This window comes from Pseudocercospora fijiensis (genome assembly GCF_000340215.1).
Source record: "Pseudocercospora fijiensis CIRAD86 unplaced genomic scaffold MYCFIscaffold_1, whole genome shotgun sequence".
Classification (NCBI taxonomy): Eukaryota; Fungi; Ascomycota; class Dothideomycetes; order Mycosphaerellales; family Mycosphaerellaceae; genus Pseudocercospora; species Pseudocercospora fijiensis.
The window spans coordinates 7,620,082-7,759,844 of NW_006921532.1; the positions used below are offsets into that span (position 1 = coordinate 7,620,082).

The following is a 139,763-nucleotide window of genomic DNA, read 5'->3' on the forward strand; positions in this document are numbered from 1 at the left end:
ACCTAACGAATCTAAGCTCGTTTTCAGTCTTAATCTATCCTCTTTCGGTATAAGACACTCGATAAGCAAATGCTTAGGCCGAGTCTAACTACGAAACCTAAGACTAACTAATAGCTCTATTAACTAATCCTAATCCTCGAACTCCTTCCGCTTCTTAGTAAAGACCTTAAAGAGCGCTCGAGCTTCTTCGGGTGCCTACGGAGTAGTCGAGATAAAGCCGTATCGCTAAAATAGGTAATCCTTCGGAGGCTTATATAGAGATTTAGAGAATTCTAACGCCAACCTATCCTACTAGCAGCTTAGATTCCGGATACAAGCCCTCTCTGCCTTAGTAAAGATTTTATATAGCAGTAGCACTCTACCTTCGAGAAACGCTTTCTATTTAACTATTAGTATCTACCGGCTACGAACGCCGGCTATATATACCGAGTATAGAATAATTACCTATACCCCTTCCTCCTATAGTAACACTTCTACCGTCCTTAGATACCTAGCCCCGATCGCATTAATCGCAAGCTACTTTGCCTTTATAGACGTAAAGGCTTCGCTCTAATACTAATAAAGAAACTTCTACTCTATATCGAGGATATAAAGACGACTAGTCTCGATTCCAATCCTTGCTAGCTTTTTATAGTAGCTTTAACTATAATTTTCTAGATTGATAGGACTTATACCTTAGCCCTTTACTAGTATCTCGTCTCTTTAACTATACTCGATCTACTCCTAGCGCTTATCGTCTATAGCGTTAGGCCCTAAGACTGCACCTATTACTAGATCGATGTATAGTATCTCCTCGCTTTTTTTAGTTCCTTTATTCGTAGTATTAAGCTCTGTCGCGGTATCCTAAACTCTAGCATTATTGTTCTCGGCTATCTAAACATCTCCGTTACTATCGGTCGTATCGATAGAGGTAGCGGCTATAGGTCTAAATACTATTAGTTAACGTATTAAAGAAAAATATGCCGGCTATAGCTGCCGGCTACGGCTGCCGGCTATAGCTGCTAGCTACGGCCGCTAGCTAGATTGACTTACGCTGCTAGAACTTTACGCTCGAAAACTAGCCGCAATTCTTTCCTCCTCTTAGCCTTCTTTTAGGTTGTCTTCTTATTCTAACCTTTACTTTTTTCTATAGGCGCTAGCTATCGATAGAATGCCTTATTCCGCGCCTTTCTTCTCTTATCCTTAGCTCTTTTATCCTTATCTATCTTGTCCTTTCTCTCGCGGTCTCGTACGGAATTCTTCTTCGTAGAGTACTCCTCTTTAGTCTTGCGCTTTTTAGTTAGACGCTTAGGCAAAACAAACTCGCGGTCTTTAGTTCTATCTTCTGTTTAGCGCGCGGCGCGCTTCTCTCTTACTATTGTAAGGGAAAGGGGCGGGGGCGTAGCGTATAGTAGTTGTTGTCGGTATAGGTATAGAGGAAGAAGTTAAAAGTATAAGAATGTCGCGAAGCCCTAATTGTTGCCGCCTACGTAACGTTATATAGGTAAGCTTTCGCAACTACGGTAACTACGCCCCGGCAATAGCAACTACGCCCTAGTAACGGCAACTACGCCCTAGCAACGGCAACTACGCCCTAGCAACGGTAATAAAGCGTAGTAAATACAACCTAGTAACTATTATAGCCGGCAATCGTAGCCGGCAGTCGAATAAGAGTGTCCTTGTAGCAAAACTACGCCCTAGTAACGGCAACTACGCCCTAGCAACGGCAACTACGCCCTAGCAACGGCAAAAGAGCGTAGTAAATATAATAGAGTTACTATTATAGCCGGCAATCGTAGCCGGCAGTCGAATAAGAGTGTCCTTATAGTAAAACTAATACAGTCTCTAGTTCAAACTAGGAATCTATATAGTTCGAAAAAACTAAACCGGAACTAGGGAGCTAGTTCGCCGCTAAGAAACTAAACTATATACGTTTAGTAGTTCGGAAACCGAACCACTACGGGGTCTATCTACGATAGAGGCATAGCTAGTAGCTAGGTCTTACTACGGAAGCTATAGTCAATCTCCGGATATACTAGTTCTTCGACTAGATTACTAGTATCCTTCGCTACCTTAAAGATCGTCTTAATCGCGTTACTAAACACATATATACAAGCTTCGTAGAGCTAGTACATTTCGACTGCTATAATAGTATTATTATTGTCGATGTTTTAGATAATGTTCTTAGTTAGGACTAGCTTCGAGCGGTCTAGTATATCCTACGTTAAACCCCTCTCTAGTATATCCTCGTAGAGAGCGATATACGAGTTAGTAATGTTAACCTATTTATTGTTGTCGGCAATGTCCTATATTAGCGTTAGCAAGTGCTCTAGTATAGTAACTAATATCTATATACCTAATCCTTCCGCTTTGCTTAGCGATTGAAGTTGTCGTAGTAGATCTACTAGATATATAACTTAGCCTACTCTAAGATCCTTAGCCGCTAAGTGTTAGCATTCTTCTTAATTAACGCCTAGATCGTCTTATACGAAGGAAGCAGGCCTATACTATATAGGGTATCGATAAGCGGAGCTAGTAGGTTGCTAATATATACTAATAGAAGGCTAAGCGACTTTAGTATCTAGGAGGCCCGCTTTATTGCTATTAAATATACTACTATGTATATAATCGTATAGATACGCTTCTATATTATGTTCCGCTTGTCCTCGAACGACATTGCTCGCTATACGGTGTCCTTATAGGTATTTAGTAGTATAAAGTCCTTAAGTAGGCGGTACTAATTCGGAGCGATATTATAGATTATATCGTATATATCGGAGAGACAACGTAGTAGTATAAGGCTGTCTTCTAGCTTATACGCATTAAAGAACTTCTTACTAACTAAGTTCTTAACCTTAGCTCGTAGCTATATAGCACTAATAAGATGCTCGTTTAGTAGTATATCTTAAACCGCCTATATACGCTTGCGGTAGGTCTTAGTGCCCTCCTTACTAAACTATATAAATATTATCTTCTCTATTAGCAATTTAAGCTAACTAAGATACTTTATAGCAAGGATATACTTCTACTTTAGCGTACGGCGCTAACTACGGACGCTAGTAGCGACAACGAGCTCGCCTTCGTTATCGCCTTCGTTATCGCCTTTATTATCGTCTGCTTCTTCTATCTCGTTAAGGCCGCGCTTACTAGGCCGCTATATAGGCCGATCGTCGTTATTATTAGAGGCATTGCTAGTATAGCGCTCATCCTCTAACTCGCCCTCGCTCTACGACTCTTTATCTATATTAGTATCCTCGTCCTTAGTTAGACTATTATTAACTAGCTAAGCGTATATAACATTCCGATTAGCGTTCCTTAGGCGGCGAGCAGACCGCTTAGGCGGTTAGCGGATAGGCTAGCGTCGAGCAGCTAAGCGGTCTTTATTGCCTAGTATATACTTAGAGTTGTAATAATCGCTATAATACTAGCGCTAGCGGCGGCGGTCTTTATCGAATAGACTAGCGAATATAGGACCTAATATATCTAGTAGATCTAATAGATCGGAAGTCTCTCCTAGTAGCGGTAGATCTTCTAAAGTAGCTATTTCTTTGTCTTCCTCGTCTAGTCGAGGTAGTAAGTCGACGTTTTATTCTTCGCTATAGCGGTCTAGCTTAGAGGTTAGTAGTACTTCTATTAGATAAGATAAGCTATGCTAATTATCTCCGCTACGACGATTAAGCTTAGAAGTGTTAGCTTAATTAGTTAAGTCGGAGCCGCTTATAGTGTCGCTTGTACTACTAGTACTAGTATTTATTAGCGCTCGAAGTAGTCGACTCGAGTAGCTAGCTAGCTAGCTAGCTAAAGTCGCCTCCGCTATTTAGCTAGATCTTAATAATAAGAAGTCGTAGGGGGTTGCTTATTACTACAAAGTTAGTTAGGAATACTAGGTCTACGAGCTCGTAGGTGTTTCGGGTATATTAGGGATAGTATATCTAGAGGCTTCTAAGCCGCTAGTAAATACTATCGGCAGAGTAGCGAGAACTTAGCACTACTACGTATAAAGGGCTACGCCCTAGGTAGAAAGCGCTAGCCTTAGGCATTCGGCCTACGCGACTCTAACCTACTACTTAGCGCTTAGCGTACCGTATAAAACTATTCGGATTTACGTAGATAGACTTAGCTCTTTATCGAACCTATTAAGTCTTATATCTAGCATCTACGTACGCGTTGCTTACCCGTAATATTAGGTTCGATCTTTAATATAGGAAACGCTAAGGTTTGTTAGAAACCCGAGTAAGATAGCTAGGGGAACGCTGCCCCTACCGTACTAGAGATAACTAGGGACGAGATCTATCGTGCCTTCGAGAGTCTCTATACTAGATAGTAGACGATAGAAGCCTAGCTATAAGCTACTCGTTCCGCGCTCTAATACGCGGAAGCGTCTCGCTAGCCCGGGCCTCCCGAAGCTAGTTTAGTACGAGACTAGTCTACGAACGAGATCCTAAAGGGACTACTAGAAACTCTCTCGGCTTCCGGCTAAAACGTAACGGCGTCCTACGAGTAGAAACTACTATCGTAGGATAGGAAAGCCGAGTCGTTCCGGGACTACCTACTACGACTAAGAAGTTCGTACCGAGTTCGTTCCGGGCTAAAACTAAAGCTCTCCGAAGATTACTACTAGGATACTATATACGATACCCTACCGGCAAAGGAACGCGCTAGGATGCGCTACTTCTAGGAAAGAGGAAGCCTTACGAAAGGAAAGGACCCCGAAGCTTTCTTCTAGCAACTCGAGGACGTCTTCGCGGATAGTAACGAAGCTATAAAGGCGCTAGAGCAACTCTAAGCCCTAAGGCACTCCTAGGGACAACCTTAGTACGACTACTAGCTAGAATTCGACGGCCTCCTACTAAGCGTAGGTAGAGACTATTAGATAGACGATACGAAAATCGGGTATTTAAAGAATACCTTCTCGAACGCGGCTAAGACCTATACTACCGCCGTACTAAAGATTAAGGATTACTACCTCTATACGGAGGAGGTCGAGCGGATTATAACGAACCTCGAGTCGATAGATTAGTTTAAACAGGCTACGAAACGCTAGTAAGAAAGGAAGAAAGAAGTAGCGAGTCCTACGGTCGTTATTCCCCCCTATACGGCCCCTACGACGAACCCGAAGGTCGACTCTAATAGAGACGTAGTTATAAATCCCGCTTAAACTAACGCTTCCTATAGAAAGAACCGCGGAGCCTAATAATCGACGGCGGGGAAACCTAGGGCTAAATAGGTCGACTCTATAGAAAGAGAGAAGCGTAAGGAGAAAAGACTCTACTTCCGCTATAGAGCGAGCGGATACTATATTCGAGATTGCCCGTACGCCCCGCTAGCTTAGCCTACTAAGATTAGTATCGCCTTTATATAACCTATTCTAGAGGACGCGGAAGAATAGTCGGACTTAAGTAGTTCCGACTCGGGAAAAGAGTAACTCCTACTCGTAGTTAGGAGTCGGGAGTAGATAGAGTATAGGCAAGGAAATAGGAAGAAGTTAAAAAGGATATAAACGGGAATCTTATATATACCGATATAGTCCTCGAAAATAACGTCGGAACTTCTACTCTTATCGACGAAGGATACTAGTATTACGCTATAATTAATACGGGCCTAGCTAAAGGCCTCGGACTTAGCTATATTAGCCGTAAGTCCCGAGAAGTAAAAGGAGCGTCGTCGGTAATATAAGACGCGAAAATTGTAGAAGTCGTCGCCTTCTAGATAGAAATTAACGGATTCTAATAAATAGTATACGCTTACGTCGTACCGGGATTAGCTTTCCCCCTTATTCTAGGGAACCTATAGAAGGTATATAATAAGGTTAGGACCGCGCCTAAGAAACGACGGTACTACTACGGGAGGGCTCGGTATTAGATTAAAAAAGGGCGCTATTACCGCGAAGTCGATACAAACGGGAATATCGCTACGATTAACGCCGTAAGAAGCCTACTTACCGCGATAATTGCCGAGGATATTAAAAAGGCCCTAAAAACAAAGGAATACCCGACGATCGAGGAGCTAAAGAAGAAGCTACCCCCGGAGGTTCGCAATATAGCTACGCTATTTTGTTAAAGGGAAGCCGATAAGTTAGCGCCCTATCGTCCCGGTATCGACTATACGATAGAACTCTAGAAGAAACTAGACGGATCCTAGCCTTAACTCCCTTAGGGTCCGCTCTATAGTATATCGAAATAAGAACTCTTAGTCTTACGGAAGTCGCTAGACGAGCTACTAAAGAAGGGGTTTATAAGACCGGCGAACTCCGAAGCGGCGGCGCCTATACTATTTGTTAAGAAGCCTAGGGGAGGACTACGGTTCTACTACGACTATAGGGCGCTTAACGCTCTAACGAAGCAAGATAGATACCCCCTCCTACTAATCCCGGATACTATAAGGAACCTAACAGAGGCCTAGTAGTTAACTAAGGTTAACGTAGTCTCGGCCTTTTATAAGATTAGAATAGCAAAAGGATACGAGTATAAGACGGCCTTCCGGACGAAGCTAGGCTCGTTCGAATAGCTAGTATGCCCGTTTAGTTTGTCCGGAGCCCCGGCTACATTTTAACGGTATATTAATACTCTCCTATAGGAGTATCTAGACGACTTCGCGTTAGTATATATAGACGACGTAGTTATCTACTCGAGCGGGTCGAGGGAAGACTATTTCCGTAAGGTAAGAGCAGTACTTAAGAAGCTTTAGAACGGAGGCCTTTACCTCGATATTAAAAAGAGCGAATTCGCCTAGAAAAAGATTAAGTACCTAGGATTTATCGTCTACGCCGACGGAGGAGGAGTATTAGCTAACCCCGAAAAGGTAGAAGCCGTACGAAAATAGGTAGTACCTAAGACCTAAAAGGAAGTTCGTCGTTTCTTAGGATTTACGAACTACTACCGTATATTCGTACCGAACTATTCTAAGATCTCCGTACTATTAACTACGCTTACCGGTAAGGGAACCCCGTTCGCCTAGGGAGAAGAATAGGACAAAGCGTTCGAGACGCTAAAGGACAAATTCTACCGCGCCCTAGTACTTACCTAGTAGAACCCGTCCCTCCCTACCTTCCTTAGGACAGATTGTAGCGGGTTCGCGATTAGGGGCGCCCTTATCTAAGAAAAGGCGGGAATCCGCCGACCGGTAGGCTTCTTTTCGAAGAAACTAAATAAGGCGGAGATTAATTACAATATCTACGATAAGGAAATGCTCGTAGTCGTATCTAGTATTAAGTTTTAGGACTCCGAGCTAAAATTATATAGCCCCTTTACGATTTAGACGGACTATAAGAACCTAGAATACTTTATAGTAAAGCGCTAGCTATCCGAAAGACAGATCCGATAGTAGGAAGAACTAGCGAAGCACTAGTTTACTCTAGTCTACCGGCCGGGAATCGAAGCTATCCTACTAGATACCTTATCGAAGAGAGAATAAGATACGTTAGGCTAAGACGACAAGCTTTCGAGGTTCCGGAGATTCTTAGAGCCGGACCTCTCTCTAAAATAGCCGGAAAACGTCTAGATTTCTAGTACTACTATCTATAGCTTCCTACGTATAACGAAGGCGAGCCCGTTATCCCTACTCGCGAACGAAACGGAGCCTACGTAGCCTTCGCCGGAAAGCGCTAAACTATTCTAGGACCTAGAGATAAACGATATATAGAAGAGCATTGTCGAGAAAGATACAGTATACTAGACGGTAGTACGGAAAATCCGTAAGGGATATAGAATATTGCAACCGGAAATTAAAGTAAAAATTTAGATTAGGGATTGTATAATAGACCCTAAGGGGTTCCTTCGCTACCGCGGCAAGCTCTAGGTTCTAGGAGCCCTAGCGATAACGGAAACCAAATATAAAGATATAGGGGCCGAGGAACTATAGTAGGATATACTACGTACGAAGATTATCTAGTCGATCTACGACTCGCCGCTCTACGGCTACCCCGGCCGGGATTCTACTACTTCTATACTAGGTCGCGACTTTTACTAGCCGCTATAGTCGAAGTAGGTACGGCAATTTCTACGGAACTGTAACTATTATAGACGTAATAAGGTATAGAGGGAACACAAATACGGCCTCCTAAAACCCCTATATTAGGGCTAAAGAGGCTATATGTAATTAGTATGTAACTAGGCTAAGTAAAGCTAGGGTCTTAGTGCCTTAGGTAGGGCTTAGCGCTTAGTAATAGGCTAACTTGCCTACCTTCCTCCCTCTCCTCCTAGCTCCTTATCGAATACTACCTATACCTACTACTACCCTATCTACCTGCTAATATACCCTTATTATATAGTATTCGATCCACCCTTTAAGGGCAGTAGCTAGATAGTCCTTATTTTAAGCTTTTAGCGGTATAGCTACGAAAACTATCGATTTAACTATATTACGCCTAAAGAACAGGACCTATACGTACTATTCTATCGAAACAACCGTACTAATTATTAAGCAAGGCTGTTAGGACTAAAGAGGTTATACGCGATTAGTATGTAACTAGGCTCGAGTGAAGCTAGGGTCTTAATGCCTCAGGCAGGGCTTGGCGCTTAGCGTTAGGCTAACTAGCCTGCCTTCCTCCCTCTCCTCTTAGACCTCTATCGAATACTATACTAATTCACTACCACCCTATCTACCTGCTAACATAACCCTTCTTATATAGTATTCGATCTACCCTTTAAGGGCAGCAGCTAGATAGTTCTTATTTCAAGCTTTTAGCGGCATAGCTACGAGCAAGACTAATCTAACTATATTGCGCCTAAAGAACGGGACCTATACGTACTATTCTATCGAAACAACCGTACCAATTATTAAGCAAGGCCTTCTATACGGCCTATTATACTAAGTTAAGTATACTAAGCCGATATCTACTAATCCCGCTATATCCGTATCTTAGGGGCTAACAATACATTATTAGTATCGCCCCTTACAATGGCCGGTTTATTACGAAACAACAACCGTGCTACTGCTAGTAGCGCTAGCAACGACAACGCTAGTAGCACAGTTCCCGCTAAAGTGCCTACTAAAGTACCTCCTGCTAAAGAGCCTACCGGAGAGCCTATTAAAGAAGAACCTACAATTCTAGGTAATAATCTAGAATTGCCTGTTAACGACATTCTTAATAACATTGTTAATCGACGATATAGCTAGCTAGCCTTTGGCCCCTAGCTAGTAGCGAGACTTTAAGAAGCTACTTAAAACAGGCTTACTGCCCTACGTTAAGAATAATAGCTAAAGGACAACCTCCTCGAAATTCGCCGCCTTTAGGAGGCCCTAACAACCAATACTAAGCCGATAGTAGGGCCCTCCTTACTATTAGTCCTAGTCTAGAAGAAGGATACTAAACTTAAGGACTATACCGTGTTTGATAGCTCTAGTCGCAAGCAATACAATAATTACATACGTAATTGTAAGCTTAACTAGCGAAATGCACTAAGGGCTCTTCTAGACGACTATTCCTTAGTTATTTACGCTATATAGTACATCAATAGTAACCCAAAGCGCACCTAGGACGACTATTTCGATTCCCTTAATAATTAGACTACTATTCAGTAGAAAACCTATAAGACTATTATACTAGACACTCTTAGAAACCCGATACTAAGACAACAGTATGCTTAGGACTAATACCTTCGAGCTAAATAAAAGACTGACTAGTCGGCTCGTTTATTTGAGGCCTATTTAAAGACCCTCGAGGATGACCTTCCGGCTAAGACTAATTCTATATAGATCTCGGAAATACGCCTAAAACTGAGATAGGAATTGGTCCTTAAATTAGACCGCCGCCGTGTGTTTAAACAGGCTAACCTTATACGTATTTAATTTATAGTTGAAGTCGAGACTATAGAGCGTGCAGTATAGCTCTAACAACGGTTAGAATCTAAGATACGCCTAGCTACCTATCGTAGCCGCGGAGGAAATCAAGGTTCGTATTAGAACAATACTAGTGCTAATAATAGAGGTAGTAACAACAACGACCGTAGGAGAAGCCGTAGCCGACGGCTATATAGAGGAGGCCGTAATAGGGGCCGTAGAAGGGGCTCGTATCCCTATAGTACTAATCGCTCGGCTAATAATAGCGGCAATAGCTATAGCAATCCCCTAACCGGACTGAAGTGCTTCAATTGTAATAGCACTAGCTATCTACTAGGCTAATGCGACAAACCTAAGGACTAGGCCCGAATCGACCGCGCTGCCGCTAAGCACTAAAAGCACCTTTTAGTAGCTAACGCCACCCCTATAGGCTAACCTTCTTATTAGTCGAAAAAAGAATAAGCGCCGCACTAACTATTAGCCTTATACGGCGTAAAACCATCGATATAGTGCTAGCTATTATACGTACCTATCTCGTAGGAGATACGTATAGGAACAACTATAAGACTAAGGTTACGCTAGACCTAGGAAATTCAGTTAGCGCCCTTATTAGCTATCGCCTAGCTAAGCAATTAGACCTTCGATAACTGCCTAGGACTAACCTGCTAACCCTTACTTAGTTTAATAACGCTCGGCACTTGACCTACGGAGCCTACTATATCTATATAGCCCTAAGAGACGACCTCGGCAATAAGCGCCTACTAAACTTTACTGCCTACGTAGTAGACATAGACAGCCTCCTATCTAAGATTGTTATTAGCAACCCTGTTCTTAAGTACTATGCTATAGTTATAGACTTGGGCAGTTAATAGTAGCGATTTAGGATCGCTAGGAAAGAGGACACTAAACATATCGATGTTAGCGAGTGCCCTAACGATATTAGGGTCCTATTTATCGGCAACCTAACACCTGCCGCAGCTAACCTAATAGTCGACCTATTAGGCGATAACGATAAGCCTATGCCCCCTAATAGTATAGACTCTAATTAGCTTACTCGTATACCGGAGCCTATTCGAGAAACCTATACTAATGTGTTTAAATACTGCTTAGTATCGACATTGCCTATGTTTAAAGAGACGGATTATAAGATTGATATTATAGAGGGCAAGGAGGTTCCTTTTAGGCTACTCTACAACCTTAGTAAGCGCGAGCTTGCTATGTTGCGTAAGTACCTAGAGGAAAACCTAGCTAGTAGTCGTGTTCGGTACAGTAATGGCCCTGCTAGCGCCCCTATCCTATTCGTACTAAAGAAGGATAGTAGCCTACGCCTGTATGTTAATTATCGTAGGCTTAACGCTGTTACTATTAAAGACCGCTGCCTACTTCCTCTTATTAATAAGACCCTCGATCGCCTTTCTAGTACTTACTACTACACTATATTAGACATTAAGGATGTATACTATCGCATCCGTATCCGTAAGGGTAATGAATAGAAAACAGCCTTCCGTACCCGCTATAGCTATTTCGAGTATCTAGTTATGCCATTTAGGCTAGCAAACGCCCCTATAATATTCTAGTCCTACATCAATCGGGCCCTATTAGGCCTATTAGATTACCTCTATATAGTTTACCTAGATAACATCCTAGTTTATATACACTCTCCTAACATTGCGGAATACTAGGCTATAGTCCGTAAGGTACTCGATCGCCTAAGGGCCTATAGCTTGTATTGCAAGCCTTCTAAATGTACCTTTGCTACTAAAGAGGTATTATTCCTCGGCTTCCTCGTATTAACTAAGGGTGTCAAGGCTAATCCTAATTGGATTAAGACTATTACTAAATAGCCTGTTCCTACGTTAATTAAGGAGCTGTAGTCGTTCCTCGGTTTTGCTAACTTCTATCGCCGATTTATTAAGGGCTATTCGAGGCATGTAATGCTACTAACTAAACTTACTAAAACTAAGGCTAACCCGACTAGAGAGTTTAAATGGACTAACAAAGCGCGAGCCGCTTTTAACGGTTTGAAGCAGCGCTTTACTAAATTCCCCTTGTTGTACTATTTCGTACTAAGCAAACAGATCCGCATTGAGACTAACGCTTTACAGTTTGCTGTATTAGCTATTATGTTACAACAGGCTAATGACAATTACTAGCACCCGATTGCTTTCTTCTCGAGGAAGATAATTAATACTAAGCGTCGCTACGAGACCTACGAGCAAGAGCTCTTAGCTATTGTTAAAGCCTTTAAGCACTAGCGCTACTATCTCGATAGTGCCTAGCATACTATTTAGGTCTATACGGACTATAACAACCTCCGTAGAATTACGAAGGTTACTAGGGTTATAGGTCGACAGGCTAGATAGGCCGTCTACCTCGCTAGGTTTGATTTTAATATATTATATCGGCTAGGCGTAAGCAACCCTGCTAATAGCCTATCGAGGCGACCTAATTACGATAGCGGGACTTAGCAATCTATCAATTTATTGTTTCTAACCCTATAGTATAAGATTGCTATAGCCCGTATTATTAATAAGCAAGCGCAGGATAAGCGGCTTACCGGACTCCGCGACGGCTTAAAGCATATTAATGCTCTTGCTATATTAATAGTGCGTGTTAAGGACATAGATAGGAGAAGTTATAATAACTCCCTAGTCGATATTGCTATATACAGTAACAGCGATAGCACTGCTGCAGTTAATCCGGCTGCTAGTACTATTAGATATATATAATGCGTACCTCGTTTAATAGCAAGGGTGCTATTAAATAACCTTATAAACGGGGATAGTCAATCGTTTATAGATAAGCTGTTACGGGCTTAGCAGAGGGACGCCTTTGCTGCTAAACGTATAGACAAGCTTATAAGTAGGCGAAAGACTCGATCTAGCAAGAGTAACAATTAGTCGATCGATAACAAAGGTTATTTAAAGTTTAAGGGCAGATACTATGTCCCCGCTAAACATTCGATCCGATAAGAACTTCTCAAGCGACACTATAATAGTGAGCTTGCCGGTTACTATAGCATAGAGAGGTCGCACGAGCTACTATCGCGTACATACTACTAGCTAAATAGTAAGCGGGACATAAAGGACTACGTAAATACGTATACCGTATATTAACGAGTCAAAGCGCCGAAGCACTTGCTATTCGGCGAGTTGTCTTTACTCCCTGTTCTAAAGAAGCTATTTATAGAGCTTATAATAGACTTTATTATAGGACTTCCGCCTGCTAAGCGTAGGGGGGAAGTATACGATACTATCCTTGTTATAGTAGATCGATTCACTAAGGGCGCTCGATATATCCCGGCGCGTAAGGATTAGACTGCTATTAATATAGCAGAGGCGCTATAGACTGACATCTTCTGTACCTATTAGGGAACCCCTAAGGGGATAGTCTCCGATAGGGGCTCGATATTCATATCGCACTATTAGAGCGAAATATGCCTATAGCTAAGACTAAAGTATCGGCTATTAATAGCCTTCTATCTATAGACTAACGGTTAAACAGAGAGGCAGAATGCTACCCTATAGCAGTACCTGCGTAGTTACATTAATAAGAACCCCGAGGACTAGGTCAACCTCCTATAACTAGCTGAATTCGTATACAATAACAGTATCTACTTATCTACTAAGGTGTCGCCTTATTTTGCTATAATAGGCTAGAACGCCGCCTTACTATAAGATCTATTTACCTCGCTCGAGGCCGAGCGTAAGGAAAGGGAAGCGCGTTAAGTACCCGAAACACTAGCGGCTATTAAGAGGGTTTAGAAGATGCGAGAAATCTATACTAAGATAGCCGAGAAGTTAACAAAGGCTTAAGAGTACTAAAAGACCTACTACGACAAGCACTATACGCTAATAACCTTTAAACAAGGCGATATAGTTATACTAAGCACTAAGAACCTCCGCATCCGCAAACACCTATTACCCGATAGCAAAACAAGGCCCAAGCTCGCACTAAGATATATTAGCCTATTCCGTATCCGAGAACCGAAGGGTACACAGGCCTACTAGTTATAGCTTCTACCCTATTACACTATCTATAACACCTTCTATGTATCCCTCCTTAAGCTATACTATTAACGCGAGGGGGATAAAGCCCCTGCTAAACACGAAGACATACTAGCGGATAGCGAAGAGCTGTAGTCTATAGAACGTATCCTGCAGCACCGGACTAGGAAAGGCAAGAAGGAGTACCTATTAAGATAGTAAGGCTATTTACCTAAATAGGACTCGTAGGAGGCTAAAGACTCGTTTAAGGACATAACTGAGTTATTAGATAAGTATTAGACTAGCGTAAAGAACACGAAGAAGGCTAAGAGCTTATAATGCCTATAATATTACTACTAAGCCTAGGAACAATGCTACCCCCGGGGTGCTATTAGGCTAACTAATTAGAGGCCGGCAAACTAGGACAATAAGACTATACTACTATAGTGAACGCGCACCGAGTGTTAACAAGCGCGCTATAACGCGTTAACTATTCGCTGCTCTTTTAGGAAACCACCTCTCTACTAACGCGCCCTATAAGGCCCTTCTCCTAGTATTTAGGTCCCCCTCTTACTCCCTTATTCTATCGAGGCCTTAAGGCCTAGGCGATCTGCGAGGACTGCGCGCGCGTAAATAGTAATAATAATAGTAACGACGGCGTTACGCTTATACTAAAGGGCGATACGGCCGGCGCGGCTATGTTAGTAACGGTATTGCCGAGTTGTTGTTAGTTAAAGAAGGAAATTAGAAGAAGGTAAAGTTAGCGCTAAGACGACTAGCGCCGCTATTATTAACATTACTTGCTATTGTCGCTGCGCCTATAGATACAACCTTACCTGCACTACGAGCCTAAGGCACCTTTAATCAAACTTTAATTAAAACTTTAAGCCTTGATTAAAACTTTGAGGCTAAGTCAAAACTTTAACCAAGTTAAAAGATTGAGCGACTAATAGACTAACTAAGGGCAAAACTATAGAGCTAAGCTAGCTAGGGTCGATCTTGCGGACAATAGGTTACTCCTCGATCTATCTAACCCTTTAAGCGAGGCGAACCTCTACTACTGCACTTATAATAGCCTTTACCTATAGAAACTAGAAGAACTAAGTTTTTTAAAAAGATATAATTAGTTAACACTTGAAGGCTGCTAAACCTAGCTAATTAGGGCTAGCGAAACTACGAATAATAAGAACAATAACCCTCGGAACGGACAAACCCTCGGAAGCGGACATTGCTAGGTCTTTTAAGAGTAGACGCAAAGAACTCGATACGATATCACTTAGAACGGAGGCAGTGCTATAATACCTCGTACGTCTACCTATTATAGTAGGGAAGACGCGCTCGTATTGTAATTGGTCGATAGTCCTTAATTCTTATAGTTATATATTACTTTATTGTATATAGGGATAGCGCAGTTAGAGTTAGACATTGTATTGTATTAGAGGTAAGGTTTAACATAGTTATATAATCGGTAATTGCGTATTCAATTTAGCGCGGACTAAGAAGCTTGCTAGACCTGCTAAGTTAGTAGCGATAGAGGTTGAGAATAGGATATAGACTAGCTACGAGGGCGCGGCCTTTAGAAGGGAAGCGTATATTAGGACCAAAGAGGTTATACGCGATTAGCATGTAACTAGGCTCGAGTGAAGCTAGGGTCTTAATGCCTTAGGCAGGGCTTGGCGCTTAGCGTTAGGCTAACTAGCCTGCCTTCCTCCCTCTCCTCTTAGACCTCTATCGAATACTATACTAATTCACTACCACCCTATCTACCTACTAATATAACCCTTCTTACAAAGGCCTTCTATATAGCCTATTATACTAAGTTAAGTATACTAAGCCGATACCTACTAATTCCGCTATATCCGTATCTTAAGGGCTAATAATATATTATTAGTGTCGCCCCTTATAATAGCCGGTTTATTACGAAACAACAACCGTACTACCGCTAGCAGCGCTAGCAATAACAACGCTAGTAGCATAGTGCCTACTAAAGTGCCTACTAAAGCACCTACTAAAGTGCCTCCTACCGAAGGGCCTACTATAGGACCTACTAAAGAAGAACCTATAATTCTAGGTAACGACCTAGAATTGCCCGTCGACGACATTCTTAACAATATTATTAACCGTCGATATAGCTAACTAGCCTTTAGCCCCTAGCTAGTAGCGAGGCTTTAAGAAGCTACCTAAAACAGGCTTACTGCCTTGCGTTAAGAACAGTAGCTAAAGGATAATCTTCTCGAGATTCGCCGCCTCTAGGAATCTCTAACAACTACTACTAAGCTAACAGTAGGACCTTCTTTACTACCTATCTAAAAGAAGGATACTAAACTTAAGGACTGTACCGTATTTAATAGCTCTAGTCGGAAGCAGTACAACGACTATATTCGTAACTATAAACTTAACTAACGCAACGCACTAAGAGCGCTACTAGACGACTATTCCTTAGTCGTATACGCTATATAGTACATCAATAGCGACTTAAAGCGTATATAGGATAACTATTTTAACTCCCTTAACGATTAAACCGCTATTTAGTAGCAGACCTATAAAACTATTATACTAGATACCCTTAGAAACCCTATACTAAGGCAATAACATACTTAGGACCTATATCTTCGAGCTAAATAGAAGACTGATTAATCGGCTCGCTTATTCGAGGCCTATTTAAAAACCCTTAAAGACGACCTTCCGCCTAAGACTAATTCTATATAGATCTCCGAGATACGCCTAAAACTTAGATAGGAGCTTATCCTCGAATTGGACCGTCGCCGTATATTTAAATAGGCTAACCTAATACGCATTCAATTTATAGTCGAGGTAGAAACAGCTAAACGAGCTGTCTAACTTTAATAACGACTAGAATCGAGGATCCGGCTAGCTAGTACTAACCGCGGCAATCGTAGTAGCCGCGGAGGAAACTAAGGTTCCTACTATAATAACAATACTAACAATAGGAATAGTAACAATAACCGTAGAAGAGGCCGTAGCCGCCGGCTATATAGAGGAGGCCGCGATAGGGGCCGTAGAAGGGGCTCGTATCCCTATAATGCTAACCGCTCGACTAATAATAGTAGCAACAATAGCTACGGCAACAATCCCCCGACCGGATTAAAGTGCTTTAATTATAATAGCACTAGCTATCTACTAGGCTAGTGCGACAAACCTAAGGACTAGGCCCGAATTAACCGTGCTTCCGCTAAGTATAGGAAACACCTTTTAGCCGCTAATGCTACCCTAGTCGGCTCTTTTAATTAGTCGAAAAAAGAGTAAGCGCCGCACTAACTGTTAGCCTTATGCGGCGTAAAACTATCGACATTGTACTAGCTATTACACGTACCTGTCTTATATAGGACACATATAGAGACAGCTATAAGACTAAGGTTATGCTAGATCTAGGAAATTCAGTTAGTGCCCTTATTAGCTATCGCCTAGCTAAGCAATTAGACCTTCGACAACTGCCGAAGACTAACCTGCTAACCCTTGCTTAGTTTAATAACGCTCGGTACTTAACCTATAGAGCCTACTATGTTCCTATAGTTCTAAAGGACGACCTCGGAAATAAACGCCTACTAGACTTTACTGCCTACGTAGTAGATATAGACAACCTATATAGGGGAGCTACTATTGTTATTAGCAACCCTGTTCTTAAGTACTATGCTATAGTTATAGACTTAGGCAGTTAACAATAGCGATTTAGAATCGCTAGGAGAGAGGACATTAAATACATCGATATTAGCGAGTGTCCTAATAATATTAGGGTCCTGTTTATTAGCAACCTAACCCCCGCCTTAGCTAATCTAACTGCCGACCTGCTCGGTAGTAATAACGATAAACTAGTGCCCCCTAATAGTATAGATCCTAAACAACTTAAGCGTATACTAGAACCTATTCGAGAGACCTATATTAATGTGTTTAAACACTACTTAGCATCGACATTGCCTATATTTAAAGAGACGGATTATAAGATTGATATTATAGAGGGCAAGGAGGTTCCTTTTAGCCCCCTCTACAACCTTAGTAAACGAGAGCTTGCTATACTACGTAAGTACCTAGAGGAAAACCTAGCTAATAGCCGGATACGGTATAGTAACAGCCCTGCTAGTGCACTAATCCTGTTTGTTCTAAAGAAGGATAGTAGCCTACGGTTATACGTTAATTACCGTAGACTTAATGCTATTACTATTAAAGACCGCTGTCTACTTCCGCTTATTAATAAGACCCTCGATCGCCTTTCTAGGGCCTACTTCTACACTATACTAGACATTAAGGATGCGTACTATCGCATCTGTATCCGCAAGGGCGATAAATAGAAGACAGCCTTTCGTACTCGTTATAGCTATTTCGAGTACTTAGTTATACTATTCGGCTTAGCTAATGCCCCTACAACATTCTAGTCCTATATTAATCGGGCCCTTTCGGGCCTATTAGACTATCTCTATATAGTTTACCTAGATAACATCCTAGTTTATATACACTTACCTAATATTGCAGAACACTAGGCCGTAGTACGCAAGGTCCTCGACCGCCTACGAGCCTATAGACTGTATTACAAACCTTCTAAATGTACCTTTACTACTAAGGAGGTGTTATTCCTTAGCTTCCTCGTATTAACCGAGGGTGTTAAGGCTAATCCTAATCGGATTAAGACTATTACTAAATGGCCTGTTCCTACGTTAATTAAGGAACTATAGTCGTTTCTCGGTTTTACTAACTTCTATCGCCGATTTATTAAGGGCTATTCGAGGTATGTAATGCTATTAACTAAGCTTACTAAGACTAAGGCAAACCCTTCTAGAGAGTTTAGGTAGACTAACAAAACACAAGCCGCTTTTAACGGTCTAAAGAAGCGATTTACTAAAGTCCCCTTGTTATACTATTTCGTACTAAGTAAATAGATCCGAATTAAGACTAACGCTTTATAGTTCGCTATATTAGCTATTATGTTACAATAGGCTAATAATACCTATTAGTACCCGATTGCCTTCTTTTTACGAAAGATAATTAATATAGAGCGTCGCTACGAGACCTACGAGTAAGAGCTCCTAGCTATTATCGAGGCCTTTAAATATTAGAGGCACTATCTCGATAGTACATAGCATACTATTTAGGTCTATATAGACTATAACAACCTCCGTAGCATTACTAAGGTTACTAGGGTTATAGGTCGATAGGCTAGATAGGCCGTCTACCTCGCTAGGTTTGATTTTAATATATTATATCGGCTAGGCGTAAGCAACCCTACTAATAGCCTATCGAGGCGACCTAATTACGATAGCGAGACCTAACATATTAATTCTTTGTTTCTAACCCTATAGTATAAGATTGCTATAGCCCGTGTTGTTAATAAGCAAGCGTAGAATAAGCGGACTTCCGGACCCCGCGGCGGTAACAAATACTATAGCGGAGTTGTCGTTCTTCTAGTACGCGTTAGAAAGGACGTAGATCGCTCGAGCTATAATAACTCGATTGAAGACATTGCTATCTATAGTAATAGCCTATATAGCGATAGCACTATAGAAGAGGTTGTAGTAGTTCCGGCTGCTAGTACTATTAGATATATACAATGCGTACCTCGTTTAATAGCGATAGTGCTATTAAATAACCTTATAAATAGGGATAGTTAATCGTTTATAGATAAGCTATTACGGGCTTAGCAGAGGGACGCCTTTACTATCGAACGTATTAATAAGCTTATAAGTAGGCGAACGACTCGATCTAGTAAGAGTAACAATAATTAGTCGATCGACGACAAAGGTTACTTGAAGTTTAAGAGTAGATACTATGTCCCCGCTAAACAATCGATTAGATAAGAGCTTTTAAAGAGGCACTATAATAGTAAGCTCGCTAGTTACTATAGCATAGAGAGGTCGCACGAGTTACTATCGCGTATATACTACTAGCCAAATAGTAAGCGGCATATAAAGGAGTATATACAGACCTATATAGTATGCTAGCGAGTTAAAGCACTAAAGCACTTACTATTTAGCGAGTTGTCTTTACTCCCTGTTCTAAAGAAGCCTTTTATAGAGCTTATAATAGACTTTATTATAGGTCTTCCCCCTACTAAGCGAAGAGGAAGCAAAGACGTCTTTAACGCTATACTAGTTATTATAGACCGATTTACTAAGGGTGCTCGCTATATTCCTGCTCGGAAGGATTAGACAGCTATTAATATAGCTAAAGCACTATAGAACAACATCTTCTATAGCTATTAGGGAACCCCTAAGGGGATAGTCTCCGATAGGGGCACGACATTCATATCGTACTATTAGAGCGAAATATGCCTATAGCTAAGACTAAAGCATCGGCTACTAATAGCCTTCTATCTATAAACTGACGGTTAAACAGAGAGGCAGAATGCTACCCTGTAGCAGTACCTACGCAGTTACATTAATAAGAACTCCGAGGACTAGGTTAACCTCCTACAACTAGCTAAATTCGTATACAATAATAGTGTCTACTTATCTACTAAGGTCTCCCCTTATTTTGCTATAATAGGCTAGAACGCTACCTTACTATAAGACCTATTTACCTCGCTCGAGGCCGAGCGCAAGGAAAGGGAAGCGTGTTAAGTACTAACACCTAAGACACTAGCGGCTATTAAGAGGGTTTAGAAGATGCGAGAGATTCACGCTAAGATAGCTAACAAACTAGCAAAGGCACAGGCCTATTAGAAGGCCTATTACGACAAACATTACATACCGAGGACCTTTAAGCAAGGCGATATAGTTATGCTAAGCACTAAGAACCTCCGTATCCGCAAGCACCTATTACCTAATAGCAAAACAAGGCCCAAGCTCGCACTAAGATACATTAGTCTATTCCGCATTCGAGAAGTTAAGGGCTCCTCCGTATAGGCCTATTAGTTGTAGCTTCTACCTTATTATACTATCTATAACACCTTCTACGTATCCCTCCTTAAACTATACTACTAGCGTAAAGGCGATGAAGCGCCTGCTAAGTTAGAAGAAGTCTTAGCTAATAGTAAAGAGCTATAGTCTATAGAACGTATCCTAAAGCACCGGACTAGGCAAGGCAAGAAGGAGTACCTACTAAGATAGTAGGGCTATTTACTAGAATAGGACTTATAGGAAGCTAAAGACTCCTTTAAGGACATAACCGAGTTGTTAGATAAGTATTAGACTAGCGTGAAGAATAAGAAGAAGGCTAAGGGCCTATAATGTTACTAGAAAGGCCTAGGAACAATACTACCCCCGGGGTACTATTAAGCTAACTAATTAGAGGCAAGCAATTGTTAGTAAAGGACAACAAGACTATACTACGATAACGAACGCGCAACGAGTACTAACGAGCGCACTATAACTGTTAACTAATCGCCTGCTCTTTTAAGGAATCTACCTCTTTACTAGCGTACTCTATAAGGTCCTCCTCTTAGCGCCCCTCTTGTTTCTACGTCCTATTAGAGCCCTAAGGCCTAGGCGGTCGATAGAGGCGGCGCGCGCGCGTAGGCGAATAGTGTTAGTAATAATAATAGTAACGACGGCGTTACGCTTATACTAAAGGGCGACACGGCCGGCGCGGCTATATTAGTAACGGTATTGCGGAGTATATTATTAGTCGAAGAAGGAAATCGAAAGCAAGGTAGAGTTAGCGCTAAGACGACTAGCGCCGCTATTGTTAACATTACTTGCTATTGTCGCTGCGCCTATAGATACAACCTTACCTATACTACGAGCCTAAGGCACCTTTAATTAAAACTTTAATTAAAACTTTAAGGCTAAGTTAAAGCTTTAAGCCGCTTAAAAGATTAAGTAGACTAATAGACTAACTAACTAAGGGCAAAAACTATAGAGCTAAGCTAGCTAGGGTCGATCTTACGGACAATAGGTTACTCCTCGATCTATCTAACCCTTTAAGCGAGGCGAACCTCTACTACTATACTTATAATAGCCTTTACTTATAGAAACTAGACGAGCTGTGTTTTTTGAAAAGATAAGATAAGATTGACACTTAAAGGCTACTAAACCTAGCTAATTAGGGCTAGCGAAACTACGAACAATAAGAATAATAACCCTCGGAAGCGGATAAACCCTCGGAAGCGGACATTGCTAGGTCTTTTAAGAGTAGACGCAAAGAACTCGATACGACATTACTTAGAACAGAGGCAGTGCTGCAATACCTCGTACGTCTACCTATTATAGTAGGGAAGACGCGCTCGTATTGTAATTAGTCGAAGGCCTTTAATTCTTATAGATACATATTACTTTATAGTTTATTATATACAGAGATAGCGCAGTTAGAGTTATATATTATATTGTTTAAAGGTAAGGTTTGACATAGTTACATAATCAGATAGTTAAGTGTTTAATTTAGCGCGGGCTAAGCAGCTTATCGGACTTGCTAAGTTAGCGGCAATAGAGGTCGTAGAATATAAACAGGCTACAAAGGCGCGGCCTTTAGAAGGGAAGCGTATATTAGGGCTAAAGAGGCTATACGTAATTGGTATGTAACTAGGCTAAGTAAAGCTAGGGTCTTAGTGCCTTAGGCAGGGCTTGGCGCTTAGTAATAGGCTAACTTGCCTGCCTTCCTCCCTCTCCTTCTAGCTCCTTATCGAATACTACCTATACCTACTACTACCCTATCTACCTGCTAATATACCCTTATTATACCCTACCGGTACCCGACCGTTTCTTCTAGGAAATCTCGATAGACTTTATAACTAACCTGCCGGAGTTAGATAGGAACCGGTATCTATAGGTAATTAAAGACTGCCTTAGTAAATAGATCGCCCTTATCGGTACTCCCTCTATAAAAGTAGAGGAATACGCGGTTTTGTTTCTAAAATACTAGGTTAGGTATTACGGACTTCCTCGTACTATTACTAGCGATAGAGGTACGAATTAGATAAGTACTTTCTAGAGGGAGATATGTCGACTACTTAGCGTAAAGTAGAGGTTAAGCTCCGCCTACTACCTATAAACTAATAGGGGTCCGGAGCGCGTAAACTAGGACATATAAGCTTACCTACGGAACTATATTAACTAGATACAGTCCGATTAGAACTAATAGCTTCCTACGGTAGAACTAGCGTTTAATAGAAGATACTAAGCGGGGTTAGGAATAAGCTCTTTCTTCGCGACTTACGGTTACGAATCTACCTCCCCTGTTATATTAGAAGAGGATCTAGCTATCGACAGACGGCTAACTGCCGCGAAACGGACGGAGGAGTTCGTAAATAAGATTAAGAAGATCTTAGATCTATACTAAGTACAAATAGCGGAAGCTATATAGAAGTAAGAGGATAGCGCAAATAAGACTAGAACTCTAGCGCCGGTATATTATATCGGAGACAAGGTCTAGCTCGACCTAAGGAATTACTAGACCGGTAGACTAAAGAAGAGCCTCGACTCGAAGTACGCTAAGTATACGGTAGAAGAGGTATTATCGCCTATCTTAGTACAACTCTCGGGGATACCTAGTGTTACGGTTACTCGCGATAGATCGTTAAGTAACTTCTTATTACGTGCAAGCCGAGGCTTCTTTAAAGAGGCTAATATAAGCGGGAGGCAGAGACAGAATAATTAGTACAAAGGTAATTCTAATTAGTAAGTAGGTAACATAAGTTAAACGCCTCGAGCTATAAGGGCATTCCGGCGTTCCTAAATACAAAGGAGATATCTTGTCTATAGTCGTAAGCGACGTAAGCGACGCTGTCGCTCTCGACCGCTCCTATCGCTCCTAGTAAGATAGAGCGATAGCTTAGCCTACTAGTCTTAGCGTCGCTCTAAGATTATATAAGGACTCTAACTAATTAGATCCGTAATACTATCCCCCTCCTTAAGCGGGATAGTCTCTTATTCCGGGACTTTCTAATTCTAACTTCTTTATTATACTAAAGTTATCTAAGGATTTGTCTTCTCGCTAGCGTAAGGAAAATATCGCAAATAATATCCTTACCGACTGCTTCGAAATGCCGATCCGCTACTTTTATTACGAATAGGCCGGTAAACCCTATAAAGTCGATCTTCGTTCCGGTCGCTACTCCGAGTGCGCCCTATACGGCTAGTCCTATAATATGCAAGTTACTCGTATAGAGTATAAAAAAATCCGGAAGGCGCGCCTAAAGATAGCTAAAGATCTTAAAGCGGCCGAAGAGGAGGAGGACCTCCTTACGCGGAAGCTTTTCGAGCATCGTATAAAGGTCCGTCGCTTACGTAAGTCGCTACGTATAAAGGAGGATCGGGAGATACAAGCTCTTAAGGCAAAGGAAGCCTCTATTTAATAGGCGGAGGAGCTCGAAAGAGAGCTAGGCTCTTCGCCTATAAAGCCGATAATATTCTCGTTGCCTACTAACGAGCCGTTTCCCCTAGATAGCCGATTATAGATATCGCCTTATAACTAGAGTCGTCTAGATAGGACATCCTAGCCTGTCTCTAAAATCCCTAGTAGGAGTACCGAGAGTCTAGTATCTTAAAGATATATATTTTTAATGTTTCCTATCTATTTTATCTTCTAGCTAGTTAGTCTAGTAGTATAATTCTTAGCTACAAAAGACATAGTTACTAGGTACGCTATTAGAGTCTCCGCTCCTCGAGCTATACTGCCCTAGGTCGTTAAGAACTCTAAGGCGCTATAATCGATAGGGTCTAAGAGGTCGTAGGTTTAATTCCTATACTAGTTATTTCTTTTTTGTCCGGTTTTGATATTTTTTAATTATCTACTAACAGTTCTACAGGTTTTCTTTTAGTTCCTAGGTGTTTTCTAAATGTAGGTATCCTTTCTATTTAATAAGGTATTTCTAACCTTGCTAATCTAGGATTTCCTCGACTTTAAACTTATTTTCTTCCTTAGGTTAGAAGTGAAATGTTTCTTAATACGGTGTTTCGGCGTCTGTAGGTTCTAGTATAGAGATATAGAATACTAGGTGGATTTTCGCGTCGTCCGGTAGTTTGAGTCGGTAATTAACTAGTCCTTTAGGCTTATTAATCAAAAATGGCCCGACTTTAACGTAGTCTAGTTTCTTAGTCGATCTCCGGGTTTTTAGATTCTTTGTTAGGAGGTAGACCTTATCCCCCTTTTTTAGCTAAGGTGCTATTTTTCGTTTAGCATTATATAGTCCCGTAATCTTTTCTTAAGACTCGGCAATTGCCCTTTGCAATTCTTTATACACCTGCTTTAAGTCTTCTAAAGCGACTATCGCTTTATCCGCGTATAGATACTATAAATACTGTTCCCCGAACAGCTGCGGATGTTTCCTAAAATTAGCGAAGAATAGTGTCTCTTTCGTAGTCTTAGATTGTTGGTTGTTTAGTGCAAGTTGTGCTATAGGCAATAGCGATGCCTAATTGTTTTATGCGTAATTGACGTAGTGCCGTAAGTATACCTCTAAGGCCTAATTCTTAACTTCCGTTTAGCCGTCTATCTATAGATAGTATACCGTTGATAGCTTGTGCTTAATTCCAAGTATCGCTATAAGCGTCTTCTAGTAGTTTGATATAAAGAGCTTGTCTCTATCCGTAATATAGGTCTTTAGAAATCCGTAGTATCGTATAAGTCTATCTAGTACGAGGTATCCGAGTTGCTCTACCGTACTTGCTTCGTTAGTAGGAATAAAGTATATATATTTCGTAAGCCTATCGACTATAACAAGTATTATGTCGTAGCTATGTCCTATAACCGGATCCTTAGACTTCGGTAGTTTCGTAATAAAGTCTATTATAACTTCGTCCTATAGTTTATCTAGTAGCGTCCTAAATTAGATATGTCTATATCTAGCGTATCTATTAGCCTTATTACGCTAACATTGTAGACATTTCTTAATATATTCTAGAACTCGTTGTCGCATATATAGGAATCCGAAGCTTCGCTTAACTAGTTCTATTGTTTTTAAAACTCTAGGGTGTCTATTTTCTAGTCCGTCGTAGTATTGTCGTATACACTCTGTAACTCGTTCCTTAGGTACTTAGTATTTCCTATATTCGATTAGAAACTGTTCTTCTATATCCTAAAGAACTCGTATAATATAGTTAAATTCTTTTATATTAGTACTAAGGCTTCCGTCTTAGTTTGCTTTTAATATCTGCTACTGCACTAGTTCGTAACCCTCTATATAGTCGCTACGGCGGCTTAGTACGTCGGCTCGTCCGTTCTCGCGTCCTAGGGTATAGCGGATTTCGAACTTATACTGTCCTAGTAGCTCCGACTAGCGGGCCTGTCTTCGGGTTAGTACTTTAGTCGTAGTAAAGTAAGTTAGATTCTTATAATCAGAAAGAATCGTAAGACTTAGTACTCCTTCCGCGTATACTCGCTAGTATTATAGTAATGCAACTATTGTAAGTAGCTCCTTATTATAGATATCGTAGTTCTATTCCGCGGATAACATCTTTCTCGAGTAATAGGCTACCGGGTATCGTTTCCCGTTATGCTCCTATGTAAGGCATACTCCTATAGCCCTATCCGACGCGTCTATTTCTATCTAGACCGCCTTACTCCTATCGAATAATCGTAGCGTTAGCGTAGAAACGCATTGCTTCTTTAGCTGCCTAAACGCTTCGTCTTCCTTCGTGCTCTAGTTCTATTGCTTATCTTTCTTTATAAGCTCCGTAAGGGGTACCGCTGTCTTAGAGTAGCTCTCGATAAATTTTCTATTATAGTTGGCTAATCCTAGGAATGATTGTACGTCTTTAACGTATATAGGCGTTAGCTATTCCTATATTGACTTGGTTTTTTCTAGATCGATCCTGATTCCTATAGTGCTAATAATAAATCCTAGGAATTTAACTTCCTTCTTATAGAATTCGCATTTCTTAGGTGCAGTCTTAAATCCTACTTAAGTAAATCGTTTAAAGACGTCCTACACTATTCGTATATAGTCCGCGAGAGCTCCCTTAGTATAGACTAAGATATCGTCTATATATACGATAACGTATACGTTTAGAAGGTCTTAGAGGACTTCGTTTATAAGGTCTTAATATAACGCTAGGGCATTTGTAAGTCCTATAGGTATAACTAAGAATTCGTAAAGCCTATATCTTATTCGGAATGCTGTTATCTATTCGTATCTAGCTGCTATACGTATTGCGTAAAACGCATCGCGTAGGTTAATCTTCGTATACTAGTCTAATCTAGTTAATCGGTCTTGCATTTCTTCGATGTTCGGTAGTAGGTACCGATTCTTAATTATAATGTCGTTAAGTCGTCTAAAATCGACTACTAGCCGTCCTTCGTCTAATCCGGCTTTCGGAACGAATATTACTAGTAAGGCTGCCGAGGATGTCGACTTCTATATCTAGCCTTTTTCTAATTTCTCTTTTAGCTACTTGTCTAGGGTTTTAAGCTCTTTCTTAGACATTGCGTATAAGGGTCCCTATAGAGGCTCTTTCCTAGGCTGTAAGTGTATCTTATAATCCTATAGTTGGTGTTTAGGTAAGGCTACCTTGCCTCTCTCCTCTTTAAAGAGTCGCTTCTACTTACTATACTCTTTAGGAATGTCTAGGTCCGAGATTCTAGTTTCATTCTTCGATAGCGTATAACTTCTATCCTTCCCGTAATTATTATTATAACCCTCCTAACCTAACGGTAGTATCGATCCGGGTTGAATACGGTTCTCCGTAATTCCTATCGACGTAAACGTCTTACGAGTCGCCCTGCGTTTGTTAATCTTATCTGCCTACGAACGCTGCCGCTATATAGGTTAAATGCCGATTATATAGTCGCATTCCTTAAATATAAGTACTCCTTTTCTCTAGTCTACGACTAGGTTATACTTTCTTAACTAAGGTATACCTAATATAATGTTATAACTAGCTATATTAGTAACATCTAAGACAATCTCCTCGTAGTGCTATTAGATAGCTAGTAGTAACGGTATCGTTTCTCGTTCTATACTAGGTAGCGGTAACCTATCTACTGCTATAAGTTTATACGCTCCTTCTCTTCTACTTCGGGTTACGATCCCTCGGCTTTTAACGAATAATTCGGAGGCAAAGTTCCCGCTCGCTCCGGAATCTATTAATGCACTCGTCGGGTGCCCGTTAACGATAACTTTTATACGGAAGACTGCTATTAATGCTTAAGCGCTTTCGGTATTAAGGAACTCTCTTAGAACGCTCTAATCTAGAGAGTTAGTCCGTTTCCCGACTAATTAGTAGCCTAACGTTGTTCTAACTAGTTACGGATCCGTAGTCCTACCGTTCGTGCTTCTTCGGCATATAATTTTTCCTCGAGGGTATCGTTATATATATCCCGTCCCTACGCTGCTATAGCCTTTCGGTATTGCTAATTTAATCGCTAGACCGTCTAACGTATATCTTAAGTAATAATCGTCCTTTCGTCGGGTAGGACGTATCCGTAGGGCGTAATTATACTTCCTATCGGTACTCGCTCCGTAATAAAGTTATAGTACGTATAGTCTATAGGTATCCGGGGGTAATTCTAGAATTTTGCCCGTAAGCTTATCTAGAAATAATTAAATTAGATAGGATCGACCTTCCGTTATCCGTTAACCTTTAGAAACATTTCCTCGTATTTGCGTACTAGATATAAGGCGATTGTTCGCGCTACTATAGGTGTATCTATTATAAACGTAAGGATCGTATCGTTGTTAATCCCGAATTCGTCTTTACTTTCTTTATTCGTAGTTTCTTCCTCGGTATCTAGACTTCCTTCTAAATCTTCTTGCTATTCCTTCTCTTACTAAGGGGACTCCGGTATTTCTAGGATAGCTCCTAACTCCTCCTCGGGAGGGAATAAAGCTTCCGGATCTCGGTTTTCTTTATCGTCGGTATCTAAGCAAGATTTATTAATCGTTTCTTCTTCTAACTAGGATTTCGCATCTTCTCGTACGAGTCGCCTAATCTAAGGGAAGAATCCTACTTCTACTTTAGCAGAATAATAAATTTAGTATTAGTCGTCGTAACAGAATCTCTAGTAAAGGGTTCTATATACGGGTTCTTATCGTCGTACTATTATATAGATTTGTCGTAGCTCTTTCTTTACGACCTCTACGTAGGTCCTCGGCGCGTTATTAATAGAGTATAGCTCTACTACTATTCGGTAGCCTTCTCTGCCCGAGTCCTTTCGTTATATTATATTAAACTGTTCGCGTCGCACTATATTCTTACCGCGGCAGTTCTGTGCTATATAGCCTTCCTTGCTATACGTATAGTAAGTTAATCTTCCTACTTTCTTAGGCGAACTCTTACCTTTTCTTCCTTTAATTGCTCGACCCTTCTAGGTAGCGTCTAGCTCTATTAGTTGCGTACCGTAGTAGTTGTTCCCCTTTAGTTTATCGTAGGTACTATAGTTTCGTCTATTATCGTATCTAGGAGTATAACTAGCTTTTCTAGAAGTCTTAGAATCGTAACGTCGTTCTAAAGCTCGTTCGTAGAGCCTATCGTCGAGATCGATCGTAACCTTAACTAATGTTCCTATATTATCTATTTTTCTACCGTCGCGTATAAGCTCGTCTTTAACGTTATCCTTAAAACCTCGCCGATATATTGTTATAAGAGCTTCGTCGTCCTAATCCGTAAGTTAGGCGTATTCCTAAAATTTAGCGGCATAATCGGTATATAACCCCTTCTAAGTTAAGTATTAGATAACCCTAACTACGGTAGCAACTTCGTTAGAAGATCTAAAGACCTTCTTTATCGTACGCTTAAGATTTTCGTAGCTTACGAAGATTCTATCCGAATTGTCGGTCCCGTTGCTATCTAGATAGGTCCTAAGAAATGGTTTAACCTAATGCTAAGCCCTGCCTCGTATAAACGTCGTTGCGAAGACTAGCTTTAAGTTATCTTAAACCTAGTTAAATATGAAATACATATCTATCTAGCTAACCTAGGTATCGAACTTGTCTCGGTCGCCGTAATAAAAGTCTAGCTTTCCGATCTTAAGAGAATTGTTTCTAGTATAGGTTCCTAGTACATTGCTAGTACTAGAGGTAGTACGTCGAGTACTGCCTATCTCGCTAGGGGCGGGAGTTCCCCTTCCGACTTGTAATAAGGCACTTATCCTAAGGGCGTTTAAAGTGTTACGGTTACTCGCGATAGATCGTTAAGTAACTTCTTATTACGTATAAGCCGAGGCTTCTTTAGAGAGGCTAATATAAGCGGGAGGCAGAGACAGAATAATTAGTATAAAGGTAATTCTAATTAGTAAGTAAGTAATATAAGTTGAACGCCTCGAGCTATAAGGGCATTCCGGCGTTCCTAAATACAAAGGAGATATCTTATCTGTAGTCGTAAGCGACGTAAGCGACGCTATCGCTCTCGACCGCTCCTATCGCTCCTAGTAAGATAGAGCGACAGCTTAGCCTACTAGTCTTAGCGTCGCTCTAAGATTATATAAGGACTCTAACTAATTAGATCCGTAATACCTAGTAACATTTACCCGGTATTCTATACCGACCTTCTAAGACTTACGAGCCGGGACCCCCTTCTAGGGTAGGTAACCGACGACGAATAGCCGGACCCTATCTTAATCGAGACGTATAAAGAGTAGCAGGTCGAAGAAATCCTATATGCCCGAAAAAAGAAGCGAGGCCGAGGGCGAGAAGTACTCGTAAAATAGAGCGGATACTATAAACCTACGTAGGAACCCCTAGACTATATCGCGGATACCTCCGCGCTAGACGACTTCGAAGCGAAATATAGACAAATCGAGGAGAACGACGGGCCTCTAGGAGATTAGGAGAAGAGAGGAAAACGGAAGAAATAACGCGGTAACCTAGAGTTTTTCCGCGAAGTAACGGGTTTATAGATTCTAGGGACTTTTGCTAACTTCTAGAGTTTAGATTTTCTTACTAACTTATTAGACTTAGAATTACTAGAATACTAGAGAGGAGAAACATAATTTAGAGCTAAGAAGAATTTTATTCGGGTATTTATAAGTAAGTATCGGGTCTCCGCCCGAAATTAGAAGGTTACCTTAGGACTATAAAAAAATAATAATAACATATCCGAAACTACCTAGAAACCCCTAGAAAACCTACGGAAACCTTTACTCCTCTAGCGGACCTAGACGATTATTGCTAAAATAGAGGGCGGTCGGAACGCTACTAAAAAAGAGAGGTTAGCGAGAGAAAGTCGAAGGGCAGCGAGGAACTTACGTCTAAGTCTATTAAGCTACGATATTAGCGACGGTGTTCGTTACCTCCGAGGCGATAGCGCTAAAACAAACGGTTAGCGAGGGTTTTGTCGCGGGAAACAGAGAATCTTACTTAGATAACAACCCCTACGGCTAGAGAGACTTAAGGGCTTTCTAGGCCTTAAGAACCTTAAGAAGCTCGGAGTGCTTCTCGGCGATATTAGCGCGGGTCGCGCGGGTATAGCTAGCGTAGGCTACGTAGGCTATTTAAGGACTAAATAGTTAGCGAGAGATTTAATATAGGAATCGCGATAACTTATAGTAGAGCGTAGGCAATTCTCTTACAAGCGTAATTAGCGCAAGCCCTCGAGCTAGCGGGCTTAAGAAAAGTTAGCGGACCCTACGATAAATCGGACGGGAACCTTATAGATTAGTCGGCGCAGTCTTCGCCGGAGTTATAGTAACTAACGTAGTAAATTCGACGAGCTATCTAGGACAAGTTAATTTTGCGAAGGGAACTAAGGAGGAAGGGGAGGGACTTGCGGTATTAGTAGTAGTAGTAGAGGTATATATAAAGAAAAGAGGAAGAAGAAGAAGAAGAGGGAAATATTAATACTCCTAGAAGGCGACGCTAAAGTAAAGGTCGCGAAAGTAAGGGAAAGCGCGATTATAGGTAAAGCGTTTAAAAGCGCAGTTACGGCGCGTTCTAGAAAGCGGTAAGCAGGTAAAAGAGCGCGGTTTAGCAGTCGCGAAGAAAGTTATAGTCGTTAAAACCCTAGGTACGGCAACCCCGACCGGAAAGTAGCGGAAACCCCGATCGCAAAGGAGGAAACTACGAGCGCGTTACTCTAGAGAAGCTTAGATAGGTACAGATCTAACGGATAAAGTAATAGCGATAGAAACTACGGAGGGCTTTCTATCCCCGCTAAGGAAGGGGAGGAGGATAGGGGTAATATAAAGGGCTACGCCCTAGATAGAAAGCGCTAGCCTTAGGCATTCGGCCTACGCGACTCTAACCTACTACTTAGCGCTTAGCGCACCGCACAAAACTATTCGGATTTACGTAGATAGACTTAGCTCTTTATCGAACCTATTAAGTCCTACATCTAGCATCTGCGTACGCGTTGCTTACCCGTAACACTACGCCGTACGCACTCGTATATAGTAAGAAAGTCGATCGCGAGTACTTTCTAAAGGGCCTCGAGTTAGTTTAGTTAAAAATAAAGGGGGGTATTACTACTACTATTTCCGACGTAGACGAGAACTCGATAGCGAGAAGTCGCGCGCAGGTACATATAGCGAAGAAGTTAGTCGGATAGCCCTAATTAAGGACCTCTAGGTGTTAACTTAGTATATAGCGATATATTAAGAATCGGTATGTTTAGATAGGCGGATAGCTATAGAAGTAGGCTCGGCTAAATTAGTATAACTTAGCGCGCACACGTCGTATATACGAGATTTTTAGATCGTTAGACTCGCAATTAGTAGGGCTACAACCTCCTTATATTGGATTTGCTAGTTGTCGTTAGTGTAGCGAGATCGTATTTTAATAGCGGAATCTACGATAAAAATTAGCAGTTTAGCTTTAGGCCTTTAGGCAAAGGATTAGGTAGAGTAGTATATAATTGGTTATTCGGAAAGACGGAAGCTAGCCCTAATTTAAATCTATTACGTACAATCTGACCAATTCACTACCGCGCAACGTAATCCTTAATATATAAAGGCCTAAACGGAGGTAGTACCGCCGTAAAAAGGCGATAAAGGAGGTTTAAAGCTATAGGTAGAGTTACTATATAGTAGCCGTAGCCTAATGTCGACGGAATACCTTTATAGTATAGATCGGCGGTATTTAGATAATATTATTATAGATTAGAGGTCTAATGCGGCGTAGTAGGTAAGGGATAATTATATCTACCTTACGATATATAAAATAGAGGCTAGATACGACGGACTCGACCCCTAGTTATATAAAGAGCTAGATAAGGAGTTTATAGTATCTAAGGACCTAGTGCTACCGTTTCTCGATAAGATAATAGTATAGTATGCTATTGGGTATACTACCGTACGCTTTATACTTCGTACGGTCGGTAAGGCGGCTAGTCCTATATAGGGCGGCGCTAGTGCTAAGAGTGTTATAACTAGTGTTAGTAGTAGTAGTAGTAATAGTAGTAGTAGTAGTATTATAGTCGGCGGCAGCGGGGTTAGTTAGTAAGAACAACTTCCTCCCTTAGAAATCGAGACTGCCTCTTAACCTGCGTATATCTTTAGTAACAACGACGAATATAGTAACTAGTCTAAGTCGGAAACAGAAGAATACTAAGCAGGCTCGTTTGCTACTATCGAGAACCCCGAAAACCGTATATTTAATAGCATTATAGCCGCCGAGGAATACGTAGAAACCTTCGCTTTAGAGAAGGGCCTCAAGACGAAGAAGATAGGCTATAAGCTTAATAAGGACAACGTACTCTAGCGGATAACACGCCGCTACGCGCGGTATTTAATACCTATAATATAGAAAGCAATAAAAGACAAACGAGAGGCACGGCGGCAGCTTAATCTAATAGTAAAGATACGAGAAGGTTACTCTAAGCTATACGATTACTTATTGTAAGAAGGGTTATGTTAGCAGGTAGATAGGGTAGTAGTGAATTAGTATAGTATTCGATAAGGATCTAGGAGGAGAGGGAGGAAGGCAGGAGAGTTAGCCTAACGCTAAGCGCTAAGCCCTACCTAAGGCATCGAGACCCTAGCTTTACTCGGCCTAGTTACATGCTAATTACGTATAGCCTCTTTAGCCCTAATATACGCTTCCCTTCTAAAGGCCGCGCCCTCGTAGCCTGCCTATATTCTAATCCCGACCTCTATTGCCGCTAACTTAGCAAGTCTAATAAGCTGCTTAGCCGCGCTAAATTAAACACTTAACTACCTAATTACGTAACTATATCAAACCTCACCTCCAAACAATACAATGTACAACTCTAACTGCGCTATCTCTATATACAATAAGCTATAAAGTAATATATATCTATAAGAATTAAGGGCCTTCGACTAATTACAATACGAGCGCGTCTTCCCTACTACAATAGATAGACGTACGAGGTATTACAGCCCTACCTCCGTTCTAAGTAATATCGTATCGAGTTCTTTGCGTCTACTCTTAAAAGACCTAGCAATGTCCGCTTCCGAGGGTTGTCCGCTTCTAAGGGTTTGTCCGTTCCGAGGGTTGCTCTTGTTATTACGAGAGCTATTATTTACTATCGTAGTTTTACTAGCCCCAATTGGTTAGGTTTAGTAGCCTTTAAGTGTCAACTAATTATATCTTTTTAAAAAACTCAGTTCTTCTAGTTTCTATAGGTAAAGGCTATTATAAGTATAGTAGTAGAGGTTCGCCTCGCTTAAAGGGTTAGATAGATCGAGGAGTAACCTATTGTCCGCAAGATCGACCCCGGCTAGCTTAGCTCTATAGTTTTGCCCTTAGTTAGTCTATTAGTCGCTTAATCTTTTAGGCGGCTTAAAGTTTTAACTTAGCCTTAAAGTTTTAATCAAAGTTTTAATTAAGGTGCCTTAGGCTCGTAGTATAGGTAAGGTTATGTCTATAGGCTTAGTAACAATAGCAAGTAATGTCGATAATAGCGGCGCTAGTCGTCTTAGCGCTAACTTTACCTTGCTTCTAATTTCCTTCTTTAACTAATAACAACTCGGCAATACCGTTACTAATATAGGCGCGCGCCGTTTCTTCTAATACACCGCCGGCACTATCCGCTACGCGCACGCCTTCGCCGATCGCTTAGGCCTCGAGGCCTCGTTAGAAGAAAGGAACAAGAGGGGGACTTAAATACTAAAAGGAGGGCCTTATTGCGTGCGCTAGTAAAGGGGTAGATCCCTTAAAAGAGTAGGCGATTGGTTAACAGTTATAGCGCGTTTGTTAATGCTTAGTGCGCGTCTACTATAGTAGTATAGTCTTATTGTCCTAGTTTGTTAGCCTCTAATTAGTTAGCTAATAGCACCCCGGGGGTGCTATTAATCCTAAGCCTTAGTAACATTACGAGCTTTTAGCCTTCTTCTTGTTCTTCACACTAGTCTAATACTTATCTAACAACTTAGTTATATCTTTAAAAGAGGCTTTAGCTTCCTACGAGTCCTATTTAGGTAAATAGCCTTGCTATCTTAGCAGGTACTCCTTCTTGCCTTTCCTAGTCCGGTGCTATAGGATACGTTCTATAGACTATAGCTCTTTACCGTCGGCTAGTATTTCTTTATGTTTAGTAGGGGCTTCTTTATTAGGGTCTCCGCGGTAGTAGTATAGTTTGAGGAGGGAGATATAGAAGGTATTATAGATAGTATAGTATAGTAGGAGCTATAACTAATAGGCCTAGCTATTGCCCTTCGGTTCTCGGATTCGGAATAGGCTAATGTATCTTAGTGCGAGCTTAGGCCTTATTTTGCTATTAGGAGATAGGTGTTTACGAATGCGGAGATTCTTTGTACTAAGTATAACTATGTTACCTTGTTTAAAGGTCATTAGCGTATAGTGCTTGTCGTAGTAGGTCTTTTAGTACTCTTAAGCCTTTGTCAACTTCTCGGCTATCTTAGTATAGATTTCTCGCATCTTCTGAACCCTCTTAATAGCCGCTAGTGTTTCGGGTACTTAACGCGCTTCCCTTTCCTTGCGCTCGGCCTCGAGCGAGGTAAATGGATCTTATAGTAAGGCAGCGTTCTAGCCTATTACAGCAAAATAAGGGGAGACCTTAGTAGATAAGTAGACACTATTATTGTATACGAATTTAGCTAGTTGTAGGAGGTTGACCTAGTCCTCGGGGTTCTTATTAATATAACTGCGCAGGTACTGCTATAGGGTAGCATTCTGCCTCTCTATTTAACCGTTAGTCTGTAGATAGAAGGCTATCGATAGCCGATGTTTTAGTCTTAGCTATAGGCATATTTCGCTCTAATAGTGCGATATAAATGTCGAGCCCCTATCGGAGACTATCCCCTTAGGGGTTCCCTAATAGGTATAGAAGATATTAGTCTATAGCGCCTCTACTATATTAAGAGTAGTCTAATCCTTGCACGCCGGGATATGTCGAGCGCCCTTAGTAAGTCGATCTACTATAATAAGGATAGTATTATACACTTCCCTCCTACGCTTAGTAGGCGGAAGTCCTATAATAAAGTCTATTATAAGCTCTGCAAATGGCTTCTTTAGAATAGGGAGTAAAGACAACTCGCCGAATAGCAAGTGCTTCGGCGCTTTAACTCGTTAATATACGGCATACGTATTTACGTAGTCCTTTATGTCCCGCTTACTATTTAGCTAGTAGTATGTGCGCGATAGTAGCTCGTACGACCTCTCTATACTATAGTAACCGGCAAGCTTACTATTATAGTATCGCTTAAGAAGTTCTTGTCGGATCGAATGTTTAGCGGGGATATAGTATCTACCCTTAAACTTTAAATAACCTTTGTTATCGATCGACTAATTGTTACTCTTACTAGATCGAGTCTTTCGCCTACTTACAAGCTTATCGATACGTTTAGTAGCAAAGGCGTCCCTCTACTAAGCCCGTAACAGCTTATCTGTAAACGATTAACTATCCCTATTTGTAAGGTTATTTAATAGCACCCTCGCTATTAAACGAGGTACGTATTATATATATCTAATAGCACTAGCAGCCGGATTAACTGTATTAGTGCTTTAATCGCTGTTACTATATATAGCGATATCGACTAGGGAGTTATTATAACTTCTCCTATCTATGTCCTTAGCTCTTGCCTTAATACGCACTGTTAATATAGCAAGAGCATTAATATACTTCAAGCCGTCGCAGAGTCCGGTAAGCCGCTTATCCTGCGCGTGCTTATTAATAATACGGGCTATAGCAATCTTATGCTATAGGGTTAGAAACAATGAATTAATAGATTACTAAGTCCCGCTGTCGTAATTAGGTCGCCTCGATAGGCTATTAGCAGGGTTGCTTACGCCTAGCCGATATAATATATTAAAATCAAACCTAGCGAGGTAGACGGCCTATCTAGCCTATCGACCTATAACCCTAGTAACCTTCGTAATTCTACGGAGGTTGTTATAGTCTATATAGACCTGTATTGTGTATTAAGCCCTATCGAGGTAGTGCCTCTAATACTTAAAGGCCTCGACAATAGCTAAGAGCTCTTGCTCGTAGGTCTCGTAGCGGCGCTTAGCGTTAATTATCTTCCTCGAGAAGAAGGCAATCGGGTGCTAATAATAGTTATTATCTGATTGCTAGGATATAATAGCCGATATAGCGAACTGTAAAGCGTTAGTCTTAATTTGGATCTGCTTATTTAGCACGAAATAGTGTAACAAGGGGACTTTAGTGAATCGCTTCTTTAAACCGTTAAAAGCGGCTTATGCTCTATTAGTCTATTTAAACTCTCTAGTTAGGTTAGCCTTAGTTTTAGTAAGCTTAGTTAGGGGCATTACATACCGTAAATAGCCCTTAATAAAGCGACGATAGAAATTAGCGAAGCCGAGGAATGATTAAAGCTCCTTAATACTAGTAGGCGTTAGCTACTTAGTAATGGTCTTAATCCGGTTAGGATTAGCCTTAACACCCTTAGTTAATACGAGGAAGCTAAGGAAGGACACCTCCTTAGCAGCGAAGGCACATTCAGAAGGCTTGCAATATAGTCTATAGGCCCGTAGGCGGTCGAGTACCTTACGTACTATAGCCTAGTACTCTACAATATTAGGCGAATAGGTATAGACTAGGATGTTATCTAGGTAAACTATACAGAGGTAATCTAATAGGCCCGAAAGGGCCCGATTAATATAGGACTAGAATGTAGCAGGGGCATTAGCTAGCCTAAATAGCATAACTAAGTACTCGAAATAGCTATAACGAGTGCGAAAGGCCGTCTTCTATTTATCGCCTTTGCGAATACAGATACGATAGTACGCATCCTTAATGTCTAGTATAGTATAGAAGTAAGCCCTAGAAAGGCGATCGAGGGTCTTATTAATAAGCGGAAGTAGACAGCGGTCTTTAATAGTAATAGTATTAAGTCTACGGTAATCGACGCATAAACGTAGGCTACTATCCTTCTTTAGAACAAACAGGATAGGTGCACTAGTAGGGCTGTTACTATACCGAATGCGGCTATTAGCTAGGTTTTCCTCTAGGTACTTACGTAGTATAGCAAGCTCTCGTTTACTAAGGTTATAGAGGGGGCTAAAAGGAACCTCTTTGCCCTCTATAATGTTAATCTTATAATCCGTCTCTTTAAACATAGGCAATATCGATGCTAGGTAGTGTTTAAACACATTAATATAGGTCTCTCGGATAGGCTCTAGTATACGAGCAAGCTAATTAGGATCTATGCTATTAGGGGGCATAGGCTTATTATTATTACCGAGTAGGTCGACCGTCGGATTAGCTAGGGTTAGGTTGCTAATAAATAGGACCCTAATATTATTAGGGCACTCGTATAAGAAGGGTTATATTAGCAGGTAGATAGGGTGTAGGTAAATTAGTATAGTATTCGATAGAGATCTAAAAGGAGAGGGAGGAAGGCAGGCCGCAGGCTAGTTAGCCTAACGCTAAGCGCTAAGCCCTGCCTAAGGTACTAAGACCCTAGCTTTACTCGGCCTAATTATATACCAATTACGTATAGCCTCTTTAGCCCTAATACACGCTTCCCTTCTAAAGGCCGCGCCCTCGTAGCTTGTCTATATTCTAATCTCGACCTCTATTGCTACTAACTTAGCAGGTCTAATAAGCTGCTTAGTCCGCGCTAAATTGAACACTTAACTACCTGATTATATAACTATATTAAACCTCACTTCTAACATAATACAATATGCAACTCTAACTGCGCTATTCTTATATATAATAAAGTAATATATATCTACGAGAATTGAGGGCCTTCGACTAATTACAATACGAGCGCGTCTTCCCTACTATAATAGGTAGACGTACGAGGTATTGCAGCCCTGCCTCCGCTCTAAGTAATGTCGTACCGAGTTCTTTGCGTCTACTCTTAAAAGACCTAGAAATGTCCGCTTCCGAGGGTTTGTCCGTTTCCGAGGGATTGTTCTTATTATTACGAGGACTATTATTGTTCGTAGTTTCGCTAGCCCTAATTAGTTAGGTTTAGTAGCCTTCAAGTATCAACTAATTATATCTTTTTAAAAAACACAGCTCGTCTAGTTTCTATAGGTAAAGGCTATTATAAGTATAGTAGTAGAGGTTCGCCTCGCTTAAAGGGTTAGATAGATCGAGGAGTAACCTATTGTCTGTAAGATCGACCCCGGCTAGCTTAGCTCTATAGTTTTGCCCTTAGTTAGTTAGTCTATTAGTCGCTTAATCTTTTAAGCGGCTCAAAGTTTTGATTAAAGTTTTGATTAAACCTTTGATATAGCCATTCTTTTAACTTGTCTAGTAGGGTACGCTCCGGCTCGTAGTGCAGGTAAGGTTGTGTCTATAGGCGCAGCGGCAATAGCAAGTAATATTAATAATAGCGGCGCTAGTCGTCTTAGCGCTAACTTTACCTTGCTTCTAATTTCCTTCTTTAACTAATAACAACTCGGCAACACCGTTACTAACATAGCCGTGTCCTTCCTTTCTTAAATAGCAACACACTCCGCAACACCGTTACTAATATAGGCGTGTGCCGTTTCTTCTAACACACCGCCGGCACTATCCGCTATGCGCGCGCCTTCGCCGATCGCTTAGGCCTCGAGGCCTCGTTAGAATAAGGGAACAAGAGGGGGACCTATAGGGCGCGTTAGTAAAGAGGTAGAGCCCTTAAAAGAGCATACGATTGATTGATTAACGCGTCGTAGCGCGCCGGGTGTAGTCTTATTGTCCTTTATTACTAACAATTGCTTGTCTCTAATTAGTTAGCTAATAGTACCCCGGGGGTAGTATTAATCCTAGGCCTTAATAGTAACATTATAAGCTTTTAGCCTTCTTCTTGTTCTTTACGCTAGTCTAATACTTATCTAACAACTCGGTTATGTCCTTAAAGGAATCTTTAGCTTCCTATAAGTCCTATTCTAGTAAATAGCCTTGCTATCTTAATAGGTACTCCTTCTTGCCTTGTCTAGTCCGATAGTTTAGGATACGTTCTATAGACTATAGTTCTTCGCTATTAGCTAAGACTTCTTCTAACTTAGTAGGCGCTTTATCGCCTTCGCGTTAGTAGTACGGTTTAAGGAGGGAGATATAGAAGGTATTATAGATAGTATAATAAGGTAGAAGCTATAACTAGTAGGCCTAGCTATTGCCCTTCGGTTCTCGGATTCGGAATAGGCTAATGAACCGTAGTGCCAGTTTAGGGCGTGTTTTGCTATCGGGTAATAGGTGTTTGCGGATGCGGAGGTTCTTTATACTAAGCATAACTATGTCGCCTTGCTTAAAGGTTATCGGTATATAACGCTTATTATAGTAGGTCTTTTAGTACTCTTAAGCCTTTGTTAGCTTCTTAGCTATCTTAGTATAGATTTCTCGCATCTTTTGAACCCTCTTAATAGCCGCTAGTATCTTAGGTTAACCCGCTTCCCTTTCCTTACGCTCGGCCTCGAGCGATAGGGGATCTTATAGTATAGCTGCGTTCTAGCCTATTATAGCTATATATAGTAACACCTTAGTTAATAAGTAGACACTGTTATTATATACGAATTCAGCTAGCTATAGGAGGTTAACCTAGTCGTTAGGGTTCTCGTTAATATAACTGCGTAGGTACTGCTATAGGGTAGCATTCTGCCTTTTAGTCTGCCTATCTGTTTGTAGATAGAATGCTATAGACAGGCGATACTTAAGTCTCAGCTATAGGCAAATCTTACTCTAATAGTAAGATATGAATATCGAGCCCCGGTCGGAGACTATCCCCTTAGGGGTTCCCTAATAGCTATAGAAGATATTGTTCTATAACGACTTAGCTAGGTTAATAGCCGTCTAATCCTTTCGGGTAGGAATGTAACGAGCGCCCTTAGTAAACCGATCTACGACAACTAGGATAGCATTATATATATCCTTGCTACCCCTGCGCTTAGTAGGCGGGAGGCCTATAATGAAATCTATTGTAAGCTTAGCAAATAGCTTCTTTAGAATAGGGAGTGAAGACAACTCGCTAAATAGTAAGTGCTTTAGTGCTTTAACTCGTTAATATACGGCATACGTGTTTACGTAGTCCTTTATATCCCGCTTACTATTTGGCTAGTAGTATATACGCGATAGTAGCTCGTGCGACCTCTCTATACTATAGTAACCGGCAAGCTTACTATTATAGTGTCGCTTAAGAAGCTCTTATCGGATCGAATATTTAGCGGGGACATAGTATCTGCCCTTAAACTTTAAATAACCTTTGTTATCGATCGACTAGTTATTACTCTTACTAGATCGAGTCTTTCGCCTACTTATAAGCTTGTCTATACGTTTAGTAGCAAAGGCGTCCCTCTGCTAAGCCCGTAATAGCTTATCTATAAACGATTAACTATCCCTATTTGTAAGGTTATTTAACAGTACCCTCGCTATTAAACGAGGTACGTATTGTATGTATCTAATAGCACTAGTAGCCGGATTAACTATATTAGTGCTTCGATCGCTATTACTATATATAGCGATATCGACTAGGGAGTTATTATAACTTCTCCTATCTGTGTCCTTAGCTCTTGCCTTAACACGTACTGTTAATATAGTAAGAGTATTAATATGCTTCAAGCCGTCGCGGAGTCCGGTAAGCCGCTTATCCTACGCGTACTTATTAACAATACAGGCTATAGCAATCTTATACTATAGGGTTGGAAACAATAAATTAATAGATTGCTAAGTCCCGCTATCGTAATTAGGTCGCCTCGATAGGCTATTAGCAGGGTTGCTTACGCCTAGCCGATATAATATATTAAAATCAAACCTAGCGAGGTAGACGGCCTATCTAGCCTGTCGACCTATAACCCTAGTAACCTTCGTAATTCTACGGAGGTTGTTATAGTCCGTATAGACCTAAATAGTGTACTATGCACTATCGAGATAGTGCCTCTAATACTTAAAGGCCTCGACAATAGCTAGGAGCTCTTGCTCGTATGTCTCGTAGCTACGCTCTATATTAATTATCTTCCTCGAGAAGAAGGCAATCGGGTGCTAGTAATAGTCATTATCTGATTGCTAGGATATAATAGCCGATATAGCGAACTGTAAAGCGTTAGTCTCAATTTGGATCTGCTTATTTAGTACGAAATAGTGTAATAAGGGGACTTTAGTAAAGCGTCGCTTTAGACCGTTAAAAGCGGCTTGTACTCTATTAGTCCATTTAAACTCTCTAGTCGGGTTAGCCTTAGTTTTAGTAAGCTTAGTTAGTAGTATTACGTGCCGCGAGTAACCTTCGATAAATCGACGGTAGAAGTTAGTAAAACCTAGGAATAATTGAAGCTCTTTAATACTAGTAGGCGTCGGCTACTTAGTAATAGTCTTAATCCGATTAGGATTAGCCTTAACACCCTTAGTTAATACGAGGAAGCTAAGGAAGGACACCTCTTTAGTAGCAAAGATGCATTTAGAAGGCTTGCAATACAAGCTATAGGCCCTTAGGCGATCGAGTACCTTACGGACTATAGCCTAGTGTTCCGCAATGTTAGGAGAGTGTATATAAACTAGGATGTCATCTAGGTAAACTATACAGAGGTAATCTAATAGGCCTAATAGGGCCCGATTAATATAGGACTAGAATGTAGTAGGGGCATTAGCTAGCCTAAATAGCATAACTAAGTACTTAAAATAGCTATAGCGAGTACGAAAGGCTGTCTTCTATTCATCGCCCTTACGAATACGGATGCGGTAATAGGCGTCCTTAATGTCCAATATAGTATAGTAGTAGGTACTAGAAAGGCGATCGAGGGTCTTATTAATAAGAGGAAGTAGACAACGATCTTTAATAGTAATAGCATTAAGCCTACGATAATCGATATAGAGGCGTAGGCTACTATCTTTCTTTAGTACGAACAGGATAGGGGCACTAGCAGGGCTATTACTATACCGTATCCGGCTATTAGCTAGGTTTTCCTCTAGGTACTTACGTAATATAGCAAGCTCTCGTTCACTAAGGTTATAGAGGGGTCCAAAAGGGACCTTTTTGCCCTCTATAATATTAATCTTATAATCCGTCTCTTTAAATATAGGCAATGTCGATGCTAAGTAGTGTTTAAACACATTAATATAGGTCTCTCGAATAGGTTCTAGTATACGCTTAAGCTATTTAGGATCTATGCTATTAGGGGGCACTAGTTTATCGTTATTACTACCGAGCAGGTCGGCAGTTAGATTAGCTAAGGCGGGAGTTAGGTTGCTAATAAACAGGACCCTAATATTATTAGGATACTCGCTAATGTCGATGTGTTTAATGTCCTCTTTCCTAGCGATTCTAAATCGCTATTGTTAACTGCCTAAGTCTATAACTATAGTATAGTACTTAAGAATAGGGTTGCTAATAACAATGTCGGATAGGAGGCTGTCTATGTCTACCGCGTAGGCAGTAAAGTTTAGTAGGCGTTTATTTCCGAGGTCGTCCTTTAGAGCTATATAGACATAGTAGGCTCCGTAGGTTAAGTGCCGAGCGTTATTAAACTAAGCAAGGGTTAGCAGGTTAGTCTTCGGCAGTTGTCGAAGGTCTAATTGCTTAGCTAGGCGATAGCTAATAAGGGCGCTAACTGAATTTCCGGGGTCTAACCTTAGTCTTATAGTTAGTTCTATACATGTCCGATACGAGATAGGTACGTATAATAGCTAGTACAATGTCGATAGTCTTACGCCGTACAAGGCTAATAGTTAGTGCGGCGCTTATTCTTTTTAAGAAGGTTGGCCTATAGGGGTAGCGTTAGCTACTAAAAGGTACTTTCGGTATTCGGCGGCAGTACGGTCGATTCGGGCCTAGTCCTTAGGTTTGTCGTATTAGCCTAGTAGATAGCTAGTACTATTACAATTAAAGCACTTGGGAGATTATTGCCGTAGCTATTATTACTACTATTGTTAGTCGAGCGGTTAGCATTATAGGGATACGAGCCCCTTCTACGGCCCCTATCGCGGCCTCCTCTATATAGCCGCCGGCTACGGCTTCTTCTACGATCGTTACTATTCCTATTGTTAGCATTGTTGTCTTAGTAGGAACCTTAGTTTCCTCCGCGGCTACGATAGGTAGCTAGGCGTATCTTAGATTCTAACCGTTATTAGAGCTATACTATACGTTTAGCTGTTTCTACCTCGACTATAAATTAAATGCGTATTAGGTTAGTCTGTTTAAACATACGGCGGCGGTCCAATTTAAGGACTAATTCCTATCGCAATTTAGGGCGTATTTCGGAAATCTAGATAGAGTCGGTCTTAGCTAGCAGATCGTCCTCGAGGGTCTTTAAATAGGCCTTAAATAAGCGAGCCGATTGATTAGTCTTTTGTTTAGCTCGAAGGTATTAGTCCTAAGCGTATTATTGCCTTAGTATAGGGTTTCTAAGGGTATCTAGTATAATAGTTTTGTAGGTCTGCTACTAAATAGCGGTCTAATCGTTAAGGGAGTTAAAATAGTTATCCTAGGTACTATTAATGTACTGTATAGCGTATACGACTAAGGAATAGTCGTCTAGTAGCGCTCTTAGTGCGTTGCGCTAGTTAAGCTTACAGTTACGAATGTAGTCGTTGTACTACTTTCGGCTAGAGCTATTAAACACAGTATAGTCCTTGAGTTTAGCATCCTTCTTCATCCTTCTTTTAAATAGAAGGTCCTGCTACTGCTTCTAGTCTAGTAGTAGTTGTTAGGGCTTCCTATAGGCGGCGAATCTCGAGGAGATTATCCTTTAGCTATTGTTCTTAACGTAGGGCAGTAAGCCTGTTTTAGGTAGCTTCTTAGAGTCTCCCTACTAGTTAGGGGCTAAAGGCTAGTTAGCTATATCGACGGTTAACAATATTGTTAAGAATGTCGTCGACAGGCAATTCTAGGTCGTTACCTAGAATTATAGGTTCTTCTTTAATAGGTTCTCCGGTAGGCTCTTTAGTAGGAGGTACTTTAGTAGGCACTTTAGCGGGAACTATACTACTAGCGTTGTTATTGCTAGCGCTGCTAGCGGCAGCACGGTTGTTATTGCTTTGTAATAAGCCGGCTATTATAAGGGGTAACACTAATAATATATTATAGGCCCCTAAGATGCGGATATAGCGGAATTAGTAGATATCGGCTTAGTGCGATTAACTCGGTATAATAGGCCGTATAGAAGGCCTTGCTTAATAATTAGTACGGTTGTTTCGATAGAATAGTACGTATAGGTCCCGTTCTTCGGGCGCAATATAGTTAGATTAGTTATTATAGCTATACCGCTAAAAGCTTGAAATAAGGACTATCTAGCTGCTACCCTTAAAGGGTAGATCGAATACTATATAAGAAGGGTTATATTAGCAGGTAGATAGGGTAGTAGTAAATTAGTGTAGTATTCGATAAGGATCTAGGAGGAGAGGGAGGAAGGTAGGAGAGTTGGCCTAACGCTAAGCGCTAAGCCCTGCCTAAGGCATCGAGACCCTAGCTTCACTCGGCCTAGTTATATACTAATCACGTATAGCCTCTTTAGCCCTAACACTTATAGTCTATAACCCTCGCTACTAAGGATTAGTATAATCCGGACGATAGCTACTAGTCTGTCTTATAGAATAGCTCTAACTATAACTATCTAGCAGTCTATCCGATAGTACTAGCTAACTACCGCCGAAGAGCTCGTACGATAGAGATTGTCGAGGCTATATTATAGTTAAGGTCTATAGGCGTTAGCAATTAATAGATTAAGGCCGCTATTAAGCTCCGTTTTAGTAGTAGAGACTAGCAATCGCCTATTATACCTACTACTTTACGAGACATCTCAAATGCCTAGTAAAAGGCTAAGAAGTTACAACTCGCTAGTAAGTTAGTAGTCGACAAGACGATTAAGGACCTCCTATAATAGAACTACTTCGTATAGAAGGGTATTAGCACTAGACTAAGTAGTAAGCAACGGCTAGAATAGCTATATTTCTCGTACCCTAAGATAATTAACATCTATAAGAATTGTCCGGATATTATAGTTATAGATTGCACCTATAAAACTAACGAATATAGTATACTATTGCTTGTAATTGCCTTACTTAATTAGTTTAACTAAACCTTCCCTCTAGTACTAGTTTTTATACCTAGATAGGCGACTAAGTAGTATTTAATTGCTATTTAGTGCACGTAGGAGTTGTTAGCAGAATATACCTGTAAAGAGCCTCGCCTTATAATCTATAACTGTAACAAGGCACTAATAAAGGCGCTAGCAAGCGACTAGACTTATTTATATACATAGCTCTACCGCTAGTATATTAGACGCGTAGTAGAGGCTAATTCGAAGGCCTTCCTTAGCACTAGACCGCCGGATCTAACTACAAGGCGTAGGCTATTAAGTGTAGCCGTATAGGACTTTATAGACCTATTTAATAAGGCTATTAACTTACTGTCGGTTAAGTCGTTTATAACTAACTCGAAGGCCCTCGAGAACGGCAAGATTACCGCTAGTAAAAGCGAGCCTATACGCGACTACTCGGACAATAAAGACTAGCAATCGCTAGCTAGCTATATAGCTAATATATAGTAGGTCTATCGATAGTACTATATTAAATACTAGATTAATAGGACGCGGCATTATAGTAATATAACAACCTCGCTAGTAGAAGGTTGTTACGCTAGCATTAAGGTATAGTTAACGACCTATAAGAACGATATCTATAGCTTTATTAATAAGATAGTGCCCTACTTCTAGCACTAAGTTAACCGCTATAGGCTTATAGTTAGAGCCGAGATTAGTCGACCTACTATACTATTCTTAAGCGATCTATTCTACGCTAAAGTTGTTAGCTATATTAGTACCTTCGCTCTACGTAAAGTAGCCGAGCGAAGGGCTCTCGTACGCGCCGAGCTCGAGAAGCGGAAGTCTAACAGTTATAGGCTATTAGATTGCACCTAGTATTATCGAAGGGTCTATAGCTTAAATTGTATATACTAGATACTAGCCCTTAAGGAGTCTGTAACCGGCATTCTTACTATTCGTATATTCGAGAAGCACTAGCGAGTACTATAGAGCGATTATAATAGTAACGAGACAACTACTTACTATACCTTAGAGCTACTTAAGCGGATTAATAAGCGGCTTAGTCGTACGACTCGGCGTAAGGCTACTAGACCTAAGCTAATTAAATAGGCCGCTAGACAGGCCGCTAGATAGGCCGCTAGATAGGCCGCTAGATAGGCCGCTAGATAGGCCGCTAGATAGGCTACTAGACAGGCCGCTAGATAGGCCGCTAGATAGGCCGCTATTAACTAGTAAGAAGCGATAAGATAGGCCGAGCCTAGGAGGCCTATTCTACCGCTACTAGTACTACGAGAACGTTTATATAAGGGCTATATATATAAAACGGCCTATAGGAGGTATAAGTGCGTTAAAGATAACGTAGACTGCTACTCTAGCTATTATAAGTATAGGCAGTGCGATAGAAACCCTATATCTACTTATTTACCTACTTAGGAAGGACCTCTGCCCGCTCCGAGGGCTCTACTAGTATCTATAGCGCTAGTAGTAATACTAGAATATACTAAGATCGTATAGTAGGAGCTATACGTTAATGCGAGGGTCGTAGAACCTTATTTGCTAGGTAGGCAGTATGCCTAGAACAGTTAGGATTAGCTATATTGTCTAGTTCTATATCTATTATTTACTTAGTTCCTCTTTCTTACGTTATAATTCTACTTAGCGCTAACGAGAGCACTAGAGGCCTCTATTGCGATATTCTATAGTGTAGATTACTAGCAATATAGTCTCACCGAGGCCGGAGCCGGCTCTCGGTCCGCGGTCTACGAATAACCAGGGCAGGTTTATGAATAGTCGCGCCCCTGAGATGGGAGTTCCAAGATTGAAAGCTCGCCGATGATCGGGCCGGCGGAATTCGACCTCCGAAGACGGCCTCAGGCCTCAAATGATACAGTACATGTACCCAACAACGACGAAGATGCTTCAAACAGTAGCATTCGCCTCCTGAGAATGCTGAGGCGTGCTTGCGCCGGCCCTTCGACATTTGATCTTGGAGGTGTGCTGTCGGATCCACAGAATTACCATGTACTGTTACCCAGCGCCTATCCCTCGTCCTCTGTGGGAAACTTGCTAGATGACTGCAGAATTCATGTCTCGATACGTCATATCTATCATCGTCGACGGACCGGGCAGACCCCAACCATCGATCCCATTGGGCCCTAGCGGTTCACAAAGAGAACGAACAAAGAGGCACTATGCTCCACGTAAGCGTAATCGACCTCCCGAGGCTGGTCTATCAATATGATCTGAGGCGCGATGTCGTACTTCGCAGCGCAAGCTCGGAAGGCCCATTCACTGTGGCTGCATTAGCCCAAGGCAGCGTTGACAGGGCTGTCCAGCTAATCAGCGAAGAGCCTGCGCCTAGAGATGGGGTGGAGAGATGTCAGGACTGGGTGCTGAGGGCAATGATCACGCTCGAGGCAGAAGAAATAGTTCCTGCAGGCACATCTCATTGGGTATCTGGCTTGGTCGGCCAACCCGCAAACAGCGTGGCTCGGGCGGTGGGGGAAAGGTGGATATCTCCTGATGCATGAGGTTGACCAAATCAGCTGCTGAGTAGTCGTTCTTGGCGGAGGAGATCAGACACCTGTATATCTTGTCAGCGTTTGGTTGAGTCGTTCGAAAACTTCATAGTTGTCTCGCTCGTTCTCATCGAAAATTTCATCAAGTGCTGCACCCCATGTTGGCTCACGAGCCCAAGCCCGACACTTGGCCTCAAAGTATTCTCTGCCGCGAATACTGAAGCCGGCACCTTCCCAATCAATGATACCTGTGATGCGATTCGTTTGCTCGTCCACGAGAATGTTGCCAGGACGCAAGTCTCCGTGTGAGAAGACTTTGGTGTCGTCCGTGAGTCGAAGAAGCTGCTCAGCCACATCTTGCTCGACATCATCGAATCCGCCCTCTGGGCGCGCGTTGTGCAATGCATCGATAAGTCCCTGATTATACTCTCGGCGATCCCTGAACGGTCCGTACGATATTTTGACATTCTTGAACGGAAAATGCATGAAGAAGACATCCATGCATGGCTTTTCCCAAAGAGCACCAAAAAGTCTCCGCGCAGGGAGCCCAACTCCTGCACGATGTCTCGTAGTTGGCTCACCAACGAACTTCTGTCGACTGGCGAGAGCTGCTTCCATATGTGCGACAACGGCTTGCCTGGCACGTGGTCCATGAAGATATAACCAATGCCCTCTGATTCATATGCCTCGTGCACTCATGGGACCGAAACCTTTATCGCGCGAGAGACGTAACGCATAGCCTCGGCTTCGCTGAGCTGGACGCCTGCTCCTGCTTTAAGGACTTGATTGGTGTTGTCGATAGTGTATATGCCAGGCGCATTGTATTCTCGAGGCATGCTCTGCGCTCCTGCTGGGAGCACAAGGTGGTCCTCTGGTGAGGCCAGGAGAGCGGAAATATCAATGTCGCTCATGACTTGACGGTATGCCGACGGCGGAAATCCCTTGCTCTTTCTAGCGTTGTCGATTGACAAACAAGTGCTGGTAGGCTGCTAAGCGCTCCTACAATTTGTACGTTCTCGTTGCAATTTCTCTTGCGGTGAGGCTCTCTGCCGGCGCCAAGTTTGTCCGTCCCATCAGTTCTTGTAGCGGGTAGCCAGCGCAGCAATTCACCTGCAGAATAATTCAAGCCACTCCGACATCGAGACTTTAGCTGCCAACCCCTTTCGAGGATCATCATACGTAGCATCGAAGCTGTTATTATTGCGCAACAACGAGAAGTCGGCTTCGTAGGAGAGATCGCGCGGGCGCGCCTGTCAGACCTTTGAAGGACCAAGGCTCTCCTGATCTGTGCGGAGGAACGAGATGCACGCGGACAGCATATGGGCATGAGAATGTCCAGGGAATGCTTCACGTCGAACTCAATGAGGAGAGAAGACGCGAAAGCGGGCTTGAACCCGTTCAGCTGAGATGCTGTCTCTTCTTCATCCTCTGATACTTCCCCTCTAATCTCCAATATGACGACGCAAACATCGATACCATCAGTATTACTCGTCCTCCAAGGCGCTCTCAACACCACACTCGGACTCTATGGCATCCTACGACCAGCCGACTGGATGACACGAGTAGCAGAGAAGTTCGGCGGCAGTATACCTCCAGCTGTAGGCCACACATTGAGGTAGATCCTGATGCGAGGAGTCTAGATGGTTCTCTTCCCAGCTAAACGCAAGACCTACAGCCTACAGCTTTTGAACATGGGCCTCTTCACGCTTCTCGCCGCCAGTCGACCGAGTTTACATCGCCGAGTACTGATTGCAAGAGCTTTTGTCCATCTTCTGACGGGATTTCTGTTCCTGAAAGAGAGTGTCGCGTTGAAAGATACTGCTTGGATTGAGATTGGGTTTGGGGTGGGTAATTTGGTTGCGCTTTTGTTTGGGAGAGGCAGTGGGTTGCGGTGAAAGAGATCGTCTACGATAATTATGCGGCAGTGTCTGTCGTTTTTCGGACAACATCTCCAAAACCAGACAGCAATCCAATTCCGAAAACTCCCGCCTCATCTCCTCCCTCGAATTCCACTCAAACCTCAAAACCAGAACTTCCTAGCTCTGACATTGCCCAACAAGCAACTCAGATCCAAAGTCCTTCCAATTCTCGTCTCAGCCACGAAATGTGTATACTTTCACACTGGTCAACATGGAAACTCGTCGCCACCAAATCAGCCCCACAACTCAATGAAAGAAAACTTCAGTTCCTTCCTCCCCTCTCTAGCCATAGCCTAGAAATGTGAGTGAGAACAACACGTGTGCACCTGGCTTTACTCCTCTTTGCATTGACTTCAGGGCTTTTGAAGTCAGGGAAGGGCAGTTGGTTAAGGGAGAAAGAGTGCTCTTGGCTTGTATTGTCAGTATCGGGACTTGAATTTGGAGCATTTGAGGCAGGTTCTGAGGTCGGCGAGTATGCCTGGGAGGAAAGCTGAGGTTGGTGTGGAGACAGCGCGAGGGCGATTTGGGTGTTGTTTGCTGGGAGTGGTAGGGAGGAGGATATGAGATGTCAATGGGAGCCGGATTTCAGGGCGACGGGCATGCCTTGGGGTGGAATCGCGGCATCAGTAGATACGATCTGGGAGTGAAGGTCCAGGGTGGTAGATATTGACCTGCACCGTGAGGCTGAAGCGTGGCAATGGAAGAGGAAGGGATATGCTGAATGGAAGCGATTGAAGACGTGGTTTGCATGCAACTGGCTATGCTATCATTCCATAACCATGATCGAGCCCATTTTTCATGCGCCAGGCTTTCCGTAACATCGTACTTGCCATCAATCCTCCCAACGCCATACTTGTCATAATGAATCGCTTCCATCACATCAAATCCGGACCACTGTATGGACGATCCGCTTATTTCTTCTTGCTGGCCTCTTCCTCCTCCTTGGCCTTTTGACGCTTCTCGCGCTTGCCAATAAGACGAGCATCGGAGCGAGCGACACGGAGCTGGCGGTATGCGTTCTCGGTGGCTGGGTAGTCGGAAAGCTTGCCCTCCTTGATGGCGACCTTGTTGGAGATTGGGAATGCCTGGTTGGAGATCTTGACCTTGCCGTCGTAGGAATTTCCAGACTCGCCGATCTGGCGGGCAGCCTCGACCTCCTTCTTCTCGGCGTCGCCAGCCTTTGGAGACTTGGTCTTGCGCGGGAAGAGGACGAGACGCTGCTTGTAGGCCTTCAGGCGCTCGACGTTGGCCTTGAGAGACTCCTCGGAGAGGTTCTGGCGGCGTGGGTCGACGCTGATACCGATGGTTGGGGCGAGCTTGCGGGCGATGCCAGCCTCCTGTCGTAATCATCAATGTCTGTGTACCTCATCTCCAATCCTCTTTCAATACCATACCTTCAACTCAGCGAGGGAGAAACCACGACCGGCGCGGACACGGCGGTTGTACTTGACAGTCGGGCAGCGGACGACGGGTCTCAGCTTGTCGACTGGACGTGGCGCGACCTTTGCGGCCTTGGCTTGACGTGCATTGCGTCTGCGCTGCTTGCGGCCAGGCTATACAGCAGAAATCGGGTCAGAATTGTGGTTCTTTGCACTCGCAGGCGCCACTGCACTCAGCGTCTATGGGCATGAGCGGGGAATTACCTGGTCAAAGTGCACGCGGACACGGCGTTGCCAGTCCTTGCGGAAGTCTGGAAGATGTCAGTGGGTGTATGCGAATGGGTGGTGTGATTTCAGATGTTGTCCTTACGGTTGTACTGGATCTGCTGGTTGTGCTTGATCGCCTGAGAATGTGTTAGATAGAGCGCATTGCATGATTGATGCCACGCTGCATACCATCTTGTCGGGCTTGGGTTGGATCAAATACCAGCGATTATGCAGTCGTCGTGACCTTGGGAGACGACCTTCTCTCGCCGAGTGCAGAATTGAGATGCGATGTGGGCGCTCGGGCCGTCTCAGTCTTGGCATTGCGGGTGCGGGAGCTGAATCAGCGGCTCTTCTCCGGCAAACGCGTGAACGCGCTCGCGATGCTTTGCTTTGCTCCTCGCTGCTGCTCACGAGAACATCACTTCACCCATTGCTCTTTCCCCGCAGCTTCTGTGTATGTTCTTGTGCAGGACTTGGATGTGATCGTCCAGCATAACACAATGGCGCCGTCTCGAGCAGAACGACTGGCCCAGTTGCGCGCTCTGCGTAAGGCGGGCAAGACTGCATTCGACGACTACGAGGTGCAGGAGGCCGAATCGATATACGAGACTGTCGACGATGAGGGGTACAAGAAGGTGGTCAGGAGTCGATTGGATCAAGATGACTTCGTGGTGGACGACAATGGCGAGGGTTATGCCGACGACGGACGCGAAGACTGGCAGGATGAACGACAGCCCATGGACGACAGCGAGAGTGACGACGATTTGCCCAGAAACAGCAAGGCCGGTAGGAGAGATCTGGCCGCCGTGACGCTCGCACGATACTAACAAGATTACATAGCCAAGCGAAAGCGTGAAGAGGATGCCGAGCGACAGGAGAAGCTCACCAAGGGCATCAGCAAATACTTCAACCAGAAAACGAACAATGCCGCCCCAAAGCCGAAGCCAGTACGAACGAGAGAAGATGACGACTTTATGGCCGATCTCCTCGGCGAAGTCGATGCGAACGTACAGTCACGAGCACCGTCCTATGGCAAGGCCATCAAGAGCAACGACCGTCGAAAGACGAGAGTGCTTTCGCCTCCCCTAGAAGATCGAGAACCTGTGAGACATAGCCAAAACAAGCCCGCCGCTGCGCCTGTCGATTCTTCTCCCCCAGCAATGATTGCGAATGACGATGACGGATATGTCGTGCCCCAAGATGACGATGTGCCAATGATGAGTGACCCACTGCCTTCTTCTCCTGCTGCAAAGGCGGTAGAGCGCAAAGAGCAGTCCACCATCAAGGCTGAGGAGGCAGAAGAGGAGGACTTAATGGAAATCGCTGAAGTCAACGCTGGCTCTAAACTGAAGAGCGCAAATGTCAACATTCGTGGCAGCCGGCCCGCGCCAAAGCTCGCAAAACCGGCCTACCCTACGCCAGACAGCTCTTCGCCTTCGAGAACGCCCGCAGAAGACGTTGATATGACCGCTATCAACAACGTCGCTTCAAAGCTCAACATTCTCAGCAGCCCAGCACAGGAAACTGTCTCTGCTGGCAAGTTGGATTCGAGAGATGCTCTCGAGGATGACGGCTCGCTGCGCTTCTTCTGGACCGACTACACCGAAGTCAATGGCAGTCTCTGTCTTTTCGGAAAAGTCAAGAACCGAAGGATGGGCGGATATGTATCCTGCTTCGTCAAGGTCGACAACATCCTGCGCAAGCTCTACTTCCTTCCGCGAGAACACCGCCAGAAAGGTGGCAAGGACACGACCGAAGAGATCGACTTCTCAGATGTGTATCAGGAAGTCGATCAGCTGATGACGAGAAACAAAGTGGCGATGCACAAGATCAAGGCTTCGACACGCAAGTATGCCTTTGAGCTTCCTGGCATTCCCAAGGAAGCTGAATACTTGAAGCTGCTTTACCCATATGACAAGCCCGCCATTTCTACTGACTACCGGGGCGAGACCTTTTCGCACGTGTTCGGCACCAATACAGCTTTATTCGAGCAGTTCGTGCTCTGGAAGAACATCATGGGTCCTTGCTGGCTCAGCATCGAAGGCGCAGACTTCAACGCGGTCAACAATGCATCTTGGTGCAAGCTCGAATTGCAGGTCAGCAGGCCTAAGGGTATCACCACTCTCGGCGAATCAGACAACCTCGAGGCTCCTCCTCTGACCATGATGTCAATGTCTCTCAGGACCACTTTCAACGCAAAGGAGAACAAGAACGAGATTCTGGTTGCGAGCTTGCGCTTCTATGAGAACATCTCCTTGACGGACACGACCCCTGCAGAGCAGCTTCCTAGCAGACTCTTCACCGTTATGCGACCGCTCGAAAAGGATTATCCGCAAGCGTTCAAGGCGCTCGTAGAACAACAAAAGCATCAGATTAAGCTGGAGCGGAGCGAGCAGGGCCTTCTCTCTATGCTTCTTGCCATCATTCAGCGACACGATCCGGATGCTATCATTGGCCACAAGCTGGACGATGTAGACTTTGGAATCCTGCTCAGCCGCATGCGTGATCGTAAAACTCCTGGCTGGCACCGTATCGGCAGGATGAAGCGTGGCGACTGGCCCAAGAACGTTGGCAAAGGTGGCGGCAGCTTCTTCGCCGAACGACATCTCGCGGCTGGACGTCTCCTGTGCGATCTCGCCAACGATATGGGTAAGAGCATCATGACTGCATGTCAATCCTGGAGTCTGGATGAAATGGTCTCTCTATATCTCGGCGGCAACTACATGCGCAAGGATATCGACAACGACAAAGCACTGTCCATGGCCACGTCAAAGGAAGGCTTGATGAACTATGTCAAGATGTGCGAGATCGATACCTTCTACACCGCTGCTCTTGCTTTCAAGAGACAGCTTCTGCCACTGACCAAGGTGCTTACGAATTTGGCGGGTAACTCATGGGCTCGAACATTGAGCGGTACGCGATCAGAGCGAAACGAGTACATTCTACTTCACGAATTTTATCGAAACAAATACATCTGTCCGGACAAAGTATGGGGCAAAGGTGCTCTCAAGAAGACGGAAGAAGCTGATGCCGAAGGCGAAGAGGGCGCTGACGCCAAGAAGAAAGACAAGTTCAAAGGAGGGCTCGTCTTCGAGCCAGAGAAGGGGCTTTACGACAAGTTCATCCTGGTCATGGACTTCAACTCGCTATATCCTTCTCTCATTCAAGAGTACAACATTTGCTTTACCACTGTCGACCGAAGCGATTTCGCCGAGGAAGATGATCGCGTTCCTGAGGTTCCGGAAGATACCTCTAACAAAGGTATTCTCCCAAGACTTATTCGAACCCTGGTCAGCCGGCGACGAGAGGTGAAGAAGCTCATGAAGGACAAGAGCGCCACTGAAGACCAACTTGCAACCTGGGATGTCAAGCAGATGGCCTTGAAGCTCACAGCAAACTCCATGTATGGTTGTCTGGGTTACACCAAATCTCGATTCTACGCCAGACCTCTCGCTGCCCTGACTACCTCGAAGGGTCGTGAAGTCCTGCAAGCGACGAAAGATCTTGCAGAATCAGCACATGCTCTCCGTGTCATCTACGGTGATACCGATTCCGTCATGGTCAACACCAATGTCGACAACATCCTCGATGCATTGAAGATGGGCAAGGAATTCCAGAAGAGCGTGAACGAGCGGTACGAGCTGCTTGAAATCGAGATCGATCACATCTTCAGGCGTCTGCTTCTGCATGCCAAGAAGAAGTACGCCGCGATCCAGATGGTTGACACTGGCGACAACACCTGGAAAGAGAAGCTCGATGTTAAAGGCTTGGATATGAAGCGAAGAGAGTACTGCCAGCTGTCCAAGGAAACCTCAAAGTAAGTTCCAGGTGTATCTGCCATTTGACATTTGCTAATAGTGGTTCAGGGAGTTGCTCAATCACCTTCTTTCTGGAGAGGAACCGGAAGTCGTCGTCTCAAAAATTCACGATCATCTTCGTCAACTTGGTGAGAAGATGCGCAACAAGGAGATTCCAGTGCACAAGTACACAATATACACGCAGCTCGGCAAGAACCCCAAAGACTATCCCAATGGTAGCACGATGCCGGCAGTGCAAGTTGCTCTGAAGCGCATGGCCAAGGGCAAACAAGTCCATGCAAAGGATGTGATGTCCTTTGTCATTTGTGGTGACAGCGAAGGCAAGCAGGAACACGCAGCCAAGAATGCTTACGACCTCGAGGATGTGCTTGCCAAGGACAGCGGACTGGCGCCGGATGTTGACTACTACCTCCACAAGCAGATCCTGCCGCCGGTCGAGCGTCTCTGCGCGCCTATCAGTGGCACGAATGTAACATTGCTGGCGGAATGTCTTGGCCTGGACACCAGCAAGTATCGTGTCTCTGGTGCTGCTAAGTCCTCGGAGCAGAGCAACGAAATCACTCGTTTGGAGTCTCAGATCCCAGATCACGTTCGATACAAGGATTGCGAGCCCTTGGATCTCTTGTGTCTGGGCTGCAAGCAGCACTTTGAGTACCGTGGCATGAACTACGAAGCAGATCCTGCGGAGACGCCTATCACACCTATCGGCACACTGACTAACGATGGCATCGCATGTCCAAGAGCAGAATGCAAGAAGCGCATGGCAACACTCTCCCTGACAGCGCAGCTGGAAACTCAGATTCGACGGCATACTGCCAGGTATTACTCTGCCTGGCTGAAGTGCGACGAGCCAACCTGCGGTATCCGGACTCGTCAAATCTCTGTCTATGGACATAGATGTCTTGGACCCAAAGGCCTTGCATACGGCTGCTCAGGGCGCATGTCTTTCGAATACAGCGAGAAGGCCTTGTATAATCAGCTGCTGTATCTGCAGTCGATCTTTGATGTCGACAAGTCTTTGGAGAAGATGGGTGCCGGCGGACTTGTGAAGCCTGAGTATGAATTGAAGGAGAAGGCGAAAGTGCTAGCGGGTATGAACAGAGACCGCTTCGCGGTATGTTGGGATGTGGTCAAGGCGTATTTGGATAAATCTGGATGGGGTTGGGTCAGTATGGACTCATTGTTTGGATTTGCGATGAAGCAGGTTGCATAGGCTCTGCATGGTGTAATCCATTTTATGATAAGTGAATATGTTCTGCTGCAACGGCAGTATTGAATGAAAGCGATATCTACCCTAGCCGCCTCCCTGGTGCGGTGGTCTCCAGCGTGGCTTGCAACATCTTTTTCCTTGCAATACGACGTTGGATCCGGATCTTCTTGCTTCGACGCACCTACAATATCGATTTCTTGTTCTTTAAGCGGGTCTGTCAAACAACGGTCTGGGCGGCCTCTTTCATGCCGAGAGCTGCACCGTCAATACATTGGTACATGCGCCTCAACCCCGGCCCTATGCACGATACCGCCTTCCCGCCTCCTCGAGTCTGCTTAGCTTGGACGCCTTCTATGCCTGCGGGATACCGCCAAAGATGAGCTGTGTCAGCGCTTCTTCGACGAGGCAGGATGTTCAGCCTTGCGGGAGGATATTTATTCTCTTCGTTGTCCTGCAATCCCGCTCTTCCATCACCTTGACAGGAAGAACAGGCGACCGAACCTTTTTGTCACGACATTCAAAGCTTGTTCTTGTCCTGGCCTGCCTGGAACTCGGTCTCTCGTCAACGATGGCTGCCTCTGCGTAGCAACAAATTGCGAGCTTTCATGAACGAGAGGACAGGAATGAAAGGCACGACCCTGCTTTGGCCACGCAAAAACAGTCTCCTCTCGCTCAGCTATGCGACGTACTCGATCGACTACGAAGCCTTTCCATGTGTGACGGGCTGGATGTCGCAAAAGAAGAGTTTTCAACGTTCTTCGTGGTGAATCATCATCAACCTCAAGCACTGACGCAGCACGTTCAGGCTGTGGAAGCTGCTCGACTGTCCTTGATCCACCTGGAGTCCAATCAGATCGCGCCAGCTGAGCTCGTGTGGACGCATAATCAAAGAATTGTTCCGCTCCTTGACAGTCTATTGCCGGAAGACGACAGTGCATCAGTAAAGCCTGCCGAGGGTGGAGCTCTGACTGTGAGAATGGCTTATCTTGCTCACCTGAAACTCATTGGATACGCAATCGCCAACAACTTCTCTGGAATGGACGACTCAACTTCGCGAGACCTGACCTATAGATTCCTTCGAAGTGTGCTATGCCCGATACTTGGAGGCCAGAGCATTGACTTGCGGCTGAAAAGAGACATCTCACAGCTGGCTCTACTCAAGCCCGTCGCTGAGACTCTCTTTCGAGGTGCCGTTGAGGATGGCGATGCTACTGCTGTCAGCCATGTCTTAAGCTGGCCAGGTGTTGAGATTGACGTAGATAAGACGCTTTGTACCCTGAATGGATCCTCCCTTGCTCCAATAGAAGCTGCTGCTTCCCTTGGCAACCTTCAAATTGTCCAAGTGCTATTGCATCACAATGCAGATATCAATATATCCACCGATAGTGTATCCACGGGACCTGGGAATAATTGCAAGTGCTCGATGAGGTAAATATTCTAGGCTGCGCCTTGACTCGCGCATGTAAAAGCGACAATATTACCATAGCCCGCAAGTTGCTAGAGTCTGGTGCTTCCACGGCTCGAGATGGCTACACAGCCGTGATGGGCTTTGAACATGATCCAATGTTTTCAGCGCCTTGCCTATGCCCATCAAGACAATGAGATTATCTACTTTGAGAGACCAGACATTCTCGATCGCGAAATTCAGAGTAGAGATGAAGAGCCTTTGACGTTCCTCATAGAATGCGGGCTCGATTTAGATGGACCTACTCTGGATCGTCACACCGAGACACATCCTGGTGGGACCCATCAATGTCACATTTGTGGCTCTGAGCATAGTCGGAGAGATGTCTTGCTCAAGCATATGCGAGATGAGCACCCTCCTGATGCACAGTCATGATGCGAGTAGAATATCCGAGAAGGCGCACACTCTTAGGTTTGGGATTTTGAGCATATGGTAACTAGCGCAGGGCATGCAAGCAATCCAATATCTAAACAATCCGATCCACCACTTTCCTGATCGACCTGCCTAACATTACAACAGCACACCCCTCAAACCCCCATCTGCCTCAACGTCTCAATCTGCGCATTGACCTGGGCAATAGCCCGGTTTATATTGTTGCGTACATTCATGATGACCGGACCGGTCGAGGAACGAGTTGACTTTTGTTGCATATCAGCCATAATATTTCTAAAAAAAAAAAATTCTGGTGCTCGGACAGTTCGTACTGGCTCGATTGGTAGATTTTCAGCTGTGCTTGCAAATTCTTGATTTGCCCGATCAGGGCATTTCTTCGTCGTAGGGATGCTTCTTCCATTTGGGCTGCTTGTGCGCGCGCGTTGCCTCTGTTGTTGTTGGAGTTTTCCTGGTAGGGGGTTGTTGGGAGAGTGGATGATATTTGGGAGTTGTCTACCTACCTACTGCAGCGGGGCGTAGCAAGCAAGCATCAGGGCCCATCGGCAAGAGACGAATATGCGGCCAGGTGCAGGTTATTTGCTTGGATGTGCCCTGATTCTATTCTGACCGTTTGTTTATTCACATCTTTCTGTGATGTAGCTTGCTTGAGGCGGCCTCAGAACATTGAATTCGGCAAGGATTGGAGCTGAAAAGCTGCTCGGCCTCAAAATATGCAATAGACATCGTTGGTTATTACCTGATATACTGCTACATCTGTGTGCGGTACAGGGCCGTAGAAGAGTCCGTCCCATCCCATCCCACATGAGCACGTCTGTAACACTTAATCGTAGCCACGACCAGATTCGGCAGCCTCTCATCTCAACGTCAAGCACCACATGATGGACAGCGCATTTGCCCAGCGCCTCCACATCCTCCGCACATGACCCGTCTTGTCCCTTGGCATCTTGCGCACTGCATCCAAGGTGGCGTGGTCGCACACCATGGACACTCCACCAACGCTGCGATCATCCCTTGACCTCCGCAATTCCCACATGTTGAAACTCCAGAGTTGTTGCAACGATTGCACTATGACGCTGATCAGTCAGGCACGGAAGGCAGTATACCGTCACTCGAATAGCATACAAATCGTTCGTTGGTGCGGATTCCGAAAGGCTGATGGTGATCACCGTGATGACTGGGTTTGGCTTTATGTGTTATGATGTGGATGGAAAGTGAGACTCGAGGTTGTTGCTTCTGACCAAAGATGGCACTTTGTACGAAGGACTGCTGTAGCTGTTGTAGCGTGACCCTCACGACCGGTGAAGAGGAGGCTGAGAGGCGACTGGGCTGATTGGTTGCCTTCGTCGGGCCTGTGATTGTCGTGAAGGAAGCTTTATTGGTCATGATCTGATGAAGTAGATAGTACTGGTGGGGTTCGAAAGTGTTGTCGCTGGAAAGGTAGTGCCGCGGCCCTGGTGCAGGAACATGGCAGTAAGTACTTTCGGAGCTGGTCGCTTCGCCAGATGTCGAAGGATCGTCGTAGCCTTGACCACACTCATCGATCTCAGATCATGATCTTGGAAGTCTATGTCCACAATGAAGTTTTGTGTACCCGACGAGGCTCCATTCTTGGAATCAGTCCGAATGCTCGAGAGATCGGGCGGAGCATCAGAGTCGAACCGATGCAGGAAGTCTTGTCCAATAGGTCTCACGGCTGCGATGCACCCAGATTTTGCTCCTTGCTTTGTGTGCATGTGGCTCGGCAAGAAAACACACCTAATGTGCTGCAGATGGTAGATAGTGCCTAGACCAGAAGCCTTCGCCAGTACTAGAAAAGAGAAATGGATATCTCTTTGCTCTCTCGAGCACCAACGAAATGCCAGCTGATTCTCACGCAGCAATATCCTCAATCCTCAACAACCCATCCGCCATCCCTGCCGCAGCCCATCCCCCCACATGCAAATTCGGATTCCAAGCGAGTGCGGTGATCGCAGACTGTTCCTCATAGATCGTCTTAAAGAACACACCATTCTTTGAAGTTTGAGAAGACTTCGGGTCAAGAGAGATTTTTTCCGCTTTGAAGCCTTCCGAGATGCGCGAGAGACCGGATTTGCCAAGTCCAACAGCCTGCTCTTGACGGCCTTCGGCAGCGTTTCGTTCCTCCTCGCTTGGACGTCTCCACTCGTGTCGAAACCAGTCTTGTTGCCACATGGCTATTTTTCCTCCATCTACAACTCGTCTGAGTGGGTTGTTGCCAGAAACTTCACCGCCGGCCGAGCCCAGTAGTACGAATGGATGACAGGGACTGGAAGCCATACATGTAGACGCACTCCTCAACCTGCCAAGGCCAATCGTGCTAAACCATCTTCGAAGTGGAAACGCTTTTAGGATCAGGTTGTCCTCGACAACGAGAGCACATTTGCAATGCTCCAGCCATGATAGCGTATTGTGCCCGACGCGCACACGAGGGGCTACAGCAGTGGCGCTTGGATCTTGGAATGGTTGGGAAATGTCTGTCAGTAAGGTGTGACCGGTGGCGGAAGTTGTGATGAGCATGTTCGGGAGCGATGGCCAGGCTGTAGCTATGGCGAGAATGTAAGATGTGGTGACACTGGCGTATGATGTGGGTCGAGGATTAGGATGGATCTTGGTCATACTTTCGGCAAGATCCCAGATAGCGACACAGCCGTTCGCACATCCAGCGATGAGACGCCGAGAGTCAAGCCAGGCCATGCACGTGCACACTGTATCTGGAGGTTTGCTTTCGAAGGCAAATGTATCGATCAAACGGTAGGTGGTCTCATCTTCCGTGGGCCTTTCCACATCAATGACACGGATTGAGCCATCGAAGGATACACAGGCCAATAGACCGAGGGAATCCATGCCAGTTGCGGGTACCGGGCACCACTTCAGCACTTTGACATCACCCATTTCTGCTCCTATCACGAGCGATAGTTTTGGCGGCACGCTGCTGTCAATGTGACCAGCCTCACTCGCGCTGAGTTCCCATATCTGGATACTCGACAAGTGCTGTGGATGTGGTGCGAATGCAGGTGCTTCCGGCGTCTCATCAGACGGTCGCGTGGGCAGGACGCTGATTGCAATGTATTGCTTACTCCCAGGCTGGTTCGGCACCCAGTCCAGACAATGTACTCTCGCGCCTAGATTTAACAAGAAACCACTCTTGTACTCGGCAGGCCTGACTTCCTTCCATTTCTGACCTGGTTCGGGGTCCTTCCGGAATGGTTCGTGCAGTGGCAAAGACTCGCGAGGCTGCAGAGTATGCAGCTTCTGCTGATTCACTGCTCCCATCAAAAAGTGTCGCTCGTTTGAAACATCCACGGGCATGTAGTCTTGCGCATCTTGCTCACCCATGGTGCTGATTTGCTGGCGTTGCGAAAACCATTCTTTCCCACCGTCGTTGCTGTACCATTTCCAATTCTTCTGGGACTCCTTAATGGCTTTCTCATACGCTACGCTGTACGAAAATCCGCCAGCCCCGGACTTGCTCGCCTTTCGACTGGGAAAGCATATCTCAGCGCCCCACCTCGCTCTCGCCTTCATCAAAATGTCCGCATCAAATTCGCCCGTACCAAAGAAGTACTTTCGCCTTTCCTTCTTCGTGAGCCTGTTATGAATGTTGTCCGGTGTTCCTCGAGTGAAGGGCCGTTGGTTTTCTGGTATTGCGAGCCGTTTGGCCTTTCGTGTCGGCTTTTTTGCTGGGGGTTCAGGATCTGAGGCTATTGACATGTCGTCGTCCAGCTCGCGCTCGCCGACATGGCTGGCTTTTTCGCTGACATGATCCAATTCGCGCTCAACTCCAGACATGACATCGTCGTCTTCAGTCTCTGAAGGCTCAGCGCCTGCCTCAAATTCGTCTGCATCTTGGTCAAGGGCATCTGGTATCTCTTCATCTGAAGCCTCAGACTCAGACGCAAGCTCCTCGATGCCCTCGAAAGCATCGATGGTGTAACGCTTGCGAGGCGTATTCTTGTTCGAAGAGCGTAGACTAGCCATCACGCACTGCGATGATTGAGAAGTGTATGAAAGGATTTCGGGTACTTAGCCTCATATATGCAGGTACCGGAAATCCGACGCGAAACTCACACGCCACGCCTTGTGCTGGGTCGCTGCTGAAGCTTTTCTGCGCAGAATATCATTGTTGGCGCAGAATGCGTAATTCCGAGCTTGCACACATTGCACAGGTGCTTTGCTTTACTTCCGAGAAGCGTGTTGGTGGTGTCCGGAGTGAAGAAGTGAGGTCGAAAGATGCTTTCACCTTTCCGGCAACTCCATCTTGGCTTCCGCCAAGACCCTGGCGCGTCGAGGGAGAGGAGAAGTCGGCAGCCGGATTGTCTGGAAGCATTCCACTCAAACATGCATCATGCGACAAAATAGACTGCTGGGAGGGTGTCTGATACCTCTAGCATGGTCCATCATCTTCTTTGGTGGGCTGGCCAATGCCAGTATAGGTGACAGGTTGCCAGAATTCCGGCAATGTCTCCAGGCGAGTGCAAATCCATCCAGACGCCATGCTCAGCACAATATGCGAAAAGGTGCTGATCCAACCACCAGGACTGCGAAAAGGCAAATTGTGGTGCAGATGGACCTGCAATATGTATGTACTTTCACGAAGATATGCTTGCACATCAGGATCTGACATGGTTTCCAGCACTCCATCATAAACTCCTCCTATGGAACTGCCCATCAGAATGCGATTACACATGCCAACACATCGTCACCGATCAACGCCTCGCCCGTGATCCACCCTACCTCGAACCCGTCGTCCAATTCCACGGCAAATGGCCATTCTATCGATTCCTCGGGATGCAAGAGCCAGCCTCCGTTCTCTTCAGCCTGCTGAACTTCCTGGCTCATGACTGGGGCATGAAATCCATACGAGAAAACATACCCGCGAGATACCCTTTACGAAAGTACTACTTGGCATTTGGATACTTTGGATTGGCGAGCTGGGTGTTTAGTATGCTCTTCCACACTCGGGACTTTGGCGTGACGGAAAAGTTGGACTATTTCGCGGCGGGAGCAAGCGTCATGTATGGCATGTTCTACACACCCATCAGAATCTTCCGGCTGGATCGCACGGAAACGCTGGGTCCGAGCAAGACGGGTACTGTGCTGAGATTGTGGACGCTGCTGTGCGCAACTGCATATCTCGGTCATGTGTCGTACTTGGCATTCTGGAGGTTCGACTACACCTACAACATGGCGGCAAATGTGGTGGTGGGGTTGATTCAAAATGTGCTGTGGACATGGTTCTCCGTACAGAGGTTTAGGAAAGTCGGGAGGCTGTGGGCGGCTTGGCCTGGTCTGATAGTGTTCTGGATCCTGTTCGCAATGAGCCTGGAGTTATTTGACTTTCCGCCGTGGAAGGGAATGGTGGATGCACATGCGCTGTGGCATCTGGGCACTGTTGGGCCTACGATATGGTGGTATAGATTCTTGGTGAAGGACGCAACGGAGGATCTGCAGAGTCAGAGGTTGAAGCAGTAGCGTTGTCAGCTGTAACACTGCGCCAATGCATGGGAACATATTACACTGCCAGCTCTGGAGTCTTCGTCTTCCCTGTCAGCGCATCATCTCTTGCTACGCAGGACAACCGTACGGCATCAGCGAGCACTCACTATCGCCCATGTTGTGCGATTCCCGTGAAGAGAAACTTGATTGGGTATGTATGTCGAGGAAACATGATCGCGTGGAGGCAGGCTGTGCATCGAGGCCGCCAATCTCGGCCGAGATCTTGCATGATATGCTGTGATGGAAAAGAGTCTGCTGAAACCAGCCGGGGATGAATACTAAGCGCTCTCTATTAGGTATATAAGACTAGAACATTACGACTACGGCGCATTATTTCCAGTCCACAACTTTCCAATCCACTCACTCGATTACCCCCCACCCCAGCGGTAATCCATCTCTTACACGTACTCAACACACATGGCCGGTGAGCGGAGATCCATTACGTCCGCAATTGTGGCATTTGGAACAATTCCAGCCATGAACAGAACATGCTTCAAAGTCGTAGTCGGACCATCGTCACCACAGTATTGGGTGAATTCTGGGCCAGGGGTTTGCCATCCATTCTGCCTGTTGAAGTCGTCGCCTGGGGTGTTCGGTCGGCCCATCTCGGTGAGTCGAGTGCCGAGATCGGCTTGCTGCCATGACCACCAGAGACGATCGAGGTTGGTGTGGTGGAGGAAGAAAACAGGATCGGCAGGCGCGAGCAAAGCATTCGCCATCTGAGAAGCGTCAGTATTGCTTGCCGCAAGTCAAGTTTGGAGGGATCATACCACTTTTCCAACGCCGTTGTGACCTGCGAGATGCACCCAATTTTCGTAGCATGAGCTCGCACTTGCCCAGTTTCCTTCATTGAAGCACTCGTCCACGTTGGACTGCTTTGCGCCGGAGAATTCTTCTTGATTGAAAGATCGAGATATGCAGTAAGGTTCGGCGGGTTGGAAGGTGTCGTTGTATATCATTGAAAAGTTTTTGAAGGGTCCACTTGTTATGCACTGGTCGCTGCCCTCGCCATTGCCGCCCATGCCGTAGGTGTTGTCCCAGACGGCAGAGCCGGCGAGATTATTGGCGTCCGCGGCTTCATCCCAGTATCTAGGACTCGATCAGCATTGCTGTCAAGACATGTATCGAAGGCAGACTGACGGCAGGCCTGCATTGTATCCGCAGTGTCTTGAGGCAAGAGTCTCAAAGGCTTTGATGTAATATCGGTGCCATGGCAAAAATGCCGCAACACCATGAATAAAGTTTTGGTTTCGAATGTGAGCAAACTGGATCTCGTCCCAAAGGTTCTGAGCTCCAGCAAGGCCGGCCTGTGGCGGAGTCCTCGCAAGGCATCTAAGTGAACGCAGAGGTCTTAGCACGGGATTGCAGATGGGTATGTTGGAGGGGATTCGCCCACGCAAGTCATTCTTCAAGACTCGCCGGGACTGACGAGGCACAGAAAACTGCACATCACTCAGAACAGCCGTTCTCCTCGAAACAGATGCGATTTCCGAGTTGACTTACTGTACGGCGTTGATATACGCCATCTTGTCATCGTTGCTGAGTGCAGTCCTTCATGGCATGTCAGCAGGTCGAACTTGCCTCGGCCGCAAGAAGTCGGCGCATACCACGATCGCCTGCGCACAGGATTGGAGCAGGTCTGCCTTCTCTCAGGGAGGGATCTCGCAGGCACGGAAGCAGCGAAGAATACAACGATGCATCTCGACAACGTCCACATGATGCTGTCAACTGCACGGCCCGTATAAACGTGGCCCGGGGGAAGAATCAAAAAGAATTAGAGTGAGTGTGTAAAGATGTCCCAACAACAGCGACGGGAAAGGCTGTTGAGGAGGAAGAGGCAATACATACGAGCGCGAGAGCTCCGGTGCGCGTCACTGCCTTTGGCCGATTAGCACGGCAAGAACGCACCACAACATATCGACGATGCAGGCGAGGCAGTAGTCGGAAGGTGCGATGGTGTCAGGTACACTCGCACAGCGGTTTGCTCTCCCGCGTTCGTGGCACCAGAAGGTTTTGGGTAGAATAAGTCAACGGGCAGAAGTAACCAGAGAATTCTGCTCAAGCTGATTTGAAGAGCCAATTTTGCGGCCAGCGGAGTTCGGCGGAGGCCCCCCATGAGCGCCATGATAATATGATGTTTGGTGTTGGTTATCAATCTTGACGAGGACGTTGCCAGATACTGGTGTTCGTGTCTCAAGCCATTGCCCTTTGATTGCACTGTGGCGATGCGGCTATGTTCACGCGACGTTTCGTGCTTCCTGCGAGATGAGGTTAGTTGGGTGTGGCGCTGTCTGGAAGCGCGAGGGCCGTTTGCAGCAGTCATGGCGACGGCGACGGCGACAGCGAGTCTATCTCGACGAGAGCAGAGGTCAGCAGGAGTTGTTGAACAAGGCAAGGCGAAGAAGTCCATCAAGTCCCGCAATATAGCCGCCTCTTCTCCCCGCCAAGACAGACACTAGCGCGCCGAAGTGAAACACCAATCAGCGGCACCTTGCCAAGCTTCTCAACATCCAGCCTTCATGGGACTGGGAAACCGTGATCAACGACTCACTCCGCTTGGCAACAGCAGAGATTGATATTTCGATGCTCGGCCATCACTTCTGCATTCTCGTCAACACGATACAGAAGTGCCTTGCCGGCATTTCCTCCTCCCTGCTGTCCATCCCGTCCTTGACCACCGTACCCGCTGCTATCCTCCATATCCCCCATATCCTCCCATTCCCCCATATCCTCCCATTCCTCCCATTCCTCCCATTCCTCCCATTCCTGCCATTCCTCTATACCCCCCATATCCTGCCATTCCTCCATACCCCCCATATCATCCCGTTCCTCCATACCCTCCATATCCTCCCGTTCCTCCATACCCCCCATATCCTCCCGTTCCTCCCGTTCCTCTCATTCCTCCCATTCCTCTATATCCCCCCATTCCTCCCATACCCCCCATTCCCCTTATTCCTCCCATTCCTCCATATCCCCCATATCCCCCCATTGCTCCCATTCCTCCATATCCTCCATATCCTCCCATGCCTCCCATGCCTCTCATTCCTCCCATGCCTCTCATGCCTCCCATGCCTCCCATTCCTCCATATCCTCCCATGCTTCCCATTGCTCCATACCCTCCATACCCCCCATATCCTCCTCCACCTAGACCTTGCATGCCGCCAAGTCCTCCCCCGCGAGATCCATATGAGGCGCCATAGCCAGAGCTGTAGCCCGAAAAGCCATTGCCAGAGTGAGGCTGATAGAAGCTATATCCTTGACCACCGCCAGGTAGATTAAAGCTGCGGAAGCCGTTGTTGCTAAACATTTTGGTATTCGTTGAAGCCTGTGATTGATGTTTCTTGACCAGTCTTTGATGTCAGTGTGTGTGTGCTCCGCGGCTGAGTTGTCGTAGGTCGATGTTGGAGTTGGAGACCTAAGGCGAAGTTGACGGTTTATACTCAATGTAGAATCCCTTCACCGATGACTATGGTGGTGGCGGCAGGCGGCTTTGCTTGATGGAATGATTGCTTCACAGTGCTGTACTCTCATGCCTATAGGGCAGATTTGGTTGTATGACTGATCGCCATTATCGCGCACTAGGCTGGATCCCCAGAATGCTGGTCGGTGGGTGCTCTTTGGCCACAATCGTTCGTGTATGATCAGTCGTGGCTTTTGATGCCGAGGGCGTCCTTCAACTACGCCAAGTGAGAAGCGAAGAAGGGATGGATTGTAGAGTATTTCGGATGTTAGTTGGCAAACCTTGGGGCTCTGTTGACGCTCTGCCTTGGGCAAGAGACTACTGTAGCCATGATCCGCTCTCGAATCGGCCAGGTGAGACGCATAGCCCGAGACCAGCCATGCTGTTGACAACAATCCTCCGTCAATAATGCTCCCGTCCTATGCCTACGCCGTCGCGCTTAATCCTTCTTCAGAAGCCGACGAACGGATAGCTTCGGATGGTCATTCGGATAGCAGCACATGTTCTGCTGTGGCCGATGGTCGTGGGCATTCATGCATGTCTTGCTTGCATGAAGTTGACGTGAGAAATGGAGGTGGGGGTGGTCCCGGTGGTGCATAGGCGAAGCTGCCGGGTGAGACTCAACAGCAATTGACGAAGATTTGATAAGCAAAATTGATTGACCGAATTCCGCCAACATTTTCATCTCCGGTCAGCTACAGCGTCAAACAAACATTCCTTCTTATACACACACCTATTCTCAAACGTACACGATCATGTCACGATCAATGCGCCCCTTATCTCGCCGCCTCTTGAGCCTTCAATGCCGCCGCTATCAGTCGACGGAAGCTTCGGACAAGCCAGTGCACTCGCGCGAGCAGGTGCAGGACCTCCTCCATGAACAAGATGATCTATACCTTGCTGCGGTAAAGCGAAAAGTCGAAAGCATCAAACGTCAGTCGAGGAATATTGGTATGATTGCGTCGAAAATAACCAATGAGGGCGGATATATTCAGATCAATCCATCCATTCCAACATACAAAGCAGCGCCATGGCAGAAACAAAGCCAAGCCTACGAAAGTCTGGTGGAAAGAATGTTGAAGCAGACTGAACGCATACTTCTTAATGTGGGCGATCTTCAGACTGAGAGTTATCCTTCAGATTTCGATATTGGAGGTGATAGAGCAAGTGTGGCCGCTCTTGTGAAACATGATCGTGACAAAATGCTACGGCAGACACGCCCGGAGCAGATGGATGCTTTGGTTGAGTTACGGAACCACGAGTTGGCGCATAGAAGGAGATTTAAAGAGGGACTTGATTCATTCGCAAAGGAGGTGGAGAACTACAGGTTGGACACTCAAAAGACGCCGATGCCGAATTTGGGCATGGAGAGAAAGTCGCTGAAAGAGAATGTCAACGAAGCAAGAGATGATAGCTAGAAACCCATGCAGGATAATGAAGGCTGGGGATCACCTACGAAAGTCACCAAGATTGGTTCAACGCCAACATTGCAGAAGGTGAGCAACCCTTTCGACACGTCGAGCTCGAAGGATCCTGCGCGGAAATCTTCTGATCAGAACACTGCTCGACCTTCGACTGCGGATCAAGAAAATACGCGTGTATCAGCGAACACTGCGTCAACGGCAACCAACTCTTCCGTAAGCGAGCGTAAAGTAGACACAGGTGCTCTAGGGAATGCAGACGCATCCACGTCCTCATCGAAGCAAAACTCGCAGGACGACGAGGGCAGATCGGCACAGGGGCTTGAAAATGGCTCGACAAGCAAAGCAAAGGCCCCAAGGCCCAGGACGAGCCTGCTGGGCCTGCAACGGCAGCTCGAGATATCAAGATAGTGGAGACTCGTCAACGAAGACACGGCTCGATCTCTGCAGTCCACATAGCTGGCAGAACAGAACGTCAGGCCGTCAGAGATTTCGCAATGCCTTTGTCCCGTCCAGGATGGTGAACGCAAATGAAGTGAATGCTCGCAGGTGAACGAGTTGCCAACGTAACTCTTCTTGCAAGCTGAGCTATAAACCCTTTTCCCTCGTCGCAAACCTCTTTCTCTTACCATCGCGAAGACCAACCACCAGAGTCATTAGAACTACCTCAGTCGTACTGCCACTGATCTGAATTCATTGACTTCGAAGCGAACAGCGCGACCAAACATCGAGATGACTCGAACTCATTTCTACGACCTGCCCAACGAGGTCAAGCTTGCGATATTGGCCAACTTGCCAGCCAGAGAGATTCAGCGCGCTCGTCGAGTCTCTCGGCATCTTCGAGACCTCATCGACCTCGAAGCGAACCGCACTCTCCTGATCAACCCACTTCCGCCGAGCGTGGTGTCCATCAAGGAAGCATGTAACTTCCTGATTGATTTCGATGTCCAGAATGTCGACCTTCTGACGCTTTTGGCGCGAGTGGTGCAGCATCGTCGCACTGGAAGCCACGCCTGCTCAATCACGGCCAGGCTGTGGACACACAGACATGATATTGCTGGTTCTCATCTGCGCCACCACTTGGCAGGACTGCTCGACAAATTCCGACGTCTACACAACGAGTTTCATGCCTCCTCCAAGGACGGAGACGACGGATCTGCACCTCCCGCGAATCTTCTGCGCAGACTGTACGATCGCCTTCGGCGCCGACTAGGTGGCCGCACTGCCAATCGAGTCGGCGCAAGCCCTGCAGGTCCTTCAGCGAACTTCGCCACCATGACTGCCTTCAACCACTACATTACGTCTATCCACGGCGCGGTACTTCCCAGCTTAAATCTCAGTCAAAACCAGATCGACGACTTCTACCTCCGCGTCGTGGTTCACGGAGTCCCGAGTCGCGATGAAGAGACCCCTCACGTCGGATGGGTCATCAACCTTGACTCCGAACCCGATGCTCTCGGACTCCATCACCAGATCTGCGATCTGCTTGGACTGCCCGCACTCCCACCGCCTCTTCTGGCTCCGCATTCGTTGCAGTATGCCGTCAAGAGCCGCTGGGCCTGCGAAAAGCTCAGGGCATACGTCAATGAAGGAGAAAGGGAAATTACGGAGTTGCAAACCGCGGCGCTTAGGGAAGAGATGTTTTTGTATTGATTGAAGGGCGAGGTTGGGAAATGTGATCGATCGTCAGCTGCCGGTGTTCACGCCATGTTAGAGAGATAATAGGTACAGGGAGCCTTGTTTTGCACTCACAATGGCAAACTTACTGAAGGGGAAAAGTACCAAAAGGTGATTAATGAACCAAACGATAGCCTCCGCTCTAGAACACATGAATTTCAGCCCAGGGAGCAGCAGCAGGCAGAAGACCTCAAGTAGCAGCAGCAGCAGTGTCGAGCTAAGGTTTCAGAAGACTTGGAAAAACAGATTGTGAAATCGTTTGCATTTATGCTTCGTTCGCATGGCGCTTTGCAGCAAGCTATGTAGTTCTTGAAAAGCAGAAAACTCCACCATTCTTATTCTCATAATTCCAAGATGTGTTCCGTTCGTGGCCACATAGCACCTCAGCCTCTAGGTGCGTGCAATCACCTCTCCACCCCTAATACTCCTATGCCTCTCCAGCACCACCTACGACTGCGCTCTGGGCAGCAGTAGAAGGATAGAAGAAAGCAGCCACTGCAATGATGACATAAGCTGCAATCAACAAGCTTCCTTCCAGGTAGTTGCTTCGGCCATCGAGCACCAGGAAGTTTACCACAAAGACCGTGACAAAGAGACTGATAGTCTCAAAGAGGTTGAAGTAAAGACTCATGCTGGTGTTCAAGATCCAGCCCAGGAGGACAACGACGGGCGTGACGAAGAGTGCAATCTGAATCGAAGAGCCGACAGCAACACCGATAGCAAGATCCATTTTGTTCTTCGCAGCAACTGTCACAGCTGTGACGTGCTCTGCTGCATTGCCAACGATGGGAAGGATGATCAGACCAATGAAGGCTTCTGAGACTGGCGAGTCGGCGATCATAATCGGGATGGCGTCGACCATGAATTCAGCGCAGACAGCGACTAGAGCAGTGGAGCCGAGGAGGAGGACGACAGCAGCGGTGCGCGACATTTGGTAGCCATCCTCTTCATCGTCCTTCTGCGATCCGGAAGGCACGCCAGAGGCGTTGGAAGCGGACTTGGTCAGGCGCTGATGCTGAAATGGCGGAAGAGGATCTTGGCGCGTGATGGTACTATTGGCAGGAACAGGATTCGAATGACGCTCATTCAGCCGATCCGGCAAGGAGTTTGTACGGCGTAGACGACCAGCCGAAATAGAGCGGACGGGGCCGACTGGACGCATGGGACCTAGCGCGGGCGAAGCTCCAGGCTGAGTATAGTTGGCAGAGAAAACGTTGTTGCTGAGGTAGGTGGGCAGAGCTGGTCGATATCGCGATGAAAGCTGGCGCACATTAAGCCCCAGTTTGCTCGGTGAATCTCGAATCTCGTCCTGGGCTGGAGCTTCGGCGGTCTCCACATCGGCAACAGCTTTCTCGGCATCAGCCTCATCTTTACGATGACGGCGCTTCTTGTCCTTCTTCCTGGTGTGCTTCCTGCGGTTGAGCGGCTCAGGAGACTTGGAGCCGCTGTTGCTGCCCTTGCGCTTGGTGGCCCAGTCAAATACTCTGGTAATCCCGTTGTCCTCTTTATCCGCATCAGCATCTTCGCCGTTGTGGACAGGGGCCAAGGTTGATTCGCGACGAGAGCCTGGGTGACTTGGATCTCTGAAGTAGTCGGTCTGCTTTTCGGTAGATGGTGAGCTGACGACTGATGGCAGGTTTGATGTGGTACGAGTGCTGCTGGTAGAAGCACTAGACTTGCGACGCGTCCTGTGCCTAAGCATTCGCTTCACACGCTTACTAGCGGTGGCGATGGAACCGGAAGCCGAGGAGTCAGAGTCTGACGAGCTGGACGAGCTTGAGCTGTCAGACGAAGAAGACGAATTCATCATGTCGTGTAGCATTCCTGGATGTGACTCCTCATCGATGATTTCCTGTGGTGTACTTTCGTACATGTAGGCGTGAGATTTGAGCTGGAAGAGAAGGTACAGAATGTAGACAACGAGCAGCACAACACTGGTGCCTCGGCTGACTTTGAGAACCTGGTGGTCTGCTTGCTTCAAACTCTCATCGTTGAAGGAAGCGTGGAATGCAGTCTAAGAAATGATTAGCTGGGCCGACAAGGTTGAATGAGATCGGCACTTACGGGAAGCAGAAGACTCATGACACTCAAACTGAGCAGACAGGCGCTCATTTGCGTGACAGTGCTGTTGTAGATTTGCTCTCGGAAGCGAAGACCACCCAGGAGGAAGGCCATGCCTAGGATGAGGAGCAAATTGGCCAAAATGGAGCCGAGAAGGGAGGCCTGGACGATGCGAATCTCATCTTTGACCAGTGCAATGATGAAAATGATGAGCTCCACTGCGTTTCCGAAGGAAACATTCAGCAGTGCACCCCATGTGTCGCCAAGTCTGCTTGCCACGCTCTCGGTAGCATGACTGAGAAGTCCAGCAAGTGGGACGATGGCGACTGCGTTGATGGCGAAGATGACAGATGGGTTCAAGTTCGCCGCCTCAGCTGCAATACCTGCAGGAACGGCAATAAGGAGAACATTGACCCAGCTGTGGCAAACAGCATTCTTCAGATGAACGCCAAATCGTTTCGTGCCATTCTTCATGCGCGTTGGTATAGGTGGTTTCTTCCTGTCTTCAGTCGTCGCTATGGCGGAATCTCCCTGGCCCTCAGTTTGGGATTCGAGCGGGGGTGGAGGAGCGGGAGATGCCGACTGAGATATCGAGTCGACCTTGTTGTTCTGCGTGGACTTCTCAGAGTCACGTCCACCACCGTCTCGGACTCCATCCAGTCCATGCTGATGTCTGCCATTGTCTGACGCCTTGTCTTGGGTGTCTGCCGAGGGAGACTCCGCTCCACCTCTAGTGCTTAGCCCGCCAGCTTCGGTGTTCTTGGTCGGCTTGGCCGCGTTTGCTTGATCTGGAAAGGGAAATGCTGTGTTGCTTCCGACACGCTGGAGATTTCGGTTCGAGGCAGTTCGTTGGGCGTGGGCGCGGGCGCGGTACCGATCTTTGATAAGAGTAAGTAAAGGGTTTCCCATTCGCGTATCGCAGCTCCAGTCGGGGGAGGATTGTTGGAGAAGGAAGAGGAACGAGGCCAGGGGCAAGAGACGAAGTCGACGTTCAATGTCTCACGTGCCATCGCCTCAGCCACAGTTCGAAGTGGACCCATGACCCATGCTGCTTACCGGTACAGTAGTTCTAGTGCAAGGGCGGACCGGGGGTGAATGTGTGGTGAGACTTACGCATATCAGTATTCGCGTATTCGCCGAGAAACTCGCAAGGTCTGTGGGCAGTGCGTGTCTTGGAGCAAGAAGTCGAGCGTGATGAACGCGTTGGAATGTAGCAAGACACACAGGAGCGAGGCGTTGTTCTGTCTTGATCGTCCAGCTGTCGGTATGCAAGATTCGCAGTAGCCGCCGCCTTGGCTTCACTAAAGCGTCACCACACAGCTGGAGCAGCAATGAACCTGGCACAGAACTCCACCACATCGTCATAGCCACACCAGATACCGGATCGGAACAGGCACAGCTTGCGCCGCTTTCTGCCTATACTGACGCCTCTCTCCCTCATCACCGCCACCAAAACGAATGAAATTCATACACCTGGCAAAGTGATGGCCTGAAGCGTCATCACATGCACCTGCAAGACATCGGCAGCGGCAGATCCTCCGCGCATTTTTACTGGAACCTTCAAGCTCTATCTCGACCACGATGCCGGAACAGGTGTAGGACAGTACGAGAAGGTCAGCGCTATGCAAGCCAAGCTCTGAACCAAGCAATATCGCCATGTTCGAGCCGAGTGAGCTGAACGAGCGTGATTCTGTACATCTGAAGTACACCCAGGCTCTGTGGTTGGCCTGCCGGATAGCACTGCTTACTGTAGCTTTGCAGGCATCGTAGTAGCAGGGTAGTTCTATCTCTCGGCAAGAGATTCCGAGATCATCGTACTTCAACCCATCAACGCTACATTCTCGCTGTACAACATCATTCCGCACTCACGTATCCTTCTCAAACCACTTCCCACAAGCCTCATGCAAACTCTTCACCTCGGGACACTCCCTCACTAATCTTGAATATATCTCTTCCTCCCCAATCCTCTTACAAGCCTCCGCCAACCCAGCAATCACAAAATCCCCATAACACACCTGTCCCCCCAAAATAAACGGTCCCTCATCCTTCTTCTTCTCTTTTAGGAACTTGCTCAAATTCTCCAGGCCAGGCTTGACAGCTTCCCAAGCCTTCTCTCCTCCCTTCGCAGCTTCGAACTCTTCCACCGTCATCCCGAACCCCGCTTCCTTTTTCGCGCGCCATGTGGGTACAACGTCTTCTGGGATCATCCGACGCATTATCATTGGGAATAAGACGCCGAGGAGGGGAGGAGCGACCTGCCCTAGCACTTCTTGCGCTTTGACGTGCATTTCTGTGTCGAGGCGGAGGGAGTTTTCGGGATATTTCTCTTCGAGGACTGGAGCTATCTTTGCTGAGTCCATGACGAATGTGCCGTCGGGGAGTCGGATTGCTGGGAGGGTGTAGGCTGATTGAGGTGGTCCTTGTTTTGGAGGCTCATTGGGAGGGATGCCGTAGGAGGAGAGGGTTGGTTCGATCGTGATGTGCGTGAGCCATTCGGTGTCGTAGGGGAGGTTCTTGTAGTTGAGAACTAGGCGGGTCTTCCAGACGTTGGGCGACCAGCATTGCTTGGAGACCTTGCTGGAGAGGTCGTAGAGAGTAATCTTGTTTGAAGGCATATTGATGCGATGGTTCGTGTCCTGTATGGCTTATGGTCTGTGGTGCTTGTCTCGCTTGCTGAATTGTTTATGCTGCACTGCTGCGTGGTAGTTGAAGAAAGCTGTGATCTCTCTCGAGATTCTTTGCTCTGGGAAGTAAGAATCAATGGCGCGCAGTGTGTAATTTATACCTACGTGCTGATCGTTCAGAGCATGCGCATAGGCCCGGAGACCCGAGTTCTTATTAATGCTGTATCAAAGCGTGTGGAATATTTCCAGGGCTGAGAGCTACCTACCTGCAGCAGCCCCTCGCGGCCGCAGCTCTGATGCTGCACCATGTTGCTCAATCCAGGTACAAGATCACAGCTGCAGATGTATGATGAGGCACTGTGAGTCAGAGGAGATGTTACGGCTGGAGATTGCATGTCAGTGTATGTCCGGTGGGATCGGATTGTTGATGAAGCTAGAGGATCCGAAGAAATGTGAAGGCAGAGAGCATGGGCATCCGGGTGAGGATCGCCCGATTGGCTGTCGGTGAATGAAACAAAAGGCAGACGCGTGACGTGAGCATGCCTGATGGTATGCAGGAACCGTGATGGACTTGGTATACAGTTAACATGCTCTGATGCTGGTGGCAAGTTGTCTTTGACATTATTATTCACGAGCGTATCGCTGTTGATCTATACATTGCAGGTCGGCAATATGGCGTTCTCAAGAGTACCCTTGCTGCTGGCCCTGTCCCACATGCTCCTAGCGACCGCCGAGCAGCCATCCGCTCCATCGCCTATCGCCGCGCCGCTGAGAGATCTGCCTTGGGGTCAGCTCAACTTCCTACACACTACAGACACCCATGGATGGCATGGTGGGCATCTCCAAGAAGCACAATACTCTGCTGACTGGGGTGACTACATCTCGTTCGCATCGCATCTACGTAAGCGAGCCGACGACGAAGGCAGCGATCTGTTGTTGATCGACACTGGCGACCGCGTTGAAGGAAATGGGCTCTACGACGCGAGCAAGCCGAAGGGCGAATATACCTTTGACATCATCAAGCATCAAAGGATAGATGTCATAACATCCGGTAACCATGAGCTGTACGTGAGGAATACGAGCATTCGAGAATACAACGAAGTCGTGCCAGATTTCAAGAACGCATACATAGCCAGCAACTTGGACATCTTCGACCCAAAGACCGGCGAACAAGTACCGCTCGCGCAGAGGTTTCGCAAATTCACGACCAAGAATCAGAGAATCCGAGTCGTTGCATTCGGCTTCCTGTTCAACTTTAAGGGCAATGCCAACAACACAGTCGTACAACCAGTAGAAGAGACGATCAAAGAGCAGTGGTTCAAAGACGCGATTGACGACAAGGAGGTGGATCTGTTCCTCGTGGCGGGGCATGTCCCGGTCAGAGATAGTCCGGAGTTCGAGGCAGTATTCAAGGCAATTCGTAACGTGAACTGGGATGCCCCGATTGTATTCTTCGGCGGCCATACGCACATTCGTGACTATCGCAAGTTCGGGAAGAATGCATGGGGTCTTGAGAGTGGGCGGTATATGGAGACACTCGGTTTCATGTCCATTACCGGATTAGGCACTGGCGAGAAGGAAGGTGAAATGATGGCTGCGGCCAAGTCGCCAGATTACCGCCGACTTTACATCGACAACAACCTATTCTCTCTCCATCGTCACTCCGGGACCAATAAATCCACCTTTGACACCGAGCTGGGCAAGAACGTCTCGAAAGCTATTCACACTGCCAGACAAGAGCTGGATCTAGACCATGCCTATGGATGCGCACCACACGACTTCTGGTTGAGCCGCGTTCCCTATCCTTCTGATGACAGTATTTTGACCTTGCTGGAATCGAAGATTCTCCCGGACACTTTCAAAGACGCCAAAGCACCCAGCATAATTCTTACCAACAGTGGCGCTATACGCTTCGACATCTTTAAGGGACCCTTTACGATAGATTCAACCTTCCTAGTATCGCCCTTTACGAGTGGATTTCGAACCATCAAGAATGTGCCGTACAAAGCCGCTAGCCAAGTCTTGCAAATGCTCAACAGCGAAGGACCTATCCTCCCAAGTGACCTTCTGGCTCTAGAAGGCGCAGGTGATCCGAGTAGAATCGACGAGCTCGTGCTACACCTTCCTGTCAGCGCGGATAGCCTACTTCACTCTGAGTTGCTGCCTACCAAGCTACATCCGCAGATTGGGGTACAGAGTCAAGTGCCATTCGTTACGGATAATGATAAGGACGATGACAAGGATCAGCCACAAGTGCCAGGGTACACTACCAAAGACGATGCGGGCAGCGACGGCGATGACACGATTCATAAACCTATCAAATTCTATGATGTCCCGAATTGCATTGGCACGAATGTGAGCTTCCCTGCTGCCGCCGAGCCTGAAAATGTCGACTTGGTGTACAACGAGTTCATCCAGAATTGGGTATTGCTCGCTCTCAGATACCTTGGAGAGAAGCGTGAAGTGGAAGACACGGTTTCGGCGCTGGACGGCAAGACTTTGACAGATGTCATCTCCGGATGGATACACGATAATTGGGCGTGTAAGGAGGAGTAGGGCATATGACTTATGATGTTGATGATGGCGTTATGGAGCGTAGGATAGAATTGAAAATTCAATGAGATGATCTATTACAGGTCCGCTTCAAGAGTGCTGAAATGACTCTCCTATACTATCAGGTAACTGTTGGAAAGTTGGGGATTGGGAGAAAGTGCGGCTCGAGACAAATCCGCAAAATTGGAATCCTGTGTATTCTCCTTCTATCTACAATACACACTCCCTCAATCGTCGCAATAAGGTACAGTAGAGAGACCTAGCATACGCAAAACATTAGCAGATATTCACGAGACCATTTTCAATATGCGGAGGACGCAATTCATTGAATCAGACTAGAAAGCTGTTAGTAGGTGACGGAGAAAATTCTTGGGAGGTAAGAGACTTATTACCTGTTGAGCTTTGACATTTTTTTTTTTTGCCTTCATCGAATCCCTCGGAAGTTATCGTTTTTGGAAGAGTACATCATTTGAAGTGCTGCTGGGTTAGATGGGGTTAGGGGGACCGTACCGTTTTTGCGGATATGGGGGTGAAGGCGGTGATGGTTAGTGGGAATTTTGGAAGTTCGAGTGGAGGTGCAGAAGTTGTGGTAGAAATATTCTACGGATGTCGGCGAGTGCACGGGCTGGCGCGAAGGTCTGTCCGGTCCGGTCCGGTCCGGTCCGAGGGATCCCTGCTGGCACAGGCACAGGCACAGATGGGTCTCAAACGCTCTGTGACGTCTGTAATCTATGCTTGACATTGATACAGCACCGGGAGACCTTTTTCGCCCCGTCTTTCCAGAAACTTGGGCTCATGGAGGCACTAAGAGTACCTTATTAACCGACTTTTTAAGAGCTTGAATCACCTAACTAGGCTTCGGCGATGTAAGCGACTTATATTAAATCGCACGCGTGTTACCGCGAGCGACCTATTGTAGGTTATTAGTATAGCGTTTTCTATAGGTCGCACCTATTATAAGTCGCATAGAGTATAGCGTGTAGATATCGTCTAAATCGCGTCTATTTCCTATTATTTAGCCTCTACCGCGTATCTTATTGCTATATACTATACTATCGCTATTATTGCTATTTAGATAGTATATCTTGTTACTTAGATAACCTTACTACCGCCTCTTATTACGTGTTTTAATAGCTAAGCCTAACTACCTCATTTACCGCTTTTTTAAGTAGTATAACGACTATAGAGCGAAGCGACGTATAACGTATCGATTCTATATATACGACGCTATTAAGGACTTAACTCGAAATAAGGAGTATATCGAAGGGTATAAGAAGCGTCTTAAGGCGCAGAAAACAGAGCTAGGTATAATAGATTAGACTAAATTGCCGTAGGTCGCGTTAACTAACAACTAATACGACTATCTCGAGGAATTATACGCCGCGGTCTGTTTCGAGGAGAATAAGCCCTTTACGTTCTTCGAGAAGCTAGCTATTAAGGCCTTGTTCGCGGTATTATATCTATCTTTCGAGCCTCCGAATGCGACGCGAATTCGACGCGTTTTGCTACTATAGCACTTCGAGAAGCTAGAAAAGAAGATATTAGTAAAGATTAAGTACGCTAAAGAGTTAAACCTATAAATCGACGGTACGTCTAACGGTAACGGTATAGGCGTTACTACCTTGTCGTTCGTCGACTCGACTAGCTACTATACTATCGAAACGCGCTAAATAGAGACTATTAATAAAAGCGGTAAAGAAGGCGCGCGCTAGACAAAGGCGAAGTGCGAATAGCTTACTAGCGGCGACCTGTCGAAGGTTAGCTCGATCGCGTTTAATATATATACGATAAACCTAAAGATAATATACTTACTAGAAGAAGACGAAGCGCTAAGTTACGTTATTATAGTGCCGTACGACTTATACGGAAGCGTATTGTTAATACGAGACTTCTTTAAACACCCGGAAATAGCGGTTCTATACGACTAGGCTTAGTACCTTGTCTCTTACCTATCGCGGAAGAAGGCGATATACTAGCTTCTAAAGCGCAAACAGAAAGAGGTATATAATAAGACCTTCTTACTTATTAGTATATGCGACACTCGCTAGCCGACTATTATCGCCCTCTTTAAGTTACTTAAACGTAGCAAGTATGCCCTTTAAGAGCTTATTCGCGACCCTCTCTATACTCTAGACTATAACGCGCGTTCTTTAATTACGGACTATAAGTTTTAGAGTGATCTTTCCGCGGCAATTAATCTACTAGAGCTACTTAATAACTACTTAATCTTATCTTAATCTAAAGAAGCTACGCTCGAGAAGGTAATACCTCGCTAGCTTGCCTATAAAGCTATCCTCGAGAAGTAGGTCGATACTAGCCCTCTACCTATTCGTAAGCTTCTCGAAGGTATCTAGTACGTTCTTATTACTCGTAGGTCGACTGCAACTATTACTAGATAGCAAGAGAGGTTTATACGGCAAACAACTAAGCATTACTAGGCAGCATACTTCCTTAACCTAGCGACAGTCTAGTAGGGCGTAAAGCCGACTTCTACTAAGTAAGCCCTTATACTCGATGCCTTAAGAGCTACTATAAACGACACCGAGAAGCAGCTTGCTATCGAAGCCGCTTAGTACGATTATATCTATAAGAGAGGCTCGTTTACCGCTTCTAACGACTACTAGACACGCTATAGCGATAATATAAAGATCTTCTAGAGCAATAGGGCTGCTACTTTACTATTGCTAGCAACATACGCTCTCCGGCTTTATTAAGCTATAGCTAACACTATAACTACTAAGCGGACGTTCTTAGCCCTTAAACTAATATAGATAAGGCTCCGTTCTCGTCTAACTATAGAGCGGCTTAATTAGCTAATCTTTATCTACTTTAACTGTCGAGTCCTTCGTAGCGAGGTCTTAAACAATAATAGCAATAAGAAGCGGAAGCGGACGACTCTACCTACTAGCGGCGACTTTACTTAGGAATAGCTCTAGCAAATAGACGAGGAAGAGGTTGCGGTAGTAGCTAATGCTATAGTATTATTATAGAGCGCTATCTACGACGTTGTTAGCGATAGTTTGAATAGCAATCTGCCTACTTACAACGAATACGTAGAAGAAGTAGCTCTAGAGACTGCTTTTAGAAGGGTTGACATCTATAATCTATTGTCTTAGGTCTTAGGTCTAATCTACTACAAAATCTATATATTGTATGCCTGCGAGTTATGCCTGCGACTTAATAATAATCGCACTATATTGCGCGTTAATTATAGTCGCGCGCGCGCGACCGACTTAACCTAGCCGATCTCTGCACCTAACTAACCGAGCTACGCTAGGACTACTTAGCAGGCAGAGATGAGCCTATCAGTGTGTTCCCCGGCACAACTCACTTATCTATTACACCTTCGCTAAACACACTCGTGGAGGAATATAGCAGGCGGCCGATCACACGTGTTTCGGATCGATGACCAGCAATCTCTCGGGCATTGCTAGGCGACACATATCACGCTGGATCATAGCGCTCGACCATCGTCAGAGATTTATGCTGGGTGGGCCAGACACTCTACATCTCCGAGCGACTCTCCCAATCCTGATTTTTTTCCGACCTCACGGCGCCATCGTGGTCGTGGGCTTCTGCTCCTGGTCACGTACTGTAACTTTCCGCGTGGGATCGCCAAAATCAGACGGTTTCCAATCCATGGCGTCGCTCGTCTCCCACGATGTGGAGCCCATTGGTCTCGACCCGTTTGGTCAGGTAGATGGCGGGGAACCTCTGTCTCCATGGCTGGTGGATACAAGAGTGCACTGTGCTGCGAAGGTGCCCGAACGAACGGCTTGGGCTTGGAGAGTGCGACGTCTTCTTCGGGTTCTGAATCGACCGGAAACCATTCCTCCCTCGACGTTTACAGCTTTCCTCCTTCCACCAAACGAACGACCGACAAATTAGACGTTGATTTCTTGGATGGCTTTGTTTTTTTCTTCCCCCTGTGACTGGCAGAATTGGGACGTACAGGCGCCTCGGGCTGCTTGAAGTTGATCAGCATCGCTCGGACCGAGAGGTCGAGTACTCTATAGAGGAGACCCTAGAAGCCTTCACTTCGGATCCTAAGCAGAGTGTAGTCATCATCTGACGTACTGAGCGGACCAGCTCGAGGTTCTAATACAGCAGAAATGCAGTTTGAGTTCGTAGGTAAGCCTTCTGTGAAAGGTCCTACAACAACTGGAGGCTACTGAAGAGTCTTTTTTGAATGCGGCTATGAGCTGTATGTGTGCTTTAGATCTCGATAGAGCGGCCGTATCGGATTTTCGTAGCTCACCCCTTCTGTAGGATTTCGGAATCTCCTAAGGGAGGAGGATATTCATCTGTCGCTCAATATCGAAGACATCGTAGACAGCACTTGAATCTAGTCTGATGGAATGAGTGCGTGTCGTAAAGATGTTTGCACGATTCGGAAGATGTATTACGATACTATGCAGTAACGGCTCTCGTCTCGGGCCATGGGTATCTCTAATAGCACATGAGTAAGCAATGCAATTTGACTGACGTAGCAGCAGAATCTTGCTCAAATCAGACCGCTGTCTCCTAGAGCACCAGAAATGCAAGCTCAATCTCCATGCTATTCGAAAGCAGCAGCAGCAGAATCTTGCTCCAATCAGACCGCTGTCTCCCAGAGCACTAGAAATGCAAGCTCAATCTCCATGCCATTCGACAGCAGCAGCAGCAGAATCTTGCTCCAATCAGACCGCTGTCTCCCAGAGCACCAGAAATGCAAGCTCAATCTCCATGCCATTCGACAGCAGCAGCAGCAGCAGCAGTAGAATCTTGCTCAAATCAGACCGCTGTCTCCCAGAGCACTAGAAATGCAAGCTCAATCTCCATGTCAGCTGGCTGAGCTCGCAACTTCTTGATCAGCTGTCGAACTGCAGCTTTCCCACGACCTTCATCTCTCGCGATCCGTGGCTGAATGTTTCCGCCGTGAAGGTCGGTTATGCATTTGACGCGCACTTCTTTGATCCGACCACTCTCTTTCAACTCATCTGGCAAATAAGATTCGATCTGCCGAAAGAGCTCCGGACCGCTGTCGAACTCTTGCAAGTCGATATGATCCGTGTACTCAGTGTCTCGACCCCAATTGATCTCGACTGTGATGTTGTCGAGACGTCTCGTATTGAGAGACTCCTTCTTGCTCTCGTCGGCCGAACCTTCTCGATTTGGCTCGACAGTAGGCGTGACTTGCTTCAGCTGGCCGTCTAGAGAGCGCTTTCGAGGAAATGCAGTAGCTCCTGTCACAACGTCAAATGCCTCGAAGCGGACGATCTTTTGCAGAAGTGGGAAGTCGGTTTGTGTCTCGGGATAGTTGATGAATGTCGAGCGCAGGACTTCAAGCTGCTCGCGGCTCATCAAAGGATATGAGTCGAGCACCTGAACGGCCGCAGAGCAAGCGCACAATCGTCCAAGTATCTCTTCCGCAAGCTTTGCCGTACGCTCGACAGCAGGTGTCTTGGAGCGAACGGCCGGCCGGCTCGTCTGAGAGACTGATGAAGATCGTCTCTGCGCACTCGATAAAACTCTGGGTCCTGTAGCTAGGGCACGAATGCGCTTCTCCAGCAGGAAGAGATCATCTCTTGTGTCCGGAAATTCGTCCAGAACGCTTCGGAGATTCTCCAGGCGATCGCGGCTCATGTTTGGATAGTTGGCAATCAACTCCCTTGCAACAGTGCAATCTGCGAAGTCGCCGAGGATTTCTCGTACATCTGACATGGCTGGTGGTGGCTGATCTTCGTCTACAGTCAGATCCACATGAACTGTATTTCGTGGCGCACCAGACTGGTCATTTCCGGCGCCATTCCAAGGCAGTGTTTGCCGGTAGGGTGACACGTATGCACTCGGGTTGGGCGGTGGGTGAGTGCTTGCCGGTTGTGTACCGACAGCGATGGTATCTGGCTCTACCCGAGCGCTCGGCACCTCAGTTCGTGACCAACACGAACCGGTCGATGCAAGTCGTGAGAGCCGTCTAGAGCTCACTCTCAGTCTGATCACCAGAGAGTCTGCTCTAGTTCCATCTTCTCGGATCACGCGAGCTCGTTTGGAGCGTCCCGGCGGAGGTGTCTGCCCAGGTAGCCGCTTCTGACTTGTTTGGTGAAATCTCACGGCCGACGAGGGACTACTGGGAGGGCGCGCATAGACTCCACCAACAGATGGCAGACCGTGAGGAGGAACGGAGGGCACCGGCGACGTGTAGGCAGCGAACTGTTCGTGGAAGGCTCGCGATTTGTCGGTCAGCCTAGGCTGCTCGAGTGGGCTGGCGCCAATGCCGGAGTCTTGGTCAGGCTCCTCTTCCTTGTCAATGCTTTGCTCTGGATGTACGTAGGTGGTGTCTTCGAGCTCATGAAAAGTGTCCTCTTGTAGTTGTTGACTGAGCTGCTTTGCAATCTGACGCCGCGACTTCTGCAGTTGATTCTCGTGGAACTATGGCAGTGTAAGTATCTTCGCGTCGTTGGGCTCGCGGACACGGCTTACATTGACGCATTTCTCGATGACGAGCTCGATGAAGGAGTGTCGCAGTCTGCAAGGATGTCAGCTTGAGCTTGTCGCCAGCCAGCGTGCGGTTCACGCGCTGCGGGAGGATGTCTTGTCTTACGTCTCGCGATCCTGAAGATCCGTGTAATGCAGAGACCTGGGATAGCGGGCGTCGTGGCGCGTCGGAGAAGGCTCCTCCAGCCACGCCGGCGGGTCATTCTCGGGGCCAGGCCAGATTTGGGGGGCGTATTTGTGGAAAAGTCGGGTGGCATCGTCTTTGAGTGGCTGCGAGTCGCGAATCTCGTCGAGTGGCCGGTGAACATGGGCCGTCTGGATCATCTTGATGCCTTTCAGGGCTGCTTTGACGGGCGGCGCGTCTTTGTTGGACTGCCGACTGATGCCTCGCTCGCTTTTGAGGCCCAAAGTCTGCTCAATGCTCAGAACCTGGCGCAGCAAAGATTGTCAGCGCTGTCGAGCACGAAAAGAAGAATGGCAATGGATGATCGGTACATCACGCTGATTGCGCCCGTTCTTCTTGAGCGGAGGCGGAGACGCTGTCATGGCCGGCGTTGATGACCAGCGCTGCGCAGCAATTCGAGCTTGGAGGTCGAGGGCCGAATGGCAATGGGGGGCCGGCCAGCTTAGAAAAGGCTAGGACCGATGTTGTAGCAAGATACGTGGGACGGTCAGCGGCACGCAAGGAAATCAGCAATAATGATGACTTCGAGGCGGATAGCGACCGCGAAGCGACAGCGACACGGCGTTGCAGCCGAGATGGGGAAAGAAGGAAAAGTGAGGGTGGGTGTGGGTGGAAAAGCTAAGAAGCGAAGCTATGTTTGCGCCAAGCCGTTAGCTAAGTACAGTACCTCCTACGATCGATCTACGCACACGCGCAGTACATGTCACTTAAGGACAGTTAATGCTAAGCCGTCGCCATCCTCCGTAGCTATTCTAGCATTCGACACCGTATGCGACGCCGAGAGGTCCCATAGAATATCTATGCGGGGGAGCAATGTCATGTTCTTTCGGTGCATCATCCCCGACACTGTTACACCCCGCATCTATTTCACCAACACCGTCTATTCACAGCTATGCTCATGTCACGTCTTATTGAGAGGTTGCCGGCTGTCGGAAAGAAGCATCCCCTTGTTTCGGGCATGCGAAACTCTCGTCTATTCTGAACTCTGCAAAGCGCCCAAGGACGAATCAAGTATTCACGAGCGAAGAACTCAGAGCTCGGCAGAGCCAGGGATTGTATCCGGATGTGGCAGTGCTATAATAATAAATAGCAGAGAAATCTGCGCTTGGCCACGCTAAAAGCAGAGCGATACACGTATAGCTCTCGTTGTGATCGAAGTTGGCAACCCTGTACACATTCTACGATGAACCTAGCCAAATACCGGGGGCTTGGCCTGCACAGCTCCAGTCGGCTCCAACGCGCGCTGCAGCTGTCCAGGCCAAGAAGCAAGCTCTGACAGGGAACACAGCTCAAAGTAGTACCTCATGCTATTTATTCATGACTAGCTGGCAGCAGTGTGTTCTTGTCCAACGTTAGAATAATCCGTCCAACGAGCCACAAATCAAGTACCCAAGTCCAGCGACGCCTAGAATACACAACATGGCGGCCGACTGGAGCAATCTGCCGAAAGAGCACAAGTTACGAAAGTTTTCGGAAGCACTGCGCGACCTGTTGGAAAATGCCGGGTACAATGAGATGTATGGCATCGAGCTGGAGGCGCCAGAGGGAGAGTCAGTCTCGATGGAATCCCATCTTCCAGTGCACCCTCTCACTGACCGCGTCGCAGCCAGCCAGCAGCGCACACGACGCTCATCATCCTCCAGAAGTTCTTACGAGCCAACGTAGACGATCTCGCCAAGGCCAAAGACCAGCTTCTACACGCGCTGAAGTGGCGGAAGGATTACCAGCCGCTGAAAGTAAGAGATGAGGTATTCGATGCAGAAAAGTTTGGAAAGCTGGGATACGTGACCAGGGTGAAGGGCGCAAAGGAAACACCCAATGACGAAGACGTCGCTACCTTTAACGTTTACGGCGCTGTTGGGAAGGACATCAAGAAGACATTTGGAGATACCGACGCGTAAGGTCTTCCGGCCTCAATTCCAAACGTCAATGCTGACGCACCTCACAGCTTCGTCCGCTGGCGAGTCGCTCTCCAAGAGCTGACCCTCCGAGAACTGCACCTCGAACAAGCCGACAAGCCCATTCCCGACTACGGCAAAGGTCCAGACCCATACAAATCCCTCGCCGTCCACGACTACATGTCCATCTCCTTCTTCCGCCAACCAGCCGAGATCAAAGCCTCGTCGAGCAAGATCATCGACATGTTCCAGAGGTACTACCCCGAGACCGTCTCGTACAAGTACTTCGTCAATGTGCCACTGGTCATGCAGTGGATGATGGGCGCGATGAAAGCGCTGATGTCCAAGGACTCCATTCAAACCATGACCTGGATGACCTACGGCAGCGAGCTGTACAAGTATTTGGGTCAAGAGGTCCCTAAGGAATACGGTGGCACCGGGCCGGCTTTGATCGAGAGTGCCCTCACACCGAAGTATGGTGCTCCAAGCTCCGAGACGAAGCCAGAAGCCGTGCCAGCTGCTGCATCCGAGAATCCCGCGGCGCCAGGGGCGGAGAAGAAAGACTCCGAGCCAGCTCCTGCCGCACCGGCGGAGGAGAAGAAAGACTCTGAGCCAGATACAGCCGTTGCTGCCGATACTCACGCCGCGGCACCAGTAGAGGAGAAGAAAGACTCCGAGCCATCTACAGCTGTTACCGCGGACACTCGGGCTGCGGCGCCAGCAAGTCCCGAGCCGATCGTGGCCCCTCCAGCTGCAGAGAGTGCCGGAACCGTCACCGACACAACCCCCGAGGTCACCGGCAAGCCCGAGGAGAAAGCGACCGTGGCATGATGAGGACACCAGCACATTTCTTCAATCTCAACTTCTAGTAGATGGAAAAAATTTTTCTTCTGCAAGAAGATTTTTGACTCGTTTTTTGCTTTTGCTTTCCACGCGTTATACCCCGTGTTTGATTTTGATTTTGATTTTTCTTTTTCCCTTTTCCGATAGATTCAAGTTGTAAAGAAAGGCTTCGGTGGGGGAAAAAAAGTGTATTTAATAAATCCATGGATTTCATTCGGTCGTCGTTATTGGTGTTGTATATGGGTATCGTTCGTATCGTTCGAGGAAGAGCTACAAGGTTCTAGCTGTGGTGCTCTTACTCGGTCGTATACAAACGAGGTTTCAATACTATCACAATGTCCCCCTGTATCTTAAAATGCTGTATTAGCGAAAGAGATCATCATATTACTTCCTATCCTTAAACTAGTGCTATTACAAGCTTACATCCGCTAAGACCGAACTATAAAAGGTAAATTCGCAGCTGTGCAGTTAATGTCCTATCGGGAGTGTTCGGCAAGACTCCACATTATGCGTTCGTAGTAATTCGAAACGCGCATGTTCGTAGTCAGCCAAAGCGCTCAGATGTGGGCTGAAACTTGAGATTCTCTAAGATGTGTATGCGTTGACGGAGCAGGCGGTGTATGGAAGTACTAGGTGGATGCCTTCTCTCCTCTTTCCAACGTTGGGGGAATTCTACGTTATGCCTTGACCCTCCTTGGTTGTACAGCTTGTGCAGTACCGATCGATGATGGTGAGGTTGGAGTTCTGGATGCTCACTTTGAAACAATTGATGCCGCTTTAGTATTGTGTCTCTTCTTATCGCGCGCAGGACGCAAATCACGGATCAGGGCTCGGCGCGCGTCTTGTTGTCATTGGAGGAGCGAGAGAAGGAGGATTGTGAGGCATCTGATCTAGAAATTCTTGTCGTTGATTTCCGCCGAGCCCGATGTACTATTTGGCCTAGACTTGTTTGGACGTTGATGTTGCGCATCCAAGCCGATTCGTAGATCATGTCAATGTTTCGCAGGGTTTCTCTCGATAAGGAACCATCTCTCAGGCGGTGACACCTGGATTGTTTGACCTTTATATCTTCCTCGCGGTCGCCTTACATGACGGTTGTGCAGCCAAGTGCCTTCTCCAAGATCGGAAGCTGGCCCAATGTTTCTTCTGTGAGGCCCCAGTGTCTGGCGTGCCTGGCCATGGGACGCCTTGATGGATTCAAGGTCATGGTACCTTCACTTTTGGGTCGCCTTCTGCCGAAATTCAGTATCCTAGTTGGAGTCTTGAGGCCAGAATATACCAACATTGCTCGCCCTCGAGGCGGAAGGGTCGCTACAGAGTCGCCAAACCGCAAAGGATGCGTCGGCGCGAAATTCAGTAGCCTCTTGGCGCGTTTGCTCAGGGCAGAAAGAGAAAGAATGAATATGGGATTGAGAATCTGGCGCGGGAGCAGAAACTGCTGAAAGACGTCCAAGAAGCACCCCAAGAGGTTATTGAAGCTCTTCTGCGGCTGGGAATAGAGATTACTGCGCAAGACGCGGTCGCGAAGGACCAAAAAGATCTTCGCATTCGAAGATAATGGCGAGCCAGATAGCGACGAAGAAGAGCCACCACTGCAGCACACGCTCGACCGCGAGAATTTGTCATCGCATGCGGGAAGCTGAGGCACGATGGCATGATTTGCAGAATCAGGTACTCGAGCAGAACGTGATGGCTGTCAACGAGCGCGACGTTTTCGGGCCTGCTGATCATGCCAGTGACGGGCACTGATTCCTCTTGCACAAGAATGTGTGATGAGAGGATACAGAAAACGGCCATGAAGAAGCGAGGACTGACCGAATGGGCGGTTTCGGCCGAAGGTCGTGGTTTCGATTTCCTATTGAGCCAAGCATGTATGCAGATATCGAAACAGGCTCCCCTGCCAGGGGTGCCATATCGAGTTTGTTGAATGATACTCATCCAGAGCTGGGGGAGCGTTGGAAAGCAGAGATGGTCGTTGTGCGTAAGGAAGTTGAGCCCCGTCTCAGAGAATGGGAGGTGTTGTACATCGGTGCCAACTTTGTTCGATGCCTTGTTGCAATCGTTCTGCGTCTGAACTAGACCAGTGTCGGCCTTACGAGCTTCTTGGACCTGGCGGCGTGATGCCGTTCTGAGAACGTAGATCGTGGGGTCGCACCAAGCGCAGCTGGTGCACGCGGAGATAGACTGCACCTGCTGTACGGCCTAATTCTTTGATTATGAACGACACCTTCTTGCCTTGCGAGTAAAGGGTTTTCAATTGTGTATCCTCCTCGTCGCTCCATACACGCCGTCGTATGGGTCCTGCAGAGCGGGCGGGCTTCTCTGCTGGACTGCTCGACAGCAAAAAAGCTTGACGATTTATTGCCATTGGCGATCGACCAGGGAAATAGGCGAACAAAGCCCTCCGCGTTAATCCATCCGATAGCAGCGTTCGGAGTAGCGCAATTTCCTCATCAGACCAGGGAAGACGACTGGATATCGACGGATTTGTGCTTTCATGCTCCTTGGCGAGGCATACATTGCGGATAGCTGTCAAACTCTGGCATCCAAGCTTATCTGCAATTGCTTTGTAAGTCCAGCCCGAATGCCGCAGAGCTACTACGTCTGCCTGCTCCTCCTGTGTCAATGTTCGCCGGCTGCGAGTCCTTTTGCGCAAGGATGCGAACTCGGCCTGTTCTTTCCGCACGAGCTTCCACCATTTGGTCTCGAGGCTGCTGTAGGTTCTGCCGCTGAAATGCGACAGCCAGTCCTTCACCGGCACGCCGCATGATTTCAACCTGATCAGCTCCGCCGTCTCGTGTGCTGTCCACTTACGCCGGTGTCGCGACTTGCTATGCTCCCTTCCATCGACAGCCTGGCCTACGCTGAAGCTTTCAGTCGCCAGATATTGCCTCCGACTCTTGACAAGTGGTTGCACCCACGGGCGCAGGCGCAACGCTGCTACGCCCCACTGACCTGTGAGCAGCAGCATATTATTCCATTCGCATATTCTCCTCTTGATCATCAGTCGACGCTGGAAAGTAGGTGGCTAGTCGTGAGAGGTCATGCTTCAACCACGCGTAAGAGACGCGAGGAAAGCAGATTGAGTTGCGGTACGGTACGGTACGGCAGGGTACGGTACGGCAGGGTACGGTACGGCACGGTACGGTACGGTACGGTACGGTATGATACTTGGCCACTTCCCCGAGCCCCAGCTGGCTGCCCGAGCCCCAGTAGATTATAGGATTACGAAATCAGCTGTTCCTTACAAAATCGCGTGCAGAAGCGATTTCTGGATCCCTACGGCCACTGCCGACCGGGCAACTATACTGCTATTAACTATAAAGCCAAAGATTGTTAGCAAAATAGTAGTATAGCAAAATTCGAGGTATTGTTAATAGTTATAGTAGTAGTAATAGTTCTATCTACTCGTTTCTAAGCGGGTTGCGGCCTGCGGCCTTATAACTACGCGAGGCTATATATACTAGCTTATACTAGTCTCTTAGCTACTAGCTAGATTGCTATTGCTATTATATTTAGTACTAGTAGTATTAGTAGTATTATTGCTATCGATATTGCTGCTATATATAATACTATTAGTATTGTTGCTATAGAACGCTATAGTGCAGTAGCACCTACTATACTAGCTATATTAGTAAATACTAATATTGTTGCTATTACTATCGCTATTACTATTTAAACAATGCCGCCTACTATCGGCTATAGTTAATCTATTGCTAAGTACGCTATTCTTTACGCGCTCGGAGGTTATTAATCTCTTACCGTAGAAGGTCTAGCTTAGAAGGAGGTTGTAGTTTAACTAGAAGTGCTTCTTACCGTAGATTATAATAGTCGAAGCCTATAGGGTAATAGGCAGGTCTATAGGCACGGTTAGCCTTCTAGTAAGGGCATAACTAAGTGCGGCATTGGCTCTTAACGCACTTATAGTAAGCAATAGTAGTCCTTAATTAAGTAAGAGACACGCCTAGCTCTAATATAAAGTCTACGGTCCTTGCTATTACTATCTTCTGCTTCTTAGCGACCGCTATAGTGTTTAAATCGTCTAATTCTCGAGCCGTTGCTGCACGCTTAGTGCTATACAAAGTAGCTCCGCCGGTTATAGGTTTGCGGTTGCTAAATACAACTTTCGGCTCTCGTAGGCGTAGCGGTCGTTTACTAAAGTCGACTAACTAGTGCTTATAGAAGTAACGAGGCAATAGCACTATACGGCTTCCTTCTATCTTAACTATCTTTATAATCTCGTAGAGGCACGGATAACTATAGGTCTTAGTTAAGTAGTCGTTGCAGCGGTATCGTATATAGCTATACGAGAAGGCTAAATACTTAATCTCGTTGCTATTATCGTTAGTCGTAGTTCTTAGAAGGGCGATAGTACGTCTATATAGCTTAGCTACTTCGAGAAGGCAGTAATTACTAATAACTCGAGAGATACTAGCGTAGAAGGGTCTAGTTAGTAGTTTGCTATACCTCTTTAGGTTGTCCGCTATAGCGGTACGGCGGCGGTCGTAACCTTCTTGCTACTAATTAAGAAGCGACTCGAAGAGCGTAAAGATATCGTGTCGGCTACTATAGTTAAGCTAGAGCTTAATACGTCTATAGTAGGACTCGACTCGTAAGGTTGTCTTATAGCCGAAGTGAAGCACTTAGTTAGTCTAGAAGTTAACTATTCTCGTCTTATAGTGCTACTAGTTCTTATAGAGATAGGCCTTAAATATAGGATAGACGTTGTCTAGCTTTACAGCGTTGCTATTAAATTCTTCTTCGGTCTTACTATATATAGTGTAAGTGAATAGCTTTATAAACTTATTAGTAGATAGACTATCTGTCTAGCAACCGTCGGCCTTAATCTATATAAAGTCGCCTCTCTCCTTCCTTACTCGAGTAAGTATGTCCTAGTTTAAATACTACTCGTAGACGATGTTCGTAGCTTCCGGAAACACTACATTGATAGCTAGCATTAAGGATTCTTCTCGATTAGTTGCTATTACAATTGGTATAGTATAGTCGGCTTCTTCGAGGCCCTTTCGGACAGACCGTAATAACTAGACGAAGTTAGCTTAGTCTAGCTTCGGACGGATAAGGCTAATACCGAGCTTAATAGTATCGTTTATCGGTCTAGCGGCGACTATGTCTAGTAGCTCGAGGTTATATAAATTAGTAGAATATATAGTGTCGAGAATTAGCTAGTACGGCGTCTCCTTAAAGGCTTCGAGCGAGGTTAGATATAGAGCTACTATTAACTAAATTAAGCCGTCCTTAGAAGGGTAGATATCGTAGAAGATGCTATTGCTATCTAGCAAGTTAACTATACGTTAAGCCTAGTTAGCCTCGCGGCGCTAATTAAGAGTCCGGTTCTAGGCAATATTATATATATTATAAGGCTTTAAGATTACTCTACGGTAGCGGAAATAGGCTATTATCTTCGACGTTAGTATACGAGCTTGCTATAGCCGTTCTAATTGCTCGAGGAATTCAGCCGTTCTCGAGCGCTTCCGAAGGGTAGCAAGCGCTATAATATCGTCCTTTTAATAGTTATAGTAGTAGTATCCTTCTTTAGTAGAATAGCGGATCTGCTACTCGCCTTCTAGCTCGAGAGGGTAGATAGTAATAGCGTAGAAGTAGAACTTGTAGTCTATCTTCTTTGTCTTCTTCTACGCCTTATTAGTTGTATTCTAGGTCCGCTTGTCTAGTAGACCAAAGCAGCTATATATATACAAATAGCGATATTTAATGCTATTCTTATTCTTCTTAGGCTTCTACTCCTTAAACTCGTACCCCTTCGATATACTAAATTCGTAGATATACCGCTCGAGGGCGCGTTTTAAAGGGAACGTCGACTCGCGCGGCATTAGACCTTGCGGCGGTAAGGTCGCTTCTTCTAGCGGTTTAACGATAAACTCGTATTTCTAAGGGTACGGCGATACTAATCGATATTTAGGTAGAGATATACGCTCTCGAGGCAGGTTAAGTAAGCGACTGCGCCCTCGAACACGCGTTTCCGAGACTAATTCGACTTCTTCCTACGACTTAATATCTACTACTACCCCTTCTACTACTACCCCTTCTACTACCTCCTCTTCTACTACTTCCGCCGCGCCGCCGATATCGTCTTTAGCGAGGAAATCGTCTATATAGGCCTTATGCGATAGAGATTAAGCTATTGTATTAAGAAAGATAATAGAAACACGTATTCTAATAGAAATAATAGAAATGCGATATTTAGTACGCGTGCCTAGGCGCGACTATTAATAACACTAACTAAGAACAGCTATGTCTGAAAACAGGTGGAAATAGCACGTAATCGACGATAAGGCGATTCTATATTAGTGCTAGGTCTATATCTACTGGGGCTCGGGCAGCCAGCTGGGGCTCGGGGAAGTGGCCAAGGGTATGATATGGTGAGCTACGGTACGGTACGGTACGGTACGGTACGGTCCGAAAATGACGCAACGTCGAATCGTGATCTGATCTTGGTCGCACACGGAACAAAGGGCGGCGAAACAACGGCGTATCATGACCCAATAATGACCTATATCTCTGCAGCATGGCGACCAACATTCCTACTGTGGAAGACCTGAAGGAATTCCTACCAATCCCCGCCAACATCGGCGCACTGACCGATCCTGACAAAGTCGACGTGGCCCAATCCATAACGGAAAAGCCGACGGCGAGTCATGCTCTGGCAATGGCCGACCACCACGACAAGGGCGCCGCGCAGGAGACTCACGACGACGAGGTGAAGGACCTGGGCTGGGCCGATCATGTTGACCAGATGCAGAATCCGCTGGTGGGCGGCATGCACAACGAAGACTTGTGGGTGCTCGTGCGCCGCTTCAACAAGGTAAACGACATTGATCGTTCGTACTGCCATGCCATGCCGTGCTGATGCCGCGTAGCAAATGTACCATGTCAAAGACTATCCCTACCCGGTACCCGGGAACCTGGACCTCAACATCGCCGACGAGGAAGAGTTCTCGCCTGACAAGCTACGAGCCAATATCGAGCGACTGTACATGACTGTCATCATTGGCCTCATGGGAGCAACGAAGCAGATCATGCGATTGCGTTCATGGCGAGAGACCCGGAGGACGACTTGCTTTTGTGCAGCATACTTCATTGCCTGGGCTTTCGACTTCCTGACTCCACTATTCTTGAGCGTCGTCATCGCACTGATCGTCTACCCACCATGTCGAGACATCTTGTTCCCTCCAGCGCCACTCGCACTCGTCTCTGCGAGCACCGGTGGCGTTCAGAAGCCCAAGGCAGGCGTTCTCGGATCGACAGACTCCGCTACAGGCGCACCGGAGAAGCACAAGGGCGAGGCAGTTGAGGCCGAGGCTAGCAACGTGGTCAACAGTATTGCTTCTGTCGCCTTATCCAGCGTGGCCGGGAAGCACCCGCAGAACGAACCACCTCACGCTGAAAATAGCAGAGGAAACGATTCCGTTCCCGATCCTACGGCACTGGCCATGGGTGCGAGTAATGCTCGCTCCAAGACGGGTGGCGAGGACAGCGTATCCAAGGACAAGACCAGAGTACCCATGGAGACCGCGATTTGGAACAATATGAGGCCTATCATGCATGGTATCGCTGACGTCTCCGATACATGGGAACGATTTGGCAACGCACTGTCTCCTACCCCACCCTTTCCACGCGATCTCTTTCGTCTGCGGATAGCTGCTGTCGTCGTGCCACTCCTCGGCGTCTCCATCTTCGTCACATCCTACATGCTCGTCAAAGGCATTACTTTCGGCGTAGGCTTCGGGTTCTTTGGTGATCCACTAATCCAGCGCGGACTCGTCTGGCTCAACAGTCACTTCCCTAAGTGGCAGAAACTCCTAGAGCTACGCAATACTCTCCTCAAAGGCGTCCCAACTAATGCCCAGCTCACCATAACGCTCCTCCGCATAGGCGAAGCAAACAAAGCTCCAATTCCGCCACCGCCATTGTCACACGGTCCACCGCCAGACGAGCCTGTCGAGCTGACCGAAGACGAGCTTCGTGCTGCGGGTGCCGACTGGCCTTTGAATGCCACTGACGAAGAGATAAAAGCTGCTATTGAGCCCGACCCCACCACAGCCCATGAGACCGCAGGTACAGATATCGACGAGTCGAAGAAGAAATCTCACGGAAAAGCCGGTGCCAAGATTTTGGGTTTCTTGAAAGGTAACGTCAAAGCCAGCGTCGATACGGCTTTGGGTGTGGACCACCTCAAAGCTAAAGCTGGAAGCGAACCTTCAAAACAACGTCTCGGTGTCATACCACCTCGAAACGAATCAAAACTCTCCGGCCCCATCGACTTCAAATGTCGATACCACGGCAAGCGAGGTCACGCATACATCGCCACCAAAGCCACAATTCCATGCATCGGATTCAGTCTCGACAAGAACATCACCAGCAAAGATGGCTCCGGCTTGAATTCTGAACTCCATCCCGTCTGGACCGTGGCTTTGGCTGACATCAAAGAACTCAAGAAACTTGGTGGTTTGGGATGGAAATCTAAACTTGTGGTCGGTTGGGCTTTGGATCGTGAGGTTGCGGATGGTTTGGAGATTGTGGATAAGCTTGGAAATCACTGGATTCTTACGGCTATGGTGTTGAGGGATGAGCTTTTTAATCGGCTTGTTGCTATGGGTGGGCAGAAGTGGGAGGCTTGGTGAAGACTATGATATCGACAGTACAATATAGAAGGGCTAAGTGTCTCGGGTGGGGTTTTGTGAGTGGGTGGGGAGTTTGTTTTGTGATACCTATGAGCATATGGAAGCCTTTACCTCAGCCGCTTCCTTTCTGGCTTGGTTCTCTCCGCATTCTTAAGTCATCTGGAAGAAGCGCGCGCGTGAGATGCTGGTTCTCTGTGTCCCATCTTTCTGCGACCTTGCTGCTCTCGACTCTCGGGAATTGCCTTTGCTTGTATCTCGGCCTTCACGAAGGAGTGCTCATGAAAGGGGTGTATGACGACAGCCACCTGCTCGGAAAGTCATATCCTCCTGCACGCAAAAGAGGCATACGTCCTTCATGTTGCTCTCGACTTTTTCGACAATGCTGCTGTACTTGGCGAGCTTGTTGGCGAGCTTGTAGTCTTTGACCACCGTTCCTACGCAAGAGCCCCTCTTCGGATCCCCTGCGCAAGGAGGCGACACGCTGTCGTCAAGATCACTGAAGTCGGCGTCTGACATTGCTCTGATAATGCCCTGGACTGATGCATTACCTCGCGCGCCGACTGGCCACAACTTCAGCTCGCCCAGACGGCGGATGACGGCGACGGCATAGGAGTCTTGATAACTGCAAGAAGCAAGGCAGCCATTGGTCATTTTATTCTTGAGGGTGCTCGCAGACAGGACGTGATCCTGCACAGCTGATGACAAGGCCAGCAGCGCCTTCATGCGCTCGTTGTCCAGCCCAGCTTGAGAGTTAAGTCAGCAAAGTATTCGAAAAGCAAGTCTCAGTATACTTACAGTACACATCAGTCAGAACGCCCGGCTTGCCTAAGATGGGGGACTGGTTGTAACACACGAGACGCCTGGCAATCGTAGCAAAAAGCTCGTGCTGACGCAGCAGATAGGCATAGTGGAGTAAATCTTGAAGGTCGTCCTCATCTGCATTTTCCATAGCTTTCGATATCCAATAGTAAGCTGCTGTTCCGACAGCAGCCACACAGTCATACTTGTCCACGGTCTCTGCCAGGACCTTGAGATTCACCATAGAGCCCAAGCGGTCGTTCTTTGAATGCATGATGAGGAACAGCGTTTTCATGGTCTTCGCATCATCTTCTGGCAACTCGATCTCCACATATGACGCCGTCGCCAACGTAGTACCTTCTCGAAAGTGCGGACTGAGCATCGCTTTCAATACCGGCGAGGCGAGGCTGACGACCTTGGATGACACCCGGAGGCGCAAAGGCGAAATTTTGCGAAGGGTGCATATGAAGATGACATCTCCATCTGGATCGATGTCGACCTGATCGGCTTTCTGGTTCGCCATGGTTGATGTTGGTGTGTTGCGATCGAGAGCGTTTGAAGTGCGCTGATGTTTTCCAAGTGATGGAACGCCAAGGATTCAAATGTTTCACAAAAGTGAAGCTGACTTCTGGAAGCGCAAGCTCACTTCGACTCGGCCAGCATTGACCAACCCAGCCACCAGCATTCTGCGCATACAAAGCGACGCATTTCCTACGCATCTCTTTCATCCCCAAACACCGACTCCTCCATCATGTCCGACAACGAAGAAGGCCGCGCCTCGAAACGGCAAAAGACAACTCCCGACCAAGATGCGCCGACGCCAGCGCCAACACCGCAACTCCCAACGATGAAGGCACCAGCACCTCTCTACCCATCACTCCAGATACCAAACCCCACGGCGGCAGCCGGTCAGACGCCAACGCCGCAAACGCCAACGCTCCAGACCTCATCGATGCCATCTCCAACCGTCCAGCGACCCGAAGCCACGGTCGACATCTGCGGCGACGGCGACACCATCCTCGTCGTCTCCGGCATCGCCAACCTCTATAAAAAGATGGGCATCCGAGTCTCCTCGACAGTCCTCACCCTCGCCTCACCAGTCTTCAAACGCCTCCTCACCACTCCCACCACCGCATCCTCTCTCGCCACACCCCTCAGCGCAACTCCAACTCCAGCAGAACCCCCCCCTCGCCTCCTCCCCCTCCCCGACGACGGCGACACAATCTACATACTCTGCAACATCCTGCACCTCCAAAACTCCGCCCTCCCCTCCAAAATCTCCCCCGACCTCCTCTTCCGCTTCATCGCCACGGCCTCGAAATTCCAATGCATCATCGCCATCAGTCGAGTCTGCTCCCAATGGCTCGATCACATCTACCATCACCTCCCCCACCCCACCTCCACAACCCTTCTCTTGCACCTCATCGAAACATCCATGCTCCTCAACGACGCCATCTACTTCGCGCGCTTCTCGTCCAAATGGATCCTTTCCGCACCCCTCGGGAAGAAAGAAGTTTCGGAAATCGTCGAACCCTCCGAGCCGGTGCCTCGTCAACGTCTTGCGCGGACGTTACTCTCGCGCCAGAAATCCGTCCAGGAAGATCTGAAACGGGATTTAGATATCGTTTTGGATCCGCTGGCCGAGGCGCTGAGTGACGATGCGAGACATTACATGTACGAAGTTCCTCACCCCACCCCACCAAAACTGACTGACCTTGATTTACAGTGACTGCGCCCCAGGCGACGACCCCACACCCCCAGATACCCCCATCCCCTGTATCGTCGACAAAGACGCCTCAACCCTCTACCTCTCCGCCTTGCGCGACGCCAACCTCTGGCCTTCGTCGAAATGGTCGACAACGACGACAACGCTCGCCGAACTCGTGCGGAAATTTACGGATTTTCGGATTCCCGAGTATGATGCGAGCGATGCGTGTTATTGGTGTATCAATGTTGATGATAAGATTGTGAATGCCTTCAGTCTGGTGAGGGCTTTGCAGAAGGCGAGGGTGTGGGGGTTGTGTTTGGATTGTTATTTGGTGGAGGAGGGGGGTGGTGGTGGTGGTGTGAATTTGGGGGATTGTAGGGTTGTGCATGAGAAGGAGGGAGTGTTGGAGGGGGTTTTGAGGGGGATTGGGAGCGGGCCGAATAAAGGGTGAAGGAGAGAATGAATGTCGCATCGCTCTTTCGGAACTGGTTTGTACATCATTGTATGGTACAGGAATATGAGAGTGCTTTGCATCAACTTACAACAACAACATCAATTAATCCTTTCCCCCATCCATGCCTCTTGCAGCAGCAGTCAGCTCTCTCGTCAGCTCAGCTGATGATTCTCCATCCTGCATGTCAATATCATCACCCGCCTCATCTTCCTCCTCGCCTTCGACTTCTTCTCCTTCAACTTCAACCTCGCCCTCGCCCTCACCTTCATCATCGCCATCATCGTCATCTTCCTCGCGTCTGATCTGAGCTCGTGCACCATGTCTGGGAGAAAGAGGGAATTTCGGACCCACTGGCCGCCTCCGTCGCTCCGGGCTACTCTCTTCCTCCAATTCGCTCAACTCGCTCTCGTCATCCGCACTGTCATGGATGCTGCCTGGTGCACTGGTCTCCGCAGAAGGGCCACCAGAATCAGCTTGTCGTTCACGATCAATGATGCTTTGCACGACGGTGCTCTTGAGCGGGGGAGCATTCGATGGCAAGACTGGCGTGTGTCCGTGCCCGGGAGGCTTGCTCTTCTGGTAGCATCCTTCGGCACAAGTCCTGATTTCGCGACGACCGACTCCCATCTTGCGTCGCACGGGCGCTGGTTCCGGTTCTTTGGATGCGGAAGGAACTGTTGGAGGAGGCGGCTGGGCAGCGGGAAGGGAGTCGGCAGCACCATCGAGATTCATAATGCTCATGATGCCCATCTTCGCATGTGAAGGACTGGCAGTGTGTGGTTCGTGCACAGGTGGAGGTGGCGGACGGCTTGCCTCTTCTTCCTGCTTAATTCGCCTCTCCTCGTCTTGCAGTTGCTTGCCGACGGTCTGGAACAGATGGGCGTATGCGTCGCCAATCAAGTCATCAATGGCACCAGGCTTCATCAGCGACTGATTGACTTTCTTTAGCTCTTGCACTTCTCGCAGCACGTCGAGAGCAGGAGAGACACCATTCTCTTGCTTTTGCATCCACATCTCCAACGGCTCCTTCCTAGCTTGGAATTCCTCATACGCAATATTACTGAACGTAGAGGTTTCCAAGCCCTCTTGAAGACTTGCATGAGATCGCAACAGGCGAAGATAAGCGTTGCATAGCTCGGCCCACACCTGACCATGTTGAAAAACATCGTGAGGTCTTCGCCGCACTCTACGCGCGAGTGCTTCAAGATCCTTCCGGTCCCTCAATTGCTCCAGGATCTTAGCGAAGAACAGAGTGTAGCGAGCTGTGTATACGAAATGTCGTCCAGCTCGTTCATTTTCCGGTCTCCACACTTGCAGCACCATCGTCTTCGTAAACATTTGCTGAGTCAATTGCTCTTTGGCCGCGAGGGCCGCACTTTCCTGACCCGCATCTTCCATACCAAGCTCTTTGCGGTCATACACAATTTGCGCGTAGCGAGCAATCACGCGGTGGTACCAATTGGACTTGTCTGCTGCCCGAAGCTTCTTGAGAACAGCAAGAATGAAAGGGACCCAATCATGCCTACCGTCTGGGAAATCTTCACGCCGCGAGTAGTGCGTGTGATGGATTGCTTCCTTGGCTTGCTCCAAGCTGATACTGCCACGAACGAACAGCTTGTGGATGATGCTGACAAGCTTGTAGTGAGGCTCCAGAAGAGGCTCCTTCTTGGAGTCTTTGCTCTCCTTCTTGTCCTTGTCCGGGAGCAGCTCCAATGCACGCACAAAGGCCTGAAGGACCTGTTCGCCAGATGGTGAGGTATCGTGTCGTCTGCTTTCGTTGTTCGCGGAATGCATCTTCCACATACACTTACCAATCATGTAGTGGAGCTGCCATTGATCAGGTCGACCGGGCAAGGCGCGCTTGAATAGAACATTCGCCAACTTCCAGACCGTGTACTCCTGCAAAGGTTCGAATGGCCGCTGCTTGTGGATGCCATAGTTCCTGCTTACGAATATCTCGAGATCTTCAACATCAAACGGCTTCATGTCGAATGGAGCTCGCGAAGAACTGTACAGGCGAAGCGCAAAATCATGGTACAGTTCGGTCATCTTGCTCGAAGTCTCGAATTGTAAGTCGGCTGAGCGCTGTGCGAGTGCCGTCGCCATCGTGTAGCAGTGGATGGCATTTCGTTGAAGGGTGACAATATCGCCCATGTTGCTATTCAGCTTTTCAGCAGACCAAACGACAGTCTCCTCAATCTTGGTATCGTATGCTTGTCCAAGTCGAAACCATGTTTCCCAGTGCTCCATCCTCACTTCGAGATCCTGGTTGAAGAGCGCAATAGCGATGTCGATGTCGTCGAGAGGTGTGGGTGCTGTCCGTTTCTGCGACCGGAACTTTGTTAAGGCGATGTGTCCCATCAAGAAGTACCAGCCCTTGGAGGCAAGTAAGGCATCTCCGTCGGGGATCGCCGTGACTGCCAGCTGGCTGCCTTCGCCCTTCAGACATCCAAAGAGCTCAAGCGGATTGACGGCAGATTTGAGGAAAGCTCGATAGCTCTCCCTGTTGCGGAGAACGGCTTCGGTTGGCTTCTTTCTGGCAAGGGCACCATGAAGCTTGTCGATGGTATCTTTCAAAGGATGTTTGACGAGCTCCTTGATTGGCAATTTGCTGGCCTGAGCCAGCAAGAGGTCGACAGCCTGCAAAGCCACACCGCGATCGAGAAAAGCATCCTTAGTGCAGTGGTGCTCGATCAGCTCGTATGAGGGATTCAGGAAGCAGTTCAAGCCGTACAGGTCATAGAGAACTTGTGCTTGCTCGCTGTCGAAGCCATCCACGTTCTGCATCTTGAAGAATTCGTCCTTGAGCATACGAACGAATGCACGATTCTCGCAGGAGCAGAAGCCACGTATTCCCAAGTTGCGATGGACGGTGCGCAGGAAGTCGAAGCGGTCCTCTGTCGGTGTTGGATACAGTTCTCCATTCTGCTTGATCGCCTCTTTGAGCAGAGAGTAGAGCAAAATCCAGATCCTGACCTGTGACTCGTGGGTCAATGTCATCACATTCTTGAATGAGGCGACTGGCAAACCATTGGTCATGGTTGGAGGCTGCGACTGTCCCACGCGCAATGAATCTTCGGCCACGTTGAAGACTTGCAAAAGTTGCAGGATCTCAGCAAAGTTGTTCACTGCAAATTTGAGGTAAGCGTCGTCAATGCACTCGAACGCATCTTTGTTCTGATTTGCAGTCTCGTACATGAGTCTGACCAAATTCAGAACGAGCCCGAGGCTCTTCAAGGTGCACGCATGTCTTTCACGCGGCTCCAAAGAAGCCACATTCGGCGATTTCAGCTCTTCCAGTACTATGCCAATCATTCGCAGATAACAGCATAGTACCATTGGTGCATATTCGATACGCTGGTAGGCATTCCGGAGCCGCTGCCAGAGCATCAACCGAATCGAGATGGGACTCGCTTCAAGAAATCGCACAAGCTCAGGCGCAACATTTGTGTCCCCAGGCCGGTCTGCTTCGTTGGCGACAATCTCGTCCGAGCCATTCTTGGCAGTGTCTAGTGTCTCTAACAAGGGCTCTAGACTCTCAATGACCGCCGCTGGGTCGGAGAGGTCCTGATTGGTGACCTTCCAAAAGAAGTCCTTCGTAGTAAGCTTAGACATCTCCCGATCAAGAGCTGCAAGGGACAATTCCGGCATAATGGCATTGTTTTGTAAATTTATGGTCGGCTCGCCAGCCTTAACGAAGAGCGTTCGCAAGTCGTCCATACACTCTAGGACATGGTCTTGTTTGACGTCTGAAGAAGCGTTGAGCTGAAAGGTAGTTGCCCAAAAGAACCGGAGGCTAAGGGGATCTTCGGGCTTGAGTATGCCGGAGGTCTTCGTGTGAAGCTGCATCGACTCCCGAGCGAGCTCGGACCATCGCAGCAATCGATCACTCTGGGCAATGATAGTGTCTTTGTCGACACCGCTATTGGGCTCTTTGATCAGACAGTAGACGTCGAGATGCAGCTCGAATACAGTCTGCGCCAGAGTTGCCAGGCCACACAGAGACGAGCTTGGCATATCCTCACAGTCTGCATGTCTGGATGTCTCGAGCTCCGTACTCGCCTCCTCAAAGACGGTCTCATCAAACTGGACGAGTAGTCGAACGACCATGGTCTTGAGGGCATCCGGCCATTGGTATTGCGTGTAGCTGCTGGCGTCTTCGCCCAGTCCTGGTCGTAACAGATGTTCGACGAACTTCCATACTGCTTGGGACGTCAATGTCCACCGGCTGTTGATCATCTCTAGGAACTCGCCCAGTGCATCATTGGGCATAGGTGAGGCCTTGTACACTGCTTTGGAAGGACCGGCGCCACTCATGCCGACACCCGAAGTTGCAGAACCTGAGGTCGGCCCAAGCTCGAGGTTCTCGGTGCGTGACAGTAGGAAATGAGACAACTGATCGTCCCACTTGTCCAAAAATGCCTGCAAGTCAGAGCGTGTCTGCCGAAGAGTCTGGGAAGAAGACACAGGATGCCCAGACGGTGTGCTTCCATCCGAGGATGAGCATTGCATTTCTTGTCGCACGTTGCGAGGAGCATCGAAACCAATGATGCCGACTCTCTCGAAAAGGTTACCAACAGTCTCGAACATCCAGTCATCAGCGGCCTGAAATTCATGCAGCTGCTGCTCGTACTCCCAGCGAGTATTCGCATCTATGATTGCCTGACGGTCGGCGGCGGCATCAGCAGTAGAGTCTCGAGCACGTAGGCGTTTGCTCTTGCTTCGGCCCTCCTCGGCGTTGTCTCCCAGTCCAGCTGCATCGCCCGATCGCTTGCGAGAAGGCAAGGTAATCAGTTTGGGCGACTCATCCATGTCGATATCTTCTTCGTCGTCGACTGGCGACTCGGGCACCTGCATGCTTGGATCGGCTGCTGAGATCCGTGGCTGAACAGTGGGCTTGCCGCCATCTAAGCCTGGAAACTGTTGCGACAAGGACGTCGGAAAGGTGACCTGCCACTTTGGGATGATGATTCGTGGAAGAATGACTTTTGGACTTGGTGGCCTCTGTGTGATCTTTGGTTCGGCGAAATCAGCGCTGTTCATATCGAAGAAGATTGCGGGCGCGGCGAGCAGCGTAGTGGTGCCATTCTGTTCCGAGGTTCGCTGTCGAAGGAGAACCTCGCCCAGGTCTGCCCAAGTGGAGGGTGGCTTGAGCACTATGCGCTCTGGAGGTGGAGACTCTCGTGGACCTGCATGCTCCCTCACGACTGCTTCTTGCTTCAACAGATGGTGGTAGTGATGCAGTTTCTGTTTCAGCACCTTCGACAGCGTTCTTCGGTTGGCAGTGGTCAGAGGTGCTTGAAGGCAGGATAGTTGATCGTGCAGCTGCAGTACCAATTCTCGAAGCTGCTCGCCCGCGAAGCCTTCGTCCAGCCCGGGGAGCGACAGGACATGGCTCAAGCCTTGGTCGTCTCCATCAAGCACCGACTCCAGGCAATAGCGAGCGACGCGCTTGCTGTCCAGCATTTCTCCCACGGCAGCGGTGCGGCGCCACAGATCCAGGTCGGTGTCATCTTTGTCGAGCGCGTGCACCAAGTGGTTCAGCGCGTGCGTCGCGTCGGCCACGATCTGCTTGAGCGTGACATGGACGGTGTCGAACTGGGCCGCGAGGGCCTCGAGCGTGAAGTGGGCGTAGTTCTTGTGCGACAGGTGCAGGATCTGAGGAAGCGTGCTGGGGCCTTCCACGCCAGCGCCACCGGATGCGACCGCGCTGCGGGCATGGAAGCCGCCCTCATACTCGGCCGCGGGTCCGTAGAGCTCGATGCGGCGAAGTTCGGTTTGCGACTCGGGCCACGCGAAGATGTCCGACTGGAACAGCTGCTGGTAGGCCTCGGCGGCCAGGTCGAATGAGCCGGGCCCGTCGGCGTGGTGCTTCAGTGCGTTTTGGTAGAGCTTGAGCGCCTCCTCGATGTGCATCTCCTTGGTATCGTCGACCTCGATGTCGGATTCATCGTCGGATTCGATGTTCAGCGCCTTGAAGCCTGACATGGTGGCCAGAATGCTGTGTCTGGGGTCGAGTTGGGAGACTGCGGTATATCGCCACGCCGACGCCGAAGCGCTGGTCGATGAAGTTGCTGTCCATGTGTAAGATGCGAGACGCGACGTAGAGCGCAGTGCAGCCCGCGCGTGAAGCTGTGCGAGGCGAGATGAAGGCGCAAAAGTCGAGTCGAGCGATCGGCCTACGATGTTCTCGGTGACTAAAGTCGTGTCCACAGTAAAGGTACCCCGTACCCTGGCTCGAGATTCGTGTTGTCTGGAAGCTGCTGTCAATCGAACTGATCCGACCAACTCCACCCAATTGCCAACGGTCGCAATCATTCATTCCCCTGTTTGCATGTGATCGAACACCTTCGAAGCTACGCGACTGAGCCTGTCGTCAGATGCGGCGACCATGATCACGACCGGAGTGCCAGAGTAAGGGAGCCGTGCACGCTGGCTGATACACCGCAAAGCTCAATGCCACTGGAAGCTGAGACATGCAGTACAGATTGTTCGAGGACGAGGCGCACAATGTCGTCGAAATACGAACCGAAGCCCTGCAAACCCTCCGCGAACTCGGTCCGCCCGATCTTGTCCACCTGACGAAAGCTTCCCCGAAATCATCCTCCGCCTCGAAACAGGTACGCGCACGCGAGCGCACAGAGCAGAGATGAGGAAAGTGTGTGGGACAATCGCTGAGAAATGCCATAGATTGGAGTGTACCATCATGTCACTGGCGTCGATGCTTCGTCGCTGGCAAGCTTGGCCGCATACATCAACACCTTGACCTACGCTCCGAGCAATACGCCAAACAAGATCGCTGCGGGAACATACTGGTAAGGGTAGTGCAAGTCGTGGCAACAGCTATACTGACTGGAGCAGCTGCTACAATGCCTTTTCCAGAGTGGATATGCGCGTGCAGGTGCAGATACCGGGCACTGTCGAGAGCTATTGCGTGGACGAGAGAGGGAACAAGCTGGAAGCAACGGAAGAGCATTGGTTGGAGACATATCTATGCAGTGTGCTCAGAGCATACTCATATGCAGACACTGGCTCGGGCGACGTGATCAAGCGCATCATCGGAGTGCGACGCTTCAATCCAGTGCAGAGCACAGAGCAAGAGCAGAGATTCCTGGATGCTGCCGAGAAGCTGTTCTTCAGTGGTCAGTGAAACGGCTACGCACCTGTACATCAGGCTGACATGATCCCCAGGATGGCAATTGGGCTCCGACCCCGAGATCCAGGTGCCAAATCTGGTCTCCAACCATTTGACCTCCGGCCTACTGCATTATTTCAAGACCACTGGACGATTTGCCGCCGGCATCAATCTTTTCGAAAAGCTGAGGATGCGAGATCCTGAAATCTCGTCGCTTCTCGCCAAAGTCTACATTGCAGCGGACGAGGAGGTCAAGGCTGTGCAGCTGCTTCATGACGCCGTACAAGACCTACCCATGGACTATTCCATATTGGACACGCAAGCAGAGTTTTGCAACAAAAAAGGACGAGGTGACCTGGCACTTGAGATCGCGAAACGAGGTGTCGTATCTGCGCCGAGTGAGTTCTGCACCTGGGCGCGCTTGGCAGAGGTGTACGTTGGCATGGAGCAGTGGGACATGGCACTCTTGACGCTCAACTCATGTCCGATGTTCACATACCAGGACAAAGATGCCCCACGACTGCCTGAACCGGCGAGAATCTCCCTCCCGCTGGCGCCAGAGACGATGTGCGATGAGATCGATGATGCGGGCGCCACACCAGATGCCGACGTTGTGCATCCGACCTTGCGCAGACTGTCGGCTGGCAACTATAAGGGCACTTTCCTCAAAGCTTACATCCTCCTCACCGAGATAACAAAGAAGATAGGGTGGGATCAGCTTCTCAAGATTCGAAGTCAGGTCTTTGTCATGGAGGAGGAGTATCGCCAAGAGAAGCAAGCTGTGCCGGCTGGCTCTAGGAATGCCAGCACGGTGGCACTGCGAGGAAACGATACTCCACAGCCGAATGGACACAAACAGCCACAAGAAGCACCATCCGAGCCGGATACCGACGACATGATCAATGGTGATGGCGAACCCACAGCAGCATCATCGCATCTTGACCCAGACGTATCGAAACCGTCATCATCGATCACAGTGCGCTCCGATGCAGAGACACCACAACCCCAGCCACCTGTCCCCGGCTCCTCGAATCAGGCATATACCCAATTCCAGCACAAGAGGCTCTGCGAAAGATGGCTCGATAATCTTTTCATGGTTCTGTACGAGGACCTTCGTATCTACACCATATGGCGCACCGAAGCTTCGCAGTACAAACAACAACAATTGGCCTACAAGAAGAACGCCGAAGAGTGGGAAATCTTGGGTGATCTGGCCGAGCGGTTGCATCATCCGGATGAAGCAGTGGAGGCGTGGCAGGCGTGCTTGAGCATGCGATTCAGCCCGAAAGCTATGCGTGGAGTCCTGAATCTGTATGAGAAGCAGAATGATTGCAGAGGAATGCTTGGTGCTCTGATCAGACTGATCGCATGGCAGTACAGGTGGTATTCGGAGGTGAGTTCTGCCCTCGCACGACGCCTGCAGGACGCAATTGACAATTCCTCTAGTTCTCACCCGATCTTCTCTACACCATCCGCAAACTCATCGAAGAGGAAGGCGCAGTCAAGGTCCGAAGCATCGTGCAGGCAACAAGTCTTCCGCAGCCAATCCTGGACTTGACACATCAGTACGCCGCTCTTTGTGCCGCCTTCAAGAGCAGTGGGAGCGATGGTTAGCGACTTGGCTCCTACTGTGTTGCAGGGTAGGATGGCCGTCTAGGAGCTTGCTCGGGAGTATGTGATGGATCGGACATTAGCAGGGCGTTGGTGTTTCAAGATGGGATCAGAGGCTCCAAGTCTGAAGGAAAAGCATGCATAAGACAGTCGAAGCGGCGAGCCGCAGTTGCGAGCGCAGCATATACCTACCCAGCATTATTGCAGAAATACCGGAATTGCCAGACGTCTCGCTTTGTGTTCTCACCTTGAGGCCCTGTTCTCTTTCGTAATATATAGCATATTATCGTCCATTAATATGCTTAATATGGCTGTTCTCTTTCATAATATGGTGTTGACTCTAAGCCACCTAATCTCGCTGCTCGCTGCCCTCTTCCGGCAGGTATAGGCGTGTTTTAACAGTAGGATTAAGCAGAGTGAAGTGATAGATTTGCGATACGCCTAGAGCGTATCGCAATGCGCTTTTGCTAGGGGTTGCTAACCGCCTGCGCTTCTTCGAGCCGGTTGGAGAGCCGTATTTGTTCTTCGTAGACACCTTCTTCTTAGAAGACTTCGGAGCTATAGTTATAACACACCAATATGGACTGCAATAGCATAGAATATGGATACTATCTATACACGAAGTTGGAGCCGCCGCCAAGAGCTAGAAAGCTTAAAAACCGGTCTTGTTCTCTTTAATAATATAGACAATATGCGCTGGTTAAATCGACCTTATTAATCTCGACTAATATGCTATATATTACGAAAGAGAACAGGGCCTGACGGCCGCGCATCAAGTTCTCGCTGACTGCTCACAGACCATCTCGCACTTCCCTCCGAATCTCCGACACACGGATCAAGCTTCGGCAATCCACGATTCCAGCATCGCGAAGTCAAACACTTCGCTGTCAGAACGATCCTTTATATCGCGCACCTCTCCTTACTGCCTGCCTGCCTGCCTTTCCGATCCAACCCGACTTCCCCCCCCCTCACCGACATCGCCATGTAATCAGTACCATCGGCCCATCTCCGACATTCTTTCTTCATGTGAACACGAGCCAAAAGGGGCAAGTTCTCAAACCACTCACTTATATCCATCCAATCTACACTCTCATCAGGCAAGACATTCTCCCATCCTCCCATCGTCTCTTTTTTTTGGCTCTTATTACAAACCGACCATGCCTCTCCTCGCCCGCCGCTTCTCCATTACGAATTTCTGCATCGCCTCTTCGGCGTTGGCGTTTCAGGTTTTTGTCCTGTATCCTTGGCATCGGAAATTGGATCGCGAGTTTGAGGGGTTGAAGAGGGAGAATTTGAGGGTGGTGGAGGTGGTGCAGACGCAGACTCAGGTTCGAGGCGGAGGGTTGGGGGGTTGAAGGGGTGAGTGCGTTGGTGATGTTGTGTTGGTGCAGATTGTTGATGATTGAGCGGGTCGGTTTTGCTTCGATCGAGAGTCGCGGGTCTGGAGTTCTTGGTCTGTTGGGGCGGATAGAGGTGCGTGTTGCTTTCATGCAGCCAGTCAGTCCTAGAGGAAAGAGGGCCGTGGGTCTTGCCTGTACGATTCGTTCGAGGAGGTACATGGCACGGGTTCTTTGATGGAAATTGGAGGTGCTACCATTCTTGCTTGGCTGTTGGAGAGTCTTAGGAGGATAGAACTGTTTGCTTCTATTATTCTCCCAGTCCTAGAGGAGAGCGGCGCGTAGGATTTCCTTGTGCTATTCGTGCGAGGAGATATGTGAGACGGGTTCTTTGATGGACTTTGGGAATGCTACCATTCTTGGTGTTGAGGAAGTCGACATGGACAAGGCGGAAGCAGGAAAGGCATTTTTCGATCGACTGTCGCACTTCTGCGTGCTCTAGGTCACATATCGATACAGCGGGCTCTTATCACCCATATCGAGCAATTGCGCCTCCGTGTACCTCTCTTTCACTTCTTCTTCACCCATCAGATCCCTCTGCTTATTAATGCGGCTATACGCAATCCTAAGCAACAACGTACAAATGATCGCAGCAGTCAAGATCCCTAGACACAACCCGAAGCCCAAAGGATATTTTGGCGCCTGACTGGTCAGGTAGATGTTAGAGCCGATCGCACCTCCTAAGTTGCCGACGGAGATGAGCAATGCCATGCCTACCGCTCGTTTCCACGTTGGAGCAAGATTGTTGCCGACCCATGAGAGGATTGTGATCAGAGGAGGGTAGACGCCAGCCGGAATTCCGAAGAGGAAGGCGTAGGTCAGGCCAGGGTAGCGTGGGTGTGGGATGGAGAGTAGAGCGATGAAGCAGCAGGCGCCAACTGCGTAAGGACCAATGATGAATGGCCAGCGTGTCTGTTTCTTGTCCGCAAGCCAGCTGAAGAAGACGGTGGAGATGGCGCCGAGGACGTAGATGGGGACTGTGAGGAGTTGTGCTTCCCAGGTCTTGTACCCAAGCTCTTTGATGATTGTTGGGGCGGAGTAGGTAAAGCCGTAGAGACATATCTTGACGAGCATGACCGTCAGCTGATATCCGTGCTTGTTGTCGATGGAAGCATGTACTTACCGAATTCCCCCAGTAAATGATAACCGCAAACCAGATCTTCCATTCCAGAAGAGCCTCTCGGAGGAAATGCCATTGGAATCCATCATGGGTGTTTACATGGCCTGCTTTGGTCCCAGCATCTTGCATGAGTCTTCTATCGATGATAGATTTCTCTTCGGGGGTTAAGAACGAGCACGTCGCTGGCGAATCTGGCAGAGTCCAGTACAAGCTCGCTCCGATGACCACGGTGACGATCCCTTCAAGAATGAATATCCACCGCCATCCTTCCAACCCACCAACCCCCTCCATCTTTTCGATCCCAAAAGCTAGCAGCCCAGAGAATGCTCCAGCCAAACTCGCAGCGCTGAAGAACACTGCAAGCCGAGTCTGCACTTCAAATCTACAATACCATGTCGTGAGTAAGTAGGTTGCAGCAGGGAAGAAGCCTGACTCGGTGAGTCCCAGGAGAATTCGAGTGACGTAAAGGTGATTGTGGTTCTGCACAAGGCCTTGACATGTCATGACAATTCCCCAGCTGACCATCAAAATCATCATCCATACCGAAGGACGGATCAGTTTCAAGACGATGTTGCTGGGGACTTCGAAGATGGCGTAGGGGAAGAAGAAGACTGTATACCATGCATGCATCAGCGGTCGTCACTCCGCAAATCTTATCTCATCGAGTACCTGTCAATGCAAGATTGTATTCCGCTCCCGTGAGGTTTAGATCCTCATTCATTCCAGCTACTTTAGCATTCCCGATATTCCCACGGTCGAGGAAAGCCAAGAGATACAGCAATGTCAACATAGGAACTAGCCGAAAGTCGACTTTCCGCAGAATCCGAGCCGTCTGCTTGTCGTGATAGTCGGGGAGATCGGTTTCGTCGAGCCCGCCATAGGGTGGTGTCGCTTTTTCGACGGCGTCAGTGCTGTGGTCTGTGGATTCGAAGGCTGTGACATCTTTCTTCTCGTTAGGAGCTGACATTTTGGACGTCGCGAGGGGAGGGGAGGAGGAGAAGGATGGGAATTTGTAAGATGGCGGTGGAACATATTGGACAGCTAGCTCGCTGCATGTTCCCTTTGACGGTCATTTTTCGGATCCGTGGTCGGATCTTGCGGTCTCAAATAAGTCATGGATGCCATATGGATCATTCTGCAGTAGTTCGGATTCTTTTGCAGAGCCGAATGGGAGGCCGAGTTTGGTAATGCCGTCAGATGCCACGCCGTAGCTTTGGCATCTCTATCTGTAGGAGATTGCTCCGCGGCCTCGCTCGTTCTCCACGATTCTGGGGAAACTGAAGCGGGGTGCATCAATGCTATAGAATATGTGCTCGGAGTACTTGCCTTTCCGCTTGAAAGTTGAGCCTCATCAAGATGTGTAGAACTAGCGGTGTTCGACTCACCGCACTTCCATTTTGTTCGGGTGTTTCGTTACGCCTTTCTCTGCAATTACAATGCTTCATCATGATATAGCCGAGTCTTTGCTTAACCGAAGACCGAACCAGCAGACTGCCTGCAGGAGATTCAGCTGTATTGCGAAACCGGCAAATCAAAAAAATTTCCTCCAAGAACTATCTTCTAAGCCCCTACTCAATGTGGACGCCTGCGAGAGGCAGAGATGTATAGCCAGCAATCGCCAAAATCAGGCCACTCCAAAGTCTGACGGAGGGCTCTAGATCAAAGCACCCACTACAGCCGCGCCAACAGGAACTATGACCTTGTAGATCTCACCAACAGATGTGGCGGCCGCGGCTCCAGCTTCTGATGTTGGAGTAGCGGTGCAACTCGCGCCAGAAGATAGCAGCTTCTCGGCACCGGCAGTGATAGGGATCGGAGCATAGTTGAAGTCGTCCTTGTTCGTAAGAGTGGTGGTTGTTGAGGTTGCAGTGCTTTGGCCCTATATTACGAACTGTGAGTGGTTTTCTAAGCTGCCTCTCCGTACCGGAAAAACTCACTGCAATAGAACCAGAAATCGATCCTATACAGACTGCCTCGCTGGCTGATCCTGGAGGTCCGTCAAGGCTGCAGCTTTCCGAAAAGGCGACGACTGCTCCTATGGAGCTCGTGGAGTACTGTATCACATATTGCGAAGGGCCTTGGGTGACAGTGACCTAGCACGAGGTCAGTATGGGCCTGGACATTGCAGAGGCACACAGCTTTGATGGAGTGGGCCACGAACCACGGCATCTGAACCTGAGGCACAGATCGGGTCTTCTGTGTTGGTGCACTGCATTGCCAGAACTGTATCGCATGGGTTTGCGGTAACGACCGAGGCTGCAAAACTAGTAGTATATAAGCCGACTAGTCTAGTAATAGTAGTTTGCACAACCCTAGTTGCAGTAGCGGCTCCTAAGGAGCTCTAGGTTCCGCAAGTAGTATTCTAAGTAGTAGTACCTAAGGCTATCGTAGCGATTATAAGAAGCTAGAGGAATATCTTAGCGTAGTAGTAGTAGGCGAGTTAGAAGTTAGTACGTCGTTTAATTAAGCTAGAGAGGGTTATAAGCTCTTACGAGAGTAAATAGCCTTGCTTTTACGTATCGATTACTTATAGTCTTATATATTAAATTTACGCTATATATACTTATTATTATAGACTATAGCTTTAGCCTTTAGTAAGCGGCTTAGGAGCTAAGGATTGCTATATATCTAATTGTAACGCTTCTAAAACGAGGTATAGTCGATAGGCGCTACGTAATTAGGGCTCCTACCTAACTAGTCTTCTTAATTAGAGTCGAATAGCTAGATAAGCGCTAGCGCTTAAATCCTATAAGGCTAGGCGTAGACCGTAATTCCGCGGCGGTACAATTGCGAGCGAAGCTCTTACTACTGCCCTAGAACCTCTTAAAGCTAACCTAAAGATTGCGGCTAACTATAACTAAAAGACGATACTAAGATAATATAATAGTAATCCGAGGATAGTATAATATAATAACGATGTAAAAATAATATAGGAATAGTATAGCGATAATATAATAGCAATCTAAGGATAGTATAATATAACAACGATATAAAAATAATATAGGAATAGTATAGCGATAATATAATAGAAAAATAATAATTTAATTATAAAAAGGAATACGAGCTTTTACTATATATAAGCAAGTAGTAAGTAAGGGGGCTTATAAGTAGGGTAGAAGCTTCGCTCGTATATTATAGGTATACGTAGCTACTTATTAGTATATATTACTAGTAGTCTATAAAGTAAGCTATAGACGCTAGATATAAATACTAGAGTAGCTAATTATTTAAAGTAATTTTTTTATATCCCGCGATAGCTTAGTTATAGTAATATAAGATAGAGAAGGCAAAGAATAATACGCTAGTATTATAATAAAGTATTATAAAGTAAAAACTAAGGCTTAGAGAGTACTATAGAATCGTATTATTAAAGATAAGGCCCTAACTAGAAGAAGCGTATAGGGGCTCTAGAGTAGGCTATTACTAGCTTATAGAATAGTACTAGTAGTATACTTAGTGTACTACTGCCTTCTAGTAGTACTATCGCTATATCTATTAAGAATTAATAGTTATAGGAAAGCCTTAACTATAAGCTAAGCGAGCCTACTAGAGATACTTTTAAATTAATTTAGCTAATAGATATAGAAGATCCCTAATCCTACTAGCTCTATATAAGAACCTAAGTAAGTAAAGTCTTCTATCCTATCTTCGTAAATCTTGTGTAATAGTTATGTGATGTTTTTATATATACTATATTACTAATCCGCTAGCGCGAAGCCTACTTAGCGTATACGCGGAGATACTCGGTAGCCGGTACAGTTAGACCCCGTAGCAGTTTAGTTTCCGAACTACTGAACGTATATAGTCCAGTTTCTTAGCGGCGAACTAGCTCCCTAGTTCCGGTTTAGTTTTTTCGAACTATATAGATTCCTAGTTTAAACTAGAGACTATATTAGTTTTACTATAAGGACACTCTTATTCGACTACCGGCTACGATTGCCGGCTATAATAGTAATTCTATTATATTTACTACGCTCTTTTGCCGTTACTAGAGCGTAGTTACCGTTACTAGGGCGTAGTTGCCGTTACTAGGGCGTAGTTTTGCTATAAGGATACTCTTATTCGACTACCGGCTACGATTGCCGGCTATAATAGTTACTAGGTTATATTTACTACGCTCTATTACCGTTACTAGGGCGTAGTTGCCGTTACTAGGGCGTAGTTACCGTTACTAGGGCGTAGTTACTATTACTAGGGCGTAGTTGCTATTACTAGGGCGTAGTTGCTATTACTAGGGCGTAGTTACCGTAGTTACGAAAGCTTACCTATATAACGTTACGTAGGCGGTAACAATTAGGGCTTCGCGATATTCTTATACTTTTAACTTCTTCCTCTATATCTATACCGATAATAACTACTATACGCTACGCCCCTGCCCCTTTTCCTTATAATAGTAAGAGAGAAGCGCGCCGCGCGCTAAATAGAAAATAGAACTAAAGACCGCGAGTTTGTTTTACCTAAGCGTCTAACTAAAAAGCGTAAGACTAAAAAGGAGTACTCTACGAAGAAGAATTCTATACGAGACCGCGAGAGAAAGGAGAAGATAGATAAGGATAGCTAGCGCCTATAGAAAAAAGTAAAGGTTAGAATAAGAAGATAACCTAAGAAAAGGCTAAGAGGAGGAAAGAATTGCGGCTAGTTTTCGAGCGTAAAGTTCTAGTAGCGTAAATTAATCTAGCTAGCGGCCGTAGCTAGTAGCTATAGCCGGTAGCTATAGCCGGTAGCTATAGCCGGTATATTTTTCTTTAATACGTTAACTAATAGTATTTAGACCTATAGCCGCTATCTCTATCGATACGACCGATAGTAACGGAGATATTTAGATAGCTAAGAACAATAATACTAGAGTTTAGGATACCGCGATAGAGCGTAATACTACGAATAAAGGAACTAAAAAAGCGAGGAGATACTATACGTCGATCTAGTAATAGGTATAGTCTTAGGGCCTAACGCTATAAACGATAAGCGCTAGAAGTAGATCGAGTATAGTTAAAGAGACGAGATACTAGTAAAGGGCTAAGGTATAAGTCCTATTAATCTAGAAAATTATAGTTAAAGCTACTACGAAAAGCTAGTAAGGATTAGAATCGAGACTAGTTATCTTTATATCCTCGATATAGAGTAGAAGTTTCTTTATTAGTATTAGAGCGAAGCCTTTACGTCTATAAAGGTAAAGTAGCTTACGATTAATACGATCGGGGCTAGGTATCTAGGGACGGTAGAAGTATTACTAAAGGAGGAAGGGGTATAGGTAATTATTCTATACTCGGTATATATAGCCGGCATTTATAGCCGGTAGATACTAATAGTTAAATAGAAAGCGTTTCTCGAAGGTAGAGTACTACTACTATATAAAATCTTTACTAAGATAGAGAGGGCTTATATCCGGAATCTAAGCTACTAGTAGGATAGGTTAGCGTTAGAATTCTCTAAATCTCTATATAAGCCTCCGAAGGATTACCTATTTTAGCGATACGGCTTTATCTCGACTACTCCGTAGGTACTCGAAGAAGCTCGAGCGCTCTTTAAGGTCTTTACTAAGAAGCGGAAGGAGTTCGAGGATTAGGATTAGTTAATAGAGCTATTAGTTAGTCTTAGGTTTCGTAGTTAGACTCGGCCTAAGTATTTGCTTATCGAGTATCTTATATCGAAAGAGGATAGATTAAGACTAAAAACGAGCTTAGATTCGTTAGGTATAGTAGCTCGGTTCTATTAGTAGGAAAGAGCCGCCGTATAGAAAGTAAAATTTAGGTAGTTAGGGTAGCTAGGAAAGAAATTCTAGTAGTTAGGCTAGCTAGGGTAGCTAGGAAAAAAAATATAGTAGTTAGGTAGCTAGGAAACAAAAAAAAGGTAGCTAGCTATATACTACCTAGCTATACCTAACGATACGATACTATAAAAGAAAGGGTATTTCCCTATAGCTACTAGTATATATCTACTACTCCTAAGTCCTTACCTTACTATACGAAACTTTAAAACATACTAACCGATATTGTATATATACTAGGCGCTATACTAGGAAGGGTAATAACGAGAAGATAGTCGAAATAGTCTAGTATATAAGCGAGATTACGACAACGTCGAGAGGAGGTCGTATACTTACTTTCGGGCCTATCGAGTCCTAGACGACAATTAGGGCTAGATTTATCCTCTCCGAATCCTAGTAGTAGGAATTTATTATAGGATACTACTACCTAGTCCTTACCTTTACGGAGTCTAAGTAGAAGGTTATTCGGAGATATAAGAATATCGAGTATTAACCCGGAAATCTTCGAAAAGGCTAGCTAGGCGTATCTTTAGAAACCTAAGTATATAGAGCAGTTTAATTAATAGGTCTATAAGATATAGTTCCCTTTATACTTACGTTCGAAGGAGTATAAACTCCGGAAGTACTCGATATAATAGGGGAGTAAGGAGCGAACGGATACATTCTAGAAGTTCTTTATAGAGGGGGTATTATACTATTATACGACTTCTCGACTTAAAGGTTAACTAGTAATTGTCTATAACTTCTACGGTTTAATCTTAAAATACCCGAAACTAGGGGATAGGAACTTATCGCCTACGAACTATCTCTATTCTAAACGGTATCGGGAATCTTAAGGAGAGAGGAGAGTTAATATAGATATAGCGTTCTAGAAAGAGGTACGTCTTCTAAAATACCGGCTATAGCTACCGGCTATAGATTCTAGCTACTTTAATTAACTATAGAGATATAGCTAATTATTATAGGCTACGCTTAAGGAAGCTCTAGGATTAAAGGCTACCGATTTCTCCCCCGAAGACTTTAAGTAACTAGTAAACGAAATACTAGCTATAAACGGTCTTCCGGAAGACTTCTACGAAAGGGAGTCTATATAGAAGATATACCTATATCTTATAAACTACCCTTCCCTATTTCTCGGCGCTATAATATAGCGTATTATATTAGAAAAGAATAAAGAGGCTACGTTAGACGATATTCGGGAGATCCTCCGTAATACTCGCCGAATAGCTATTACTATCGATAGCTAGTTAAGCCGGACTATAAGAACCTCCTTCCTCTCGATTATACTATACTTTATTAATTCGGATTAGAAACTCTAGGAACTTATAATCGGATTCCCTAAAATTCTAGGTTCCTATACTAGTAAGGATATAGCGAAGCTTATCTATACGGTAATAGATAGGGTTAGCGTAATAACGAAACTAATCTCGATTACTACGGATAACGCTAGTAATAATCGAATATTATATAAGGCGTTATATATATAATTCACTCGCGTATATCTTTAAAATTACTAATCGTATCGATAGGGTCGAGTACGTAAAGGAGATTATAAGGTCTATAATCTAGCTTAATCTTCCGAATATTAAGCTCGCTACGATTTCGGATATATACGATAATACGTACGATAATAACGATAAAGAGGAGCCTAGTAATAGCTCTAGCCCTATTAAATCGGAGCCGACGTCGATACTAGTTATATCCCTAAAGAAGTTTCCCTACCTCGCTTATATAGTTTAAATCGTAATCCGAGCCCTCTTTAAGACGCTTAAAATTACACTATTAAACGACGACTAATAGAAGATCCTAGATAAGGATAAAGCAAAGTCGAAAGTCGAGAAACTCGTTATAGTAATAAGATAGGATAAGGTAGAGAGCCTTACTCTCGTTTTATATAAGATATAACTTTTATCCGTAGCTAGTACCTATAGCTAGTAACCTAGTATAGTTCTAACTCTTTTTCTCTAGCTTCGTCGTCTAGTAATATATACGAACTCGAGGTTATAGAGATATAACTAATTCGAGGCTATTTAAAAGAACCTAATCGAGTGCCCTAAAACCGATACCTAGAATATTATATAGAATAAGCGATAGTAAAAGCGGCCTCCTTAGCGCCTACTCTATTTTACCTAAGACGTTAAGACCTAGTTCGATTCGACTTTCTATATAGTTACGAGGAAATATACTTTACGTACCGCTCTCGAGATCTATTAGAGTTCCGAGGGTATTAAGTAGCTCGGGCTCACCTCCGCCGAATAGCGCTAAGTAGAGTATCTCGTCGATATTAGTAAGTATTACGCGAAGGTTACTACTACGATTAGAAGAACCCGAGGACCGACAATCTACCTTATCTTTACGTACTATAACTAGCTCTTTAACGAGCTCGACGAAACCGTAGCTAAGCTAGCTAAGAAGAGCGTTCCCTAGAAAGTAGCTATAATAAAAGCTATAGATACCTCCTATACTAAGTTATATAAATATTATAGTACTACCTTTAAGTCGTTCGGGGATATCTATAGCGTTATGTACTTACTTACTTCGGCAGAAAAGGATATATACTAGTAGAGGCTAGAATAGAAAGGCGACGAGGAATAGCCTAAGTATTACTAGACTTTTCTAGAAAAGATATTCTACGAGCGTTAGAAAGAAACTAGTCTAAATATAGCTCCTATAAAGAAAAAGAAGGTTTAGAAGGCTCCGATATTATACCTATTTTATAGGTAAAAAGTAGAGATAGAAGAGGAAGCAACTACTAAAGTAAATAAAGAAGAGTTCGATCTCTATTAGCGCGCGAGTACGTACTAAACCTATAGGCTCGGAAAGAAGGCTAATACTATAGGGCACTTTAGGGTTAGGGTTAGGCGTATAGCGGGCGTATAGTAGGGCGCCGGCGTCGGGCTAATTAGCTATAACTAGCGATATAGTAAGGGCCGCGGGCTAATTAGCTATAACTAGCGATAGGAACGCTCGCCCTTACGCGCGACGTCTACGAGCTCTATTTACTATTTATCGCCTCCCTTATAGAACTATTCTCTATTTATTCGATATTATAATATCGAAGGTATAAAAGAATATATTCTCGCGCCTACTCGTAGGCCGCCTACGTATATTATAAGCTAAATAAGAAGGTAGTCGTATTCTAAGTCGTATCTCGACTATGCCCGTATTAGGCTAATTAGCTATAACTAGCGATACAGCTCTAGCTAATTAGCTATAACTAGCGATACGGCTAGGCTTAGGGTTATACCTCGCTACCTCCTACTCGTAGCTCTCGATACGTCGAAGCGCTTCTAGTTAGTAGAGTACTCTCTACGAGCTATACCGCGAAGATACCCTCTATAGCCTTCGCGAAGTAGTCTTAATAACTCGCTATACTCTATATACGACTAAAGACGCATTTAATAGTAAAGTCGGTATCTATACTAAGGTTAGTCTCGCCTTTACCTTTAACGCGCCGCCCGTTGTATACTAACCTAAGCAGATTTATATCTACGGCGCGACTTTGTCTATATATAGCTTCGCTATTTACGTTACTTTTAGTCTCCTCTATACTAGTAAGAAAGTCCTATAGGAACAGTTAAAGCGCCTTATCGCCGGTAGCTTAGTCGTTCTTATACTAATAAATAACAAGTTCGTATCTCGCGCTATTATCGCTACTATTACTACTCGACTACTAGAGAGACTTTAGTAGAATCTACCTAAGCTTAATCTCGCTTTTATCCGTCCCGAGGAGTTAGAGCTAGATCCTACTACGGAATATCTTATAGTAGAGGACCGTAGCAGACTTTTCGAAGCTAATCGGTATACCTTACTTAGCCTTTAGCGTATAATACGCGAGGTTTTCGCCTTATTAGAGTACCTCGTTAGTATATAGTTTCGCATTTTAGCGCCTAAGTATATTAAAGTATAGCCGAAGCGAGATCTAAGCTCTATCCTAGTTAATAAATCTAACGAGAGCTTCGAGAATATTAATATTATTAAGTACTAGCCTTCTAAGCCTAATAGGGCTCTAGACGCCTCTTAACCGGAGGCGCTTCGTCGTATCCTAACGAAGTAGCTTGCTATTATTTAAGGCCTACCCGGAACTAGTAAGACCTATATCTCTATATAAGCTATTAAAGTAGTACTTAAGAACTAGAATAAGGGCGATCTACTAATAATTATCGCTTATTAAACTAACTACGCTATCGACTAGTTTTTACGTTATATCGCTATATTTAAGAAAGAATTTATACGTCTCGGTAGTCGTAGTAAGGATAAGGATATCGTTAAGCCGCTTCGTTAGAATACGACGAAGCGCTTCTAGTTAGTAAGCCGCTTCGTTAGGATACGACGAAGTGCTTCTAGTTCTAGCTAGTAAGCCGCTTTATTAGAATACGACGAAGCGCTTCTAGTTCTAGCTAGTAAGCCGCTTCGTTAGGATACGACGAAGCGCTTCTAGTTAGTAAGCCGCTTCGTTAGAATACAACGAAGCGCTTAAGAAATATTAAAGTAAGAAGGCGTTCGTATTCTAAGTCGTATCTCGACCGCGCCCGCGTCTAGCTAATTAGCTATAACTAGCGATATAGCCCTCGCTCTATTAGAATACGACGGAGCGCTTCTAGTTAAGAAATATATAAAGTACTACGAAGTAGGCTTACCTACTAGCTATCTACCTCGGTATATCTCGAGTCCTAGCTATCCCTATTCCTCTAAGTATTTCCCTCTAGCTTTAGGCTTTATATCGATACGTCTTCTAGGGAGTCGTATTCCTCTACCTCTAATCCTCTAGTTCCGTAAGTAGGGATTTACCTATCTTCTTAGCTATACTTTTAGTCTTATATTAAGTATACGAGGTACCCTTTCCCGAAATCTAGCTAACCTATCTACCCGATATTAATTAAACATTATTAGAACCTAGCTAACTGTCTAATTAAATAGCCTTCCTTCGCTATTATAGAAGGCTACTACGAACCTTACCTCGTATCTCGTATTACTCCGCCTATCGCCTAGCAAGGACTTTTATCTTTAATAATAGACCTACCTATAATACTCTTTAGGTTTACTTATCCTACGGTACGATAGAGGAATAAGTTAAAACTTTTAGTACGTACCTAAAACGCCTAGTTTTAGGTATATACCTAAAGTTTTAAGTTGTTTATAGTATCCTTTAATTACTCGACTTTAGGTTTTATAACGTCTACGAGAAGGCCGTAGGTAGTATATAAACCTACTTATACGTACTACTTTATACGTAAAATATACTACGCTACTATTCCTTACTCTCTTATATATAAAATATATCGCTAGAAAGGGGTAGCCCTTTCTAGTATTAGTAGTTTCCGCGAGATAGAACTACCTCCTCGAATTCTATACTTATTAGCGAGGCTTATATATAAGCTTTACTCTCCGCTATTAACGGAATTAATACGATACTGCCTAAAGGATAGCGTAAGCTACTCGGTACTAAAAAGGAAGAGTAGAAAAAGAAGGCCGAACGTACTGCAAGGAAGTTAGCGAGTATAGCTCTACGACGAGCCTAGAAGAAAGTAAAGTAAGCTAAGTAAGACCTAGGCGTAGTATCTTCTTCGTTTATATTACTACTATATCTAGCCGCTATATCGTCTACCTCCTCGGCTACCTAACTTATCCCCGATATTAACCCTCTACTTTATAGCTAAATAGCCGTAGTAGGTAGTTAAATACTCTAGAGTTAGTACTATTCGGCTAGTTAGGGACGGCTACTTCTCCTAGTACTACGACTACTACCGCTCTCTTTATAGATAGCGCCGCGTATAAATACTAGAGATAGGCTATAGCTCCTCGCTACCTATATTAACTAGCTCGAGATCGACGATATTATTATAGTAGTCGATTAATTCGCTAGAGCTAACGCCGCTAGCTCTACTCTAAGGGATAGTACTTCTACGTCTATCGTTTAATAATCGATCGTATAGGCCGTCCCTATATACGACTAGCCTTAGTTAGCTATTCGGCGGGCTCCTCTACGTCCCCTTTTCCCTAAAATAGATAGTACTTAACTAGTATATCTATCTAATACTCTCCCTTCGTATATAGGTCCTCTTACCCTATATAGAATAGTTTACTACCCTACTACTATAGCTACTAGACCTCCTTCGTCCGCTATAGTCTAATCCTTACTAGCGCTAGCTTCTATACTAGCGATATCTTCCTAGCTAGCTTCTATACTAGCGATACCTCCCTAGCTAGCTTCTATACTAGCGACGCCTTTCTAGCTAGCTTCTATACTAGCGACGCCTTCCTAGCTAGCTTCTATACTAGCGACGCCTTCCTAGCTAGCTTCTATACTAGCGACGCCTTCCTAGCTAGCTTCTACTCTAGCGACGCTATCTAAGCTAGAGTCCTAAGGAAGCGTAGCTTATTCTTCCCTATTACTAGCTTCGAAGTTAGCTACTCTACCTTCTTCGCCGACTACTCGAAGAAGTTACTCTACTTCTTCTCCTATTCTTATAAGAAGGGTATATTAGTAGGTAGATAGGGTAGTAGTAGGTACGAGTAGTATTCGATAAGGATCTAGAAGGAGAGGGAGGAAGGTAAGAGAGTTAGCCTAACGCTAAGCGCTAAGCCCTACCTAAGGTATTAAAACCCTAGCTTTACTCGGCCTAGTTATATACTAATTACGTATAGCCTCTTTAGCCCTAATATACGCTTCCCTTCTAAAGGCCGCGCCCTCGTAGCGTACCTATATTCTAATCTCGACCTCTATTACTACTAACTTAGCAAATCTAATAAGCTGCTTAGCCTACGCTAAATTAAATACTTAACTACCTAATTATATAACTATATTAAACCTTACCTTCTAATATAATATCTAACTCCGACTACGCTATCCTTATATATAATAAACTATAAAGTAATATATATCTATAAGAATTAAAGGCCTTCGACTAATTATAATACGAGCGCGTCTTCCCTATTATAATAGGTAGACGTACGAGGTATTATAGCCCTGCCTCCGCTCTAAGTAATATCGTTCCGAGTTCTTTACGTCTACTCTAAAAGACCTAGAAATGTCCGCTTCTAAGGGTTATCCGTTCCGAGGGATTATTCTTATTATTACGAGGACTATTATTTACTATCGTAGTTTTACTAGCCCTAATTAGTTAGGTTTAGTAGCCTTTAAGTATTAACTAATTATATCTTTTTAAAAAACTTAGTTCTTCTAGTTTCTATAAGTAAAGGCTATTATAAGTATAGTAGTAGAGATTTGCCTCGCTTAAAGGATCGGAAAGATCGAGGAGTAACCTATTATCTATAAAATCGACCCTAGCTAGCTTAGCTCTATAGTTTTACCCTTAGTCGGTTAGTCTATTAAGCTACTTAATCTTTTAAGCGGCTTAAAGTTTTAATTAAAGTTTTAATTAAAGGTGCCTTAGGCTCGTAGTATAGGTAAGGTTGTCTTTATAAGTATAGTAGTAATAGTAGGTAATGTTTAATAATAGCGGCGCTAGTCGTCTTAGCGCTAACTTTACCTTCTTTTAATTTCCTTCTTTAACTAATAACAACTCGGTAATACCGTTACTAATATAGCTATATCCTTCCTTTCTTAAATAGTAATATACTCCGTAATACTATTACTAATATAGCCGCGCCGGCCGCGCCGTTATAAGCGCGACGCTGTCCTCGCCGATCGCCTAGGCCTTAATAGAATTAAGGAATAAGAGGGGGCGCTAAGAGAAGGGTCTTATAGGGTACGCTAGTAAAGAGGTAGATTCTATAGTAGTGCGGTCTTATTATCTTTTATTACTAACAATTGCTTGCCTCTAATTAGTTAGCTAATAGTACCCTAGGGGTAGTATTAATCCTAGGCGATATTAGAGGCCCTTAGCCTTCTTCTTGTTCTTTATACTAGTCTAATACTTATCTAACAACTTAGTTATATCTTTAAAAGAGGCTTTAGCTTCCTACGAGTCCTATTTAGGTAAATAGCCTTACTACCTTAGGAGGTATTCCTTCTTACCTTTCCTAGTCTAGTACTATAGGATACGTTCTATAGACTATAGTTCTTTACTATTAGCTAAGACTTCTTCTAACTTAGTAGGCGCTTTATCGCCTTTGCGTTAATAGTATAGCTTAAGGAGGGATATATAGAAGGTATCGTAGATAGTATAATAGGGTAGAAGCTATAACTAGTAGGCCTATATACCCTTCGGTTCTCGGATACGGAATAGGCTAATATATCTTAGTACGAGCTTAGGCCTTGTTTTGCTATCGGGTAATAGGTATTTGCGGATACGGAGGTTCTTTATACTAAGTATAACTATATCGCCTTACTTAAAGGTTATTAGTATATAGCGCTTATCGTAGTAGGTCTTTTAGTACTCTTAGGCCTTTATTAGCTTCTTAGCTATCTTAGTATAGATTTCTCGTATCTTCTAGATACGTTCTATTACCGCTAGCGTTTCTAGTACTTAACGCGCTTCCCTTTCCTTATGCTCGGCCTCGAGCGATAGTAGGTCTTATAGTATAGTAGCGTTCTAGCCTATTATAGCTATATATAGTAATACCTTAGTTAATAAGTAGATACTATTATTATATACGAATTTAGGGTTAGGGTACTATAGGGCACTTTAGGGTTAGGGTTAGGCGTATAGCGGGCGTATAGTAGGGCGCCGGCGTCGGGCTAATTAGCTATAACTAGCGATACGGCAAGGGCCGCGGGCTAATTAGCTATAACTAGCGATAGGAACGCTCGCCCTTGCGCGCGACGTCGACGAGCCCTATTTACTATTTATCGCCTCTCTTATAGAACTATTCTCTATTTATTCGATATTATAATATCGAAGGTATAAAAGAATATATTCTCGCGCCTACTCGTAGGCTACCTACGTATATTACAAGCTAAATAAGAAGGCGGTCGCATTCTAAGTTGTATCTCGACTACGCCTGCGTTAGGCTAATTAGCTATAACTAGCGATATAGTAAGGGCCGCGGGCTAATTAGTTATAACTAGCGATAGGAACGCTCGCCCTCGCGCGCGACGTCGACGAGCTCTATTTACTATTTATCGCCTCCCTTATAGATCTATTCTCTATTTATTCGATATTATAATATCGAAGGTATAAAAGAATATATTCTCGCGCCTACTCGTAGCCGCCTACGTATATTACGAGCTAAATAAGAAGGCGGTCGTATTCTAAGTCGTATCTCGACTATACCCGCGTCGGGCTAATTAGCTATAACTAGCGATATAGTAAGAGCCGTAGGCTAATTAGCTATAACTAGCGATAGGAACGCTCGCCCTTACGCGCGACGTCGACGAGCCCTATTTACTATTTATCGCCTCCCTTATAGAACTATTCTCTTAGAGCACTCTCTACGAGCTATACCGTAAAGATACCTTCCGCGGCCTTCGTAAAGTAGTCTTAATAACTCGCTATACTCTATATACCGCTAAGGACGCATTTAATAGCAAAGTCGGTATCTATACTAAGGTTAGTCTCGCTTTTACCCCTTTAACACGCCGCCTATTATATACTAACCTAAGTAGGTTTATATCTACGGCGCGACTTTGTCTATACGTAGCTTCGCCGTCTGCGTTACTTTTAGTCTCCTCCGTACTAGTAAGAAAGTTCTATAAGAACCGCGAAGATACCCTCCGCGGTCTTCGTAAAGTAGTCTTAATAACTCGCTATACTCTATATATCGCTAAGGACGTATTTAATAGCAAAGTCGGTATCTATACTAAGGTTAGTCTCGCCTTTACCCCTTTAACGCGCCGCCCGTTATATACTAATCTAAGTAGGTTTATATCTACGGCGCGACTTTATCTATACGTAGCTTCGCCGTCCGCGTTACTTTTAGTCTCCTCCGTACTAGTAAGAAAGTTCTATAGGAATAGTTAAAGCGCCTTATCGCCGGTAGCTTAGTCGTTCTTATACTAATAAATAATAAGTTCGTATCTCGCGCTATTGTCGCTACTATTACCGCTCGACTACTAGAGGGACTTTAGTAGAATCTACCTAAGCTTAATCTCGCCTTTACCCGTCCCGAGGAGTTAGAGCTAGATCCTGCTATAGAATATCTTATAGTAGAGGACCGTAGCGGACTTTTCGAAGCTAATCGGTATACCTTACTTAGCCTTTAGCGTATAATACGCGAGGGTTTCCCCTTATTAGAGTACCTCGTTAGTATATAGCCTTATATTTCGGCGCCTAAGTATATTAAAGCATAGCCGAAGCGAGATCTAAGCTCTATCCTAGTTAACAACTCTAACGAGAGCTTCGAGAATATTAATATAGTTAAGTACTAGCCTTCTAAGCCTAATAGTACTCTAGATGCCTCCTAACTAGAAGCGCTCCGTCGTATTCTAACGGCGCGTCTTACTATTATTTAAGGCTTACCTAGTACTAGTAAGACCTATATCTCTATATAAGCTATTAAAGTAATACTCGAGAACTAGAACAAGGGAGATCTACTAATAATTATCGCTTATTAGACTAACTACGCTATCGACTAGTTTTTATATTATATCGCTATATTCGAGGAAGAATTTGTACGTCTTAGTAGTCCTAGTAAGGACAAGGATATCGTTAAGCCGCTTCGTTAGGATGCGACGAAGCGCTTCTAGTTAGTAAGCCGCTTCGTTAGGATACGACGAAACGCTTCTAGTTAGTAAGCCGCTTCGCTAGGATACGACAAAGCGCTTAAGAAACATTAAAGTAAGAAGGCGTTCGTATTCTAAGTCGTATCTCGACCGCGCCTACGTCTAGCTAATTAGCTATAACTAGCGATATAGCCCTCGCTCCGTTAGAACGCGACGGAGCGCTTCCGGTTAAGAAATATATAGGGTACGTATTCCCCTATCCCTTACCCTCCGGTTCCGTAAGTAGGGATTTACCTATCTTCTTAGCTATACTTTTAGTTTTATATTAAGTATACGAGGTACCCTTTCCCGAAATCTAGCTAACCTATCTACCCGACATTAATTAAATATTATTAGAACCTAGCTAACTATCTAATTAAATAGCCTTCCTTCGCTATTACGGAAGGCTACTACGAACCTTACCTCGTATCTCGTATTACTCCGCCTATCGCCTAGTAAGAACTTTTACCTTTAATAATAGACCTAGCTATAATACTCTTTAGGTTTACTTATCCTACGGTCCGATAGAGGAACAACTTAAAACTTTTAGTACGTACCTAAAACGCCTAGTTTTAGGTACGTACCTAAAGTTTTTAGTTGTTTACGGTATCCTTTAATTACTAGACTTTAGGTTTTGTAATATCTACGGGAAGGCCGTAGGTAGTATACGAACCTACTTGTACGTACTACTTTATACGCAAAATATACTACGCTACTATTCCTTGCTCTCTTATATATAAAATATATCGCTAGAAAGGGGTAGCCCTTTCTAGTATTAGTAGTTTCCGTAAGATAGAACTACTACCTCCTCGAATTCTATACTTATTAGCGCGGCTTATATATAAGCTTTGCTCTCCGCTATTAACGGAATTAATACGATGCCGCCTAAAGGATAGCGTAAGCTACTCGGTACTAAAGAGGAAGAGTAGAAGAAGAAGGCCGAACGTACCGCGAGGAAGTTAGCGAGTACGGCTCTACGACGAGCCTAGAAGAAAGTATAGTAAGCTAAGTAAGACCTAGGCGTAGTATCTTCTTCGTCTACGCTACTACTATATCTAGCCGCTATATCGTCTACCTCCTCGGCTACCTAACCTATCCCCGATATTAACCCTCTACTTTATAGCTAAATAGCCGTAGTAGGTAGTTAAATACTCTAGAGTTAGTACTATTCGGCTAGTTAGGGACGGCTACTTCTCCTAGTACTACGACTACTACCGCTCTCTTTATAGATAGCGCCGCGTATAAACACTAGAGATAGGCTATAGCTCCTCGCTACCTATATTAACTAGCTCGAGATCGACGATGTTATCGCGGTAGTCGATTAATTTGCTAGAGCTAACGCCGCTAGCTCTACTCTAAGGGATAGTACTTCTACGTCTATCGTTTAATAATCGATCGTATAGGCTATCCCTACCTACGACTAGCCTCGGTTAGCTATTCGGCGGGCTCCTCTACGTCCCTTTCTCCCTAAAATAGATAGCACTTAACTAGTATACCTACCTAATACTCTCCCTTCGTATATAGGTCCTCTTACCCTACGTAGAATAGTTTACCGCTCTACTCCGATAGCTACTAGATCCCCTTCGTCCGCTATAGTATAATCCCTACTAGCGCTAGCTTCTATACTAGCGATACCTCCCGCGCTAGCTTCTATACTAGCGATACTTCCTACGCTAGCTTCTATACTAGCGATACCTCCCTAGCTAGCTTCTATACTAGCGATACCTCCCGCGCTAGCTTCTATACTAGCGATACCTTCCGCGCTAGCTTCTATACTAGTAATACCTCCCTAGCTAGCTTCTATACTAGCGATACCTCTCTAGCTAGCTTCTATACTAGCGATACCTCCCGCGCTAGCTTCTATACTAGCGACGCCTTTCTAGCTAGCTTCTATACTAGCGACGCCTTCCCCGCTAGCTTCTATACTAGCGACGCCGCCTAAGCCTAACTCTTAAGGAAGCGTAGCTTATTCTTCCCTATTACTAGCTTCGAAGTCCGCTACTTAACCTACTTCGCCGACTCTTCGAAGAAGTCTCTCCTTCCCTTCTATTCTAGAGAGCCTCTCGTTACCTACGACGCCGCCTAAGCTAGACTCCTAAGCAAGCGTAGCTTATTCTCCCCTATTACTAGCTTCGAAGTCTGCTACTTAACCTACTTCGCCGACTTCTCGAAGAAGTCTCTCCTTCCCTCCTATTCTAGAGAGCCCCTTGTTACCTACTTTAAGAGACGGGACGAATTAACTACTAGCCTCGGTATAGCGTAGTCGACTAATCGTAAGCGCGAGTATATCTAAGTCTAATTCTAGAGATAGTATTCCTAGCCCTAGCTTAAGGCGAAGCCCGTCTAGATTAAAAGATAGTATTACTAGATCTAATTTAAGAGAGAGCTTATAAAGGCCTCGTCCTAGAGCTTAGCTATCGTAGCTATAACGCGGGCTCCTACTATATATCCGGCTAAATCCTAGAGAGCGTAACCTACGCCCTACCTTACTAGAACCCCTACTACCGCTACGACCTACGCTACTATAAGGTTAGTAGAGTCGAGACGATAATAGCGACGTTACGCTCGAAAGCTCTCGAGTACCTTCGGTAACTAGTAGGTCTATCTAATCGGATTTAAGTAGTCCTTCGAGTAGCGACGCTTAGGTTAATTCCGACGAGGAACTAGATAACCTACCTATTTTGTCGACCCCTTATAGTTAGATAGTACTTTACTAAGCGCTCGCTATAGATAGTTACTCTTATAAGTATTCCTAAGACTAGGATACGAAGGCGGAAGGAGAGAAGCCGATACCGCCTAAAGTTATACTCGTAGAATTTATTACTAAGGGTACTACTACTACCTTCGCCTAAAGTTAACTTTACTAGCTCCTAGATATACTTACGTACGTCGTAGAGTATAGTAAGCTCCCGACGTATATATATAAGTAGCTCCGAGACGTCGACTAGTATCGACTCCTCGCTAGATAGGTTAATAGAGTACCTTCTATAGTCCTATTACTTAAGAAGTCGTACCTTATATCTACTAATTAGCTATTCTATATTACTCGATACTAGGATATTAACGTACTTCTCCTCCCTATAACCTTACTTACGACTTATAGAGCCGGTATTCGGTTGTTTTATATACCTCGGTTTACGAAGACTATTACTTACAAGTAGTATATACTAGTCGGCCGCTCTTCGATACGACCCGAACGCTATAAGTATATACGGGTCGCAACTAGATTCGATACTTCTAGATTCGATACGTACCTCTTCTTCCCTAACCTTCCTCTCCCTAAAGCAAATCGAGATCGGAAGATCGACTAGTAACGTCGCTATTATATAAATAAGCGTAAATAGACTTACTTTATTAATACTATCCTTATTCCTATACTTCGCGATACTTATCTATCTAGAGTGCTCGTATATTATCCCCTATCCTTCTAGTAAGTATATAATCGGGTATACGCTCGATAGAAATAAGGTAGAGAAGGTAATAATCGTAACGTTAGTAAAATCGGTTACGATATTATAGATCTACTACCGGCGAATTACGACCCTATAGTCGACGTAGCTATACTACGATTATATCGCTTATAGTAGAGCATCGAACGTCGGTTACGTCGAGACTTAGATTAATATTAGCAGCGTATAGAACTAGTTATTATATAGTATAGGACTAAAATCCGTCTAGAGGTATAGACTCCCCTCGAGCTTAAAGAACTCCTCGATTAGTCCCTCGAGCGCTAGTTTAACCCTATATATCGTAATATAGACCGCGCTTAGTTCGACCTCGCGTAAGAAGACCTCCTTATAAGACTAGTAGTCGAAGACGAAGTAGTATCTCCGCTTATCGCCCTTTACCGGATAGCCTATAGTATTACAAAGACTAGCGGCCTTAATATCGAGTATCCTTAAGTATACTAGTAGTTCGGTATATAAGAGGCTTATAGTATCTAAGGTAAACTACTCCGTAAGTCCGTAGAGCGGCCTAGTAGTATCGGCTTCTTCTAAGGATATAATATATCGAAGGATCTCTTTGCGTCTATTAACCGAACGGTAGAAGCTATTTTTAGTTAGTTAATACTACCGCTTCTTATATTCTCCTAGTCTACTATCGACTAGGTAGCCGCTATTACTTCCCTTACTATCCGAGATACTATATTCTACCGAGCTTGTATCTTAGACGCCTTTAAAGCGGAAATTATATAGGCGTATAATACGCTAGATAGCTACGCTTCGAGTACCGTTCCCTTTAGCGTACGAGGAGAGGTTCGTACTTGCCAAGACCTACTCTACTAGCCTAATCTACCTACAACTCGCCTAAGCCTAACTAAGAGAGTAGATAGGCGTCGCACTTACTAGCCTTTCTTTATACTTAAGAGTAAGTATATCGTCGACTTTATATATTTATAGTTAAACCGCTAGCTCTTTGTAATATATATAGTACTTTCGTAAAAGTCTATTAATATAGGCGTAAATACCGCCTAACTCGATCGTATAATCCGCGCTATTAAGGAAGCCTCTACGTCGGTAATACTTAATATACTATTCGACTTACTAACTACGACCTATAATAGTAGTTCCTTTAGTATAAAGTATAGACTCTCCCGTAATCGTTACGACTAGTTAGGCGTAGGCGATAGAGAGTAGGAAGGAAGTCGTCGGGGTTTAAATATTATAGTAAGCCTCCGTACTACGTACGCCGCCTAGCTCCTAGCTAATCTCTTTAACTAGGTTTAACTACGCTTCTATACTACCGCGCTCTAGTAGACCGCCTATACTACTGACTTCCTCCGTAGCTAGCTCTAAGCTACCGGTTCGGGAAGGCTAGAGTAAGCTTTCTATAGCTATATAAAGGAGACGATCGACTAACTCGTTACTGCCTACTAAATATATCGAGTAGCGTATAGGGAGCGTAAGGATAACGATTCGGAAGAGGATAATAACTCGGATTAGTACGTAGGTATCGTTAAATAGGCGCTTTAGCGATTAAGCTAGGTATATAGATACTACTATACTAGCTATATACTCTATATACTCTTAAAGCCCGATAAGCGTCTAGGGGATTAGATATAGTTACGCTACTTCTTCTTAGAGGAAGTTACCGATAAAGAGAGAGCCGGTCTTTATAGCTTTTCGTACGACCTCGTATATCGGATAATAGGTAGGAGACCTAATATTATCGTCGCCTAGGGCGGTAGTAGTAACGCTATAGAAGGCAGCTTTACCTTATTTACTGCTATCTAGTAAATCCGCCTTTAGCTACTTTTTAACTAGGACGACGGTTTTCGCCGCAATAGCTAGGAACGCTAACTATAGTATAGGTAGGCGAGGTACTATTTCGACGTACTTACCTTACTTAGTCGGGATTACTTAAATATTACGCAATAGTTTAAGCGTAGTATAGGGCGTTATATAATAAATTAGATACGCATCCTCCTAGTATACGACAAAAGCAAAATCTATTAAGCCGTTCGATAAAAGAAAATATCTAGTACTACTAGTTAATACTAGGTAAAGTAGGTGGCCGCCGTCCTAGTTAGCGCAAGTAACTTTATCTAGAATAGCACTATCCTATAGCATTAGTCGCTCGTTAGTACCGCAAAACTCCACACAATCTACCGCTATACTCCTAATCTACTCTATAATTAAGGATAGTAGAGGATTAGCGAAGATCTTATTAACTGCTTTATAGCGATGCGATAGATTTAGCGACTAAGAGGGCTAGATAATAGCAACTCTACGTCTGCCGACGACGACGATAACGACGAGTAGATTCTATCGCAAAATAGTAAGATAAGGCTAGCCGAACACTAGGTATAGCTACCGCTTAATACGGCTACTAGATAGCGCCGATAATAGCAAAAACTTCGGGCGTACGCCTAAAACCGTAGTTATATAATAAGTGTATATAAATAAAGAAACTTTAGGTACATACCTATTTAATGCGTAGAATAGGTATATACCTAAAGTTCCTTTATTTGCGTATAGTCTCTATAATATTTAATCGTATAGTTAAATAAGTAGATATAGGCCGGTTAACTAAGTAGATAGCGCTTAAATGAGATTAAATAGCGAGCGACTAGCGCACTACTAAATAAACAGATAGCCTATTATATATAATAGCGTATAATCTAGGTTTATTACTTTGTCGACTTTGCTAGACTAGCGTCGAGAATAATAGGATTCTATTACACTATTATTGTTCTATATACTTAGAATAACAAAATTGCTATATAGTACTAACCTCTCTTTATCCGGAAGCTATACTATACTATTAGAGATAGAGCCTCGTAGTATAGGTAGAAATCTCGACCTATAAGGTCGGAAATTAGCATCTCGGAAGAGGCGTTCTCTACTACTATATATAGCGATCTATATTTACTCGGAGCTATAGAACACCGCTAGATATTCTACTATACTGTCTACTTAATATATAGATTACTATAGCTCTTAACCCTTATATATACTATAGGGTTATCGAGGACGATAACGAGGTAGACTAACTTTACTTAATAGGCCCTAAATTCTTTATATAGTTAACTACTTAAGTAACGAAATTATTACGTAGTTATATAAGCTAGAAGGACTACAATTAATTAAATAAAGACGTTGTTACTTATTTATATACTTATATAATTATTTATGTAATTCAATATTGCGGAGACTATTTCTATAATCGTAGTATTATATACCTAATCTAAGAATATTACCTTTAAGTAGCGTCGGGTTCTCTTCCTCTATCGATACTTTACGTAGAGTAGCCGTACCCTCTTCTGTTACTAGTAGCTCGCGTTTCTTCGCTATACTTAGTCGCTATAGTACGACGAGCGTAATATCGTTATCGTACGCCTCCTCCCCCTCTAGAAGTTCGATTAGAGTTATATCTACTATATCGTTCGCTAGGTAGGCGATACTATAGCGCTACTAATATATAATCGTTCCTAAGACTTTAACGTTACCTTCGAGGTTAAATGCCCCGATTCCGATCTCGTACTCTATCTCGCTATATAGTAGTTTAAGGTTATAGCAAAGCGCCTTAATATCCGCTATCGTAACGTTAAAGTCCGGTAGATAGTAATAAACTAAGAAGCGATACTATATCGATAGCTAAGTTTTCTTATCGAGTCTATACCGAGTATAACGCTTAAGGCTAAATATACCTTTAGTCTTATTACCTAGATCGGTAATAATCTAATATAAATACTAGTACTTCCTATAATCCGGCGACCGTAGCTACGCCGCGCGAGAAACTAGAACATTATATATAAAACCGCCGTATATAAGTACGACCGATATTAAGCAAAATCTAGTATATACCGCTAATCTATCTATACTTTACTATACGTCTTTTAACTACCGCCGATCCTTATCTCGTATATACTAGAGCCTAGAACGTAAGGTCTATATAAACCGGAAATATACGAGGGCGATATCGTAGAGTCGTAGAGGTACTAACGCCGAGCTACGATATCCGAAGAATGCATTATAATAACTTAAGTAGAGGTTATCTACGATATACTTAACGAATAGCAATTAGCCGTATATAGATCGCGACTACTGCCTTAGTATACTCTCCGAGCTTAAGTTAATATATTCGTCGAGCCTTCTTTAACTACGTTCTCTATCGTATAGGTAAAGGTTATTCCCGAGACTATATAGCGGTCTAAATACGGCTAACAATTGTACTATCGTACTAGGCCTACTATTATTATAGCTACTCGTATCGATTAATATCTTATAAGACGTCTTCTATAGTATATTCTCGGGCGTCGGCGCTAGCCGCTTAGGATAATAAGGTAGCAAGCAACTACCCTATATAATCGAGAGTATACGGATATATATCGTTAAACTCCGTACTAGTAATAACGAGAAGTAGCGTTTACGCTTCTCGATAGGTAAAGGAGGATCCGACTTCGTTTTAATTACGACCTCGCTAAACCGTAGACTAGGCCGTATACTCGCTATTACTATTAGACCCCGTAGTAGTTCGGTTTCCGAACTACTAAACGTATATAGTTTGGTTTCTTAGCGGCGAACTAGCTCCCTAGTTCTAGTTTAGTTTTTTCGAACTATATAGATTCCTAGTTTAAACTAGAGACTGTATTAGTTTTACTATAAAGACACTCTTATTCGACTGCCGGCTACGATTGCCGGCTATAATAGTAACTCTATTACATTTACTACGCTCTTTTACCGTTACTAGGGCGTAGTTACCGTTGCTAGGGCGTAGTTGCCGTTACTAGTAAAGGACGGAAACTAACACCACTACTACTACTTGTAGCAATAGTATAGGCTACCGAGGGTAACATAACCTATAGCAATATAGGCAGCTATGTTTAGCAAGATAGGATAACGAGACTGTCGCTTAGGCTAATAACTAGAGCCCTGCAATATAGGCATTATAGAAGTGTAATATAAACAATGTGCTATACGAGGTTAATGCCCTATCTATAATATAGAAGGAGGCCTCTTATATAGGCTCAAAACTAGCCTATAGGTATAGGGCCGGTTACTAGCTAATATCCCTCCCTTTCTTCGTGTCTAACTAGATACGCTTTACATTGCGCGCTTAAAACAAACATATATGCATCCTTAGCGTTCTTAGCTAAGGCTATTTTTAGAACTCCGCAATAACACCCCCGGGGTAGCATTAATCCTAGATACTATAATTATACAAAAACAACTTCCTAAGCAACACTATATAGACCTACTATTGCTTTAACGCGCCGTAATCCTTACTAGTAATAACCTTATCTGCTAGTCGGTTCTCGAAATCTCCTCCGTATACGTTAAAGCTATTAGCACCGAAGTACTGTCCCTTATAGAAAGCTTAATTAACGAGGAGGTTAGTAGCCTTTTCCTTCGTAGCATTCTCCTAATTGTATAGATATTCCTTAAGTCCCTCGTTATTAAGCTAGAGGATCTGTTTAACTTCGTTCTAAACAACGTAACTTAACTAAGGAATCCTACTAACTAGGGCGTCGGAGATGCAACTAAGGCCTTCGACTAAGATAGCGGTAGGGAAGGGGAACGGTACGAAAGTGTTCGAACCTAGAAGGGCGGTTAGATTACGGTACGCCTTAGTAACCTCGGCGACGGTTAAGTTATCGTAACCCTTAATCTTAGTGCCGTTAATAACGCGAGAGTAGCCTAGGTTAATTAATATACGGTTGCTCTTAGTCTTTAGATTACTATATAGTAGGTATAGCATCTAAATAGAGACTTCGCACTCCTTTAGAGAGTTAAGGATCTACTCCGCCTTACGCCCCTTACTATTAGGCTAACTATCGAATATATAGTCGAGGTCGTCGTCGGTAAGGTGCTTGTTAGTAAGCTTACCGATCTTGCTTAGTAGGACTAGGCTACGAGCCTTAAGCTTCTTAACCTAGTTCGTAAAGACCTCGGGCTAATATATGCCTTCGATAATAGTAGAGCAACTAGTCTTATCCTTAGACATAAGACAGACCTTAATACGTAGGTAACTAGCACCCTCGCTAGCTGCGAGCTTAACTATATCTTATCCGAGACGAGTAGACTCCTTAGAAGGATAGTTGTTATAAGTACCGCTAACCTTAAAGAACTTAGTAGGCTTAGGGACAGAGATAAGCTCGTATACGTAATTAGGTCGAAGGGCGACAGCTAAGAGCTATAGGGCAGGGTGCTAGCGGACGATTTAGTTGCTTATACTATAAGTTTAAAGGGCATTACGGCCTTCCTGCTTAGACTTAGACATCGCACGCATATACTAAAGGTATATTTTAAACTCCTCCTATATTAGGTCGATAAGGAAAGGAAGATATACTCTACGAGGCTCTTATAACTAGCTAAAGACTTAAGGGAAGATAGCATTGCTAGTCTAGCGAAAGCGGTCGAAGGAAGTGCCTTAGCTAAGGATGCCGGTAACGAACTTGCTCTAGCGATCCGTTAGCGTAAGGGCGCGAGTAACAGTACTAGTAGGGTTAAACGCGTAGAGTCCTAGAGATATCGGGGCGGCAATAGGGCGTCTAGGAAACTAGTCCGTATAGGCCTAATTAGCCTTAAAGGTAGCGAAGGCGTCTTAATTAGGAACCTCGCGACTAATCTTTAATAGGCGGCCGACGAGGACAATCGCCTTAGTACTAGTATAGAGACTACAGACCTTAGCGGCCTTCTTAATATAGTTAGCATATATAGAGAACGGCTCTTCTCCTAGCTTGCTAAGGTCGTCGAGCTATTAATAGATAGATAGGGCGGTAGGAGCTTCGCCTATATCGGCTTTAGGAACTATATCGATTTTAGTAATAAGGTGCGCAATAGAGTCGCCCTTATAAGAACTATAGATGTTCTTAGTTAATAGGATCGGCGAGAGCCCTCTATCTCTACGCTCGCTAAAGGAGCCTTCGGAGGAGACATCTTCTAGTAGTATATCTAGCATATTAACATCTGAGTTACTATAGTTAGTACTATAGTTAGCCCTAGAAGGGGCGCTATACTTCTTAGTAGCCTTACGGAGGGCCTAGCGAGTATGCAATGCCTTCTTGCGCGCTGCTTCGGCCTTAGCGCGCTCGTCCTTAACTTCTTAAGAGACCTTGCGGTTGCGGGTCGAGCGACGGTCTTAAGCCTATATCTCCGTAGCGAGCGCGAGACTAGCAGCCGTATCGGCCTCTATTTCTAGGCGAAGAGCCTTGCGTTTAAGGACATTAACGATAGGAGCCTCTTAACCTTTAATAATAAAACCTATACTATTAATACGATAGCCTTTCTCTTTTAGTAGATCCTTAGTTATCTATATATTAAGATCGATCTAGACAATTGTATCGTAGTACCGCTTCTAGTAGGATGTCGTAAAGTCGTTAAGCGCAAAGGACAAGTTAAGTAACTGCTTGCCTACCTTCTTGCTAGCGGTAGATATACAATAGATTATAGTACGGGAAAGGTGCTTAGTACCTTAACGACGGACCTTATACTTGTTAACGAACAAAGAGACCTGCTTTGCACGCTCTTATCTACCGTAGGCGAAGTTAACAAGGCTCTTAGGAAGACTACTTAGTCCTCCCTAATATTCGAAGGCCTAGTCGAGGGTCTTAAAGTGTAAGCGAATCTAGGTACCGGCCGTCTCGAGGCTATAGACGATAGGAAAGGCTTGTTCGATATCTATATCGTTAAGGACCTTACGCTTAAAGACACGCTTACCGATAGACTAACGTAAGTTGTTTATACCGTACGTAACTAAGATAGCAGCCTTCTTAATATTCCTATTAATAACGCGTAGTAGGGTGCGAGCGTTCTAGATCTTCTCTTAAGGGTCTTTAAGGGCGGTAACGATCTAGAAGCAGTGCTCGAGGCTAGTTATAGTAGCTAAGGCGCTATCGGAGGGGGCTTCGATCGGGACTAGTACGCCTAGGTTTAGGGCTCGTAGGTTGCTACTACTACTAGTACCTAGCGGATTTAGGGCGCCGGAAGACATCTTAGTCGACCGGAGCGGAAAGGAGTTAGTAACGAGCTTGCAAAAACGTTCGTAGCTTGTTAATAATAATTAAAGGGTTTAGATAGAAGGAGGGGGAGGGGTAGGCGGTAGTAAGTTAGTTAGTATTCGAGTAGAAGAAAGAGCTTAGAAGGCTCGCCTTAAATAGGGTACGAAGGTAGCGTAGTCCGTATGTTCCGGTAAAGCAAACGGATAACGATTACATATAGACCCTAAAAAGTAAAGCTATATACGAGACTCCTTTATTAGTAGGGCGGCTAAAGTTTAATAATCGATCTAGCTAATTGCTAGTAGCGACTACGCGCCTTTATTAACCTCTAGCTTTCGTAGATTCCCGCGTACTCGAAATGTAACTAGTTAGTTCGAGTACCTAGTAGTAATCTATAGTAGTAAGGCTAGCGGGACTAATAACACCCCCGGGATAGCATTAGCTTTTCTCTAGGGATGCTCGGCAACTAGGAGTAAATCGCCTAGGCCTAGCGTAGCTTATATTAGCCTATAGCACTATCGTTGTAGATATAGTATTACCTTTTATAGCAGTAGGCATGTAAACGTAGCCCGTGCGTTCTTCTTTCTTCTAGATACTAAGCTTAGCGGCCTAAGGTCCCTATTCTTAGAGGCTATAGGCCTAGGTTGCTATGTCTATCTAAGAGCTAGGAAGGGAGAGGGATCCTCCCTTTCTTAGTGTCCTATATAGCTAGTACTAATTAGGGCAGGAACATCCTCTAGTAGAGTATCTTATTATCGTTATTACTTAAGGAAGGTTGCTAGAGTCTAGGAATCTAGAGGGAAGTAGTCCTAGAAGGGTAGAGGGGTTAGGTTCGGCTATCTTCCTAATGCTACCCCCGGGGTATTATTAGGAAAACACGCCTCGTATAGTTCTATCTAAGGAAACAAGAGCGAAGGAATAAAGTTATAGCAACATTAATCGAAGGTAAAGGCAAAAGCAAAAGACAACAATAGGATAAACTAAAAGCAACAAACGAGAGCATAAATATTAGTAGGAATAGATAATAGGTAAGGACTAAAGGTATAGGGCGGTACTGCATTAACAGCGCGGAGAACAATCGACAAGAGTAAGGAAGCAACGTAGTAGAGGCAGGTAGAGGCAAGGAAGAGTAAGCAATTATTTAGTCTCGGGATCTAGCTATAATTCTAGGCGGTCTTCGTCGCTAGACTAGTTAGGTTCCTCGGAGTTAGAGTTAGATAGCTAGAAGTCTAGTTTACTATTAGAATCGGAATCAATATCGGAAACGCTCTATATATAGTTAATCCGTATATAACCCTCCCTCTATTCTTAAGTTATTCCTAATAGCTTACTAAGACGAACCTAGGGATAGGCATAGTTCTTAGGCAGAATAGGATCTATAATAGCGGTAGGATCCTCCTCCCGATAGGCATCTAAGGACGGTAGAGGGTCTATAAAGGCACTAACTTCCTCCTCCGTCGGCGGAGAGCGGGCAGG

The 139,763-nt window shown here is 45.7% G+C and overlaps 23 protein-coding genes across 23 annotated transcripts; 11 read left to right on the forward strand and 12 right to left on the reverse strand.

Annotated features, from left to right (window-relative positions):
* Positions 1-48,038: 48,038 nt before the first annotated feature.
* Positions 48,039-48,437, forward strand: MYCFIDRAFT_126477 (uncharacterized protein; the record flags this gene model as incomplete). The annotated part of the gene is made up of 1 exon (XM_007923529.1): positions 48,039-48,437. A coding segment is annotated over one exon (399 nt), but the record flags the coding sequence as incomplete, so codon positions are not given.
* A 45-nt stretch (positions 48,438-48,482) lies between these two features.
* On the reverse strand, positions 48,483-49,120 carry MYCFIDRAFT_125437 (uncharacterized protein; the record flags this gene model as incomplete). The annotated part of the gene is made up of 2 exons (XM_007923530.1): positions 48,483-48,957; positions 48,978-49,120. Coding segments are annotated over 2 exons (618 nt in total), but the record flags the coding sequence as incomplete, so codon positions are not given.
* Positions 49,121-49,604: 484 nt separating this feature from the next.
* Positions 49,605-50,355, forward strand: MYCFIDRAFT_201680 (uncharacterized protein). The gene has a single exon (XM_007923531.1). It carries the CDS (start codon positions 50,066-50,068, stop codon positions 50,318-50,320), a length of 255 nt encoding a protein of 84 aa, XP_007921722.1. The 5' UTR covers positions 49,605-50,065; the 3' UTR covers positions 50,321-50,355.
* Positions 50,356-50,488: 133 nt separating this feature from the next.
* MYCFIDRAFT_87587 (uncharacterized protein) lies at positions 50,489-52,227 on the reverse strand. Its single transcript, XM_007922789.1, has 5 exons — positions 52,180-52,227; positions 52,094-52,127; positions 51,988-52,034; positions 51,739-51,897; positions 50,489-51,681 (listed from the first exon to the last, which is right to left on the reverse strand). Exons 1-5 carry the CDS (start codon positions 52,180-52,182, stop codon positions 51,256-51,258), a joined length of 669 nt encoding a protein of 222 aa, XP_007920980.1. The 5' UTR covers positions 52,183-52,227; the 3' UTR covers positions 50,489-51,255.
* A 263-nt stretch (positions 52,228-52,490) lies between these two features.
* Positions 52,491-57,021, forward strand: MYCFIDRAFT_35428 (uncharacterized protein; the record flags this gene model as incomplete). The annotated part of the gene is made up of 3 exons (XM_007921755.1): positions 52,491-52,776; positions 52,831-55,807; positions 55,857-57,021. 3 exons carry the CDS (start codon positions 52,491-52,493, stop codon positions 57,019-57,021), a joined length of 4,428 nt encoding a protein of 1,475 aa, XP_007919946.1.
* Positions 57,022-60,512: 3,491 nt separating this feature from the next.
* MYCFIDRAFT_159998 (uncharacterized protein) lies at positions 60,513-63,039 on the reverse strand. Its single transcript, XM_007923532.1, has one exon. The coding sequence runs from the start codon at positions 62,870-62,872 to the stop codon at positions 60,746-60,748; it is 2,127 nt and encodes a 708-aa protein (XP_007921723.1). The 5' UTR covers positions 62,873-63,039; the 3' UTR covers positions 60,513-60,745.
* A 200-nt stretch (positions 63,040-63,239) lies between these two features.
* MYCFIDRAFT_185355 (uncharacterized protein) lies at positions 63,240-64,366 on the forward strand (the record flags this gene model as incomplete). Its single annotated transcript, XM_007923533.1, has 3 exons — positions 63,240-63,362; positions 63,431-63,473; positions 63,528-64,366. The coding sequence occupies 3 exons, from the start codon at positions 63,240-63,242 to the stop codon at positions 64,364-64,366; spliced, it is 1,005 nt and encodes a 334-aa protein (XP_007921724.1).
* Positions 64,367-64,788: 422 nt separating this feature from the next.
* Positions 64,789-65,943, reverse strand: MYCFIDRAFT_128367 (uncharacterized protein; the record flags this gene model as incomplete). Its single annotated transcript, XM_007923534.1, has 4 exons — positions 64,789-65,109; positions 65,161-65,479; positions 65,531-65,722; positions 65,894-65,943. Coding segments are annotated over 4 exons (882 nt in total), but the record flags the coding sequence as incomplete, so codon positions are not given.
* A 2,662-nt stretch (positions 65,944-68,605) lies between these two features.
* MYCFIDRAFT_170423 (uncharacterized protein) lies at positions 68,606-71,146 on the forward strand (the record flags this gene model as incomplete). Its single annotated transcript, XM_007923535.1, has 9 exons — positions 68,606-69,241; positions 69,269-69,487; positions 69,522-69,791; positions 69,821-69,828; positions 69,860-69,944; positions 69,980-70,881; positions 70,931-70,980; positions 71,007-71,059; positions 71,111-71,146. 9 exons carry the CDS (start codon positions 68,606-68,608, stop codon positions 71,144-71,146), a joined length of 2,259 nt encoding a protein of 752 aa, XP_007921726.1.
* Positions 71,147-71,194: 48 nt separating this feature from the next.
* Positions 71,195-73,483, reverse strand: MYCFIDRAFT_58079 (uncharacterized protein; the record flags this gene model as incomplete). Its single annotated transcript, XM_007922025.1, is given in 4 exon segments — positions 71,195-71,903; positions 72,748-72,772; positions 72,784-72,962; positions 73,013-73,483. 4 exon segments carry the CDS (start codon positions 73,481-73,483, stop codon positions 71,376-71,378), a joined length of 1,203 nt encoding a protein of 400 aa, XP_007920216.1. The 3' UTR covers positions 71,195-71,375.
* A 1,181-nt stretch (positions 73,484-74,664) lies between these two features.
* On the reverse strand, positions 74,665-75,784 carry MYCFIDRAFT_209914 (uncharacterized protein). Its single transcript, XM_007923536.1, has one exon. The coding sequence runs from the start codon at positions 75,622-75,624 to the stop codon at positions 74,875-74,877; it is 750 nt and encodes a 249-aa protein (XP_007921727.1). The 5' UTR covers positions 75,625-75,784; the 3' UTR covers positions 74,665-74,874.
* Positions 75,785-76,264: 480 nt separating this feature from the next.
* MYCFIDRAFT_160007 (uncharacterized protein) lies at positions 76,265-78,473 on the forward strand. The gene has a single exon (XM_007923537.1). The coding sequence runs from the start codon at positions 76,306-76,308 to the stop codon at positions 78,187-78,189; it is 1,884 nt and encodes a 627-aa protein (XP_007921728.1). The 5' UTR covers positions 76,265-76,305; the 3' UTR covers positions 78,190-78,473.
* Positions 78,474-78,610: 137 nt separating this feature from the next.
* MYCFIDRAFT_170426 (uncharacterized protein) lies at positions 78,611-78,983 on the reverse strand (the record flags this gene model as incomplete). Its single annotated transcript, XM_007923538.1, has 2 exons — positions 78,611-78,862; positions 78,897-78,983. The coding sequence occupies 2 exons, from the start codon at positions 78,981-78,983 to the stop codon at positions 78,611-78,613; spliced, it is 339 nt and encodes a 112-aa protein (XP_007921729.1).
* A 2,508-nt stretch (positions 78,984-81,491) lies between these two features.
* MYCFIDRAFT_170427 (uncharacterized protein) lies at positions 81,492-85,638 on the reverse strand (the record flags this gene model as incomplete). The annotated part of the gene is made up of 23 exons (XM_007923539.1): positions 81,492-81,516; positions 81,546-81,605; positions 81,635-81,690; positions 81,734-81,996; positions 82,029-82,044; positions 82,077-82,093; positions 82,120-82,173; positions 82,225-82,326; positions 82,359-82,381; positions 82,445-82,496; positions 82,526-82,617; positions 82,646-82,689; positions 82,720-82,803; positions 82,839-82,859; positions 82,890-82,949; positions 82,984-84,544; positions 84,567-84,764; positions 84,806-85,092; positions 85,128-85,202; positions 85,226-85,369; positions 85,408-85,478; positions 85,539-85,553; positions 85,614-85,638. The coding sequence occupies 23 exons, from the start codon at positions 85,636-85,638 to the stop codon at positions 81,492-81,494; spliced, it is 3,345 nt and encodes a 1,114-aa protein (XP_007921730.1).
* A 640-nt stretch (positions 85,639-86,278) lies between these two features.
* On the forward strand, positions 86,279-87,183 carry MYCFIDRAFT_124437 (uncharacterized protein; the record flags this gene model as incomplete). Its single annotated transcript, XM_007923540.1, has 3 exons — positions 86,279-86,397; positions 86,454-86,744; positions 86,796-87,183. Coding segments are annotated over 3 exons (798 nt in total), but the record flags the coding sequence as incomplete, so codon positions are not given.
* A 949-nt stretch (positions 87,184-88,132) lies between these two features.
* On the reverse strand, positions 88,133-94,103 carry MYCFIDRAFT_170429 (uncharacterized protein; the record flags this gene model as incomplete). The annotated part of the gene is made up of 9 exons (XM_007923541.1): positions 88,133-88,343; positions 88,409-88,518; positions 88,544-88,634; positions 88,677-89,227; positions 89,275-89,663; positions 89,698-90,616; positions 90,646-90,786; positions 90,837-90,867; positions 93,934-94,103. 9 exons carry the CDS (start codon positions 94,101-94,103, stop codon positions 88,133-88,135), a joined length of 2,613 nt encoding a protein of 870 aa, XP_007921732.1.
* A 29-nt stretch (positions 94,104-94,132) lies between these two features.
* Positions 94,133-96,248, forward strand: MYCFIDRAFT_125916 (uncharacterized protein; the record flags this gene model as incomplete). Its single annotated transcript, XM_007923542.1, has 3 exons — positions 94,133-94,445; positions 94,504-95,033; positions 95,112-96,248. The coding sequence occupies 3 exons, from the start codon at positions 94,133-94,135 to the stop codon at positions 96,246-96,248; spliced, it is 1,980 nt and encodes a 659-aa protein (XP_007921733.1).
* Positions 96,249-96,999: 751 nt separating this feature from the next.
* On the reverse strand, positions 97,000-97,569 carry MYCFIDRAFT_35290 (uncharacterized protein; the record flags this gene model as incomplete). The annotated part of the gene is made up of 1 exon (XM_007921749.1): positions 97,000-97,569. One exon carries the CDS (start codon positions 97,567-97,569, stop codon positions 97,000-97,002), a length of 570 nt encoding a protein of 189 aa, XP_007919940.1.
* Positions 97,570-97,797: 228 nt separating this feature from the next.
* MYCFIDRAFT_206147 (uncharacterized protein) lies at positions 97,798-100,421 on the forward strand (the record flags this gene model as incomplete). The annotated part of the gene is made up of 5 exons (XM_007923543.1): positions 97,798-98,720; positions 98,773-98,998; positions 99,028-99,063; positions 99,092-99,166; positions 99,201-100,421. 5 exons carry the CDS (start codon positions 97,798-97,800, stop codon positions 99,273-99,275), a joined length of 1,335 nt encoding a protein of 444 aa, XP_007921734.1. The 3' UTR covers positions 99,276-100,421.
* MYCFIDRAFT_160012 (uncharacterized protein) lies at positions 99,216-105,175 on the reverse strand. The gene has a single exon (XM_007923544.1). The coding sequence runs from the start codon at positions 105,122-105,124 to the stop codon at positions 99,311-99,313; it is 5,814 nt and encodes a 1,937-aa protein (XP_007921735.1). The 5' UTR covers positions 105,125-105,175; the 3' UTR covers positions 99,216-99,310.
* A 509-nt stretch (positions 105,176-105,684) lies between these two features.
* MYCFIDRAFT_35369 (uncharacterized protein) lies at positions 105,685-107,957 on the forward strand (the record flags this gene model as incomplete). The annotated part of the gene is made up of 5 exons (XM_007921752.1): positions 105,685-105,828; positions 105,899-106,023; positions 106,070-106,350; positions 106,400-107,736; positions 107,790-107,957. The coding sequence occupies 5 exons, from the start codon at positions 105,685-105,687 to the stop codon at positions 107,955-107,957; spliced, it is 2,055 nt and encodes a 684-aa protein (XP_007919943.1).
* Positions 107,958-108,994: 1,037 nt separating this feature from the next.
* On the reverse strand, positions 108,995-111,603 carry MYCFIDRAFT_51266 (uncharacterized protein). Its single transcript, XM_007921884.1, has 3 exons — positions 111,141-111,603; positions 110,475-111,082; positions 108,995-110,413 (listed from the first exon to the last, which is right to left on the reverse strand). The coding sequence occupies exons 1-3, from the start codon at positions 111,436-111,438 to the stop codon at positions 109,790-109,792; spliced, it is 1,530 nt and encodes a 509-aa protein (XP_007920075.1). The 5' UTR covers positions 111,439-111,603; the 3' UTR covers positions 108,995-109,789.
* Positions 109,084-109,851, forward strand: MYCFIDRAFT_181367 (uncharacterized protein). The gene is given in 2 exon segments (XM_007923545.1): positions 109,084-109,325; positions 109,340-109,851. The coding sequence occupies 1 exon segment, from the start codon at positions 109,112-109,114 to the stop codon at positions 109,307-109,309; it is 198 nt and encodes a 65-aa protein (XP_007921736.1). The 5' UTR covers positions 109,084-109,111; the 3' UTR covers positions 109,310-109,325; positions 109,340-109,851.
* Positions 111,604-139,763: the final 28,160 nt, after the last annotated feature.

Coding starts and splice junctions, on each gene's coding strand:
- MYCFIDRAFT_201680 (XM_007923531.1), top strand. CDS start 50,066: ATGGTTCTCTTCCCAGCTAAACGCAAGACCTACAGCCTACAGCTTTTG.
- MYCFIDRAFT_87587 (XM_007922789.1), bottom strand. Junction 52,035..52,093: donor CCAGCAGATCCAGTACAACC/GTAAGGACAACA, acceptor GACATCTTCCAG/ACTTCCGCAAGGACTGGCAA. Junction 51,682..51,738: donor TCTCCCTCGCTGAGTTGAAG/GTATGGTATTGA, acceptor TGATTACGACAG/GAGGCTGGCATCGCCCGCAA.
- MYCFIDRAFT_159998 (XM_007923532.1), bottom strand. CDS start 62,872: ATGGCTAGTCTACGCTCTTCGAACAAGAATACGCCTCGCAAGCGTTAC.
- MYCFIDRAFT_209914 (XM_007923536.1), bottom strand. CDS start 75,624: ATGCCTTCAAACAAGATTACTCTCTACGACCTCTCCAGCAAGGTCTCC.
- MYCFIDRAFT_160007 (XM_007923537.1), top strand. CDS start 76,306: ATGGCGTTCTCAAGAGTACCCTTGCTGCTGGCCCTGTCCCACATGCTC.
- MYCFIDRAFT_160012 (XM_007923544.1), bottom strand. CDS start 105,124: ATGCACATCGAGGAGGCGCTCAAGCTCTACCAAAACGCACTGAAGCAC.
- MYCFIDRAFT_181367 (XM_007923545.1), top strand. CDS start 109,112: ATGCCTCTCCTCGCCCGCCGCTTCTCCATTACGAATTTCTGCATCGCC.
- MYCFIDRAFT_51266 (XM_007921884.1), bottom strand. CDS start 111,438: ATGTCAGCTCCTAACGAGAAGAAAGATGTCACAGCCTTCGAATCCACA. Junction 111,083..111,140: donor ATACAATCTTGCATTGACAG/GTACTCGATGAG, acceptor CATGGTATACAG/TCTTCTTCTTCCCCTACGCC. Junction 110,414..110,474: donor TCATTTACTGGGGGAATTCG/GTAAGTACATGC, acceptor ATGCTCGTCAAG/ATATGTCTCTACGGCTTTAC.